Source organism: Oryctolagus cuniculus, chromosome 17, assembly GCF_051225735.1.
Source record: "Oryctolagus cuniculus isolate XC-2025 breed Fujian yellow rabbit chromosome 17, ASM5122573v1, whole genome shotgun sequence".
Lineage (NCBI taxonomy): Eukaryota > Metazoa > Chordata > Mammalia > Lagomorpha > Leporidae > Oryctolagus > Oryctolagus cuniculus.
The window spans coordinates 41,659,133-41,799,122 of record NC_142883.1 but is presented as its reverse complement, the minus strand read 5'-3'; the positions used below and the strand labels follow the sequence as shown (position 1 = coordinate 41,799,122).

Here is a 139,990-nt window from a genome sequence, read left to right as displayed (position 1 = left end):
ATGCTTGGCGGAGCTTTTCTTTTTTTAAGATTTATTTATTTATTTGAAAGTCAGAGTTACACAGAGAGAGGAGAGGCAGAGAAGGAGAGGTCTTCCGTTCGCTGGTTCACTCCCCAGTTGGTCACACGGCCAGAGCTGCACCAATCCAAAGCCAGGAGCCAGGAGCTTCTTCCAGATCTCAACATGTTAGTGCAGGGGCCCAAGGAGCTGGGCCATCTTCCACTGCTTTCCCAGGCCATAGCAGAGAACTGGATTAGAAGTGGAGCAGCCGGGACTTGAGCTGGCACCCGTATGGGATGCCGGTACTGCAGGCGGCGGCCCCAACAAAGCATTTCTTGACATTGCTGCACACTCATGTCCTCTCCAAAGTATACTACTCTTTAGGCATGCTCAGTTAACAGCTTGCTTATGATTTTCATTCAAATTCATCTTTGCTACACATGTATGGGTTTTTTAACCTATTTTGAGAAACATCTTGTTAAAATATTTCATGCCTACTAGTTCAGTCAGAAGAATTGTCATTATTAAAATATTACTAATGGGGCCAGCGTTGTGGCATAGCAGGTAAAGCTACCGCCTGCAGTACCGGCATCCCATATGGGCACCAGTTCCAGTCCTGGCTGCTGCACATCCGATCCAGCTCTCTGCTATGGCCTAGGAAACAGTAGAAGATGGCCCAAGTCCATGGGCCCCTGCACCTGCGTGGGAGACCTGAGAAAAGCTCCAGTCTCCTGGCAAAAATATTACTAACTACAGTGGCACTATTATTGGAAGTAAATATAGAAAATACTTTACCAGATAGAAACATTGAGGAGTAAAAGCAGAGAGATCCAGAAGACTTAAAAAAAAAAAAAAAGTATAATATTTAAAAACAGAAAACTTGACTATAGTGACCTCAGTACAGTTTTCAACTAGAGATATGTAATTGCAAATTTTAAGAAGTTGTGTATGATAACTCTACCCTAGTAACTTTAGGTGAACATGTATTACAGTTGGTTGGCTGTTTTAAAGTATGACCTTAAAAATTCATACCTGAGATGTACATTTGGATAGAGTCATAAAAATAGAAGACCGTTCATATTAGTACATTTGTATACCTCTGATTTATGTGGGGAAAGGACAAAAAGGACTAGATAAGAAGAATGAAAAATAGAAAAGTCTAAGTGGTTTCTGAGATGCTATGTAGGTAATTTGATTAAATTAGCTCTCTGGGTGGAGCTGCTCTGAGTGAAGTCTCTTAGCTTTGTTGCTTTTCAATATGTTCTGTTGAACTTAACCTTTCCTCTGCATAATACCCTGCAGTTTAAGAGAAGGCTAATGGATTATCTAGCTGAATTCATCCTCTTCCTCAAATTCTGATTTTTGTAGATGTAGGTCTCTATAATATAGTTTTAAAAATACATCTGACATTTTATTTATTTGGGAGACTAAGAAGGACAGACAGACAGAGGTGCTATCCACTTAATCATTCCCCAAAGGGCTACAACAGCCAGAACTGGGCCAGTACAAAGCTGGAAGCCAAGACCTTAATCTAGGGCAGGAACCCAACAACTAGAGCTATCAATGCTGCCTCCAAGTGTCTGGTTAGTTGAAAGCTGGAGTCAGGAGCCTGAGCTGGAACTTCAAACCCAGGCCCTCTGATGCAGAATGCAGACATCTCGACCAGCATCTTCACTGTTAGACCAAGCTCCTTCCCTGCAGTGTAGTTCTAATACTCAGGACATGAAGTCTTGTCACAGATTATAAAAAATAATTTCAACCAGAGTGTTAAAAATACCCTATTCTGAAATAGCTAGAATGGATTTAATTCCCTTTGGCCCTTTAGAATTTGATATTTTATGTTTCTAAATATTATGATTGATAGCATTCCCTTAATTTACTATTGATTAAAAACATTGAGCTGATAATTCATGTTTTTATATTCACCATAAATTGCAGAATGAATCAAGAGCAGGTTTTTGTTTTTTTGTTTTTTGTTTTTGTTTTTGTTTTTTGCCTTCTTTAAGGTATTCAGTGCAAGGATATATGGGAATCTTGGTCACCTTTATATGCTGTGTGATTGTTCACACAAACAGTTCTTCATTTCACTCTTTATTGCGTGAATTTTGACATTTTCTTCTCCCTGCATTAAGTAGCTGTTTAACATGAGGGAGTCTTCAAAAAGTTGATGGAAAATGCATGTTATGAATAAACTGTGCATGGATTTCAAAAATGTTTTGTTTTGAACCAAAACAAGCCTATCTTTTAATTCCATCTTTTGAGTACCCTCATAATACCCAAGTGCAGATACATTGGGTGGCCCCACACATGTGTCAGAGAGCGCTTGACAGCAGATATCCATAAGTGCCTTCGGTACTTCTAAGCCAGAAAGCCAGTAACCCAGACTCAGGAGTTTTCACACAAGAACTGGAAAGCTCTGACAAGCTGCAAAGGATTAATTAGGGTTATCTTCCAACACTTAGTCATTATTTCTTATGTTCTAAAAAAAGACACTGCTAAACAAAATGATATTTCACACAGAATAGGAAAATTTGGTGATTCTGATGTATTTGTAAAAAAAAAAAAATTAACCCTGTAATATTCATTTCCAGGAAGCCTACCGTAAGGAATATATACTACATGTAGAGAAAAATCTATTTTTTTATTTGAAAGGCAGTATTATGCAGAAACAAAGAGAGAGGACTGCTGGTTCACTCCCCAATAGCGGCAGCTGAACCGATTTGAAGCCAGGAGCTTCTTCCAGATCTCCCACGTGGGTGCAGGGGCCCAAGGGCTTGGGCCATCTTCTGCTGGTTTCCCAGGCCATAGCAGAGAGCTAGATTGGAAGTGGAGCATCCTCAACTTGAACTGGTGCCCGTATGGGATGCCAGCACTGCAGGCATCGGCTTTACCCGATAGGCCAAGGCGCTAGCCCCTAAGCTGCCTCTTAAGATCCTACATCCCATATCAGAGATCCTGGGATGAAGTCCCACAACTACTTTCAATCTAGCTTCCTGCTAATGTGCTTGGGAGGCAGCATGTGATCCTGACCATGTGGGAGACCTGAATGCAGTTCTTGATTTCTGACATTGAGCTGGCCCAGCTTTACCTACTGTTGAAAGCATTTGGGGGGCCAGTGCCGTGGCTCACTAGGCTAATCCTCCGCCTGCAGCGCTGGCACCCCGGGTTCTAGTCCTGGTCGGGGCACCGGATTCTGTCCTGGTTGCTCCTCTTGCACCCGCATGGGAGACCAGGAGGAGGCACCTGGCTCCTGGCTTCGGATCAGCACAGTGCACGGCCATAGCAGCCATTTGGGGGGTGAACCAATGGAAGGAAGACCTTTCTCTCTCTCTCTCACTGTCTAACTTTGCCTGTCAAAAAAAAAAAAAAAAAAGCATTTGGGGAGTGAACTAGCAGATGGAATAGTTCCCTTGCTCTCTTTCCCTTTCTCCCCTTTTCTGTCATTCTGCCTTTGAAAAAAAAGTGGGGGAGGTGGGGGAAGGGACATAGAGGAAGTCTAAAAGGAAATACCTGAATTTCAATTCATTACCTTCGAAGACAGGATTCAGTGAATTTTTCTTCCTGCTTTGCTTTATTTTCTATATATTTTCTCTTTAAAAAAGATTTATTTATTTGAAAAGCAGAGTTACAGAGAGAGGGAGGAAGAGATGGGGGGGTGGGGAGAGAGATTGATTGATCTTCCACCTGCTGGTTGAATCCTCAGGGGGTTGCAATGGCTGGTGCTGAACCAGGTAGAAACCAGGAGTCTGGAACCTCCAATGTGTGTGGCAAGGCCCCAAACACATGAGCCATTCTTTACTGCTTTCCCAGGCACATTAGTAGGAAACTAGATTAGAAGTGGAGCAACTGGGACTTGAATGAATGTTCATTTGAAATGCCAGTGTTGGAGGGAGCAGCTTAATATGTACCACGATGCCAACCCCAATTTTCTATATATTTTATTTTTTTAAATACTTGTTTTTGTAATTTGAAAAGCAGAGTGACAGAGCCGAGGCAGAGTCAGGGAGGAGAGACAGAGAGATCTTCAATCTACTGGCTCACTCCCCAGATGGCTGCAAAGGTCAGGGCTGGGCCAGACCAAGCCAAAGTCAGGAACCAGGAGCTTCATCCAGTTCTTCCCTATCTGCAGGGACCCAAACACTTTGGCCGTTCTTTGCTGCTTTCCAAGGCTAATTAGGAAGGAGCTGGATCAGAAGTAAAGCAGCTGAGATAGGAAGTGGCACCCGTGTATTTTCTAATGAACATATACGCCTATTGCTTCCTCTTTTCCTTTTCTTTTTTCCTCCCTCCTTCCCTTCCTCCCTCCCACTCTTCCACCCTTCCTTCCTTCTGTAGGACACAGATATATACACAGAGAATGCTCCCAACCACTGAGCTGTTTTCCAGATGCCTGGTACTGGGCTGGGTCAAAGCCAGGAACAGGCAACTCAGTCCAGGTCTGCCATGTAGTTGTAGTTGGCAGGAACTCTTTTTTTTTTTTTTTAAAGAAAGATTTTATTTAATAAATATAAATTTCATAGGTACAGTTTTAGGAATATAGTGGTTCTTCCCCCCATACCCGCCCTCCCACTCCTACTCCATCTGCCATCCCATTCTTCATCAAGATTCATTTTTAATTATCTTTATATATGGAAGACCAACTCTATACTGAGTAAAGATTTCAACAGTTTGCACCCACACAGACACACAAAGTATAAAATACTGTTTGAAGACTAGTTTTACCGTTAATTCTCACAGTACAACACATTAAGGACAGAGGTCCTACATGGGGAGCAAGTGCACAGTGATGGCAGGAACCCTTTTATTTCAATCGGGACTGCTGCCTCCCAGGGCCTGTGTTACTAAGAAGTTGGAGTCAGGAGCCAGAGCTGGGAATCACACCCAGGCATTCAGATGTGAGATGCTGATAGCTTGAGCACTAAGCTTAGTACCTGCCCTGAGTAGTTCCTTTTTTATAGGCAAAAGGAAAACTTTTAAAATAAATAGAAACTATGCTGTGAGCTATTATAATTTATTCTAAGATGATATTTCATATGAGTCATTTAGAAAGATTTATGCTTTTGAATTGTGGAGGAATTATTTCTGCTTGAGTTTAGAAATAAGCTAGGAAGCAGCTTTATGGGTCTATTACTCCGCCTCTGAGGCCTGAAATGACAAACATGAATCAGTTTTTGGTACTTAGAGAACACAAATCAGATCACACTGTTCTCTGTTCAGGTGGTGTCAGTGAGCTAAGCAATGGCAAGGGTGCCATCCATTATAAATACTTTCCTGTCTTATAATAGAGCCTGGTCGTGCAGTTTTTAAATGCACATGGTAAAGACATAAAATAATTTTCTAAGTAGCTTTTCATGTCTGAAAGTGTCTTAAATAACTACTGTAACATTGATATAGCCATTCAAAGATATTTTATGAGTTAGTAGTTGCCTTGAGTTTTAAACTAGCAAAATGTTGAGCATGTATGTATTTTTATTGTTTCTTTTATGTTAATAGGTAGTTGTATTTTATCTGTTGAAGCTATGCTATTGCTTGGGGAAAATAATAATTACTGCCTTGAAATGCCAAAGAAAACTAAGCAATAAAGTCAGAATATATTATTTCATGAACAGTAATTCTTACAATACAACGGAGTGAGCTATGTGGAACTTCCATAGTTAAAGAATACTTATGAGAAATTGTTTTGAGTGATTTTCACGTGATCATGGCTAGCCTTAATCCTAATTCCTTTCTCCCCGTAAGTTAAAGAACAAATGTAAAATTTACAAAACAAAACTGAACCCTTCATCAAGCTGCGTGAAACTCACAGGGAGACTAGAGCTGAGGCAGAAGCTCTGATGCTCTGTCAGCCCAGGCTCTCACTTTGACTTGCAGTTGTACTGTTAACTCTCACCACAGGCCCGTGCAGTTTTGGTTTTCCATAGGTGTATATGTGGAGTTTTTGACAGTCTGAAGTTAATAATTAGCATCTAGAAATTTCATGACCAGTAGTTGTTAATCTCATTTCAAATGAAAATGTATGGCTACCACATGTTGTTAGGAGCTGGCTTGTGGTGTTTGTCTCGCAGGACTTTGAGTGTGCAAGATGTCCCACGACCAGCCTCAAAGGGGTTCATAGAGAACATATGCCATAGTTTTAGGTCTCCTTGTCCAGTGTGTGACTGTTTTAAAAGAGCCCTGTAGTTTTTTTTTTTTTAAGTTTGGCAATTTGCTATAGAATATGTTTATTTTAAATATGGAAAGCATGAGATATATCATATAGGGTGGCAACTGAATTTATATGTGGGATGTTTAATGGATAGATGTTATTTTGTGAGTTCTGCTGTGAACTGCAAACTGTGCATGTGTATAAAAGGTTAAGAGCCCGGGTAGCTGAGTGGGGTGCCATGCTGTTAGCAGACGACGAAAGCAGTATTACTCACCAGGTGCACGCCGTCAGCTCTGTAGAAGATTCCATCTTCATGGAGTCATCTCATGGCCCACTTTTTCTTGAAGCCAGGTAACATTTCCCACAACCAATGAGTTGTCCTTGTTGGAATTTTTCCAACCAGAGAAACTGAAGCATTTTCTTCCCTAACCTTTTTGTTTGTTTGTTTAAATAAAACATTGCCTGTTGGAATAACTAACTTGCAAGGTGGAAAGAACTGATATTATCACTTTGGTTTGTAAAATATACTTATGTGAAGAGTGATTTTTTTTTTTAAATAGAAACTGGTGAGGATGAGAGATTTGAGTGCTGTGTGTAGCTTTGCCGTGGTAATAAGCATGGAGCACTCTGGCTTGTGTTCTGGCTTTTGATTCTGGACATTTACAGGTTGCATTTGGTGATAATATATGATCTGCTGGAACTTGTCCGGAGGCAAAGTAGTTTTGTACAATCTGAGTTCTTGGCTCTTAATTCTTTTGCATATGCCAATGTGTTGGTCTTTTAATGGCATGTGACTTTTCTTCAAATCTGTTTAACCTAGTTGTAAAATAACCTAATAAACTAGACAGTTTCTCTAAGCTCTTAATTCTGTTAAGTTTTCTACATCATGTCAGTTGTGTTTACTTAACTGAGACTTCAGTGGCACTTGAATAAAATGTTGCAACCTTTCCTTCAAGGCTTTATCCTCTTCCTGGTAAGCTGTCATACTTGAGACTCAAGGGCGCTTGGCAGTGTTATTAACTGAGCATGCTCACAGACTCAGTCTGTGGTCCAGGCTGGCCCTGTTCTTGTCATGCATATTCTGATTTCTTTTATGTCTTTACCTTTCATTCCATCATGTTACATTGTGTCCTTTGGTTGGTACTATTTTCACTGCCTGTCTCACTAACACCAAGGGCTTTGGTGTTTTTTTTTTGTTTGTTTGTTTTTTTCTCTTTAATTAGCAGTAACCAAATTAATGCACACTGACAAATCTTCCTATCCCCTTTGGGATTTTTTTGGTAAATTTTGTGGGGGTTCAATGTTTCCAAAGTTGACTTTAATTATTGCTCTTAGAAAAGTATTGTCACTTGTCGCTGAACTGCTTACAAGATAGCTTCTTGTTCCTGGGGACAGGAGATTGCACATTATGTTAAGTTCCACGGATGTGACCCTCACAAATGTGAGATTTCAGCCCCGATTCTCATTTTGAAGGACAGTAGTGGTATTAAAAGTAATGGGTTGATTTGTCTTCTTTATTTCCCATACAAAGAAAATGTATAAAATTTTACATGTCTATTCCCAAGTAATAGCTAATTGCAAAGACATTTGTCTGTATTAATGTCTGCTTTATGTCATTTTCCTAAGGTAATGGTTTAGCAATGTACACATGGCTATACTGATAAATGTTTTTGGTAAGCATTACTGTATGCAATTAGCCTGACAAGTGTGCTAATACTTCCCTAAAAGTAGACTGTTATGACTAGTGAAAAGTTTTCATTCTAATCATGTTTTAAATATTAATTATATTTTCTGACTACAGGCACGTGACACAAGCTGACCTCAAGAGCTCCACGTTTTGGCTTCGAGCAAGTTTTGGTGCTACTGTTTTTGCAGTTTTGGGCTTTGCTATGTACAAAGCATTATTGAAACAGCGATGATTAAAAAATTACTGGCCCTACCAAAAACAAATACTTTTATGTACATTCTGAATGCTTTAAATTCTGCTAGAAATATTGAGATATTTATACATGCAGAGTTACTTTATTAATATTTGTAATTCATGCATAAGAGTATTTTAATGATAGTTATAACTGCAGTATTAGCTAGTATATGGGAAGAAAATAGCTTAGCAGTCAGACTAAAATGGCTGTATTTCAGAGGCCAAAAGGGAATATTTTGTAAATAATGTACATATTCAGGCAAGATATGGTCTCCCAAACTGAGATCTAGAAACGATGTTTCTAGACATTTCTCCAAGGTATTACTAGTGCCCACTTGGCTCACTCTCCTAGGTTTAAGTCAGCCCAGAGATTGATTTACTGATGGATCACTTATTTATTTTACATTTACACAGAGTCAGAATGATTCTTTGGTTCTATAAGTACATTGGGCACAATTTGCCATTTTTCTCTCCATTTTTAAAAACACGCAAGTCAGTGTCAGCTTACCAACACAGCTTTCCTTCATCCACTTGTGGCGGGTCAGCCGTGAAGCCATCGCGCAGTCTAGAGCATTGTATAGCTGAGTACGTGGCTCTCCTTTAAGGAAGAAGTAAGGTAAAAGCAGTTAGCAGAGACGTTAACTATGTGATTATGTTGCTTTGTCTGTCAGTACGTTGAAATTTTATAGCCCTTTCAATCAAATGAGAAAAACAATTTGTATATTATCAATGTTTTTAGTTTAAATAAACAGTTGCCCTTACTACTGTTGAATTTCCTCCCAAAGTGTAAATCATTCTGTGATGGCTGTGTCTATTATAGTATATTACAGTAGCTGCATGTGTCATCAAGTGTTCTATATCTGGCTAGGATAACCAAGAGACAGCACTTTTTTAAATGATAAATCTAATGAATATAAACTCTCACGATAAACCTATTTTTTCCATCATTGACCTTTTCAAGTATTTAAATAAATAACTGCTGTGTACTGTGATCTTGAGTTTTTTGTCTTATAAAGTAAATATTTCAGTGCAGATGTGAATCAAGTCCTGTGAAAATTATTTTTTCAACATATTAATAATACTCATTAGGAAAGAAGTCCAGTGTGATTTAAGTGTATAAAAGAAGAGCTATTTTAAAACTGTAGGGGAATCTATTTTTAGAAAAGGCCAAGTGTTGACTCCTACACGGACCTCAGGAGTGTGGTTTCTCCTGTGTTCATTTGCTTTTTTTTCTCCTTTAACGTGTTGTTTTCCTTTGTGGTTTTGAGGGACATTTTTTTCCCCAAGGTCACACTTTTTGAGCAACTAGTAACAGACTTACTTACTCTAAAATCCTGTAAAACAGTAAGTACCATATTTATTTACATACTTCTCAGTTCCCATCCAGCAACCTCCCCTCCCCCCAATTTTCTCCCTAAATTTGAGGGAAATTAAGCAAAAATCTGGTGACTCCTTATTTTTATTAGTTTTTGAGAATTTCCCATTTATTCAACAAATTTCTATCAGTTACTTGGCTTTGAATAACAGTTGATTGTCTGTCCAAGTTCTCTTTTGTTTTGACTGAAATACTGCTTTAACTAATATGCCTCATAAATTGCTGTGCTTGTGAGAAACAGAGGGTAAAAGGCCGTTTGCTGTGAGGGGAAAGTGGTGTGTCTTGGCCTTTTCATTGGAAATTTAATTGTCTTTAATTCACATGAAGGCAGACTGGGCTGCGCTGTCTTAGACCTACTCTCAAGGAGTCCCCCGGCAGCTGCCTTCCTCTCTGGAAGATCAGTCCCGGGGAGACAGGTGCTCAGAGGCAGGCTTGCTGCTTTCTGCTCCGCAACATGTAAGCTCATGTGGATATTTTTGTTTATTTCACATCCACTTAAGAGACTAGTTAATCTGGGAATATATAGTAATAAGCTTGTTCTGGCTTTAACAATTTGCTCGGAAGATGCAAGCTGTAAGAATACTAAGAAAAAAATTAGGAAAATAGGAACCTGAGAATCAAAAGGAAATCTTCGCTTTATACCAATTGTATTATCTTTTTATATCAATTTTTTTTTTAATTTAAAGGCAGAGAGACAAAGAAGGATAGCTCTCTCTTCCCTAGCTCACTTCCCAAATACCCACGTAGCCTGGAACTGGAGGCCAAAGGCAGGGGTTGGGAGCTCAATCTGGGTCTCCTGTGTCAGTGACAGGGACCCAGTTACTTGGACTGTCACCACTGCCTCTCATATTCTGCATTAATAGGAAGCTGGGGGCTGGTGCTAGGGGTAGCAGGTAAAGCCACCACCTGTGGTGCTGGGATCCCATTTGGGCACCAGTTCAAGTCCTGGCTGCTCCACTTGGGGAGCATGTAATCAACCATTCTGAACGAGCCTATGAAAAAAAATGGGACTGAGGCTATCTAACATCAACCAGTTAGAGAGAGACACCAAAGAAGAAATACACCGATGAGCCGGTTGTGAGAGAAATGAAGACTTTCCGAAGGGAAGGCAGTGAATAATAAATAGCAGAGAAAAAACACAAGAAATGGTTCGGGTTCTTTGGTAGAGCATAAATCTTCCCTCACTGGGCCCTCAGAGTGCAGCTGAGGTTAGCTTTGATGCCCTTTTGTCTGAACTCAGCAGTAAAAAGTCAGTATGGGGGTCAGCATCGTGGCTCAGTGAGTTAAGCCACTGCCTGCAACACCAATATCCCATTTGAGCTCTGGCTTCAGTCCTTGCTGCTCCAGTTCAGTCCAGCTCCTGCTAACGTGCCTGGAGAAGCTGTGGAAGATGGCCAAAATACTTGGGACCCTGCACCTACATGGGAGATCTGGATTAAGCTCCTGGCTTCTGGCCTGGGCCTGGCCCAGCCCTGGTCATTGTGGCCATTTAGGGAGTGAACCAGGGAGTGGGAGAGCTTATCTCTCTCTCTCTCTCTCTCTCTCTCCTCTCTGTAACTCTGCCTTTCAAATAAATAAATCTTTTTAAAAAAAAGTAATTATAAAGGTGCCTTTTTTCAAAATTTGAGATGCAGAGAGAGAACTCCCATTTGCTAGTTCGCTCCCCAGATGTCCACGACAGCTAAAGCTAGACTGGTCCAAAGCCAAGAGCTGGGAATTCGGTTCAGGTCTCCCTCGTGGGTGTTGGGGCCCAAGGACTTGGGTCATCTTATACTACTTTCCCAGGCCATAGCAGAGAGCTGGATTGGAAAAGGAGCAGCTGGGACTAGAACCGGTGCCCATGTGGGATGCCGGCGCTGCGGTCTGGGGCTTTAATCCACTGTGCCACAGCACCGGCCCCCTGGCGTCGTATTTTTAACAGTCTGTGTTTTCAGGAAGGTGATTTGGGAGTAAGTGCTTTTTGAGAAGCACCACACTTCAAGACGCTGAATTTAGTGTTCACAGTACGATCATGTTCCCCACAGGAAGCCCGACCTTTCAAATGCCTTGATCCCCAGATTCCCAGTCCAGTAACCCACTTTTTAAACCCCTAAGGTTGTAAGTACTTCTTGTCTCTCTAACTCTCAGTGAGAGTTAATGTCTGTTTCCTGTTTGGCCTTTAGCTCTGTGATGTCTCTGACCTGTGAGTATCACAGTTTGGTATCTCAGATTTCTGAAGTGTGTCCCAATTTCAAAAACTGTTTCCTCACTCCCATGACACACTCAGACTTGTCTGTCTTAGTTATTTTGGGTTCAGAAAGTCTGGACACCTTACTAGAGGGAGAGCTTTTTTACATCAGTAGGAAACACTTCCTGACTTCACAGTGCCATTCTGGTTCCTAGCTGTGTTTTCCAGTAACAGTATTTTGCTCTGTAGGTTTCATTAAAAAAATTTTTTTTTTATTTGAGAAGCAGAGAGACAAACAGAGCATGCTGTTATCTGCTGGTTCACTTCCCAAATTCCATAACTGCCAAGGCAGGGCTGAGGCCAGACTGACAAACTGGAAACTCAGACTGGCAGCTGGAAACTCCATTTAGGTCTCCCCTGTGGGTGACAAGAGCCCAGTTACTTGAACCATCCCTGCTGTCTCCCCGGGTCTGCATTGGTAGGAAGCTGGAGGCAGAAGTCGGAGCTGGGAAATCAAACCCACACACTCTGACGGGGACACGGGCATCTTCACTACCAGCCTGAACTCCCCTTCCTTCTCTGCCTTTAGCACAGACAGTTGCAGAAGTCCTACAGGGAAACTGGGAAATTGCCATTGCGTAGGGATTTGGAAGCAGAATGTCAGCTTCATATACAAAAGGGGGCTTTGCCAATATGACCTTCATGTGTTGAAGAAATTTCATGTAAGAACATCATTTTTGTCTTTGAGCATTTTTTTTTTTTTAAGATTTATTTATTTGAAAGACAGAGTTACAGAGAGAATGAGAGAGATCTTCCATCTGTTGGTTCACTCTTCAGATGGCCTCAATGGCCAGGGCTGGGCCAAACCAAAGCCAGGAGCTTCATTTGGGTCTCCCACATGGGTTCAGGGGCCCAAGGACTTGGGCCATCCTCTGTTGCTTTCCTAGGCAGGAGCTGGACTGGAAGTAGAACAGTAAGCACTCCAACTAATGCCCATATGGGATGTTAGCATTGTAGGCAGCGGCTTGACCTGCTATACTACAGCGTGAGCCCCCAGCCTTTTTTTTAAAGGTTTATTTAATTGAAAGAGGTACAGAAAGGGAGAGAGATCTTCCATCCACTGGTTCACTCCCTAAATGACCACAACATATAATATACATACATATATATATTACAGAATTATATGGGTATATATGCTGTGGTTGAACTCACAGATTGAAAACTTTAAAGGTCAAGATAGTGAATATTTGAGACTTTCACAACTACTCAACTCTGTCATAATATGAAAGCAGCCATAGATGATATGTAAACATAGAATATGAAAACATTCTAGTAAAGCTTTATTTAGGAACCCTGAAATTTGAATTTCACATCATTATGTACCACAAAATATTTTTATTTTTAAATTTTGTTTATGGCTTATTTACTTGAGTTACAGAGAGGGAGAGGCAGAGAGAGAGAGAGATCTTCCACCCTCTGGTTCACTCCCCAAATGACCACAAAACCAGGGCTGGGCAAGGCCAAAGCCAGGAGCCAGGAGCCTCCCCTGGGTCTCTTATGTGGGTGAAGGGGCCCAAGCAGTTGGGCCATCTGCTGCTCTCCCAGGTGTGTTTTCAGAGAGCTGGATCAGAAGTGGATCAGCCAGGACTCGAACCGGTGCCCAAATGGGATGCCAACCCTACTGATGGTGGCTCAATGCATTAGGCCATAGTGCCAGCTCCTTGATTTTTCTTTTTTAAGATTGATTTATTTATTTGAAAGGCAGAGAGGCAAAGGCAGAGTGTGAGACAGAGGTCTTCCATTTGCTGGTTCATTCCCCATGTGGCCACAATGGAGCTGAGCTGATCCAAATCCAGGAGCCAGGAGCTTCTTCCAATCTCTCATGTTGGTACAGGGACCCAAGGACTTGGACCATCTTCTACTGCTTTCCCAGGCCGTAGCAGAGAGCTGGAGTGGAAGAGGAGCAGCCGGGACCCAAACCCGGGCGCATATGGGATGCTGGTGCTGCAGGTAGCAGCTTTACCTGCTACACCCCAGCGCCGGCCCCTTGGTTTTTCTTACCCATTTAAAATATAGAAGTCCTTCTTGGCTCAGTGGCTGTACAGAAATTGACACAGCAGTGTTTACTAGTCATTAAAAATGTTACCTGATTATTTTGGCATTTGGAAAGCTACAGTTCCAGGAAGAATTTAAAAATCTCGTAGAAATGGTTTGTGCATATGTAAACATTCTGGCCATGCAGCTGGTGTTTGGGTTTTCATGTTTTCTGACCCAGTGGTTCACAGCGGCTCGGTGGTCTGGTAAGCTGGCGCTAAACCTGGAGGGCAGTCTAGTGCTCAGAAGATAAAAGGAGCCTTGGTTCTACTTCTGAGTCTGCCTGGAGCTTGTCTTTGGGTGCTTTATCCATGTTATTTATTATTTTTTAAAGATTTATTTACTTGAAAGAGTTACGCAGATAGAGGAGAGGCAGAGAGAGAGAATCTTCCATCTGCTAGTTCACTCCACAATTGGCCACAATGGCCAGAGCTGTGCCGATCCAAAGCCAGGAGCCACGCTTCTTCTGGTCTCCCATGCAGGTGCAGGGGCCCAAGGACTTGGGCCACTTTCCACTACTTTCCCAGGCCACAGCAGAGCTGGATCAGAAGCGGAGCAGCCGGGACTCAAACCGGCACCCATATGGGATGCTGGTACTTCAGGTTGTGGCTTTACCCGCTACACCACAGTGCCGGCCTCTTTTTTTTTTTTTTTTTTTTTTTTTTTTTTTTTTTTTTGACAGGCAGAGTGGACAGTGAGAGAGAAAGGTCTTCCTTTGCCGTTGGTTCACCCTCCAATGGCCGCCGCAGCTGGCGCGTTGCGGCCGGCGCACCGCACTGATCTGATGGCAGGAGCCAGGTATTTATCCTGGTCTCCCATGGGGTGCAGGGCCCAAGGACTTGGGCCATCCTCCACTGCACTCTCTGGCCACAGCAGAGAGCTGGCCTGGAAGAGGGGCAACCGGGACAGAATCCGGCACCCCGACCGGGACTAGAACCTGGTGTGCCAGTGCCGCAAGGTGGAGGATTAGCCTAGTGAGCCGCGGCGCCGGCCAAGTGCCGGCCTCTTTATCCATGTTTGTTTTCATCTTGTCCAGACTCTCTTTACAACACATGAAAAGCAAAAGAACGCCAGAGAGATGTTTACTTTGAATTCTGGTTAGCAAGGGAATTTACCTCCTTGTGTGCGTGACCATATGATAATGCTTCTCACTTTGTTAGATTTCAGAGTCAGCATTTGAGAGCTTGTGGACCAAAAAGGCTGTCTGTCTAACCCCATGCTGTTAAAGCATACACTGAGCACAATAAGTGGAAGTGACTTCCGGAACCACACTCCACGCCAGTAGCAGAGTTGGGCCTGGGATCCACGGTGTCCTGATTCCCAGGTCAGTGGTCCCGGCCACTGGGGAGCCAGCCTTCTGTGACTGGCTTCACTTTTGCCATTTGGTAGGGTTGCAGTATATTCCTTTCTAAAAGCCAAGTCTCAGGAGGACGAAAAAAAAGTCCCACAAAAGACTTATCATATTTTTGTTTCTAAAAAGGGTTAGAGTCAGTGAAGCAAATTTTCTGGAAGCCACGTGGTCCCCCCATGGGATTTTTGCCTTCGTTTCTGGTAGCCTCACTGGGTGGTTGCTGGTGTCTGGAGTGGAGTGCAGGCATGGGGGTTTGGTTTATTCCAGGTAGAGGTCACTGAGGGAAGTTGGTCGATAATTACTCTTTTTAAAGTGTTCTTTATGATTTTTGCTTAATTGTTAAATTGTTGATTTTGAGAAAAAACATAGTTTTACTTTTTATTCACATCTTATAAAGGAAAAGCACCTTGGAACAGGATATTCAGTAGGGAAGAACTAGAAAAAAGTGTTGTCACTAACTTAACCGCCTTTGCCTGTCTTCTGCTACACCCTGCCTCTGGAGCTTCTCTGCATCGTTACTCTGTCTGGAGCAGGGGTGGCTGAATGTGTCTTCACACATCCACTGCTCTTCCCTGGCCCCCTCTCAGATCCTTTCCTGTCTCCCCAGATTCTCAGAGTGTGGTCACAGCTCCTGGGAACTTGTGAGAAATACAACTCTGAACACTCTCACCACCCCCCACCTGCACCTGCCAACACACACACACCCTGGCCTACTGAATCAGAAACTCGGAGGCTGAGATCCAGCAAAGACTACGTTGGACACCCCCACCACCCGCACCCTACCTCCTGCCTCAGCCCTACCTGCCACCCCGTGATCCACTGCACTAGATCTTGAAGAAGTCAGGGTGATTTGTTCCACAGGTTTTGCCCTCAAAGAGGTTATAGTCTTTCTGTTTGGGCATTTAAGTTGTAAATTTGCTAGCAGTACAGCGCTTCATTTTTTTAAAAGACATTACATTATGCATATGTATAATTTTTATTTAAAAATAGAACAAGTCCTTCAATGTCTTCCCCTTCCCCTTAGGATAAAATTCAGATCCTACAGTGGTTCACAAAGCTCTGTAGGCCTGGCCCCACACCTCTTCAGCCACATCTGCATTCTCTGGCCACATTTCTGGGAATGCACCTTGCTCATTCCCTCTTGCGCTAAATGCCCCCTCTGTCTGAGACCCTGTCGTCCCATCTCTTAATCCTTTGCTGTTCTCCACTTGGAATGCTTGTCTCTCTGATTTTTGCAAAGCAGTGTCATGCATGTCACTCAGCTCAGTTTAAATGTCACCTCCCCAGAGCGGAGCCTTTCCAGATCACCTCTTCTAAGGAAGCTGCGCGGAAACCCAGTCTGCCATCTCGCTGGATTGTCAGCATCTCTGCCTGCCTGCCCTGTCCACCTCTCCTGCCTCCTTCCCGCCCCTCCCTCCTTCCTTTTTCATGTCTGTTTCTCCATTTGTTAGGTGTACTTCCTACATGAAGGATGGGGCTTCTTCTATCTTAAACATCCCTGTATGCTCAGATCCTAGAACGGTACTTGGCACATAGTTGGTGCTCAGTAAATTTTGTTTTAAAATCAATACATGAACTGACAAATAAGTGAACTTCAGGCTATTTGCCTTAAAACTCTGTGGAAGTTAGTGCAGCTTATTGGGTTGAGTGAGGAAATCAAACTAAAGAAAACCAAAATATTTCCTGCAGAGATGTCTAACACCTGGGTGGGGGGCAAAGGCAGGGGAGCTCAGCAAATTGGTGGAGGGTAATCCGATCCACTAGCCACAGCCCTCAGGATCTGAACCTTTCTTCTAGCCACCTGGTTTGCCGGACTCCTTGGCCAGAGCTCTACAGTCTCCTACTCCTACACTTAGTTTTTATCAGGGGAGGATTCCATACTGCTCGGTCCTCCATTTCTTCAAGAAATACATATTTGGAGCCTCCTTCGTATAAGGTGCTGGGTAGCGTGTTGTGAACAGTAAAGAGGAAATAGTTACAGTGGAGGTGCCTTATTCAGAGACCTTCCCGTGACAGGAGGTAGTGTGTAAATAAATATTAACCGCATGTGGAGAAGTGATAAGAACCCTAGGGAAGAAAACCAATAAAAGTGGTGGGAATTCAAGCAAAGAGATTTGTCTCCAACCGGGGAGCTTCTAGAGAGCTTGCTGGAGGAGGAAGTGTTCAGCTGGCACCTTGAGCAGGACAACAGGGTATCAAGTTTGTTTGCATTGAAAGAGTTGAGGTGACCGTGTGCCTCGTGCTTCTGGGGTGGGAGATCAGCAGCCACCTCACTGAAGGAATTGCCTCCCGCCTGCTGTGAATCAGCCGAGCTGCATGCTTCTTTAAACTTTGTCAAAGGAGCAGCTGAATTTGCAGACTGTGCTGTGTCATGATGTGCTTGGAGCAGAATAGGTGTTTTCTCAAGCAGCATGAAAGCCCCGTGGAGCAGTTCCATGTCAACAGGCATCAGATTATAACTGTGTTGCTAGCCAGCTGCAGATGTAGCATCTTGTACCCCAGTCAGGATTCTGCCACATTTTAGGAGTCACGTGGGGAGCCAGAGGTACTCTTTGCCAGAAAGGACCTTCCCAGCCCAAATGACTGTCCAGCAGTCAGTGAGAAAGAATTCAAGAGATGTCTGTCACCTGCCGAGAGAGCCTTCCTGTGTGGCCAGGACCACAGAGCTCCCACAGTTAGGGCCCTGGGAAGTGGGCCAAGGGAGCTTGCTGTGGGTGTCTCCTGGCTGGCTTCTCTGGGCCAGTGGAGCTACCTATCTTTAGAAGTCCCTGCTGCACTCTCTCTCTGCCAAGCTGTATTTATGCTCCGTCAGATTTCTCAGTGTATCCTCTCTGTGGATGGTGCCTTTTAGAACAGGAAACGTGGGGTTCTGGAGGGACGACTTGTCTATGTTGCTTCACTAGGTGCTTGTTGAGAGAAGGAAGACAGGCCGCTGGTTGCTTACTCAACTCAGTACAGCATCTGGTTCTTAAACTGTGTTCCTGTTGTAGGGGTTAACTTTCAACGCTGCCTCCACGGAACAGTCTGTGTGCTGCTTACACTGTATTTTAACTAAAAATCTAAAGAACACAAAAGAAATCCCTGGATCCTGACACTCCACGTGAAAGGTTTAGGGCAGGTGGAGGGGTGGGAAAATGACAGGTAAGGATGTAGGTGAGCAGGCAGTTTTCACCTTAGGTCGATTCACGGTGTGCAGGAATGCTTGGTGGGGGGATAGCCTGTTGTTTTCTTCTTGTGTGATATTAGGGGTGCTTATAAAAAGGGGCTTGCCAATCTGCCTATCTTAATCCCCCCTCGTCGAGATGACTTCTCATTCTTAGCTTGTGGGTTGGAGTCCCATTCATCTTATAGCAGGATACCTCTCTTAAGGTGTCTCCTCTCAAAAAAATAGAAGCAACAAAGCAACAGCTCCTTCTGAGAGAGGGATGGGGGTTATGGCAGACAAGGGTAAAACTCCTGTTGCAGAAGAGGAGTTTTGTTTTTTTTTTTTTTTTTTTTTTTTTTTTTCTCTCATCATGTGTCCTTTGAATTCTCAGAGTCCCAGAGAAAGGAACTCAGTTAGCATTGCCCTGGGGGACCCTCTACAGTGCTCCAAATGATGGGTGGAGGGCAAGGTGCCTTCTTGCTTAAGAAATTATTCTTGAGCCCTTGCAGAGAGCAGGACAGCATACATGGGAACTTCCAAGGTTGCAAAATGAAAATGGTCTACTTTCAGGGTGCAGCGTGAAGCCCCGGGGATGGACAGATTCTCAAGTACTTTGACCCCTTGCCAGGACAAGAAAGTGCTACTTAGAAACATTGGGAAAAAGTATTTGGAAGCATCTGGATTTGTTGGTTCTCTAGTTTTCCTCCCCCCTCCTACCTCCCCTCAAGTTCCAGGAAGAGAGTCCAATTTAGCCCCCTTCCAAGCAGTACAAGGCCAGAATCATCCTGGACCTCCCTCCAGACCGCCCGTCCATCTCCATGCCATGTGGAAGCCCTGGCCCCGGGAGGGAAACTGCTGACCTAGAAACTCCCCCCGTTCTAGCATGCAGCTGAGCTAAGCCTTTCTTTGGGGCCTGTTCTTCCAGCTTTCACTTTCCTTCCTTGTTTCTTTTATTTCTAGAATTCTGAAAGCTATACTGTTCATTGTCTCTACCCATCATTATTAAGGGAGAGAGGCAAACATTCCCATGGTAACAGTTTCATCTCAAAATATCTGAATGTTATTAGCTGCCTTCCCACTCCAGGGAAAAGATGAGATTCTTTTTTTAAAAAAACCTTCATCCTCAGAATAAGGTTGACAGATCCTCTCCACACTGCAGGGAGCCCTGCCCAGATCAGGGGCAGAGACAGGAAAGACTCAGGGAGCCAGCCTTGTTTCTTAGCCAGCTGCACTCCTGAGCAGAACCCAGTGCTTCAGAAACCTAATGCTGCATGGTTCTGACACTGACCAAGGGAACTGCTGGCCCCAGGACCCCTGGAGGGGATGATAGCAACAGTGAGCTCGAGAGAGCTTCCATCCTCTGGTTCACTTCCCAAATGCCCACAAAAACCAGGTTAGGCCAGGCTGAAGCCAGAAACCTGGAGCTCAGTTCAGGTCTCCCACATGGGTGACAGACCCCAGTACTTGAACCATCATCTCTTGCTTCTCAGGCTGCTCATTAGCAGGAAGCTGGAATTGGAAAGGGAGCTGGGACCCCAAACCCAGACATGCCCCATATGAGATGTGGGTATTCTAGGCAGCATCTTAACTACACTGCACCAAACGCCTGCCCAAGCTCCACCCCTTGAAAGCAAGGGTGTCAAAGACTTTGGCCACCAAGATACATATTCAGTGAAAACAGCAAGAAGCAGAGTAGTCGGTAAGTCTGAATACCTTTAGTGGCTTATAAAGGGAAGAAAGATAAATACACAGATAAGTACACCTTTATACACATGAGCATATGGTGTAGGAGTACCTCTCAGAGGGTATTACAGTCAGCTGGTCTTAGGAGAAGGCCTGAGGGCAGGCAGGAGAGAGATCTGCTTTCTGTAGCTTTCAAAATTTATTTGTACAAATGCTCCTTAATTATAAAGTCTACTTTTTAAGGACAGGTAAGAATAACATAAATCACGTTGATGAAAGAATTTGAAATGACCAGTTTGGGGTGGAATCCGTTTGTAAAAGCTATTGAGGTAAATGATGTGGGGAGACTGGTTTGCTTGCTTGCTCGTTGTCTCTGGAGCAGGTTTGCTTTCTCTGAAAGCGTGTGTTGAGACAAGAGGCTTATAAACAAGATGTTCAAGGAAAATAAATTGAGCTCTCTGAAGGAGGGAGGTTGGAAGCAAACTTCCTCAAGCTCATGTCATATACACCCACCTACCTGCATTTGCACTTATCTCTTGTACTTTCTTTTTCCTGCAGAGAAACTGTCCCTAAGCAACCTCTTTACTTAAGCACTAGATTCCACCCTTCTGATCTGTATGCTCCAGCGATTCTCCCTCTTTCCTGCAGCACGGATTTTTTTTTTCCCCTCTCCCTCCTGGATGTTTGTATTAACAACCAAACACACTGTTATTTCTCCCAACTGAAAAAAAATCTTCTTGTCCTCATTTCTCTGTTCCCTTTACAACAACATTGCTTGAAAGAATTTTTTCAGTGTCTCCTCCTTTTTTTTTTTCTCTCTCTCTCTCTTTTAATTAAGTAATTTATTTGAAAAGCAGAGCCACAGAGAGGGAGAGGTCTTCCTTCTGCTGGTTCATTTCCTAGATAGCCACAATGGCCAGGACTGGGCCAGGCTGAAGCCAGGAGCCAGGAGATTCTTCCAGGTCTCCCACTATTCTCTTTTTAAAACTTGAGATATAACTCACATAGCATAAAATTTGTCCTTTTGAAGTGTGGTTTAAGATATAGTAGTTTTTAGTATATTCACAAAATTGTGTAACCACCACCAATTCCAAATACATTTCATCACTCATAAAAGAAATCTGTACCTATTAACAGTCACTTTCTTTATTAAATTTTCATTACTGTAGCGAGAAACCCAAGGCAAGCCAACTTTATAAAGAAAAGAGGTTTGTGTGGGATCATGGTTCAGGAGGTTCACAGTCCAAGATCAGGAGGGCCCCGTTGGTTCAGCATCTGTTCATGATGGCAGAGTCCTGAGGTGGCATCATAGTCATTGCATGGCAGGAGACCAGGAGCATGGGTGTCTGTGTCTGTGTCTGCACAGCGTCTCTCCTTGCAAAGCCACTAAGGTTCAATCATGGACTCTCCCCCACCCTAATGACCTAATTCAATCTAATCACTTCTCCAAACATCAAAATTGGATTAAGTTCACCCTTTAGAACCATGAACATGAGGCTTTGGGGTCTGCATTCCTACATGAGCTAGGGGACAGATATTCAGACCATATCCCTTCTGGTTCCCACCCTACTCCAAATCCCTACAACTGCTAATCTACTTTCTGTCTCTGTGCACCTGCCTCTTCTGGACGTCTCATCCAAATGGAATATCATGGTCTTTTCTGTCTGGCTTCTTCCACACAGCATATGATTTTCAAGGTTCATCCTTGTTATAGCACACACAGATCAGTACTTCCCTCCTTTATAAAGCTGAATAAATATTCTGTTGTATAGATATTCCACTTTTTTTATCCATTCATCACTTTATGTGTATTTGAGTTGTTTCCAGCATTTGGTTATTATCATTAATACTGCTTTGAATATTAGAAGAACAATTTTCAGATTGATTTATTTATTTGAAAGGCAGAATGACAGGGAGAGATGGAGAAACATATCTTTCATCTGCTGTCACCCCCCAAGTGGCTATGGCAGCCAGATTTGGGCCGGGCCAAAGCCAGGAGCCAGGAACTCTATCCAGGTCTTCTTCAAGGACTTGAGCCATCTTGTGCTACCTTCCCAGGCACATTAACAGGAAACTAGATTGGAGGTGTGGCAGCTAAAATGTGAACGAGGACTCTGATTTGGGATAATGCCATCGCAGGCTGTTCTTAACCCACTGAGCTATTATGCCACAATGCTGGCTCCTAAAAAAAAAAAAAAAAATTATTTGAAAGGCAGAGTGACACAGAGAGAGGGCCCTCTTATCTGTTGCCTCACTCCCCAAATGCCTGCAAACAGCTGGGGCTGGATCATGTCAGGAGCTCAGAACTCAATCTGGGTCTCCCACATGGGTGACAGGGACCCAAGTCCTTGAGCCATCACCTGCTGCCTCTCAGGTTGTGCGTTAGCAAGAAGCTGGAATCAGGAGCAGAGCTAGGAATCAAGCCCAGGCGGTCTATGTGGCATGTGGGTGCTCCAGTTGGCATCTTTTTTTTTTATTTTTAAGGTTTATGTATTTATTTGAAAGAGTTACACAGAGAGAAAAGGAGAAGCAGAGAGAGAAAAAGGTCTTCTATCCGCTAATTCACTCCCCAGTTGGCTGCAACAGCCAATCTGAAGCCAGGAGCCAGGAGGTTCTTCTGGGTCTCCCATGCGGGTACAGGGGCTCAAGGACTTGGACCAGTACTGCTTTTCCAGGCCATAGCAGAGAGCTGGATCGGAAGTGGAGCAGCCGGGACTCAAACCAGTATCCATATGGGATGCCGACACTGCAGGCAGCAGCTTTACCTGCCACGCCACAGTGCTGGCCCCTGTATGGCATCTTTTTTTTTTTTTTTATTTTTTATTTTATTTTATTTTTTTTTTTGACAGGCAGAGTGGACAGTGAGAGAGAGAGAGACAGAGAGAAAGGTCTTCCTTTGCCGTTGGTTCACCCTCCAATGGCCGCCGCGGCCGGCGCGCTGCGGCCGGCGCACCGCGCTGATCCGATGGCAGGAGCCAGGAGCCAGGTGCTTTGCCTGGTCTCCCATGGGGTGCAGGGCCCAAGCACCTGGGCCATCCTCCACTGCACTCCCTGGCCACAGCAGAGGGCTGGCCTGGAAGAGGGGCAACCGGGACAGAATCCGGCGCCCCGACAGGGACTAGAACCCGGTGTGCCGGCGCCGCTAGGCGGAGGATTAGCCTAGTGAGCCGCGGCGCCGGCCCCCCTGTATGGCATCTTAACCACTGCTACAGGTGCCTGCCCCTGCTGTGAACAATTGCATCTAAGTTTTTGTGTGGAGATATGTTTATAGTTTCCTTGGGTATATACTAGAAGTGGAATTGCTGGGTCACATAGTAACTCATGTTGAACATTTTGAGTAACTGTCAAACTGTTTTCCAAAGTGACTGCAACCTTTACGTTCTCATCATTTTTTCCCACTGTCAACACTTGTTATTGTCCATCTTTTTGTATTATAGCCATCCCAGCTGGTGTGAAATCGTAAGCCACTGTGGTTTTGATTTGCAGTTTAATAACTGGTGTTCAGCATGTTTTCATGTGCTTCTTGGCCATTTTTGTGTCCTCTTTAGAGAAATATCTATTCAAACCATTTGTCCATTTAAAAAAATATTTTATTCTCATTTTTTATTTGAAAGGCAGAAAGTCAGAGACCAACAGAGAAACAGAGATCTTCTGTCTGCTAATTCATTTCCTTAATTGTTGTTTTATTGTTGAGTTGTAAGAGTTTTTGATAGATTCTGAATACGAGTCCCTTAGCAGATACATGTTTTGTAGATATTCTCTCTCATTTGTGAGTTTTCTTTTCATTTTCTTGGTGGTGACCTTTGGATCATATAATTACTCATTCTGATAAAGTGCATGTTATCTGGGCCTTTTTCTTCTGGCTGTTTTTGCTTTATTTGTTTTTTTGTAACATAGCTAAGAAAGCATTGCCTAATCCAGAGTCACAAAGATTTATACCTGTATTTTCTCCCAGGAGGTTTAGCTCTTATGTTTAGATCTGTGATTCATTTTGACTTAATGTTCTGTATTATGTGAGCTGGGAAGCCAAATATGTTCTTTTGCATGTGAACATCCAGTTGAGTTGTTCCAGCATCATGTGTTGATAAGACCATTATTTTCCTATCGAATGTTCTTGGCACACTTGTAAGAACTTAGTTGGCCATGTTGTAAGGGTTTATTTCCCAATTTCATTCTATTGATCCATATGTCTGACCTTATATTTATTAGCAAGACTTTGTAGGAAGGTTTGAAATATGGAAGTATGGGTTCTTTAACTTCATTCTTTTTTTATTTGTTTGAGAGGTAGGGTTATAGACAGAGAGGGAGAAACAGAAAGAAATGTCTTCCACCCGCTGGTTCACTCCCAAATGGCCACATCTGGAACTGGGTCAATCTGAAGCCAGGAGACAGGAGGTTCCTCTGAGTCTCCCATGCCGGTGCAGGGGCTGAAGCACTCAGGCCATCTTCCACTGCTTTTACAGGCCATTGCAGAGAGCTGGATGGAAAGAGGAGCAGCTGGGAGGCTTACTCCACAACACTGGCCTCCCGTTCTTTTCAAGATTGTTTTAGCTATTCTGACTTTTTTACATTTTTGTGTGAATTTTAGGATCGTATCATTTTCTTAAAAAAAAAACAAACCTGATTTTTGAAGGGATTGATTTGCTTCTACAGATCAATTGGGGAAGTACTGCCATCTTACCAATAATGTCTTCCAGCCTATTAACCTGGGATATTGTGGTGGAATGAGAAGGTGAAAAGGTCATGCCAAGATGGCCACTGAGGTGGGAAGGTCATGCCAAGATGGCCGCTGACAACAGAAACTGCCTGGTAACAAGCCGTGATTGGATGGCTTCAGAAACCACATGACAACAGAGCCTGCCTGGCAACAGGCTGTGATTGGTTAGGGCATAGAACGCCCCTTGACCAGATTGGCTGCCTTGACTATATAAGCAGCTGTAGCAACTGAAATAAAGGAGTCTGCTGGCTGCTTGCCTCAGGACTGCTTTCATCTGACTCCCGGGGTCTGTGTGGTGACTCTGCGCCTCTTGCCCCCACCACGCTCCTCCTCTCAGAACAAATCCTCTCAGAAAGAAATCAACCGCAACAGGATATCATTGCGTTTATTTCTTTAATGATGTTTGTAGTGGGTGGGCAGTCAGGGCAGTGGTTGAGAAGCTGCATGGGATACCTGCATCCCTTATTGGAGGGCTTAGATTTGAGTACTGCCTCCACTTCCAGTTCTAGTTTCTGTAATGCACACCCTGGGATGCAGCACTGTGGCTCACATTGGGCCTTTGCCACCCATGTGGGAGACCTCGATTGAGTCCCTGGCTTCGGATTTTAGCCTGGCCCAGTCCTAGCTCTTGGATGCACCTGGGCTTTGAACGAGCAGATGGAAGTTTTTTGTTAGTTTGTTTTTGGTGATTTTTTTTTTTTTTTTAGATTTATTTGTTTGAAAGGCAGAGTGACAGATGGGGAGGGAGATACACAGAAAGCGATGTCTTTGATCCACCGGTTAACTCCTCAAATGTCCGCAACAAGCATCCAGGCCAAAGCCAGGAGCCCAGAATTCCATCTGGATCTCCCATATGAGTGACAAGGATCCAGGCACCTGGGCCATATTTCACTGCTTTCCCAGGCACATTAGCAGGGAGCTGGAATGGAAGCAGAGCAACCAGAACTAGAATTGGCACTCCAATATGGGATGCTGGTATGGCAAGCTTTGGCTTAACCTGCTGCTCCACCCCAAGATGGAAAACTTCTGTCTCTCCACTTTCCAAATAAATTTTTTAAAAATTTGAATGATGTTTATAGCATTTAGTGTATAACTCTTTTTTCTGCTTAATTAACTTTATTCCAAAATATTTTATTCCTCTCAATGTTATTATAAATGGAATTGTTTTAATCTTATTTTCAGAATATTCATTACTTGGGGCTGGTGCTGTGATGCAATGGGTTAAAGCTCTGGCCTGCAGTGCCAGCATCCCAAATGGGTGCCAGTTTGAGTCCTGGCTGCTCCACTTCTGATCGAACTCCGTGCTAATGCACCTGGGAAAGCAGGAGAGGATGGCTCAAGTCCTTAGGCACCAGCACCCACATGGGAAACATGGAAGAAGCTCTTGGCTTTGCAAATGGAAAACCTCTCTCTTTGTCTCTACCTCTCTCTCTAACTCTGTCTTTCAAATAAATAAATCTTTAAAAAATATTAATTGCTTATATATAGAAATGCCATTGATTTTTTTAAAAGATTTATTTATTTTGAAAGAGCACCGGAGGGAGAAGGAGAAACACACACAGAGAGAGATATCTTCCATCTGCTGGTTTATTCCCCAGATGACCACCATGGCCAACACTGGGCCAGGCCAAAGCCAGGAGCTTCATCTGTGTTTCCCATGTGGGTGGCAGAGGCCCAAGCACTTGGGCCATCTTCTGCTGCTTTTCTCAGGCCATTAGCAGGGAGCTGGATCGGAAGTGGAGCAGCCAGGACATGAACTGGCATCTATATGAAATTCTGGCATTGCAGGTGGTGGCCTTACCCACTATGCAATAATGGTGGCCCTCATTGATTTTTTTTATATATTAATCATGTAGCCTGCAAATATTAGCTCTAATAATTTTCTGTACATAAGATCATGTCATCTGTGAATAGTTGTATTTCTTCAGTTCTAAATTTCCTTTTGTCTGTTTTTCTTGATTCCCCTGCCCAGAACCCCGGTTGTACAACGTTGAGTGTAAGCAACAGGAACAGACATCTTTGTTGAATTCCTGCCCTGAAGGGGAAAGCAATCAATCATTTCAGCATCAAGAATGATGTTAGCTGTGGGTTCTCCATTGGTATTCCTTGTCAGATTAAGTAAATTTTTTTCTATTCTTAGCTTATTAAGTGTTGTTGTCATGAAAAGATGTTGGGGTTTCTCAGGAGCTTTGTCTGTGTCTGTAGAAATGGCCATTTAGTTTCGTCCTTCATGCCATTAGTCCGGTGTGTTACGCTGATTTTTCTGTGTTGAAGCAGCTTTCAGTTTGCTAATACTTGGTTGAGAACGTTCACGTCTACAGCTTAGGGGATGTTGTTCTGTTGTGGTGTCATCATATGGTGCATGGCATCAGAGTAATACAGGCCTCATATAATAAATGGGAAAGTGCGCCTACTATTTTTTGAAAGAGTTTGTGAAGGGTCAGTGTTCCTGCCTTGCTGGCCCCTCTGTCCAGGCCTCCTTTGCTGGCTTCTGCTCCTGCACTGGATCTCGTAGTGATCGAGGCCCTGGAGGCTGAACCCGGGACACCATTTTTATCTCTTTCCAGACCTGTGAGATTTCACTGCTCTCCTGAGCTTAAACACCAGCTATATGCCGAAGTCTCTCCTATTTGAAGTCTGACTGTGATCTCTCTCTTCATCTCTGGATAAATGCCTACTGGACATTCACACGTGGATGTGGACTGTGTGTCTCAGACTTAGCATGTCCAAAATCACACTTTGATCTGTTTCACCGAAACCCGCTGCGCCCACCTGTCTTCCCGATTGTTGTTAATCACTTTACCTTTCCAGCTTCTCAGGCCAAAAACGCCAGAGTCATCCTCGTTCCCTCCTGTCTTCTTGCTCTCCACGTTCCTTTGATTAGTAAATTCCGTTGGGCCCGCCTTCAGAATAACCAGTGCAGGGGCAGGCACTGTGCTGCGGAGGGTGAAGCCGCTGTTTGGGACACACGTCTCACTCAGTGCCTGGTTCAAGTAGCTGCTCCTCCACACTTCTGACCTGACTTCCTGCTAATGCGCCTCAGAGGCGTGGATGGCAGATGAAGTGCTCGGATTTCTGCCACCGTTGTGAGAGGCCCTGATATAATTCCTGGCTCCTGGCTTTGGCCTGGCCCAACCCTGGCTGTTGTGGGCATTTGAGGCGTGAACCAGTGAGTAAATAGAAGGTCTCTCTCTCTCTCTCTCTCTCTCTGCTTTTCAAAGTAATGAATTAATGAAATCTTCAAACAAAAAACCACTCATCGCTTCCTGCGTGGTTTGGTTACCACAACTGGTCTTTCTGTGACTGGGGTTGTAGTGGATGCCCCCCTGCACATCTCTGCTTCCCTGTAGCCCGTCTTCATGTTCTCAAGGCAGTCACCACCCGAGAGAGTTTCCATCATTAGTCGGTGTTGATTTTTGTCAGTTGATTCTCCACATCTATCGAACCAGTCACATAGGTTTCCTTTTTCAGTCTGTTAATATAGTAAATTGCATTGATTTTCAAATGTTAAACCAACTTCGTATTCTTGGAATTCTATTGGTTGTGATGTATTACCCTTTTCATATGTGTTGGAGTTGATTTGCCAAAATTTTAAGAATGCTTGAGTCTTTTTTTATTTATTTATTTTATTTATTTGAAAGACAGAGTTACAGAGAGAGGTGGAGACAGAGAGAGAGGTCTTCCATCAGCCGGCTCACTCCGCAGATGGCCGCAACAGTCAGAGCTGCGCTGATCCAAAGGCAGGAGCCAGGAGCCTCCTCCAGTCTCCCACGTAGGTGTGGGAGCCCAAGGACCTGGGCCATCTTCCATTTTCTTCCCAGGCCACAGCAGAGACTGGATTGGAAGAGGAACAACTGGGACTCAAACCAGCACCCATATGGGATGCCAGTGCTTCAGACCAGGGCTTTAACCCACTGTGCCACAGCCCCACCCTGAATGCTTAAGTCTTTATCCATGAAGGATATTAGGCTATCATGTTCTTTTTTTTTTTTTTTTTTTTTGACAGGTAGAGTCATAGACAGTGAGAGAGAGAGACAGAGAGAAAGGTCTTCCTTCCGTTGGTTCACCCCCCAAATGGCTGCTATGGCCAGAGCTATGCCGATCCGAAGCCAGGAGCCAGGTGCTTCCTCCTGGTCTCCCATGGGGGTGCAGGGGCCCAAGTACCTGGGCCATCCTCCACTGCCTTCCGGGGCCACAGCAGAGAGCTGGACTGGAAGAGGAGCAGCTGAGACTAGAACCTGGCGCTGGCCCCTCTTTTTTTTTTTTTTTTTTAAGTTTTATTTATTTATTTGAAAGAGTTGCACAGAGAGAGCAGGAGAGGTAGAGAGGTAGAGAGAGAGAGAGAGAGAGATCTTCCATCCACTGGTTCACTCGCGAATTGGCTGCAACAGCCGGAGCTGGACCGATCAAAAGCCAGGAGCCAGGAGCCTCTTACAGGTCTCCCACCTGGGTGCAGGGGCCCAAGCACTTGAGCCACCTTCTATTGCTTTCCCAGGCCATTAAGTTTTTTTTTTTTCTTGAAAGGCAGAGCAACAGAGAGAGAGAGAATCAAATCTTCCATCTACTGATCCACTCCCCAGATGCTCACAACAGCCAGGGTCTACTCCTGGTTGACCTCCTGGTCCAGCTCCAGGCTAAAGCCAAGAGCCTAGACTTCGTGTAGGTCTCCAGTGTGGGTGGCAGGGACGCAAGTCCTTGAGCAGCAGGTGGTAGGTGCACATGATCAGGGAGCTGGATTGGAAGCAGAGCTGGAACTCAAACCCAGGTCCTCTGATAAGGGGTGCAGGCACCCACCACATCTACCTCATTTACTTTAATTCACCTTTATGTTCAAAGTAAGTTTCTTGTAGTTGGGTATTGGTAGGCTTTTGGATTTATTTTTGTTTTAAATTTACTTATGTTCTTGAAAGGCAGACTGACACACAGAGACAGATCCCTTCCATCTGATGGTTCACTCCCCAAATGGCTGCAATGTCCAGTGCTGGTCCAGGCTCAAGCCTGAAGCCCAAAACTCCATCTGGGTCCTCTTTGTGGGTGGCAGGGGCCCAAGTACTTGGGCCATCTTCCACTGACTTCCCAGGTGTGTTAGCAAGGAGCTGGATCAGAAACAGAGGTGCTGGAACTCCAGCTAGTGCTCTGATATGGATGGTGGCATCATCACAAGCAACGACGACCCTCTGTGACATGAAGCTGACCCCTGGTTTGGGCTTTTTGATCATAATGTTTTTATTTATTTGAAAGATAGAGAGACAGAGGTAGAGAGAGGAATCTCTTCTGTCCACTCTTCAAATGCCCACGACAGCCGGAGCTGGGTCAGGCTAAAGCCAGGAGCCTGGAGCTTCATTTTCATCTCCCACGTGGGTGGCAGGGACCCAAGTACTTGAGGCTTCACCTGCTGCCTCCTAGGGTGTGCATTAACAAGAAGCTGAAATTAGAAGCGGAGCCGGAACTCAGACCTGGGCATGTGACATCCCAAGCAGCATATTTTTTTTTTTTTTTTTTTGACAGGCAGAGTGGACAGTGAGAGAGAGAGACAGAGAGAAAGGTCTTCCTTTGCCGTTGGTTCACCCTCCAATGGCCGCCACGGCCGGCACCCTGCCGCCGGCGCACCACGCTGATCCAAAGGCAGGAGCCAGGTACTTATCCTGGTCTCCCATGGGGTGCAGGACCCTAGCACTTGGGCCATCCTCCACTGCACTCCCTGGCCACAGCAGAGAGCTGGCCTGGAAGAGGGGCAACCAGGACAGAATCCGGCACCCCGACCAGGACTAGAACCTGGTGTGCCGGCACCGCAAGGCAGAGGATTAGCCAAGTGAGCCGCGGCACCGGCCCCAAGCAGCATCTTAACCACTGCACCATATACTCACCCAGGGTCTTAGGTTTTTCATGCAGTCTAATGATAACTGTGCTTTATTCTAGTGGTTGTTCTAGTATTTATAGTATATATCTTAAGCTTATCATCATCTGCCTTCAAATGTTATCATACCCTTTCACCTATGGTAAATGACCCTTTTACCTGTGTGCCACCCTCTCTCCTGGCCTTTGGGCTACAGTGATACATTTTACTTTTACATCTGTTGTAGACCCCATGCTGCTGCTGATTTCCCCCTTTAAACAGTTAATTGTCTTCCAGAGGCACCCAAATAAAGAGAAAAGGTGGCCAACATCTAAGTGCGCACCTGTTATTCCTGATATTCTTTATTCCTTTCTCTGGAACCTGATGTCTCTTCGGTGTTACTCGCCTTTCCTCTGAGGGACTTGTTTTTGCTTTTCCTGTAGTGCAGCTCTGCTGGTGATGAATATGTTCAGCTTTTATGTGTATGAAAAAGTCTTCCTTCACTTTTATTTTTAAAATATATACTTACTTGTTTAAGAGGCATCTGCTGGCTGACTCCTCAAATGCCCACAGTAGCCAGGGCTGCAGCTGGCCAAAGCCATGAGCCAAAAACTCAGTCTGAATCTCCTACATGAGTGTCAGGAACCCAAGTACTCCAGCCATCACCTCTGCCCAGGGCTTACATTAACGCAAAGGTGGAATCAGGGGCCACATATGCAGGCCACCCAACCAGTGCTTAACCCACCGACTGCACAGCTTCACCCTCATTTCTCAGAGTTATTTTCACTGGATAAGGAATTTGAGAGTCACAGTTCCTTTCAGTGTTGATATCTATCTATTTACCTATCTATCTATCTATCTCTGGATATATGTAAACAAACATGTCACTCCACTGTCTTCTGGCTTGCATTGTTAATGAGGATACATCTGCTGTCTTCTTTGTTTCTCTGGATGCAGTGTCTCTTCTCTTAGGCTGTATTTGTGATTTTCTCTTTTTCACTGGTTTTAATCTATTTGAAGATGAAATACCTAACTTCCTATGCAGGACCTCTGTACTTAATGAGTTGTATTATGAAAGTTAAATGTGATACTTGGTTGCAAATAGCTGTTGCCTGTGTGTGCACAAATTGTTGAAATCTTTACTTAGCTTAGAGTTAGTCTTCTGTGTACAAAGTTAATTGAAAATGAATCTTAATGGAGAAGGGGACTGGGAAGGGGAGAGGGGGGAAGAGAAGAGGGGTAGGAGTGTGGGTGAAAGGGCAGGTATGGTGGGAAGAATAACTATATTCTTAACGTTGTACTTATGAAATTTATAATCATTAAATAAAACATTTCTTTGGAGAAAAAAAGAGGATGGATATTGGGTTAAGCAACTAGCACTCTGAGTGTGCAGATTATGAAAATAGATAAATAAATAACAAAGAGAGCAAAAAAAAAGAAAAAGATGAAATGCATTGTGCTTAGTATTTATTGAGCTTTTTTTTTTTTTTTTTTTTTGGATTTATTTATTTACTTGAGAGGCAGAGTTACAGAGAAAAAGAGAGAGACAGAAAGAGAGGTCTTCCAACCACTGGTTCACTCCCCAAATGGCTGCAACTGCCAGAGCTGGGCTGATCTGAAGCCAGGAGCCAGGAGCTTCTTCCAGGTCTCCCACACAGGTGCAGGGGTCCAAGGACTTGGACCATCTTCTAGCGCTTTCCCAGGACATCAGCAGGGAGCTGGATCAGAAGTAGAGCAGTGAGGACTTGAACCAGCACCCATATGAGAAGCTGACATCGCAGAAAGCTTAATCTACTATGCCACAGCACCAGCCCCTCATTGAACTTTTTTTTTTTTTTTTTTTTTTTTGACAGGCAGAGTGGACAGTGAGAGAGAGAGAGAAAGGTCTTCCTTCCGTTGGTTCATCCCCCAAGCCAGGAGCCAGGTGCTTCTCCTGGTCTCCCATGGGGTGCAGGGCCCAAGCACTTGGGCCATCCTCCACTGCCCTCCCGTGCCACAGCAGAGAGCTGGCCTGGAAGAGGGGCAACCGGGACAGAATCCGGCGCCCCAACCGGGACTAGAACCCGGGGTGCCAGCGCTGCAGGCAGAGGATTAGCCTAGTGAACTGCAGCGCCAGCCATCATTGAACTTCTTATACCCGAGCATTTACAGTTTGTAGCAAATATAGAAAAAATTTTGACCATTATTTCAAACACACACGCGTGCGTGTACACACACACACACACACACACACATGATGTTGTCCCTCTATTAATATTTTGGGTTTTTTCTATTAATTTTAAAGATCTTTTTTTCTCTTTGTACTTCATTTTAGATAGTTCCTATGACTGTGTCTTCAAGTTCACTGATCTTTTCCTCTTAATCCTGTCTGTGTATGTCTCATCTAGACATTATATTTTTCATCTCTAGAAATTCGATTTGGGTAATTTTTTGTCTCCCTAGCCTCTCTACTTCCGCTTTTGCCTATGTTCAGGCTTTTCCCAACACAACAACCAGAGAGACTGCTGAGATGTAGCATGCTGTGGTTTGGCTCAGAACCTCCCAGTGGCTTCTCAAAGCCAGTCTTCAGTGAGTGATAGACGCCACATGGTTTCAGCTGACATCATCTGTACTACTCTGATTTCTTTTTCCCTTTTTTCTAAAGATTTATTTATCTGAAAGGCAGACTGACAGAGAGAAGAGAAAGAGATAGACTTTTTTATCCGCTGGTTTACTCCCCAAATGGCTGCAACGGCTGGTCCAGTATGAATTCGGGAAACTAGAACTCCATTCAGATCTCCGAAGTCGGGTGGCAGGGGCCCAAGCCCTTGGGCCATCTTCTACTGCTTTCCCAGGTGCATTAGCAGGAGCTGGATTGGAAGTGGGGCATTCAGGACTCTGATACGGGATGTGGACGTTGCTAGCAGCAGCGTAACCCGCTGAGGCACACAGCCAGCCCCAACCACTCTGAGTTCTTCTCTTACCTTCAGCCCTCTCCAGTCAGTCAGGTGTCCTCCCACGCAGAGTGCCCAGGAAGTGCCTCCATTCCTTCAGAGTATGCCCGAATGCTCGTCTCCCAGAGAGCCACACGCCACGGTGGCACATCCCATGTCACCCCTCACTTCAGGGGCCTCTTCAAATGTCACTTCTCCAAGGTCTTTCCTGTCCACCCTGCTTAAAACTTTGGCCCTGGGGGCCGGTGCTGTGGTGTAGCAGGTAAAGCCACCACCTATAGTGCCAGAATCCCATATGGGTGCTGGTTCAAGTCCTGGCTGCTCCACCTCCCATCCAGCTCTCTGCCATGGCCTGGGAAAGCAGTACAAAATGTTCCAAGTCCTTGTGTCCCTGCACTCATGTGGGAGACCCGGAAGAAGCTCCTGGCTTCAGATAGGTGCAGCTCCAGCCATTGTGGCCATCTGGGGAGTGAACCAGCAGTTGGAAGACCTCTCTATCTGCCTCTCTGTAACTCTACTTTTCAAATAAAACAAATAAATCTTTAAAAAAAAAAAAAAAAAAACTTTCCCCCTGCACATACAGGGCTTCCTATCCTGAATCCTTACTCTGTGCTCTGTAGCTCCTACCACCGCCTTCCATGCCACAGCCCTCTGTGTATTCAGTTCTGTTAGATGTGTGCCTCCTGGCACTGTAAGCTCTGGGAGGACATCATTTTTGTCTGTTTTGTTCACTGCTTTACTTCCGGCTGCTGGAACAGTACCTGGGTCATAGCAGACAATTACATATTTGTTGAGTGGATATGTAAATGGGAGGCTATTAGTACAGAGGAATGGATGGGGGTGGGGGGTGCACAGTTAATAGAGCTGTTCCCAAAGCCCTTTTCACATACCACGGACTTCATAACCAAGAGGTACAGATACTACCATCATCCCTTTTATGAGTGTAGCAGTTCTGAGGCTAAAGGAATTAGTTGTTTTTGTTTTAAAGATTTATTTATTTATTTTAAAGGCAGAGTTACAGAGAGGCAGAGAGAGAGAAATCTTCCATCCACTGGTTCACTGTCCAGATGACCTAAATGGCCAGAGCTTGACCAAACCAAAGCCAGGAGCCAGGAGTGTCTTCCGGGTCTCCCACGTGGGTGCAGGGACCCAAGCACTTGGGCCATGTTTGGCTGCTCTCTCAGGCCACAGCAGAGAGCTGGATGGAAAGTGGAGCAGCCGGGACTCAAACCTGCGCCCATATGGGATGCCGGCATTACAGGCAGCCACTTTACCCACTATGCCATAGCGCTGGCCCCTGATGCTAAAGGAATTTGAAGAACTAGTCACAGACCCAGCTAAGCAGTGCATCTCAGCCTTGAGCCCGTGCCCTCCGACTGCAGATGCTGTGTTTGAGGTTAGTGCCCAGATAGCAAAGGCCTTTAGGGACCTGGCGAAGGGGCTCCTCTCAGCTTTGTTTCCCGAGGGAAAGGGCAGCTCCATGGACTTGTTACAAGCAAATCCACCTTTCGGAATTACAGCATCCTTAAAAAACCCCAGCGTGGCAGAGCAAGCACACCACCTGCAGATGCCCAGGAGAACCTGGGGCTTATTTTTAGCCAGATAGGAAAAGTGTTGGATCTCTTCTAGGTGAGCTGGCAGCTGGCAGGCTGCTGATACAGCTGTGTTTATGTAAGCTGGTGGCAGAGGGCAGTGCATGGGTGACAGCGAGCCACCTCCACAGCTGCTGGGGCTCTGACACCCAGCTCATTCTGGTGGGAAGTCCTGGATCAGGAGTTCTTGCCGAAGAGAGGGGTGCATGCAGAATATTTGGAGGTTGCAAAGAGCATGAAGGCTGCTGGCTCCCCTGAGTCAGATCCTTTATCAAAGCAGTCCCTTAGAAGGCCTGTGCACTAGTTCCTGTCCTCTCCCCTCCCCACCCCCCCGTTTTCCAGGGGCTGTTTCAGATGGTGCGGTTGTAAAGTGTGGCTGCGCTCCTACTTGTGACCTACCTCTCAGGCGTGCACGTGGAAGCAGTGTGTAACTCCGCATTTGCACAGGCTGTGAGATACTGGGCTCCTCTCTTCTCATAGAAGTCACACAGCAAGGCTTTTTTTTTTTTTAATTTATTTTGTTTATTTACTTGAAAGTCAGAGTTACACAGAGGGAGAAGGAGAGGCAGAGAGAGAGAGGTCTTCCATCCGCTGGTTCACTCCCCGATTGGCTGCAACAGCTGGAGCTGCGCTGATCTGAAGCCTGGAGCCAGGAGCTTCTTCTGGGTCTCCCACATGGGTGCAGGGGCCCAAGGACTTTGGCCATCCTCTATTGCTTTCCCAGGCCATAGCAGGGAGCTGGATCAGAAGTTGGGCAGCTGGGACTCAAATCAGTGCCCATATGGGATGGCGGCACTGCAGGCAGTGGCTTTACCCATTATACCACAGCGCCAGCCCCCAGCAAGTCTTTTAAAGGAGTTACCCATGGGCTCTCTCAAGGAGAACCAAGGTAGAATGTTTCTTCGTGGGGAGTTTGTTTTGTTTTTACCTTGAGTTCTGAAAATGTTCAAAGAGGAACAGAAGTAGAGCGAACAGCATGGCCAGTCTTGTCCCGCCTGTCCCGCCACTCACCCTACGATTATTTTGTAAAGTCACACACAGCACGTTATACCATCTGGAAATATTTCTCTGTGTGCCTCTCATGTACAGGGAGTCTTTTAAAAACAAAACAGTCAAAATACCATCTTCACACTTCAGTGAACTCTTTCTTAAGATCAAATATTGTAGTGTTCAAATTCTCTCAAGATTTTTTTTTTTAAGATTTTTATTTATTTACTTGAGTAGAGATAGAGCTACAGCGAGAGGGAGAGACAGAGAGAGAGAGGTCTTCCATCCACTGCCCAAATGGCCGCAATGGCCAGAGCTGGGCTGATCTGAAGCCAGGAGCCAGGAGCTTCATCTGGGTTTCCCATGTGGGTACAGGGGCCCAAGCACTTGGGCCATCTTCTGCTGCTTTCCCAGGCCATAGCAGGGAGCTGGATCAGAAGAGGGGCAGCTGGGACAGGAACTGGTGTCCATATGGGATGCTGGTGCTGCAGGCGAAGGCTTAGCCTACTACGCCACAGTGCCCTCCCCAAGTTTAGGTCTTTTTTTTTTTTTTTTTAACTCGGTTTGTTTAAATCAGCATCCCAGGATTCCCCATCCCTCCCCCCCCCCCCCCAAATGGTGGCAGGAGGAGAAAGGCAGATTCATCTTTTTCCTTCCTCTTTTGCAATTTATGCTGCAGAAACCAGGTCATTTGCCCGATGGAGGTTTCCACGGTCTGGATGTTCCTGACCGTGTCGTTCAGCTTCCTCTGTAAGTGCAGTTCACTGCCCAGTTAGTTCCTGCAGATTGGTGGTTAGAGCCAGAGATTTGATCAGTTCAGGTTCAATCCTAGAGTGAAAACACGCCATAGGTGGTGCTGTGCACTTCCACTGGACCCAGGGGGAATCTGGTTTCTTGTAGTGAGTAGCCTAGAACTACTGTCTCCACGTACTCATTGACTGCCACCTAATGAATTTTAAAGGACAAATGTGGCTGCTGTGGCTTTCTCTGAGTTGTTCACAGAAAAACACTTTCTGGAAAGTGCAGTATTGTCTATTTAAAATTCTCCAGTCATGGCAACAGCCCTGGAAGTCAGCCCTGCCGGCTGCACCATAAAGGTAACCCAGGTCACCTTGGGGAACCAGCCCTGCCATGGGCACTGTGTCTGGGTCACCTGTGTGCAGTGGCGGATCTTTCCCACTAGAGGACACTGTGGCTCCAGGACTTCACGTGGCTCTTAGCCAATCTTGCTACTCTAACACCTCTCAGAAGACAGTCTGTAGTGTGCATTTATTGGGCACCATGTGTTTCTTGTGTCAAGGAGAACGCCAAGGTTCTCTTGGCGCTGTTTCCTGGGGTGGTTTCTCTGTGTTTCCCTTTATAAAAAGAGGGGCTGCCTCTCTTGGAAAACCATTCTAGCCCCTACAGGAAGACCACCTCCGTTTATCCAGTTGGGGTCTTTAAACTGCAGTATGTGGGTTTTTGGGGGATGTGAATATATCCAAGAAGGATGCCAAAGCGTACTTATCTCTGAAATAATTTATTCATTTATTTTACACCGTGCGTTGAGAATCCAGGAGGGAGAAGGTGGGCACCTGAGTGACAGCTCCCTTACCAGGCACTGTCCCATTCCTAGCATGATGGGCACTGTCAGCCTCATTCGCGCCCGCGGAAGCTGACTTGCTGAAGATGCAGGTGGAGGGCTCTGGCCGTGAATCTGTGCACTTCCACTCACTTCTCGGTGCCGGGCCGACCACGGCATCCTGGCCTCCGGGAGCTCGTGATGTAGCTCAACAGTCACAACAGACAGACATGAGCAGACACCCTCTTGACACACAGCCGTACACGCAGGGCGTCCCCTGCTGCTGTGCCACCAGCCGCTGGAAACAGGGCGTCCCCGGGGCTCCGCTTGTCCTGACGTCCCTGTGTTGATGGCCCTCTCAGCCTCACTCCTTCTCCCCCATGACCAAGGCCTTTTTGGGGGCAGGAGGAGATAATCGCTCGATTCAGGCTACGTATGGCCACCGAGGCGCCAGAAACATACAGCAGAGCCAAGGCCAAGAGGGCTCCTCCTGCCCCACATGTGTGGTTTCACGGAGAAAGGCAAAGGCAGCCGGGACAGAAGCACTGAGTTCTGAAAAATCCTGTGCTAGTACAGCACATGATTCCAGATGCCCTTCCAGAAATTCATACTCTCAAACCCGTGCACCTGCCCCCCGCCTCAGCCCTGCTGCCTGGATTCAGCCCCGGCAGCACCAGTGAGCCCACAGCATCAGAGCCCAAGCTGTGCTCTTTACTGAAGCTGGTGGGCTCCACTGAGGGGAGAGATGACAGCTGGCAGTTGGGTGTGAACTGGCTGGGTCACGTTGGGAAAGAAGATACAGGTGGCAGGTGTTTAAAGAAGCGGAGCCGGGAGTGTTTGGAGAGGCCCAATCCCAAAGCCGCTTCAGCTTCAGGCGATCACAGCAGCGAGGTTCTGTTCCGGGAGGACAGGCGTGGGTGTGCTGCAAGCCACCAGCCTCCTCCAGACGAGCCGGGGATAATGAATGAGCCGTCAGCCAGCGCCTTTGCTCGCCCATGAAAAGACCTCCCTCCAGACGGTCCCTCTGCAAACACATTTGTGCCCCGGGAGCCATCTGGCAAATGTGCCCATTCCCTCAGCGTTTCTGGTATTTCCCTGACTTTCGGCCCCTGTTTCCCTGAATATAAATTGTTGCAGCAAACCAATCCAGCAGAAGGCTTACCAGCACTTCACAAGCTGTCCTTGAGCTGGGGTCACCCCATGGCTTGCAGCCTCTGAGGCTGCACACAGCTAACGATGTCTCGGATGCATGCGTCTCCCCTCTCTGCCATCCCTGTGTATTTCGGAGCAGGCAGAGCCAAGCGTGTAAGCTACAGACCGGAGCTGCAGCAAGTAGATGGAAAAGCCGGGGCACAGGCGCATTCCCGTGGCAGGACGTCCTTCACGGGCAAGGGGCAGGTTAACGCCATCCCACTGCAGAGGCACCACAGCTGGAGGATGGGTCACGTGCTCCGGCTACCCAGCAAGCTCTGGCTGCCCACGCCGGCTGCCGGGCCCTCGCACAGAGGTGCGTTTTTCCTCCGACCTGGCCTGCCAGTGGGCCAGGCTGGAGAGTGCTGGGTCACCTGGGAGCCATTGGAGCCAGCTCCCTAATTCCAGCTTTCTTCCATGACTCCAACTCAGAGAACAGATAAAGCCAGGAGATGGGAGGGGAGACTTATTCTTCAAGTCATTCATCTCCTTGGTGATACGCTTCATGGACAAGAGAGGCCAAACGGCCATTAGCCGCCAACCCCCTGACCCCAGCCCGGGGAGCCCTGGATTGTTCTAATGTGGGTGGGAGAGGAAGCTGTTACTGCAGAGACTCCCTGAAAGGCGCCATCACCTTAACAACCATGGGCAGGCAGCTCCCCTGCAGATCCACAGCTCCCTGCCTTGGTACACGCAGCTCTCCCACAGAGCCATCCTGCCTTATTCGCCTGGATGAGAGCCGCTTGCTCTTCTGCAACTTAGCTTCAGCCTCGCCACCCAGCTCTCTCACAAAAGACAAAACTGGTATCAGGAAACTGTGCTGTCCTCAGGGTCACACGGCTACAACCTGGAAGAGCTTGGACAACCCCAGGTCTGCTGACCGCCGGCCCTGCTCCCAGGTACCACGAAATCACATCCGGAGCTGTACTGCACCTGTCTAGTCTGGGCAGAAGACTGGGTACTGAACAGGGAGAAGAAGGGTTAGAGGGAACCGACTGAATTTCAGCCAGAGGGATGGCTGAAATCATCTAGCCCAAGCTCTGCATTTACAGAGGAGAAAATGGAGGTGCAGTGAGGTGAGGCGGCTGCTCACGGTCATACGGCCAGCTGGTAACGGAACTGAGACTACGGATTTCCCAGTTCCTAGGGCCTTGCTCTTGCCTGACTGCCACGCTCGGGAGAGCTGAGCGTTAACCCCCACCCCGGGGAGGGGAAAGATGGATGGCCAAGGCTTCCAACCAGCTGCTGCCCGAGGGGCAGATCCCTGGGGCCCTCCATGCTTCTGGGCTTTTCTTTCCCTGTCCTGGTGGCAGTACACTTAAGTGGGGCGCATTCTGCATGAGTAACACAGAGCGCATCCCTTCCAGGGGGGGAAGGCCGCGTCTGGGCAGGCAGCGTGACAGATGGTATTTACAATGTGCACTGAGAAGTGTGCCCACAGCCTCACTGGGGCTGTGTGGCTGAGAGATGGAGGAGACAGACCCGAGTGCCCACTGTCTCACTCCTCTGCCCGGCACTCCCAGGCAGCGGCGGCTGCTGCAGCTCTCACTGCCGCCGCCTTTCTGTCGAGGGCTGGCGCCAGTGGACCTGGCTTCCTCCCTCACGTTCACGGTCTCCCCTCGTGGAGGAGTTGCTGGGCTGAACCAGCATTCTTCCCCAGAGGAGGCCGAGGACCCCTGGGCAGACCTCCCGAGGGGTTGCGGGCCTGGAGGTGTGTACACACACACACACACACACACACACACACGGGACAGGCCAGTTCACTGAGCACGTACTTCTGGTGAGCCTGCCGTGGGCCAGGAGCTGTCCTGGGAGTCAAAGATACTGCAGACAAGACCAGGCCTTTCCCTTGTGGACTGCACAGTACACTTATTTATTTTAATCATTTGAGAGGCAGAGAGACAGACAGGGTGAGCGCCCACCCCTAGTTCACTCCCCAGATGCTCACAACAGCTAGGGCTGAGCCAGGCTGAATTCAGGAATTCAGGCCAGGCCTTCCACCCAGCCACGTGAGCCATCATCACCACCTTCCAAGGGTCTGCACTAGCAGGACGCTCAAGTCAGGAGCCGGAGCTGGGACCCAAACCCAGGAACCCTGATGTGGGACGCAGGTGTCCCCCCAGTCTTAACTCGAGGCCAAATGCCTGTTCCAACAGTACATCTTACTGTGAAGCTTTCCCGTGGACTTGGTAGCCAACTGCCCTTGGCCTGCCCAGGCTCTCACTGGGTCTCTCTCTCTCTCCAGAGTGTGCTGGGCACGCTGGTGCCTGGCTCTCTGCAGTGCTGAATGAAAGCAAGCCTGACCCTCTTCCTCAGGGGACAGACTGCACACAGCCCTTAAGAGAAACAAAGCAGAGAAAGAGACCAGCAAAGCCGGGGGCAGCCCCTGAAGCTTCTGACTCCTGCAAGCCCCCAGCTGGATGGCCTCTGCGGGGTGTGTGTGTGTGTGTGTGTGTGTGTGCTCTGACCTGGCCCGGGCTAGAAGCCTTGGAGAGAACAGTCTGTGCAGGTCAAGGCCAAGGGCACTTGCCACCACTGAGGGCTTTTGCATTTCACTCTCAAAATAGGAACTTGGTGAGAACAATGGAGAACAAACCTCTGGACCCAGAGACTTTAATGCCCCGTTTGTAAAATGGAGGCAGTTTTATCTGCTCTGCTTACCTCAAAAAGGCCAGCTTCCCGAGGATATAATGAAATGACAAAACGGGGAAGTATTCTTGAAGTAAAGACAGGAGGGCATACAAGTTTATTATTATTATGCAGAAGAATCTTTTCTCTGTAACACGCAGCATGCCTGTTGTTGGGGGCCGAGAGTAACAGCTGTGTAATTAGACTTCATGTTAGATCGGGAGAGGCACTCTCTGGCTTTCATTACGCAGACACTTGTACGGCTCCTAGGGCCCATGGCGTCGGGTACTCCGATGGATGCAAAATTGAATGAGCCACAGTCCTCCCCTGCAAGGAATGTGCATTCTGTTCTCTGGAGAATGAAACTTAGATAACATACACAAGGTCAAGAGGAAAAAGGGGCTGCGAGGAAGGAGACACACCCAAGACCTGCAGCACTACTCGAGGTCGCGCCAAAGTGCCTGGCCCCACGGAGGATCCAGAAATGGGACCCCCAGAACCAGGCAAGCCCACGGAGATGGCCAGGACCCAGGGGGAGGGAGGCCCTGGCGAGCAGCCGAGGTTTCCCCGGGATGTGTGACTGGCCACATTGGGACCAGGAAAGTTTCCCCTGCACTTCTCTGAGCACAACGTCTGGGTGCCCACGCCACGCTTTGAAAGGGGTTGGTGTCTGTGAACCTACACAGCTTTCCGTAATGATTTAAGTGACTCAGAAGCCCAGGAGCCCTGGAGTGAAAGGATGAGACGAAAGGAGAGGGGAACGGCTTCGGCGGGCGGCAGCCAGGTTCCATTTGATCTTGCAGACAGCGGGCCACAGCGGGTGAAGGCCAGAGCCGGGGATGGCGGGCGGCTGGCTTCCCAGCCGCTGCCTCCTCCCCGATCCCGCAGCCGCTGTTTGGACTTGCAGGCTTCAAACATGACTTGGGGATTCCTGGAAGACAAAAGGATTGAGGGCCGCAGCTCGAATCTCAGGCACAAACAACTCAGGGGCTCATCTCAGGCAGGTGAGGAGCCACCGCTAGGCACCCTTCTGCCACCAGTTTCTCAGATGACTGGGGCTCCCGGTGGGGAGGGGGCCAGGGCCTTGGCGGGGAAGGGCCTGGTGGAGCGAAGCCTCAGAGTGGAAAACCTGCCCAAGAGAACCAAGCAGAAGAGGTGCTGGAGAAAGAGCTACCCGTCTTTCCCCGCCTCTGGGCACTGCCATTTGCTTTGAGCTATAATTACAGCTCTTAGTGTTCCTTCCCCGGCTTCTCATTAGCTCAAGGTGTCCACAAACAAACAGCTCGCTCCCCTCACCCCTGCCCTTCCTCCCCCAGCAGCGCCTCCCCGCCCTTCAGTGGCAGAAGTTCGATCCTTACTAAACCCCCCAGCCCACCCACGCCCCTCCCTGGAGGGCGCACTAGAGGGACTCCCCCCCACCCCACCCCCGCGCTCTGTCTCCCTGATTTTCTCCCAGGAGGCCAGGACCTGGGTCTTAACCTCTTTGTATTCTCAGCACCTCGGCCAGGGTCTGGCAAATCACGAGCACTCACTCCCTGTTCTCCGAACGAACGGTGCTGTTGAGCTGCTGCCAACTTAATCTTCCCAAAACACTGCTCCAGGTAGAAGCCATCCCTGCTTCTCCATCACCCTCAGGCCTCAGGCTGGCCCCCGAGGCCCTCAGGACGTGGTCCCCCTCACCTGCGTGGCCATCCTTCCTTTGTGATCGCCCTCAGGACGTGGTCCCCCTCACCTGCTTGGCCATCCTTCCTTTGTGATCGCCCTCAGGACGTGGTCCCCCTCACCTGCTTGGCCATCCTTCCTTTGTGATCGCCCTCAGGACGTGGTCCCCCTCACCTGCTTGGCCATCCTTCCTTTGTGATCGGCTCCTCAGCAGCTTGCCTGCCTTTGTGCGCTTGCTGCACCCACACATCTCCACCTCTACCCCTTAAAGGGCCCCACCTTTGTGGTTTTTTTTTTTTTTTTTAAGATTTATTATTTAGTTGAAAGGTAGAGTTACAGAGAGGCAGAGGCAGAGAGACAGAGAGAGAGAAATCTTCCATCTGCTGGCTCACTCCCCAAATGGCTGCAATGGCCAGAGCTTCCTCCAGGTCTCCCACGTGGGTGCAGGGGCCCAAGGACTTGGGCCATCTTCTGCTTTCCCAGGCCATAGCAGAGAGCTGGATCAGAAGAAGAGCAGCCGGAACTGGCACCCATATGGGATGCCAGCAGTGCAGGCAGCAGCTTTACCGGCTACACCACAGCACTGGTCCTGGACCCCACCACCGCCCCTGCCGCCTTTCAAGGCTCACCTCCACAGCGAGCTCCTACCCCTTAGAACTCAGTTTGGCCCTTTGGAGTCTGAACCGCCCTGCCCCAAGCCCTTACCCTGTTCTGCTGTGACTTAGCATGACACAGGTGGGGAGGGCTTACAAAATGAAGGGCAGGCTGGGAATGCCACTCAGCCTTGCTGTCACCCCACACTGGACCCCAGGGCTTCTCCCAGGGCAGGAGCAGGGCCCATGTGCAGCACACCCCCAGGCACCTGTGACTGCCTGGCCCACAGCAGCCATTCAGGGACAGTGAGCAGACTCCACACCCCTCGCTCCTCTTCCCCCAACTGGCAACAGAAGGTGCCAGTCCCTAGGCTGTCTTAGATGGAGAGGACCAAAAGCCATTAGCTGTCCCAGCACCCCCCCCCCATTCCTCAGAGGCTCCAGGCTTGGTTCCCAGCCCCAAGTCCCACTGTCTGCTGGCTGTGGGGTGTACCTAATTGCAGATTCCCTGGGGCTGAGGGATGGGGCGGGCTGGCTGGGAGGCTCGACAGTATTGAGGACCCCAGGTGGACAGGGTGGCCTCTGGTCTGCAGAGGACGTCAGATGGCCGTCCTCCCAGCAGCGGCCAGGGAGAGGGAAGCAGTCTCTTGCAGGGGGATTCTGGGAATGCTGCCTGTCGAGGAGGGGCAAACTGCTCTGGGGCAGAGGAGGAACGAGTCGCCCTCCTGGGCACTTCTCAGGTCCTGCTCTCCCCTCATTCCAACTGCTGCTGCAGTCCTGCCCTTTGCCTTGGAAGGCACCCACCTCCCATGTCCCTGTGCTCAGGCCATGATTCTTCCTGTCCAGCCTCTGAACGACAGCCACAGGGACCTTTTCTTTTTTAAGATTTATTTATTTATTTGAAAGACAGAGTTAGAGAGAGAGAGAGACAGAGAGACAGGTCTTCCACCCGCTGGTTCACTCCTCAATTGGCTGCAATGGCCAGAGCTGCGCTGATCCAAAGCCAGGAGACAGCAGCTTCTTCTGGGTCTCTGACATGGGTGCAGGGGCCCAAGGACTTGGGTCATCTTCTACTGCTTTCCCAGGCCATAGCAGAGAGCTGGATCAGAAGTGGAGCGGCCGGGACTAGAACCGGTGTCCACTGCAGGTGGCTGTCTTTACCCACTAAACCACAGCGCTGGCCCCCCAGGGATCTTTTCAAATGCTGCTCTCTGCTCACAGTCCTTCAGTGGCTCCCAAATGCCCTTAGGATAAAGTCCAAGCTCTTCTCCATGCCCCTTCCAGGCGAGGCTCCCTACACTGAGCACCTTGCTCTGGTTTCCAGCCAGGACAGGTTGCTGGCAGTTTGCCTCCCATGTGCAGCCCTGGCCATACCCCATACTGTCCTCTCTGTTTGGAACGTTTCCCCTGTACCTGTCCCCAATGCCTGCTTCTGGGGCATATCCCTTGGGACGCCTTCCTGGACCCGCGAGGACTCCGTCCACCCCCTGGACCTTCTCTTGAATCCAGCACTTATCCTTATGCTGGCCATCTTGCCACCCCCAATTAAGCTGTTTCTGGAGGGCAAGCTCTGGGTCTTATCCATCTCTGCATTCCCAGTGTGGCAGCACTGGCGCATCCCAGGAGCCTGCTGAGGCCCTTCCCCTGCAGGCAGACCTGGGCAGAAGGCGGCAGCAAAGCCAGCGCCTCTTGTGTTTTCAGAATCACACCCCGTGCAGACAGTTTTATTTACAAGGAGATCTTGGCAGGATCTTGACTTGTTAGTAGAGTAGGGATGGGGGTTGGGTGGTGGAAAACAAAAATAGTTGAGCCCGATCACACTTTCTGAATCCGCGATGAAAATCGGTGTCTGCAGCGAGCTCCCCTAATGAGAGTGGAGTGAACGTCCTTTCTTCTTGCTGGGTGGGCCGGCCACAGGTCGGATGCCGCCGCTGGGGTCCTGTTCGTTCTGGAAACAGGAATTGCAACGTTCACTCGGGAAAACAGCCTCAGTTTTCGAGAGGCAAAGGCGAGCGTGTGGGTGTGTGGTGAGAAGACTACGGGCGCTGCCTCGGCGCGGGCTGGGAACCGCAGGGAGACAGCCTCTGGCCCCGGAGGCGGCTCCTCCCAGGGGCTCTGGCCTGTAGGAAATGCAGCTCCCCTAATCTTGCGCGCTGACTTCCCTCCTGCGGGCTTTAGTGCCTTCACCGCCTCTCCCAGCGCGGGCTCTTCCCTGGGCTAACCTCTGTCCACGTGGCAAGGTGCAGCCTGGGCAGTCCTGCGGCTCCGGGTGCGGGGAAGACAAGACGTGGGGTTTGGGACCCGGGATCCCCCAGCTGACGTCTCCCGTCCCTAGCTAGGCCTCCGGGAAGCTCCCGGGACCTGAGACGGCGGCGCACGGGGATCTCGGGGTGGGGGTGAGGGGTCCCGGGCCCGCAGCACCCCCCCCCCCCGTTAACCTCGACCTTGCCAACGCGATGAAAACCTCGCTTCTGCCTCCTTTTCACACTTGCCGCTTCCAAGTGCTCATCAGGCAGATGGGAGACAAACCCAGGCCCGGAGTGGACGCCGCTGGTTCTGGGTGGGGGGTGGGCGACGCAGCGCAGTCCCCGAATCCGCCGCTCCCGGGACCGCGCGGCTCGGACCGCTGCGGCCCCGGCGGGGGCGTGCGGAGTGGCGGTGGGGGCGGGGGCGTGCGGTCCCGGCGAGCAGCCCCGCCCCCGCCCGCGCACCGCCCCGAGGAGTCCGCGGGGAGGAGGAGACTCCGGCGCAGAGCGGGGGCCGCGGGAAGCGGGAAGGGAACGCGGGGACCAGCCGGGCCGGGGCCGGCCCAAGGGCGCTCTCGCCTCGGAGCTGGGCTCGGGGGCTGGGGTGGGGGGCAGGCGGAGGCCGAGGCCGGCGAGAGCGGAGAAGTTTGGCGGCGCTGAGGCCGGGCGTCCCGGGGCTGCAAGCAGGCGGCTGCGGCGGCGCGGGGGCCGGGGCCATGGGGGCAGGCGCCGGTGGCCGGGCTGGCGCGGAGGCGGCACGGCGTGCACCGAGCCCTGCGAGCGGAGCGGTCGCCGAGGCGCAAAGTTAGCCCGGCGCCCCGGGACCCTCCTCGGCCATGGGCGAGCACCCCAGCCCGGGCCCCGCAGTGGCCGCCTGCGCCGAAGCGGAGCGCATCGAGGAGCTGGAGCCGGGGCCGGAGGAGCGGCCGCCTGCCGCGCCAGAGGACGTGAGTGCCCCTCCCCAGCCCGGGCAAACTTTCTAGGGGGCGCCGAGGGTAGGGCCGCCCCCGCGGGGCAACTTGGAGGCGTCAAGGTGACGCGGAAGCGCCCGGGATTGGACGGGTCCCCACGGGCGGGAGGGGCTGCGGGCCCCGGGTCCCCGGAGCGCACGCGTCACCCCGGCTCGGGCGCCCACGGCTTCCCTGCGGGACACAGGCGCGCCGCTGCGCCGGGGACTCGCCGGCCGCGAGAGCCCTCGCCCCGTGGCTGGTGCAGTGCCCGGGACACGGCGTTTTCCCGCAGAGGCAGCCGCGTCACAGCCGTGACTCCCCCCCTCCCCCCGCGACCTGCAGGCGCCGCAGAGTCCCCGGGACCCGGCCCCGCAGATTGCACTGGCGACCCTCTGCTCCGCCCCGCGCCAGCCTTGTCGCGACGTTGGCTGCAATGCAAGCTGGCCTCTGTCGCCGAGCCGGAGCAGGGAGAGGAGTGCGGGCAGCAGGGTTTGCGCCTCGCGAGGGGCCCAGCCCGTGTCAGTGTGGGCGACGGTTCCCGGCGCGGGGGGGGGGTGTCAGGAGGGCTTCCCCGCGGGCTTCCCCGCCATCAGCCGCTTGGGTCCCCGTCGCGCCCGCCGTGGGAGCCGGCCCTGAGCACTGGGGTGTCTCAGCTGCTCCCTCCTGGAGTTACATGCACACCGCAGTGAAAGGCGGGCAGACCCCCCATCCTGCCCATCTCTCCCCCAGCGTCGTGGGGCGAAAGCGAGGCCACATCCCGCAAGCTACGACCTAGCCCAAGTCAGGGCTACACAGTGGGGCCGGCGGTTTATGATTTTCTCTGTTTTCTGCGGGTAAACCTGTCCCTGCCTGCCTGCCCTGGGCCCCTGGTAGAATCACCTGTTCTCAGCACCTCGACTCAGACTCGGAGAACTGCCTGGTGTCAGTAGGGAACCTCCATCCCCCACCTCCCACCCCAAGCCCTGAACAGCCGTGCGGGCTGAACGTCCCGAGGAGGGGTCTCTGCTGCCCACACCTGGGGCGGACCTCAGCTGTCGGTAGCACAAGTTACTCCAGGCACCTGGCCGGAGGTGGGCGCCTGGAACTGGCGGTTTCACCGCGGGTCTGCTCGTCCCTCGGCCTGCGGGTCCGGTCTGCGCCCCCAGCCCGCACCTGCGGTGCGTTCCCTCCTCTCTCGCCTCGGGCACTCATTTGCCCAGCTCTTCCCGGGTTCTCCCTGGGCTCTGCGGGGCAACAGCTGGGGGGCTAGGTCAGAAGCCTCAGGGGGCTGCCGAGACCTTGGTGACCACTGTGTCTCTCTTTCTCTCCTCTTCCTCCTCTCCTGCATGGCTCGCTCTACCAGCACTGGAAAGTCCTGTTTGATCAGGTACGTGAGCGGTTAAATCCCCCCGCCCCCCCCGCCTGCCTTCCGGCCCTGCCTGCCTGCGTGGGCTTCCCCAGCTCTGCGCTCCTGGGGCCGTGTGGCGAGCCGGGGGCGTGGCCTAGTGCGTCTTGGGCGGAGCCACGCCCCTCTCCAGGTGTCTGGCGGAGGCGCCTGGCTACCCTAGAGGGTCTTTCTCTCTGCAGCAGAGCGGGAGGAACGGCACCGTGTGTGTTGAATGCCTGGGAAGCGCGCTGAGTGCCAGGCGATTGCAGAGGCGCGGGGCAGGGCTTGGGTCCGCCATGCGTCTCCTTTCCCCCTCCGTCACGGGTCCCTAGCCGTGCTGGAGTCAAATCCCGCCATCCTTGGGGGTGACTCACAGTATGGGCTCCCTTGAAGGCTGACTCCATTTTTTAAAATTCTCTCATGGGGTAGGGCAGTGCTGAGAGGTTGCACGTGGGAAATGGTTTATGGTTATTTGCAGTGTCTGAGAACCCGAGGGGTGGGGAGTGGGGGCGGGGTTCCAGGTGTGGCCTTTTGAGCCTGGAGATGGTCATTTGACCTTCAGATGCTTCTCTGCTCTGCACTCCTGTGGGGCGCCGTTGGCATTTTCTTCTTCCTGTCTGTCCGCTGGCGCGGAAGGAGAGGAGGCGGGCCAGGTCCCAGTGTGGGGTGGCAAGCACCGCCTCCCCGGTCCAGGGCGCGGTAGATGGTGCCCTGAAGTTAGTGCGGCTGGAAGAGAACTGGCATGAGTCGGGCTGGAGAGGGAAGTAGAGCTGAAGAAGTGGCTCGAGCCAGGCCTTGGCTCGGGGTGGGGGGTGGGGGGTGGGGGGGCTTTGGAAGCACTCTGGGAGACCGGGTTGGAGGAGCGGTGGAGTGCGGGCACTGGAGGCAGTGCAGTGAGCCGAGAACGAAGAAGAGCTCACTGGGGCTGGGTCCTGAAGGGAGAGGGGAGGGAGGGAAGGCTGGCAACAGTGGCAGCTGTGGCTGGAGAGGGCTTCAGTTTGAGGAACCCGGGAAATGCAGGCACTCAGAGGGGCTGAGACACATGCTGGGGGCCTGGCCTGGCTGTGGTTTTGGAGGGGCACCCACTGCTCCTCTCGGGATCGGATGCAGCCTCTCTTCCCTCCTCTCCTGAGTGCCGCCCACTCTGCCTCCTGCTCCCAAGCCCGCAGCAGCTGCTGCCCTGACACGGGAGCTGGAGGGAGCCGTGCCACTGCCGCCGGGCTGCCAGCCCCGCGCACCGCCTGCTGCATTTAGCACCGGGACCCAGAACACAGCGTATCGTTCCCTTCCTTGCTGTGTCTTTCTCATTTGGGCGATTTTCCCTGCCAATTCCTATCTGTGTTTACATTTTAAAACAAACCGAGTGACTAGAGGAGAACTTCTACTCGGAACAGTTTGGAGCTGGAGGAAGCAGAGAGAATGCATAGCCCCTATATCAGCTGGGGCACCAGAAAATCCAACTTCTCCCAGTGGATGGAGGACCTGGGTGTCAGAAGAGCACCCCCGCCCCCGCGTCTGGGGAGACAGACTTAATTCTAGGAAGAACTAGCAAGCCTTACCCTGGACAGTTTTCTCTCGTACTAAGCTTTTCCGATAGCTACCCACCCCCCACCCCCCGTCCCCCTGCCGCTGTGTTTATCTCTTTTCTTTCCTGCCATCAGGCTTTGGGTTTAAGGAGGCTCGCTGCTGAGCAGGGCTGTCGCCATGACAGGTGTCTGGGTCTTCTGCGTCCATCACCGCTGCTTGGTTAAGCCACCCCCCATTTTCCCCCAGGAGACCTAAAGGAAAAGTGGGTCTGAAGCTTCACAGACATCCGACCTCAGAAGGCTGAAACCTTTCGTCCTTTCTGCCTCTCCCTCTAGACCTGACAGTTGGATTTGGTGACGGATAAACGGGCGAACTTGGGGAGGAAAACCTGGCTGGGGTTCCAGGCAGCTTCCCTTGCGTTTGATACAGAATTAGGCAGCCTAGATGAGCCCCGCTGTGGAGAGGGATCCGACACATGTCAGAGTCCCCGCAAGCAACGTGGGGTTCACCTTCTGGAGGTCAATGACCGGGAGGCTGGAATGAGCCAGGGATGTGCCCGTGTCCTTCCTGGGTCAGAAGGATATAGGTGGTCACCCAGTCTCAGCTGGAGCGGAGGGCGGTGAGCCCAGTCCCGTGGAAGTTTTCCCTGAGCCCCTGGCATTCTGGCACCTGCATGGCCAGCTCGGGCAGGGGCATGGCAGGGCCACCATGCCGTCCGTCCTCATCTGCTCCCAGATCGCAGGAAACCATGGGGTCCATGTGTCCGTTGCCCTTTTTTTTTTTTTTTTAAGATTTTTTTCCCCTAAGATTTATTTATTTGAAAGGCAGAGTTACAGAGAGAGGGAGACAGGGAGAGAAAGAGAAATCTTCCATCTGCTGATTCACTCCCCAGATAATTGCAACTGCTGAGGCCGGACCAGGCAGAAGCCAGGAGCTTGGAAGTCCATCCAGGTCTCCCACATGGGTAGCAGGTGTCCAAGGACTTGGGCCATCTGCTGCTGCTTTCCTGGGCGTATTAACAGGGAGCTGAATTAGAAATGGAGCAGCCGGGACTTGAACCAGCACCCACAGGGGATGCTGGTATCTCAGGCAGTGACTTAACCCACTGTACCACAACCCTGGTCCCTCTGTTTTCCTAGAGGAAATTATCTCCTCATATCATGAGAATCTTGATGGTTTTCCTAAATATTGGAAAGTTGACATTACCATAAATACGAATGTTGTTATAATCTCGTGCTGTGGTTTACATGTCTTCTTTTTCTGTTACTGAATCTGTTGTGCTTTTCTTGTATGGTTCTTTTGGTTGCTTTAGACCTGACACAGTTTTCTTCCTCCTTTTTAAGATTTTTATTTACTTATTTATTTATTTGCCAAGGAGAGACAGAAAGGTCTTCCATCCACTGGTTCACTCCCCAGATGTCCACAACAACCTGAGCTGTGCTGATCCGAAGCTGGGAGTGTCTTCCAGATCTCCCATGTGGGTGCAGGGACCCAAGGACTTGGGCCATCTTCCACTGCTTTCCCAGGCCATAGCAGAGAGCTGGATCAGAAGTGGAGCAATTGAGACAAACCAGTGCTCACATGGGATGCTGGTGCCACAGGCGGAGGCGTAGCCTACTGTGCCACAATGCCAGCCCTGCTTTTGTTTTGTTTTGTTTTCCTTAATTTGAAGGGAAGGGGGAAAGAGCATGCACATGTGCACACATCTGTCTGCTGTTCACTCCCCAAGTGGCTACCACAGTTAGGGCTGCGCCAGGCTGAAGCCAGGAGCTTGGAACTTGATCTGGGTCTCCCACGTGAGTTCAGGGGCCCAAGCACTTGGATCATCTGCTGCTTTCCCAGGTGCATTAGCAGGGAGCTGGGTCAGAATCATAGCAGCCGGGACTTGAACTGATGTTCACATGGGATGCTGGCATTGCAGGCAGTGACAACTCACTGTGCCACAAAGCTGGCCCCAGCCTCTTTTCCAGCTCTCGCAAGTGTGCCCTTCTACCTCTTATGACTTTTACTGTGATTAAAAACATCACAGACAGGCCAGTGCCGCGGCTCAATAGGCTAATCCTCCACCTGCGGCGCCGGCACACTGGGTTCTAGTCCTGGTTGGGGCGCCGGATTCTGTCCCAGTTGCCCCTCTTCCAGTCCAACTCTCTGCTGTGGCCCGGGAGTGCAGTGGAGGATGGCCCAAGTCCTTGGGCCCTGCACCCCATGGGAGACCAGGAGAAGCACCTGGCTCCTGGCCGGCCACAGCGCACTGGCCATTGGAGGGTGAACCAACGGTAAAAGGAAGACCTTTCTCTCTGTCTCTCACTGTCCACTCTACCTGTAAAAAAAAAAAAACAAACAAAAAAAAAAAAACCAGACTATATATTTTTGAAATTTTTAAAAAAAGATTTTATTTATTTGAGAGGTAGAGTTACAGACAGAGTGGGAGAGATGAGAGAAAGATCTTCCGTCAACTGGTTCACTCCTCAAATAGCTACAATGGCCAGTGCTGAGCTGATCTGAAGCCAGCACTTTCTTCTAGGTCTCCCACGTGGGTGCAGGGGCCCAAGGACTTGGGCCATCTTCTACTGCTTTCCCAGGCCACAGCAGAGAGCTGGATCAGAAGAGGAGCAGCCAGGACTTGAACTGGGGCCCATATGGGATGCCGACACCACAGGCAGAGGCTTAACCCACTACGCCACAGTGCTAGCCCTGCAGACTCTGTATTACACCTGGATCTTATTCCTGTCTAGTTATGCTGGCCTCCCATCCTAAGAACCCTTCTGCTGCCCATTGACAAATGTTTTTTTGGTGAAATTTTACGGGGCACTGGACTTGTTTCTGATTTCTGACCTGTCCCATTGGTACTTGTAATATTGCTCAGGTCATGGACCCTCGAGTTGTTGCTGGATGTTTGTTCAATAGATTTCTTAAAAGCTTCTCTTTTTCAAGTTAGCTTTGATAGTCTCATTCTCAGGTGCTTCTTGAATCCCGGGGAGGTTTGATCCAAGTCCAAATAGTGGGGCTCTGGCAGATGCGGGATTGGAGTCCAGTTAATCCCCAAAGGGCTTCCTGGGTTAAAAAAACCATCTCCAGGCTCACCCTTAAAAATGTCTCAGCCATCTTCAAATGCTTACTGAGCAGGATTTGGAGCAAAGTTCTGGTTAGTCCATGAAGCATAGGTGCTCTCCAGCTTCAAAGAGCGAGGGAGAAGACAGGCTTTGCAGAGCCGCAGGTTAGGCCACTGTTGGGACATCTGCTGCCGTGTCAGTGCCAGTTAGAGTCTGGCTCCGACACCTGCTAACGCAGCAGGTGCAGCAGGCGATGGCCCGAGCGTTTGAGTTCCTGCTGTGCACGAGGGACACTCTCCTGGAGCTCCTGGCTCCTGGCTTCTTGGCTGTAACAGGCATTTGGGGAGTGAACCAGCAGATGGAAGCTTGGTCTGTCTCTCTCCCTCTCTCTCTCCCCCTCCCCTCTCCCCCTCCCCCCTTCCCTCCTTACCCTCTTCTTCTCCCCCTCCCTCCTCGTCTCCCTCTCCCTCCCTTGGTCTCTCTGTCTTTCTCCCTTTCCTTTTCAAATAAATGAACAAACACATAAATCTTTATAAAAGAGGGGCAAGAAGGAAAAGGAAGAAGTGAAAGTGACATGTGCCTCCCTTCTCCTCTTCCTGCTGAGAGCGAGCGTTTCTCAGATGCTGGGAACGAACACCCCGCTTTGCTAATCTCCCGAAAGGAAAGCAGGGAGGTGTCAACAGCCCCTCCAACCTGACAAACATGTGCTACACAGAACGTGGGGCGGCCTAGGTGAGCTCCTGGGAGCAGGACATTGGACTTGGAGTCATAGACCTGGCTCCAAGTCGTAGTGACTTTGTGATGGGAACAATGACATGAGCTTCCTGAGCCTCAGTTTCCTCCTCTGTGAAATGGGGGTGACAATCCTGACCTCCAGGGTAACTGTGAAAATGAAATGGATACCTCGCCCTGTACCTCGTTCCCAGCCGGCACTGGACAAGCGTCTCTTACCTGGGAATCAGGTGGCACAGGGGCCCTCTGGGGAAGGTGGCTCCCTGAGAAGTCCTGCTTGCCCTCCCCCCGTGGCCTCTCTGCCCACCCCTCTTCTCCAGGCTGGAGGCCTCCCCTGGGCCTGAGCCTGAAGCCTGCCTCATTCGTAGTCCCGCAGGCTGGCTTGGGGCTGCTGGGAGCTGACAAAAGCCTCGGCTGGAACGGCTGCATGGATTAGTGAGGGGCCAGAGGAAACACCTGCCCCGCAGACAGTGGTCGCAGCCCCCAGAACAATTGAGTCAGCGGCACAGCGAGGTTCCCAGCGAGGGACAAAGCCATGGGCTAACCCGGAGCCCTCGCTGGGGCTCTGTGCCCCCAACCCCCTGGGGGCTGGAGATGCCCCTGCCCCAGTGATGCTGGAGTGAACCCTGTGAGCAAAAAGCATCCAATAGCACTTGGGCAGGAGGGCCGGGGGCCCCAGAGCGTGCACCTGCTGACTGGCCGTGGGACACAGCACAGGTACCCATGTACTAGAGTGAGTGGCAGGTCAAACTCCAGCCCTGGGTGCAGTGTCCCGAGTTGAACGCCCTCTCCAGTAGGTCCCGACCTGGACTGCCACACCCACGTTGACCTCTTGGCCGCTGAGTGGCTGCTGCCACCTCGAGAACCGTGGGTTCTCAGAAGACCCATAGCCACATCTTGTCCCACTGGCTCGTTTTGCAGGCAAGGGGACAGGGCAGTGAGCTTCTGAGGTTCCTTGGGGGAACCGTTCCTGAGCTCCTGTGTTCCCCCTGCAGACCCCTACTCGCTCGTGTGCTGCTCTGAGTGATGACCAGGGCGGGGTGGGGGTGGGGGTCCTTCAGCAGGGTCCCATGTGTGTCGATTGCCCGCCCTGCTCCAGCTAGCTGTGGGGTGATGGGCCAGCTGGGCCACCTCTCCAAGCCTCGGTTTTCTCCTCTGCAAACCACTCTAGAAGGGTGGGACCCGGCGCAGCGAGTAGTGAGGTTGCGTGTTGCTGGGATTTACAGAAATAAACACCGCTCTCGGGACAGGCACCGGCATGCAGCGGACCTGGGTCTCGCATCATCGTCCAGTTCACAAGCCAGTCCCTTCCCCGCGTCAAGCTGCCTTCTCTGGGGCAGACACTGGAATGCTGGGACTTTCCAGAGAGAAAGGAGAGGAGTTCTAGTTTTTGCACAAAGGCTGCCTGAGGAGTGCCGGTGCCCAAGTTGCTCCCTCTGCTCACCTGGCCTGTGTGCCTGCCTGTGCAGGTGGACGGTGAGAGCCAGGTGTCTGGGCAGCAGGTGCGTGGGGCTATACGTCTCAGTGGCCACCAGACCTGGAGTGTGGGCAGTCGTGAGCGCAGCCAGGACACTGTCTAGTGTTGCAGAAACGAGTCGGTGTGGTCCTTGAGCTGTGAACAACCAGGGCGACACCCAGCCCCAGCCCCCTGGCTTTGTGAGTTGGGAAATATTTGAGGGAGTGAACTCTGAGTGTTTACTGTGCACATCTGTGTCTGTCATCTCGTTTTGATTTCCCAGCAGCTCTGTGAGTTGACTCATGCTGTCCCCCCTTTATTTATTTTTAAAGGTTTGTTTATGTATTTGAAAGAGGGAGGGAGGGATCTTTCATCCACTGGTTCACTCCCTAAATGGCTGCAACAGCCCAGACTGGACAGGCTGAAGCCAGGCTTGGAACTCCATCCAGCTCTCCCATGTGGGTGCAGGAGTCCAAGGACTTGGGCCATCTTTTGCCACCTTCCCAGGTGCATTGGCAGGGAGCTGGATTGGTGGAGCAGCTGGGACTCGAACCAGTGCCCAAATGGATGCTGTGCTACAACACTGGCCCCGTGCTGTCCCCACTTTAGATAGGAGACTAAAGACCAAGTGGAGGGCCCGCCCAAAGACACAGGGTAAAGAGGGACCCCTGCAGCCGGTACATTGGTCCCCAAGGCTTCTGGTGGCTTCTGAAATGATGAAGTGCAGGGCCCCTTCATCCCGCCTGTCTGTTCCTGGGCTGTGTCCTGTGCCCCTCCCCCACACATCTCAGCTCTGTTTTCTGGGGGAACAGAGGGGCTCTTTGGTGGCTGCCAGGAGAAGCAGCAGGAGGCAGGGGCTTAGGCTGCTGGGGAGAGATGGGGCAGATGTCAGAGCCCCTCCCTGCTCACACAGGCTGGCTGCTCCCTCCAGGCTCCTGGGCCTTATGGCCATGACTCGGCTCAGTCCCCGGGCAGCCTTGTCCAGCTGGGCCAGATGAGTCAGCATGGGCAGCCAGCCTTTGTGCTCCTGGATACCCAAGGGTCCTGCCTCTGAGTCACAGCCGTCGCCTGCCCCCTCAGCGCCTGCGATGTGACAGAGGCAGGGGCACTGCCTGCTGGGAAAGGGGAGCCAGCTGTGTGCTGCCAGGTCTTGGGGTGGCCCTGGAGGGGGAGAAGCAGGGCCTACCTGCCGGGGTGTGCTCTCAGAAGCGTGAGGGCCGGGGCCTGGTGGGAAGAGGCCGTCTCCCACCCCTCATTGCCCACCTGACCGCAGCTTCCTCCATGCTGGGGAAGGCCGGGGTCTCTCCTTCCCCTGCTCTCTGGGGTGGAGAGCTGGGTGGTTTTCTGGAAGCATGCCCATTGTGCAGCATCTCTGCCTGGGCTCGGGCCAGGAGGCCCGCTTGTCTGCTGGGGGAGGAATGCGCTAGCTCCCTAATCAGCCTGTTGGCCCCAGAGCCTGGGCTCAGCTCTCTGCCTTGGCGAGAGGAGAGAGGCCCAGGAGCGCAGCTGCAGGAGTGGTGCGCCCCCGTCCTGGGGTCCCCAGGGCTCCCCCAGCTGCCAGCACACGTCCTGGCCACATCCAGGGCAGCAGGGAGCATCAGGAGCCCTGGAGCCTCCGTTGGGGGGGAACTGCCCCTCCCCTTCCTACTAAGGCTTGCAATCTTTGAACGTGCACTCCTAGGCCCACCTTAGGGCGGGCCAGACAGGCCTGGTTCTCCTCACTCAGTGTCTCAGGTGGTCACCCAGCTCTGAGCACCTCAGTTTCCATGTCCGTCAAGTGGGACTGCTCACACTCGCCCTAGGGGTGATGTGAGAATAACAACAATGGCCGTGTGACGCTCAGTCTTGTAAAGAGAGAGAATGGGGTGGTCTCCTCGGTGGGACAGTTGGCGGCGTCATGTGCAGGAAAGGACAGCTGGAAGAGAGAGTGCTGCTCCCATAACCGGCCGCCTGACCCTGGCAGCTGCGCCCGCACCTAATTTATGGGGCTGTAAATAACTGTGAATGGGCCAGAGTTCCCTGGTGGGCTCTGCCTAGAGGGGTGGGGGCGGCCAGGCGGAGCCATAAACCCTTGGGCAGCTCAGAGGCCGGGTAATGATGCAGGGAGCCCCGCGGATGAGCCTTGGTAAGCCCCCCCGCAGTGGGGAGGGGCGGCTGTGCGCACGCCCAGAGGTTTCCCAGGGCACAGAGGACACAGCGGGGATGGGAGCCTCTCCTAGATCCCGGCTCCTACCTTCTAGACCTGAGGGGTTTTTAGCAGGATGGTAACTGGTTTGTGGGTCCCAGGTGCTGCTTTTGGGGTCCTTGCAAGTGCCCATGGACCCATCAGATCCAGCAGGAGGAGAGGGGCAGCCGGGACCAGACACTCATTTGCCGTGGACCGACAGCTTGTGTGGGTCACACATGCATAATAGATGTAAAGTAAGCATGTCCCCCTCTTCCACTTAGGCTCCCTTGCTGCCGGCTAAGTTCCCGAGCCCTGGCCCTGCGGCTGGCCTGCAGCCTGGTGGGGAGAAGCCGAGCTGCTGTCCCGGGTGCTGAGCAGGCAAATCCCTGGTCCCGTGGGGTTTGTTCCCTGTGAGCTCAGCTCGGCAGCCCCATTAGGCTGGTCGCTGATGCTTCTGCCTCTTCTGGGGCCGGGTGTCCCCGGTCAACCCTTTGGCTGGGCCTGGACTCTGGCAAAGTGGCCCTGTGCCACTGCCAACCTGGGGGTGAAAGGCCGGTCGCAAGCCACCAACAGAGAGGCTGCGCTTCAGCAAAGGGCAGTAGGAGTCTGCCCTGCACGTGGGCGCTTTCCCCACAGCACGCTCTGTGGAGGTTGCCCGTGGAACGGTGCCACGGTCACACGTCCTGCGAGCCGGGAGCCTGCTGGGCTGGGCGAAGCCAGACGGCGTCTCCTGGCTGCGGCTCTGTGCATAGTGCCCCTGCAGAGGGGGCTTCCCAAACCCAGGGGTTCCACAGAGCCCACGCAGGGAAGTGCTGTGCTCCTACAACAACTGAACACCACAGAGGAAAACCGGGGGAGGTGGAGAGGGGGTGCAAGCCTAGGGCCAGCGCACCCAGTGGAGGCAGCCTGAACTATTTCCGTCTGCGCTGTTGTCTCGCGCTCTGACCTTGAACTACTTTCTTTTGTTCTCTCCACCTGTTTCGCCATCCGCACTATGAGCGTGATGCCTGTGCCCCAGCTGATCCTCAGTGACTGTTGTTAGATGAATGGGTGAGAGGGAAGGCTGGACTGTGACAAGCTCTGCTTGGCCACCACAACCTAAGGATGGGAGACAGCAGAGACTCCCAGCCCTTCTGCCCGAGCCTCCGACCCTCTGCACTGGTTACAGGCTGTTCAAACTTGGGCCGCTTGGCTCTTGGTGCCTCAGTTTCCCCCTGTGAACTGGGCTAAGAATAGTTGTGTGAGCTTCACGTGGAGGGGAGGGGACTGTATACTGTGTCAGCCAAGCTGGGCCACTTTGAGAGAGAGAGGGAGGCACTGTTAAGAATCACGCTGGGACGAGAGGCCTAAGCTGGCATGGTCCCAGGCCAAGCCGGGCAGGTGACGAGCTGAGGCTCCAGGGCGTAGCACGCACTCCACGTACGTCAGCTCTCCTGGTGAGGGGGTTCAGCCTGACAGCAAGCGCAGGTCAGTGTATATGAACAGGCTCAGCGTGGAGCTGCTGTCCTGCGGAGGGGTAGGGGCTGCTCAGAAATCCCCTCCTCACTGCCTCTGGCCCTTGGCGGCCCCTCCAGCTCCCAGGACTCTGCAGTGTGGCTTCCGGCTCTCCTGGACCGTGATTTATGATTCCCTGATCTGCTGCCCATCTCAGCTAGTGTCAGCAGATCCCCCTGACAGCACAGACCTGAGTGGTCCCAGCCCAGTGTCAACCCTGCCCCCCATGCAGAGCCACCTCATTCTGACCCCAGATTTCCTCTCTGTATCCTAACTGTGCCAGGATTGGGAACAGATCAGCTGCCTGCCTGGGCTGGGTGGGTTGTGGGTTGCTCTTTCCATCCCCCGTTCCCACATGGTTATTGATATGCATGGGCTAAGAACCCCCTTACACCTGCCTAGGCAGGGACAGCTCCTACCGATCAATGGGAAAACTGAGGCAGCAGCTGGGGGTGGCCCCAAAGGGAAGCCTGGGGATCCTTTCCCCAGCCTGGGTGGTCTAAGTGTCCAGGGCCAGCAAAGGGAGATGGTTCGTGTTTGTGAGGCCTCAGGCTGGGCAGGGTCAATGACCCAGAGGATTAGGGGCCAAAGAGCTGGGTCCAGGGCTGGGGCAGCGGGAGGGTGGGGGATTAACGGGCTGGCTCCTCCCTCTGCACCAGTGTCCTCCGCGCAGGCTGAATGTGGACTTGGCTGCCCCCTCCTCAGCCCAGTGCTGGGCCCTATTCAGGAAGCAGCTGAGAGGGTGCTCCCTGGCTCCCCTCAGATCAGTCCCAGGCAGGCAGCCTCAGGAATGCCCAGCCCAGACCTTGTCCCAAGGGCGCCCCACGGCCAGAGTGGGCAAGTCCAGGGCATGTACCCCTGCGGTTGGGGGAGGACCTCCAGCACTTTGCTCACGAGGAAACCCTATGCATAGGTCTTGTTTCAGCAGACTCCTCCCCCTGCCCAGGCTGCGAAGGAGGTCTGAGAGCAGGGTGCACTCCCCGAGAGGGCGCCCCCGGCTGTGCAGGAGCCTCACCCCTCACCCCCGATCTGAGTGAGGCAAGTGGAGCTGGCCCGTGCGAGCCCCTGTGCCCTAGTGAGCAGCTGCCCCGTATCTGCTTCGTTCCAGGGAAGGGTCACAGCTCGAGCTGCTGGCCACAGTGACACAGTGCTGGTGTGTGGCGGGGCGTGGGGTTTTGCCTGTTCCTTGCTGCCCCTGCCTGTGCCCCACAGTCTCTTTCAGGGGTTCCTGGATCAATGGCACCTGTCTGCCTCTGGCTCTCTGGGGGTCTCTTTCTCCCTTTGTCTCCCTCTGTTTTCCCCCCTTACCTTCGGTGCCCCATGCCCATTGTCATTTTCTTCCCGGGTATCTGGTGGTGGTCACAGTGGGGTCCCGTGTGCATTTATGGAGCCAGGGCAGTCTCTCCTTCCCCCCAGTCATCCAAGGGAGTCCCTGAGGCCTCGTCATTAGGGTAGCCGTGACCCCCCCATTGTTGGGCCTGTCTGGCCCTGGCATGAAAGGTAGAGCTTTGGCAGAGAACAGAGACTCGGCTGGATTCCAGCTTGTTCTCCGCAGTCTGGAGGCCGTAATGTGCTTGGGGCTGGGTGGGCAGGCTGTGGAGGGGGCGGGGGCTGGAGGAGCCACAGGGCAGCCCTGTCACTAGGACAACAGCAGGGATCCTGGATGGGGACGGGGCCAGGGAGGAGAGCAGGTGGCTCTTTGTCTGGAGCTGATCCCACCCCCACCCCCACCCCACCGCCCTGCCAGGCGAGGAGGCCCGTGGGAGGGGATTGGTGTGTGTGCTCCCAGCGCAGGCAAAGCCATGGGGCTTCCTCCCCCATACAGGGCACCAGACCTGTCCCCTACAGGCTTCCCAGGATGAGCCCCCCGACACACACACACACACATGCTGGCCGCATGTGAGGGCCATGTGGGACCAGGCAGGGCCAGGCTGGTGCGTCCCTGGGGTGGAGCGGGCAGGAGGGGCCCCTCACTGGCTGCCTTTGCCTGCTTCCCTCTGCAGGCTGGGTTTCCTAGTCTGAGCGCTGACAGCTCAGAGCTGTCGCTGCGGGGGGCTCGTCCCTCCTCAGGCCGCCTGTGTGCAGCAGGGCTGCGAGCTTCCTGGTCGGCACTCACCTCTGGTCCAGGAGGCGGTGGTGGGTGATGTCACGGCAGCGCCAAGCTGCCTGCAGGTGGAATCCTGGCTCCGCCACGGGCCAGACCGGTCACCTCGGCTCTCTGTGCCAACTTCTCCGTGCCTCTGTTTCCTCAGAGTCTGCTAGGGACTCTTGTTGTGGGGCTCGAAGCAGCAGTGTATAGAAAGTACTTAAGCAGTGTTTGACCCCATGAGAACACTAAGCAAAATTAGGTGCTAGTATTCTTCTTTAAAGAAGATTTATTTATTTATTTATTTATTTGAAATGCAGAGTAACAGAAAGAGATGGAGAGGGGGAGAGAGAGATCTTCAAATCACTGGTTCATTCCCCAAATGCTTGCAACAGCTAAGTCTGGTCCAAGCTGAAGGCAGGAGACTGGAGCTTCATCCCGGTCTCCCACATGGGTGGCAGGAGCCCTCATTGTGCTAAGAGCTGCCGTCCCTGGCACATGAGCAGGAAGCTGAATTGGAAGTGGAGTAGCCGGAACTTGAGCTGGCACTAGTATGGCATGTGTCACAGGCGACGGCTTAACCCGCTGTGCCACAACGCCCACCCCTGGGTGCTTGTTCCCACGTATCTTTCCAGGGGCCAACATTGTGGCCTAGTGAGTTAAGCTGCAGCTTGTGGTGCCAAAATCCCATGTGAGCACTGGTTCAAGTCCTGGCTGCCCCACTTCTGATCCAGCTGCCTGCTAATGCGCCTGGGAAAAGCAGTGAAAGATGGCCCAAGTGCTTGGGCCCCTGCACTCACTTGGGAGACCCGGAAGAAGCTCCTAGCTTTGGCCTGGCCCAGCCCTGGCTGCGTGGCCATTTGGAACCAGCAGATGAAGATCTCTCTCTGTCCATCTGTCTCCCTGGTTTGTCTCAGAAAGCTGCGCGTACAGTCCACTTCCTCAAACAGCCCCTCTGACCTCTGCAAAGGGGCACTGTGGCCTGGCTTTCCAGCCTCTCTGTCCCACACTCGTATCTTCCCGTGCCTGCCTCTGAGAGCTCCCGTGTGAGCCACGCAGGCTGTTTCCTGGCAGGGGTGGGGTGGGCGTTGAGTGGACTCTGTGGGAAGATGGCAGAGAGGTTAGAGAGTTAGACCCTGCCCTCCCTAACTGACCCGATGGGGCTCCTCACGTTGATGCGTGGCATCGGTGTGTCCACGTCTGTTCCCCTCTGAGCTGTCAGGTGTGTGGTGACGTAAGTGCCAGCCACGTCTGGAGGAGCCTTCCTGAGCAGGGCATCTGGGCAGTGGGGCAGGGTGAGCAGCTGTCTCCCCACCCACACGAGCAGAGCTGCAGAGAGTAGAAGGGGTGACACGCACTTGCACACGCATGCTCATGGGCACACACGTGTGCATGAACCTATGCACGGCGCCAGAGCAACAGAGCAGGCCCTGGCAGGCCTGAGCACATGGATGCTTGTGTGAGTGCAGGCCTGGCTGGGGGCAGGCCGGGTGCAGAGGACTTGCCAGGTTGGGCTTCCTGCGTAGGGGGCGGGGCCTCCGAGGGTCCACCCCTCCCTCCCTCCTGCCTTGCCTGTCACCCTGGAAGGTTTCCTCCTCCAGTGTCCTGCGGCCAGGCCCCAGCAGCTCCTCTGGGTCAGTCCTCCTCGTGGTACCTTCCACTCCTGCTTTCCTCCCTGCAGTCGGAGCTGGGGCTGAGGCCACGGCTTTCCTCTCTCCCTGCCCCCAGGGCGGTTGGGTTGGGCCTCCCTGCAGGGCCCCTGGGATTGTACATGGCTGCCCGTGCCCTGTGAGGCTTCCCGGGGGCCTCGGCAGGGTCCGTGACCCCCGCTGGGCCTCTGTTGGCAGAGGGGTGGGGGCCGGGCCCCACTGACCCTGCTGCTGTCGGCTTCTCCCCCAGTTTGACCCTGGCAACACGGGCTTCATCAGCACTGGCAGGTTCCGGAGCCTCCTGGAGAACCACAGCTCCACGCTGGACCCCCACAAGAGAGAGGTGCTCCTGGCCCTCGCCGACAGCCACGCCGACGGGCAGATCTGCTACCAGGATTTTGCCAACCTGGTGAGCGCTCGGGGGGGGGGGGGGGCCCTCGCCACTGGGAGGGGCCTGTGCCGGGCTGTGGCTTAGATGCGTTAAAGGGATATGGGTGATGAAAGGTCTGCTGGCCCAGAGCTTTGAGAAAGGTGGGGCTTCAGCAGGTGTCGAGGTGCCACAGGGGCCACTTTCTCTGTCTCTCAGTCCTGCCACCCACCGAGTCAGCCCCTCCTCAAAGCCCCTGGTCCTTCCGCGCCCTCCCATTGTGGCAGCAGAGAGGCAACAGTGGTTCCAGCCCTCGCACCCTTGGCCTACACCATGCTCACAGAGATCTACTAGGTCAGTGGGAGGTGCTGATTGACTCAAACCAATCTGTACCTGGTCCCTGCAGCGGGGAATGGGGGTCCCACCAAAGTGAGGTTATTGTGAGTGGGAGAGGGGCTGGAGCGTGCCTGCCGGCAGCGGCCTTGGCTGTCGGGCTCAGACGGGAGGCCCCTGAGTCCCGCCCAGGGGTCTGGTATCTGGGAACAGAGACCTCTCCTCCCTGAGGGTTAATGCTGTGTAGTTTCAGGGGCTGCTGTTGGGGAGGGTGTCAGAATGAGGTTCACTGGGCTGAAGCAGGCGGCGTTTCACCCACTCTGGGATGGACAGGGCATCCACTGGTGAATACGAGCAGGGTGAGCGCAGGGCCGCAGTCTTCTCATGGCTTCCTGTTGGTGAAGTGGAGACGCCACTTCCCTTCATGTCCCCCAGGAAGGCGTGGGAGGGAGACGAGCTGTGTGAGGTTCCCCAGGCGCCTAGAATTCAAAGGCACCGGTGATGGGGCAGCCGGCACCACCTGCACCTCTCGATAGGCCGTAGGAGCTCTCTGGTGCCAGGGATGCAGAGGCTGCAGAGTTGGCTTAGCGGCCTTAGGGCTGGCCGTGGCTCCGGGGTCGGCAGGCCCGCAGGGAGTGTAGGGTCAGCAGGCCTGTAGGGGTGGAGGACTCAGGGAGCAGACCTCGTGGAGGGCAGGGGACAGCTGAGCTGAGGAGAGGCGGTGGGGACAGTCGGGATCCATGGGACAGGCAGCGGAGGTGAGCTCCGTGACACAGTCCGAGCCCCCAGCCAGCACGCCAGCCCGTCTGTTGCAGCAAGTCACCGTTCCCAGTCTCGGGTCAGAGAGAGGCACACGGGCCAGGGCATCTCCCCTCCAGCCGAGGGCCTGGTTGCTGCCGGGATTGCTCTGTTCACGTTCGGAGCAGGGTTCCTGTGGAAGGCGCTGCCCTGGAGAGCAGGCTAAGAGGGGCTGGCGAGGGAGGCAGCTGCAGGTCGGGCAGGGCCCTGAGCTGAGACTGCTGCCTGCTTTCCTTTTCTTTTTTTTTTTTCTTTTTCTTTTTTTTTTTTTTTTTGACAGAGTGGACAGTGAGAGAGAGAGACAGAGAGAAAGGCCTTCCTTTGCCATTGGTTCACCCTCCAATGGCTGCCGCGCTGATCTGATGGTAGGAGCCAGGCACTTCTCCTGGTCTCCCATGGGGTGCAGGGCCCAAGCACTTGGGCCATCCTCCACTGCACTCCCTGGCCACAGCAGAGAGCTGGCCTGGAAGAGGGGCAACTGGGACAGAATCCGGCACCCCCACCGGGACTAGAACCTGGTGTGCTGGTGCCGCAAGGCGGTGGATTAGCCTAGTGAGCCATGGCGCCGGCCTCTGCCTGCTTTTCTATCTTAAGCGCCTCTGTCTGGCATGTGGCCTGGTAAGGAGGCTGGCGTGTTGTTGGCTGTTCAGTAAGTCATGATGGACAGGTGGTGGAGGAGCACACGGAAGGGAGTGCTAGGCTTCCGGGAGCTCTCCGTGCCTCGGTTTCCTCACCCCATAGAACGCGGGTGCTCCTGGTCCTTGTGTAACAGGCCGACCATGGCAAGCCTCAGATGAGCCCCTGAGAGGTGACGGGGACGCACTGTGGCAGAAGAAAGGAACTACGCCCCGGCCCTGACCTCTCCCCGCCCGGTTTCCCTCGCAGATGAGCAACAAGCGTTCCAACAGCTTCCGCCAGGCCATCCTGCAGGGCAACCGCAGGCTCAGCAGCAAGGCCCTGCTGGAGGAGAAGGGGCTGAGCCTCTCACAGCGGCTCATCCGCCACGTGGCCTACGAGACCCTGCCCCGCGAGATCGACCGCAAGTGGTACTATGACAGCTACACCTGCTGCCCTCCACCCTGGTTCATGATCACAGTCACACTGCTGGAGGCAAGGACGGGTGGGGGGGCGGGGAGGGCATGGAAGGAGAGGCCCTCAGAGGCCGTTGGTGATGGGGGGAGAGCCGGGTGGGGGAGGGGCAGAGGGTGGGGGGGCAGCTGGCGGTGCCCATCAGTCCGCTTAGGGAACCCAGCGTCGTAAGCCTGGACTGCAAGCAAATTCCAGGGTTGTCGCTTGGAGCAGTGTTCACTGCAGTGAGGTCCCCTACAGCCACCAACGCCAAGCCAGTCCCTTGCGCTGCTGGTTCCCCCTTCTCCCACCTGCAAAGTGGGCATGAGTTGCCAGCCCGCCGTCTCCCCGCTGCCTCCGTTTTCGGTGAGGATGGCTGCTTGTGCTTCCGCAGCTCACAGGTGCCACACGGGTGCACCTGGGAGGGAGCGTTCGTGGCCGAGTGAAGGTGCGCTCGGCATGTTTTTCAGGAACGTTCTCCCCGTGGGGAGCCTCCTGTACCCTTCCCCTGGCGGGAGGGCCCCAGAGGGGCCATTGGCTGCAGCTCTCGGTCACGTGTGCTGTCTACCCCAACTCCAGCTCCTGGTGACACGAGCCCGGTGACCACCTCCGCACGTGTTCTCCTCAACAGGCTCGGGGAGCTTTGTGACACCTTCTTCTCCATCTCCCTTTTGTCCCTAAATCTGAAGAGCTAGTGTGCGGTGGGAGCCCCTGCACCTGTGGCCGTGGCCTTGTCCAAGTGCCTACTGCCGCAGCTGTTTGAGATGTTCTTGGCCTCCGCCCTCAAACGCGTGCTGTGATGGTCTATTTATTAGCTGCTCTTTGAGGACCAAGAATCCCAAGGTGCTGTGGAGGCTGCACTTGCTGCCAGGCCACCGCACGGTGTCAGGTGGACAGAATGGCTCCTCCGGGAGCCCAGGAGCGTACAGCTGCCTGGGCCTGAGCCGGGCCCTGGCTTAACCCAGAAGGCTTTAACTGGACACTAATTATAGCTTTCTCTGAGTGCGTGCCAGGCATAGGGCTGGCTGTTTGTGTACCTCATCACTTTAGTTTTTTTTTTTTTTTAAGATTTATTTATTTATTTGAAAGGCAGAGTGACAGAGAGAGGGAGTTAGATCTTCCACCCACTGGCTCATTCCCCGAATGACCACAACAGCTGGTGCTGGGCCAGACTGAAGCCAGGAGCTCAGACCTCTATCTGGGCCTCCCACGTGGGTGCAGGAACCCAAGCACTTGAGCCATCTTCTGCTGCCTTCCCAGGCACATTAGCTGGAAGCTGGATTGGAAGTGGAGTGGCCGAGACTCAAACCAGGTACTCTGATGTGAGTAGCTTAACTTGCTGAGCCACAAAGAGTTTTAAATATTTTATTATTTAAAAATGTTTAAATTTATCTATTTGAGAGACATGCAGACAGAACTCCCATCCTCTGGTTCCCTCCCCTGAACGATCACAGTGGCAAGTGCTGGGCCCAGCCGAAGCTGGAAAGCAGGAAGTGGATCCAGATCTCCCAAGGACATGAGCCACCCCTGCCGCCTCCCAGGGTGTGCAGTAGCAGGAAGCTGGGATTTGGAGCAGAGCGAGGACCTGAACTCAGGCATCCAAAGTAGCAGCGTGACCATTATGCCAGATGCCTCCCTTTATCACTCTTTTTTTTTTTTTTTTTTTTTTAAGATTTATTCCTAGGCCGGCGCCGCGGCTCACTAGGCTAATCCTCCGCCTTGCGGCACTGGCACACCGGGTTCTAGTCCCGGTCGGGGCGCCGGATTCTGTCCCGGTTGCCCCTCTTCCAGGCCAGCTCTCTGCTGTGGCCAGGGAGTGCAGTGGAGGATGGCCCAAGTGCTTGGGCCCTGCACCCCATGGGAGACCAGGAGAAGTACCTGGCTCCTGCCTTCGGATCAGCACGGTGCGCCGGCCACAGCGTGCTGGCCGTGGCAGCCATTGGAGGGTGAACCAACGGCAAAGGAAGACCTTTCTCTCTGTCTCTCTCTCTCACTGTCCACTCTGCCTGTCAAAAAATAAAAAAATATATATATATATTTATTCCTTTATTTGAAAGGCTGAATTAGAACGGGGGTGGGGGAGAAATTGGTCAATCTGTCAGTGGATCTTCCATCTGCTGAGTCACTCCCGAAATGGCTGCAACAGCTACGGTTGGGCCAGGCCGAAGCCAGGAGCCTGGAACTCCATCCGGCTCTTCCACGTGGGTGGCAGGGACCCCAGTGCTTGGGCCATCTTCTGTTGCTTTTCCAGGTACATTAGCAGGGAGCTGCATTGGAAGTGGAGCAACTGGGACACAAACTGGCGCCCATATGGTATTGCCATCATTGCAGGCAGCAGTTTAACCCCCTGTGCCACAGAGCTGCCCCCCACCCCTCCCCCACATCGCTTTTAAACTTCATGGCTGAAGCCTAAGCACTGGTGCCCAGCTCCACGTAAGGAAACTGAATACCAAGGAATTCAAATCACTTGTCCAAGTCAGTCCAGAAAGGCTAGCCTTTGGGTCCGGATTCGTTCAGAGTTCCAGAAGCCTCAGCTGTGTAAGCTTGAATCTAGAAGTAACTGGAAACTTCTCCAATAACGGAAGTCAGTGTCTCAAAACCCTGCGCTAAAGCCCAAGCAAGGCCTTGTTTTATGTACAGTTCTGTAACGTGATTCTCAGATTTCACAAGATACGACAGCTGGCAATCTGGCAGTGAGGGCAGTGGCAAAGAAAATCTAAGAGCTGATCTGAGTTGTGGAGAAACACAGGATTCGGGCCATTTAGGGAAATGAAAGCCTCATCTTTTAGCTCGTACAGCCCAGGTCCGTACTGAGACCTCCTTAAGCAACCACGCATCTGACTTGATCTGATTAAGAACACAGGGAGAGGGGCAGGCGCTCTGGCTTATGACAGCGGAAGCTGCCCGTTAGCACACCCACCTCCCACATCTGCTCTCAAATCTCGCCTACTCTGCTTCTGGTCCAACTTCCTGCTAATCCATCCTGAGCAGTAACAGATGATGGCTCAAGTACTTGGGCCCCTGTCACCCACGTGGAAGAGCCGGATGGAGTTCTAGGCTCCTGGCTTCGGCCTGGCCCAGCCCTGGCTGTTGCCGGCATTTGGGATGTGAACCAACAGATGAAAGCTGGATCTCTCCCCCCTCCTTCTTCTTTCTCTCTCTCTCTCTTCCTCTCCTCTCTCTCTCTCTCTTCCTCTCTCCCTCCCTTTGTCCCTCCCTCTCTCCCTCTCCCTCCTTCCCTTCCCATACCCTCTCTCCCCATCACACCTCGCCTACCTACCTTTCAAGTAGTTGAAAATAAATAACACTTTTTTAAAGAAAGAATACACAGACACAAGTGATACATTTTAGAAATATTTACAGAAAAAAAAAAACTAAGCTAAAATAAATGCCCGTTTAGGATTTAAACATGAACGCCTGAGTCATCTGCAAAACCCATGCCTGGGGAGTGTTGTTGAGGATGTGAGGAATTGGAAGGCTGTGCGCTGTCGGTGGGGCTGTAACAGTGCAGCCGCGATGGAAAACAGTCTGCCCCCCTCACAGAATTAAACAGATTCACCATGTAACCCAGCAGCTCCACTTCCCAGTGTACTCCAGAAGACTTCAAAGCAGGAAATCTTTGTGTGCCCGCGTTCGTAGCAGCCTGATTCACGATTCTCAAAAGGTGGAAACTGCCCAAGTGCCCATCAGCAAGTGGATGGAGAAGCCAGATACGGTCAGTGCTTGCAAAGGAATATTATCCAGCCTTAAAAAGGAAAGAAAGTGGGACTCATGCTGCAGCGTAGAGTACACGGAGAAAACGGGCCAGTCACGACCAGACACATGTTGTGTGATTCCCACGCGCGCGATCAGGCCCTGACGGGAGGTGATTCACAGAGGCAGAAAGCAGAACAGGGGCATGGGCTGGGGGGAGGGGGTTGTGGGTTCTACAGTGGATGCAGAGCTTCAGTTTAGTCGGGCTGGCATTGTGGCATAGCAGATAAAGCTGCCACCTGCAGTGCCGGCATCCCATCCAGGCGCCCGTTCAAGTCCCGCTCTCTGCTATGGCCTGGGGAAGCAGTAGAAGATGGCCCAAGGCCTTGGGCCCCTGCACCCAGTGGGAGACCTGGAGGAGACTCCTGGCTTCGGATCGGCGCAGCTACAGCTGTTGTGGCTATTTGGGGAGTGAACCAGCAGATGGAAGACCTCTCTCTCTGTCTGTGCCTCTGCCTCTCTGCCCTTCAAATAAATAAATGTCTTATAAAAAAAAAAAAGACACTAAAGGAGGTGAGTGGGTGGAATTTGGTGACACCAGCACAACAGCGTGAATGCACCGAATGCCACCGAGTGTCCACTGGAGATGGTGAAGCTGGCCCGTTTGTGTGCATCTCACCAGTTATTTTTAAGAATCCACCTGTGTAGGGCACCGTGGTGCAGTAGGTTAATCCTCTGCCTAGGGCGCTGGCATCCCATATGGGCACTGGTTCTAGTCCCGGCTGCACCTCTTCCAATCCAACTCTCTGCTGTGGCCTGGGAAAGCAGTAGAAGATGGCCCAAGTCCTTGGGCCCCTGCACCCATATTGGAGACTGGGAAGAAGCACCTGGCTCCTGGCGCAGCTCCAGCCGTTGCAGCCATTTGGGGAGTGAACCAACGGAAGGAAGATCTCTGTCTCTACCTCTCATGTCTGTAACTCTATCTCTCAAATAAATAAATAAAATCTAAAAAAAAAAAAAAAAAAAAAAGAACTACCTGTGTAGAATGTCATCCCACAAGCAGGTGAGTGAGCTGTTAATGGAATTAAAAGTTGAAAATCCTCTAAGCCCCGCCTGCTGGGGAAGAGTGGCTGAAGAGACCAGGTGCCCACCTATGACCACTGGAGTTTCTGCCGCAGATACTGCAGCGGAAGTGGGGTGAGGGGTGCCTGCAGGCCACGTGGGGTGCCGGCTTCCCCCCACTGTCTGAGAAGAGAAGACTTGCGGGGGAATTCCCAGGCTGGCACACGAGGGTGCCTCCTGGGCAGTTCCGCACCTGGTGACAGGCCTTGCCCGCTCTGTGCTCCCCTCCAGGTGGCCTTTTTCCTCTACAACGGGGTGTCCCTGGACCAGTTTGTGCTGCAGGTCACCCACCCTCGCTACCTGAAGAACTCACTGGTTTACCACCCACAGCTCCGAGCACAGGCGTGGCGCTACCTGACCTACATCTTCATGCATGCCGGGTGAGTGCCGGGCTTCCTCACCCCACCCAGCATCCCTGCGGAAAACTGAGTGTTCTGCGTGACCTGGATCGAAACGTGGTTTTTTAGTCTGTTTTCATCTACCTGGGTGCAAGATGGGAGATGGCTGTTGGAAACTCATCTAATAGCAAAATGCACAAATAGTTGTTGAGAGTGTAGGGGAAAGGGGAAATATAGGGAGGAAAATGCAGAAAACCAGTGGTAAGGTCAGGACACATACACACACAACATGGGATTCTATGTACTTCACAGAAGTAGGTAGAAAAGTTGTTAAGAGCTTCCTGGTAGCCAAAGCAAAGAGGGACCTGGAATGCAGCCACCAGCTTTGTTGTCCGAGTGATGCTCCCCCAAACCAAGTAAGAGGTGAGCTCACTGGAACCCCATCCTCTCTGGGGGCCCCAGTGCATGGTGAAGGTGTCCTTGAGGTGCTCTGCAGTAGCTGCGTTACTCTGACAGAGCCCTGGAGCAGAGCCCCTTCTCACTGGTGCCTCAGGATGAGAACCTGCCAGCTGGTCAGGTGACCCTGGGCCTTGCTGGCCCTGGGGTTGGAAGTGGGAATGGGAGCCCTGTGGCCACAATGGCCCCTTCATTCCTGTTCCCCAGCAGAAAGACCCGCGTGAGCCTCCCTTCCTCCTGAGCTCACAAGCAGGTGCCAGCGGCTGGGGCGAGTGGGCGCTTTAGCGGGAGGAGACGACTCCGGGTTGCTGATGAGTCTGCTCTGGGCGCAAGGGGCCCCTCGGGCGGGGCTGCTGACCCTGCCAGTTCATGCCGGGCTTTGAACTCATGGGACTAAGGAGAGAAGGAGGGCTGTGGCCTGCTCTGGCCTTCTCAGGAGCCAAGGCCTGAAGGCAACAGAAGCAGGGAGCATCCCTGGCCAGGCTGCCCAGTCCCAGGGCTGCCTTACAATCGGGACTACCGCCCTCTGACCTCCCCCCGGCCCCTCCCAGTGAGGGATGGGGGTGGCCGCAGCCTGCTGGAGCTGGAGGCAGCGTGCCGGCCACGGAGGCCCGCAGGTTGGCAGTGGGTCTTTATCCAACAGTAGTTTCCGATGGGGTGGAGGCTGCTGGGGAGGGTTCTAGGAAGGTTCTCCTAGGTCTGGCTGTTGAGCATGGGGCTCGTGGCTGGTGTGATGAAGACAGGCTCACAGTGGACAGGAGAGAGAGACAGCTGGCCAGCTCACAGGGAGCTCCCAGCACAGTGTCTGGCTGCTCAGAGGCTTGGGAACCTGGAGTCACCGGCCGAGGGAAGGGAGGGCACAGGCTGGGTCCTCCCTGGCCTCTTCTAGTCTCAGGCTCTGAGGCCAGAAAACTAGGGCATAAAGCCAGAAACCCTCTAAGTTCCCTCTGACAATGCACCTGTCTCCCAGCTACCTTCCAGTGAATTTTTCTGACAGTCCTATTTGAAAGTGTGCTTATTTATTTGAGAGTTAGAGAGAGAGTGAGCTCCCATCTGGTTTGTTCCCCAAATGCCTACAACAGCTGAGACTGGTCTAGGCTAAAGCCAGGAGCCAGGAACTCAGTCCAGGTCTCCCACGTGGGAGGCAACAACCCAACTCCCTGAGCTGTCTCTGCTGCCTTCCAGGGTGTACCTTAGCAGGCAGCTGGGACTTGAACACGGGATCCTGGCGACCTGAGTGGCATTTTAGCCACTAGGTCAAATGCTCTCCTCTCACACTGCTAATACCTTACAGAATCTTTCAGCAAGTACAGTTAGTGGAAGGCGGAAGATTCCAGCATGAGCTGAATTCAGGACCCGGCCCAGTCCGTCAGGGTGACCTTGCAGGTGCCCACGTGGCCTCCAGGCAGGTCCTGAGCCTGCATGCCAGGAGCAGAGCTATGACCCCACTCCTCCCACCCCCCCAGCCAGGGCCCAGTCCCTCTGGTCCATGCTGTTACCCTGTGACTTAAACCGTCCCCAGGGAGCTGTCCAACACCGTAGGTTCAGTTTAAGTAAGATAATGGACGTTAAAGTGCTCTGTAGACATGAAAGCATCACATTGATTTAGTCATAACCCTGTTCCAGTCCTTCCTGGTAATACACGCACTTGGCTAGACACTGCACGCTTTTATGGCAAGGTCTGGCCAGAGGGCTCAGTGGCGAACAAAAGAACGCTCACAGGATGGGAGAGCCTGGAGCCCTGTCTCCCACCCTGGGAGTTTGGGAGCCGAGTGGCTCCAGGAGGGAGGAGACTTTTGGGGCGATCTGAATTACTCACATCTGGGAGGCCCCTTCAGTGCTTGTGCTTGTCTTTTTTTGTTTGTTTGTTTGTTTTTGACAGGCAGAGTGGACAGAGAGAGACAGAGAGAAAGGTCTTCCTTTGCCGTTGGTTCACCCTCCAATGGCTGCCGCGGCCTGCGCACCACGCTGATCCGATGGCAGGAGCCAGGTGCTTCTCCTGGTCTCCCATGGGGTGCAGGGCCCAAGCACTTGGGCCATCCTCCACTGTACTCCCTGGCCACAGCAGAGAGCTGGCCTGGAAGAGGGGCAACCGGGACAGAATCCGGCGCCCCGACCGGGACTAGAACCCGGTGTGCCGGCGCCACAAGGTGGAGGGTTAGCCTAGTGAGCCACGGCGCCGGCTGTGTGCTTGTCTTAAGAGTCTCTTCCTTTCACATGTGCTGCAGAGAGCCAGAGCCACCACATGGTGTGCCAGGCAGATGAGAGACCGGGGCCGTGGTCCCAGCTCAGCCACCAGTCAGGGCTCCTCGCTGAGCCTCAGCTTCTCACGTGTTTAAAAAAAAAAAAAGAAAGAAAGAAGGTACCCAGTGGGTCTTGACTGTGGTTTGTTCTGCTCACTGTGGCAAAGGCAGGCACTGCCGGTGCCCACCCTGGCCCTGCGTGCTGTTCCTGTCCCCGTCTCCCAGGTGATCCGCCTGCATCGTCCCTAGATGGTGCCGTTCGCCGTGGCGTCCTGGGGTAGGGTGAGTTCCCAGTGGAGGGATGAATGAGTGTGGTTTCTGTGTCACAGGATCGAACACCTGGGGCTCAACGTGGTGCTACAGCTGCTGGTGGGAGTGCCCCTGGAGATGGTGCACGGAGCCGCCCGCATCGGGCTTGTCTACGTGGCCGGTGTGCTGGCAGGTACGCAGGTGGGCTCTCATCTGTGGGGTCGACCCACAGGGTGGACCCCAGGCTTCCAGGGCATACAGAGGACCCCCGACATCACCAGAGCTCCTGCCTACTGGGGTTGTGCCCCGTGGCAAACCTCCCCGCCTCCCCAGGGGCTGGAAGGGGGCTGCCGCCCACAGAGGAAGGGGTGTGATGGAACGGGCAGGGATGGAGGCTCCATCCTCCCGCCGCCCCGCTGTTACTGGCTGAGCCTGGGGTCAGTTCCTGGGTCTTTTCTTGCCCCCGAGAGGGGACTGCTGAGATCTGCCTGCAGAACTGTTAGGAGGCAGAGCAAGACGGGCGGGTGTAATTCCAGCACTCTGCAGACCGTGCCAGGGGCCAGCAAGACCTCGTGGGGGCTCCTGAGGTGTGCGTGCAGCCCGGTGTGCTTCCCAGGCACTGGCAGCTCCTGTGTCCCAGGGGAGCTCCTGCCTCCCCCCGGACCAGCCACCATCCCCTTGACTGCTGACAGGAGAGTCTGCCCCATCTGGGTCCAGGGCCTCTGGCTGGCTGGGCACGCTGGGGCCGTGGCAGGTGCTCAGCGCCTGCCTCTTCCGCCCCTCCCCCACGCCGGGCTTCCGTGCAGAGGGAGCTGCCTCGTGACGCTCCCAGCTTCACCGCTGGCTTTTTTAAAACAAGGTTTGCCGCCGCAGCTCTTCAGCTTGACAGCTGGGCCCAAGGGAGCTTTGTGTGTATGTTTAAGTAAGATCTTAATCCTTTCTGAGTGGCATTAAAGTTGTCGTCGTGAGAGCCGGCCAGCGCCGGCCTTGTAAACAACAGTCAGGCAGGGACCCTGGGAGGGACTGAAGGGGTTTCAGAAATCGGAAGGGAAGGGGCCCTCTGCCCCGACGTCAGGCCGGTCCGTGAACCCTGGGCTGGGAGATCCACCCAGCACTCTCGCCTCCGCCATGTGCCGACGTTCAGAACTGTGGCCACCTTGGACAGCACCCCGCAGCCTCTCCCCGGATCTCCATCTCCACATCCTGCAGCCAAGGCCTCCTGAGTGTCCCTGTGTGCCAGACTCGCTCAGCCACCCACACCCCTCCCCGCGTCTGGTGGCTGGGGATTGTTGGCTGCGTGTTCCGTACCTCGATACCCGGAGTCCCAGATGTTAAATGGCGAGGAACAGGGAAGCCACTCGTAACACTTCCATCACCCAGGAGTGCCGGTAGCCTAGAGCAAGGTGTGGGATGACTCAGATCTCACCGGAGCCAGATGACACGCAGTGGGGAGACTGTGCAGGCGTCACGGCCCGTGGTGCTGATGCAGAGTGGGGAGGTGCGCTCACAGAAGCGGGGGCGAGGCTGTCTCAGACGGCCAGTGGCGTGTACCTTTCTGAGTCATCGATTCAGACCAGAGGACACTCTGGTCACTGCATATCACGTCATTGATCACCAACAGAGGTGATTGATCCGCTGGCTTGCCTCCTCAGAGAGGGATGCCTGTTTGCAGGTGGCCGGAACCTGGCACGACAGCCGGGAGTTCCCAGTGCCCTCCGTGTGCAGGCTGAGTGTCATCATCACGTTCCTCTAGGCAGGCAGGACGCCTGTCCACCTTGTGCAGATGCAGGACCCAGGGCTTAGAGGCCAAGGGCCTCGCCCGCCAAGACACCGCCCGCCAGCACTGCAGATGGGTCTGGGGTCTAAACGGCTTCCCGTATGTGATCACCTGTGTTCAACAGAGCAGTCCTGTGCAGTGCGTACCAACACCCTGCCTCACGGGCGGCTCAGAGCGGTGCAGTGGCCTGCCCGAATTGCTCAGCCAAGAATTCACGGGGTTGAGGGGGAACTGTGTGATTCGAACCAACGCTTGCAGCCAGCGTGTGACTGGCGTAAGCTAACGATTCTATAGCTAACACCTCAGTGCCGTAACATCCAGGGTCTTAGATGCATCACCAAGTTTCATTATAGATTATGTAGATTTTAGGCCACGGGTGTGTCCCCCAGGGCCCAGCACATGCTAGGTGATAAGTATTTGTAGAACAAATGAAAGGATGCATGGTAAAGTTACATGGCTTGAAAGTAGGAGTTCTGTTGATTTTCATTTGGGTTTTTGTTTTGTTTTGTTTTGTTTTGTTTTACCTCCCAGGGAGGTGTTAGAGAACACCTGGTTGAAAACTGGGCTAAAATTATCACAACCCTGCATGGCCTCACAGCAGTCATGAGTTTATCCGTGGCCTGGCAAGGACCCAGGGCTTGCTTGGGGAAAGTCACAGCCCTGAGTAAGACCAGGCCCTTGGTCTGTGCGGTGCAGAGGTGTGGGGCGACAACACACCTCGCTATTCTCTCCTAGTCCTGTGCGCCCACGGCCACTGTGGATGTTACACTGGCCTTGTGGCACTGTTGCCCATCAGGTCTCCCGGACCTCTATAAGGGGTCCTGCCTGCCCCGGCGCCCACCCAGGAAGGGCCTTTTTGCCATACTTATATCTGCCCATGCACGTGTCTGTCTGTGGTCTCCCCGAGTCCTTCTTGTCCAGGGCTCCTCTGCAGGAATTGGAGGAAGCCTTCATGCCACAAAGCAGGGCCAGTGAGTGCAGGACGCAAGCCCCAGCCCTGGATCTTCTGTGAAGACCCAGACCATGGCGTTCCTGATCTGGAAGGGATGCTGGGGGTCCCCTCCGTGGGGAGCCAGCTTTGCCCCCCAGGCTGCACCTTCCTTCAGCCAGAGCTGTTCAGGTGCCAGGGGTCTCCGGAGGCTTTCTTTAGCAAAGAGAGTTCTGGAGGGGGCATTTGGCACAGTGGTTGAGAAGCCACTTGGGATGCTCACGCCCTGTATCAGCCTTCGGGGTGAAGTCTGGGCTCTGCTCTCAGTTCCAGCTTCCTGCCGACACAGGCCCCAGGAAGCAGCAGGCGATGGCTTGAGTGCCACCTACCTGGGAAACCCACCTAGAGACCCCACAGAGGTCCTGGCTCCCGGCTGTAGTCTGACCCAGCCCCGGTTGTTGCAGGCATTTGGGCAGTGAACCAGTGGGTGGGAAATTTCTCTCTGTTTTATCTGTCTCTCTGCCTTTCAAATAAATAATACGTTTAAAAAAAATAAAAAGGAAGAGAGGGTTCTGCTGCTGCTCCAAACTTGGAGAACCTTAGAGCTCCTCATTTCACAGAGGTCAAAAGCGAAGCCCGAAGAATGGAGGGGTTGCGCCCAAGGTCACACAAGTAGGCAGCCACGCCCCTTTTCCATATTTCTGCCACAGTCCCAAGCTGAGCCCTGGGCCTCAGGTCCACACTGCAAACTGAGGCTGGGTGAGCGAAGGGTCAGTGTCTGCATGGGCTTGACCCTAGCGGGGCCCCTCCCTGCCTGGGGGCTGACCTGATGCCTCCTTTCTGTGGGCCACGCTGGGCTGGAATGGGGGAGCCTTGCTCTGTGCAAAGGCAGTGAATGAGCCCGGGCGATGCAGCTGCCTGAAGCCTGCCTCGGTGAGCTGAGCGTGGGAACTCTTTGTCATGCAGATCCCGCTGCCGACTTGTTTGCCTCCCTGGAATTTTTTTCTCCCTTGTTTGCCTCCCTGGAATTTTTTTCCCCCTGTTATATATGACTGACCCCATGGCCAGGCCATTAAAAAAGAAAGAAAGTTATCTGACAATAGATCAATACCTAATTAAAGCCAGAGGGAAGCCTGAAAGGGAGAAGACAGATTTGTGGTTGCCCTGGCAGGGCAGGAGGACTTGGAGCCCTGTTGGGGACAGTTTGGGTTTTTCTCAGCGAGATCCTGTCCCTGTGGAGACCAGGATTGCTCGTGGGGCTCGCTCCCCTGAAGAATCTCAGTGGTCAGAGAGACCTTGAGTCAGGTGGGGACTGGCTCTGTTACGGGGTGGGGGCCTCACATCCATGTCCTTGAGGGGGGCCTGGTTCCTGGGCCAGCCCCCACCCCCATGCACCCCCGTCCCTACAGACGCTGCACAAGTCGGCTTCCTAGTGTCCCTGCTCTCTCTAATTGGCCAGCGTGCGCCTGCGGGCATCTCTCGTGGCGGTCGGGGCCAGCCGCCTCCCGGCCTCCAAGCCCTGGGCTCTACCTCCTGGTTATTTTTAGTCTCCTGTGTCCTTCCCTGGAAGCCAAAGCATTGATCACACTTAAATGAGACCAGAACAATAAATTTCCCATCTCTTCTCTGCCCAGCCTCCCTCCCAGGACAAGAGTTTGTCATCCCCACGTCAACAGTCCTCCACGTCCTTTCCCCCAGAGGGCATGACATCACTGCTCGCTCTTCCCAGAGACTTTTCAAGGACGTTCTCCCTCCACTGACGCCCACTCGAGAGGGCCTCTCGGCCTCCTGAGACTTAGGCTGGCCAGAGGAAGCGGGGGGTGGCAGAGGCAGTCATAGAGGACAGTGGGGTTAACCTCTGTGCCCATTTGGGGAAGGCTGCTGGAGAGGCCAAGGGTACGGGCTTTGTCAAGGACATGGTGTGGGCGCAGGCATCTGGCCGAGCAGTGAAGAGCCTGCTTGGGGTTCCAGTCCCCACCCCGCTCCTGATTCCGGCTTCCTCCTCACACAGACCCTGGAAGGCAGCAGGTGATGGCTCACGTACTTGGGTCCTTGCCACTCAAGTGGGAGACCCAAATTGAATTACAGGCTCCTGGCTTTAGCTGTTGTGGGCACCTGGGGAGTGACCCATTGGGTGAGAGAGCGCTCCCTGTCTGTCTGTCTGCCTTTGCAGTGAGCTCAGCTCTTCCGACCCAGGGCTCTGGGCTGTTTCCTGTCTCCATGGTGAGGCTGCTCACCCCTTGCAGGGCTGCCTCAGGGCTGAGGGCAGAGGGCAGAGGCAGCTGGCTCTGCAGTAACCGGCCGCTGCTGTTCTCCTTAGCACTGCAGAACCCACCTGAGGCCAGCACAGTGGCGGGTGGGCGGCCCGGATGGCAGTCTGAGTTCTCCTTTGGGCTGCTCGCTTTCCTTCCCTTAGCCTCTGTTCCCCGTCAGTGAAATAAGGTTGAGTCACATGGTTCAGCCATGAATGAATCCTCTAGGAAATCCATGGGAATCAAAGCAGGAAGAGAAGGAGCCTTTCGCTTCAGTCTTTCCCACGGCACCTGCAGAATCCCAGCCTGGGGCTGGGGCTGGGGCCGAGGACCTGAGTCCTGGAGCCTCTACAGGTCTCCCTGTCTTTCTGCCGCAGGGTCCCTGGCTGTGTCTGTGGCTGACATGACGGCGCCCGTCGTGGGCTCTTCTGGAGGGGTGTATGCGCTCGTGTCTGCCCATCTGGCCAACATCGTCATGGTGAGCACCTCCCGTTCCCAGCACGTCTGTCTCGCGCGCCCCTCGGCGGTCCCTGGGCCTGGGTGTCCATCTGCTGGCACGGCCCCTCGTGGGCCGTCAGGCAGCAGGCTGACCTGCGGGCGGCACGGCTCACGCACGCTTCTCCTGGGGTGGGTCCCTTCCATGTGCAGTTCATTTTCTGCAGTCCTGGCCATGGCCATGAGGCTGTGAATGTGTCCTCCTTCCTCTTCTTTCCCATCCAGCGACTTTAAAACGTTTAAAATTTGACCACTAGACCTTGAAGATCATTTCTTCAAATAGGAGAGGAAGGGCTGAGAGGTTAAGTGATGTGTCCAATGTCAAAAGTTTGTGGCAGAATCAGGACTTGAACCCACATCTCTCGACAGGCATTCACGTGTTGTAGCCCTGCACCTGTCACAGGGGCAGCACCATTTGATTCCTCACACTCCCTGTACCTTTTCCTGAAAGGCAGTGCAGTGTGATGGTCAAGGGCGTAGCCATGGAGCCTCCTCAGGATCCCATCCTCACTTCCTGAAGCGTGACCTTGGACAAGGCATGGAACTGCTGTGTGCCTCTGTTTCTCATCTGTGAAATGGGGTGAAATGCAGTGAGTGCCGTGGTGTGAAAACAACCACGTCATGTTAACTCCATGCCCCTCACAGAAGAGGCCAGGCTGGGCTCAGACCAGACAAAGGCTTCGGGGCGAGCGGTTGGGTTGACTCTGAAAGGTTGTCGGGGGCCGCAGGTGTCTTCCGCCATCCCTGCCTTGGCCCGGTGGATGCTGGGTGAGTAGGGGCTCAGGCACCAGCTTTGGAGTTCTCTGTCCTTCCACGTCATTGGTCCCTGTCCTACCCACCCAGCTCCCGACAATGTGCTGTGACCATTGTCAAAGAGAACAGGGAGAAGAGGAGGGGTGGGGCTGCAGTGCCAGAGTGCCCACACCCACAGCTGGCCTGAATTTTGACAAGTTCCCATGAGCGAGCGCTCGGGGTGGTAGAGAGCGCGGGAGAACGCGCGGGTCTGAGGGCAGCGTGTGTGCCTGCGTTCATGCACACGCAGTCAGCCTGCTGAGCCCCAAGAGCGCAGGGCTGCCTCGCCCGGCCCTGGTAAATGGGTCATTCCTATCAGAGCCACCTCTTTTCCCCAGACACGGCTTTCCCTCCGAATTCTGCTGCCTCCACTCCCCCTCCTCCTGCCCCAGTTCCTTTCAGCCAGGCAGGAGAGGCTAACCTCTTCCCTCCCGGCCCCCCAAGATGTGTGTGGCAGGGGGAGGAACTACACAGTGAAGGGGTGGCACAAACAGGAGTCCACGCAGGTGCTCTGTCCCTACCTGTTGCCACCTCCTGGGACACAGCCCTGGTGCACCGTGAGCTCCCTGGTGAGGGCAGACTCGGTGCAGGGCACGCGGTGCAGGTGGCTGTGGAAGCAGAGTTGTTTGGAGTTCAAGTCCCCTGGCCTGTGTGCACACAAACGGTCCCATCTGAAAGCCAGAGACTTCCCAGAGGCAAGCAGCGCTCCTCTGCCAGCAGGGGACCCTGCAGCCCCCAGAGCAGGACATGTGGGTTGCCCTCCTCCAGAACTGCATGCTGGTTAGAGAAGGTATTTATGAAAAAGTACAGAAACCCTCATTTTCTCACTGCAAAGGCCAGTTTCTCTTTATGCGGAGGCCACCTTTATGAAAAGCAGCCCAGTCTGAGCCACTCAGACATGCGCTGGCTTGAACTGTAGGATGGGGCCATTCCTGTAGGCCAGGGCCACTGAAACACAGGTGACTTCGTCCGGTTCTGCCTAAAGAGATTCAAGTCCAGAATGAAGATGTGGGGCAGGCACACACAGAGAAGAAGGCAGAAGCAGCCTGGACAATCAGGAGATCTGGAGTGGAGTCGCCATCGCCTCTTCGTAGCTGTGACTCTGTCATCCCTAACTCCTTGGGGGCCTCAGCTCCCTCCTCCGTGGTCAGGAAGGCACAGAAGCGGGCCTTCCACTGGGAGGTCACCACCCTGCTCACCCACGTGTGTGTGTACACATTTGTACATACGCTTCGCTTGTATGTAGAGTTGTTTGTAAATTCTGCCAGAGAGATACAGAGTCAGAAAAACGGATTCTTCTTTTTGCGTCAGATACACCCGAGTGTTCAACACTTGTGTTCTTGAGACTTTTAAGCGAGAGATTCTTTCTTGAGTGAAAATAGATCTTATTCTCTCACAAAAATGCATGGAGTTTCCAAAAAGCTTGAAGGCATTGAATTCAGAAGATCTTCTAATGAAAGATCTGGGATGCAGAAAGACCTACAGCCAAGACCTCTTTTAAATGCTGGAGATACAAAGACCCATATATAATTGAATGATTTAGTAACTGCCCTCTGCTGGGGCCAGAGTTCCCGTTTTGAAACACACAAGATGTTACTTTACAGTTTGCCCCATATGGTGGATGCTGCTGTAGAATGTTTGAGATCTGAATTTTGGCAATGGAACCACATTGTCCAAGCCCAGGAAAGGACAGTGGCCTCTTAGGTCTAAGCCACCTTCCACGTTTCCTCTGCTGGGTTCTCCTGCAATTGTTCGAGATGAGAAACACTTTCAACCAGGGATGTTTGAAGTTGTGTTGGAATGGAAGCTCCCTGCCCGGGCTCTAGGCTCTCAGCTCTTATCTGGTTGGGTGAGCAAGAGGCCGAGGGGGCTGGTTTCCGGTGGTTGGCTGTCTCAGCCTGTGAGATTCTGGGAGAGAATGAAATTAAAGAGGCTGCAAAAGGTTTGTGTTCCCCGTAGGCCTTTCCACCTTTCTAGAAGCAGCAGTGCGGGCTGAGGTTCTGTTCTCTCCTGTTGTTTCATTGGCAGGAATAATGTGTCAGGCGGCTGGTGGGAAGGGGTGACTCGAGTTTAACCCTTTGGCTGCTGGGACACTGTCACTTGCTGACCCTCGCTCGGCTTTGGGGGCAGCTCGGTCAGCCAGCGTAGGCGGATGGGCTGTGACCTTGTCTTGAAGCGTGGTGGACAGCGCTGGACGGGGAACCTCTCCGCCTGCCACCTAGGGTTCGTCCCCCTGGCTCCTCAGTGCCTCCCTCCCTACACAGCAGGGCAGACGGCTGGGCAGGTACTGGTGAAGCTGGCCTGCGAGCTGCTGTGGAAAAGCCGGAACCTGTGGCTCTGTCCAAGGTCGTTCAGATGCAGAACTTATCAAACAACTCTGGGCCGGCACTGGGACATGGCGAGTAAAGCCACCGCCTGTAGTGCCGGCATCCCATATGGCGCTGGTTCCTGTCCTGGCTGCTCTGCCTCCCATCCAGCTCTCTGCTAGTGCACCTGGGAAGGCAGTGGATGATGGCCCAAGTGCCTGGGGCCTTGACACCCATGTGGAGACCCAGTTAGAGTTCCTGGCTTTGGTCTGAGCCAGCCTGGGCTGTTGCAGTTATTTGGGGAGTGAACCAGCAGATGGAAGATAGCTCTCTCTCCCCTCCACATATACACACATTTCAAATACGTAAAAAAAATCTTAAAAAAAAAAAAATCCTAGATAGAGCCTTGAGTGAGCATGGACCATGGACATGGGGCAACAGCTAAAGGAGACAGCGGTCAGTACAGTCCAACTTTCTGTGCCTGATAACATTACAGAGAGCACGGTGAGAGACACCGTCTTCAGATAAGATGTTCACAGGTTTTTAGAAGGAAAAGGGATATTAGAATTGTGCTGTATCATTTTTGTTAGTAATTGTAGTAAATGCACATAGCATGAAATTTACTGTATTAATTCTCAGCGTGCAGTTCAGTGGCCTTGAGCATATTTGCATTTTTTTAAAAAAGATTTACTTAGGCCGGCACCATGGCTCACTAGGCTAATCCTCTGCCTGCGGCGCCGGCACCCCAGGTTCTAGTCCCAGTTGGGGCACCGGATTCTGTCCCGGTTGCTCCTCTTCCAGTCCAGCTCTCTGCTGTGGCCCGGGAGGGCAGTGGAGGATGGCCCAAGTGCTTGGGCCCTGCACCCCATGGGAGACCAGGAGAAGCACCTGGCTCCTGGCTTCAGATTGGCACAGTGCGCTGGCCGTAGCGGCCATTTGGGGGGTGAACCAACGGAAGGAAGACCTTTCTCTCTCTCACTAACTAACTCTGTCAAAAAAAAAAAAAGATTTATTTATTTATTTTGAAAAAGTTACAGAGACAGAGGGAGAGGCAGAGCTTCCATTTGCTGGTTCCCTCCCCAGATGGCCACAATGGCCAGTGCCGGGCCAGGCTGAAGCCAGGACCTTCATCATCTGGGTCTCCCGTGTGGGTTGCAGGGGCCCGAGCACTTGGGCCATCTTCTGTTGCTTTTCTCAGGCCATTAGCAGAGAGTTGGATCAGAAGTGGAACAGCCAGGACATGAACCGGCGCCCATATGGGATGCCGACACTGCAGGTAGTAGCTTTCCCTGCTGTACTACACTGCTGGCCCTAACATTCACATTGTTGTACGACCATTGCCACCATCCATCCCCAGGACTCTTCATTGTGCAAAAGTGAAACTGCACCCATTTGGCATTAGCTCTCCACCCCTCCCCCTTCCTGGTCTGCGTAAACACCGTTCTACTTCCCACCTGCTTCAGCTCCACTACTCTCCATAGCTCACGTGGGCACAGAGTATCTGTCCTTTTGTGACTCGCTAATTTTACTTAGAATGGTGTCAGGGTTCATCCATGGCGTGGCCTGTGTCAGAATTCCCTTCCTTTCTTTTTTTAAAATTTTTAAATTTTATTATTTTTTAAAGATTTATGCGGCGCCGGCACACCGGGTTCTAGTCCCGGTTGGGGCGCCGGATTCTGTCCCGGTTGCCCCTCTTCCAGGCCAGCTCTCTGCTATGGCCAGGGAGTGCAGTGGAGGATGGCCCAGGTGCTTGGGCCCTGCACCCCATGGGAGACCAGGAAAAGCACCTGGCTCCTGGCTCCTGCCAGGATCAGCGCGGTGCGCCGGCTGCAGCGGCGGCCATTGGAGGGTGAACCAGCGGCAAAAAGGAAGACCTTTCTCTCTGTCTCTCTCTCTCACTGTCCACTCTGCCTGTCAAAAAAAAAAAAAAAAAAAAAAAAAAAAGATTTATTTGAAAGAGTTACAGAGAGAGATCTTCCATCTGATGGTTCACTCCCCAGTTGGCCGCAACGGCCGAAGCTGTGCCGATCCATAGCAGAGAGCTGGATGGGAAGTGGAGCAGCTGGGACTCGAACTGGTGCCCAGATGGGTTGCTGGCACTTTAGGCAAGGGCGTTAACCTGCTGCGCCACAGCGCTGGCCCCTCCCTTCCTTTCTAGGAAGGAATCCCATTCCATTGTGTGTCTACACTGTGTCTCCTTTATCTGTCTATCCAGCCACCCATCTGTTGATGGGTGCTCAAGTTGCCCTTGGGAATGACAAGCATGGATGTCCCTTAGGGAGAATTAGGATGGACAGGCAGACGTTGAGGGAGCACAGTCCAAGGAGCGTTCTCAGAGAGAACCCTTCCTTAATAGCCCTCCGGGGAGACGGCCGGCGAGCTGCACAGCCGGGGCAGGAGGGCCAGCTCCTTGGCGCCCTCAAGGAGAAGATGGCCCAGCGGGTGGTTCCCGAGGTTCCTGTAGCCTAGGCTTTCAGTCTGGGCAGAGGCCGAGGACTGCCCACTGCCAGCAAACTGAGTGGGCTTGGGCCGGCTTGCTGGGTCCAGTGCAGGGGCCGACTCCTGTTTTCTCCCCGCCGCCAGGCGAGGCTCCTCTCTGGGCAGGTGGCAGTAGGTGGCGGTGGCATCCAGCCATCTGCCCCTCAGCAGAGAGCAAAGGCAAAGCATTCCACCTACAGAGGCTGCCTGTCACCCCCTCTCCTGGACACGATGGACTGGTGGGGCTGGTCAGCAGAGGGTGATGGGGAGGAGGGACGAGGCGGGCAGGAAGCCAGTGCCACGAGGGTTTCTCCTGTGTGGTGGCTTCCCTGTGTCCGGCTCACTCGGCCGAAGCCTTTGCCTGTTGTACGCACATTCAGCGTCTGTTTCTGAAGCCTCCAAGGCGTGCGAGACACGTCCTGGAGCTGTGCCCAGGCCAGGCGCAAGGCGGACAGGGAGGCGGGAGGGAACAGAAGCCGCCGGCTGTGCCCGGCGCCTCCGTCCGCGTGGCCGACGTGTTCCCGGAGGATTGCAGGCTGCTTCCGTGTCTGTGTCACTGGGAGCATGTTCTGAACGGCCTGCAAGAGTGCCCCTCCAAGGAAGCCCGTGGGGAAGTCTTTTGTAAGGGTGGCGTTTGTACTCTGTTTATGTGTTGTGGAGGTTGGGTTTCTGAGCTGCTTGGGAAGAGAGGGATTGGTTTGAAAGCTATCCACCCTGCCCAGACACCCTGTTCCGCCCTTCCTGATTCCAGCCCCGCCCAGTGCTGTGATGATCCCATAGGGAGCCCTCTGTGATGGGACACTTCTGACAGACCCATCTTCAGACATCCGCTTGTTAGAAATGGAAACTTACCCAGAGCTAAAGCAAACCTCTCTCTCTTCCTCTCTGAAGTCCATCCGTTGAGTCTTCTGCTCGCGGTCTACACGGATGAATGTGCCTTTCCTCGTGTTGACTCACTCACTGGCTGCTTGTCCACAATGACCTTGACCTCTGAGTCTCGCCTCTGGGGGCTTCCTTTCAGAACCCTGGGGCCCAGCAGCTCACACACCCAGTGCCCAGGGGCTGCCTGTCCCTAGGGAGGAGGCAGCGACTCTCCCTCCCCAGCCTGAGGGCTTTGAATAACAGCCTCAGCTGCCCGGAATCGCCAAGCCACGCGGGTGTGTTCTCTTACTGAGGACTCCTGGGAAATGGCGTCTTTCAGAGTTTGGACTTGCTGAGTGGAGCCCTCGGCCCCTCACAGACCTCTCTCCTTCTCTTCTAGAACTGGTCGGGCATGAAGTGCCAGTTCAAGCTGCTGCGGATGGCTGTGGCCTTGATCTGTAGTAAGTACCGAGGGGCGAGGGGCGGGCTGGAGAGCAGGGAGTCTGGCCCCAGGCCCTGGATGGAGATACAGAGGTGCCACACACCCTGCCCGCTAGGGACTTGTGGTCAAAATACAATGGGGTTGGGGGGAGTTGCCAGTGATGGGTGAGATAACAGGGTCTGCAGGGTGCTGTAGGTCAACTACTTGTTGATCCAGGATTTGCAAACAGAAGAGCACTCAGTGACCTGCGCCCAGATCAGGAAAAATACTTTCTTAACCTTTTGGGTCATAGAGTTGGCCTTTTGAAATCCCCTGTTTAAAAGATTTTTCCCCCTCCCTTTTTACTTATTTGAGAGTGGGACAAACAGAGTACACCAGTCCTCCAGCTTGTTCCCCTAGTGCCTGCGAGGTCCCCCAGCTGGTGCCAAAGCCAGGTCTCCCAGGTCAGTGGTAGGGACCCAAGTACCTCCTTTCAGGCTGCATATTAGCAGGAAGCAGAAACTTGGACCAGAGCCAGGGCTCGCACCCAGACACCCAGCATATGATGCGGGTGTCCCAACTGGCATCTGAACCATTGCACCAAATGCCTGTGTATCATAGGCACGCATGTGCGTGCGCACACACATACACACACACACAAATCTGCAGTTTGAACAGCTTCTCCAACTGTAACTAACCCCTGAGCCCCCCATGGACAGGTTGTGGTGAGTTGAAGGCCTACTTGGGAGAGGTCAGTTCTCCCCAGGGGACATTTCAGTGTTAGTGTCCAACAGGTGTCCCCCAGGCTGACAGGGTACAAGAGGGCAAGGTGCGGCACGAAACAAAGACATAGATGGGTGCAGGGGCATCAGCAAAACTGATGAGTGAGGCTTGGGACCATGCTTGGCGGTGAGGAGAGGAAAAGGCAGGGAGACCGCAGGAGCCAGATCCAGGCTGGCTGTAGATGCAGAGGGAAACAACACACTTCATCCTGGATGGAGAGTTCCCTGGGGGGAAGTTTGTGACAGCCCGGAGGTGTGGGAGACCTGTCAGGCTGCACTAGGGGTGTGCGTGTGCAGGGGGTGAGATCAGAGGCCAGCGGGCTTGTTTTGTGATGGGAGGGGCTGGCTCTGAGCAGAAGCAGAGGGTGGGAGGAGAGACGTGGGAACACACTCAGGAAGAGGGTAGCCCTAGGGGTAACTTAGAGATAGAGTGAAGTTCCGTGGTTGAGGGCGCTCAGCCAAGGGGTGACAAAGCCAGAACTCAGAGCCAGCCCGTGCCATTCCTAATGCCCACACTATGGCTGCACTGGCCAGTACCGCCTTGGTTTCCCCGCCTGGGTCAGCAGCCCACTGCGTGGGTAGCAGAAAGACAGAGCCGGAACAGACTTGGGGCTGCACTGTAATTCACTTCCGCCCGCCTTGCCTCCTACCCCGTGACTTTCAGCAAGTCAGGCCTGCCCTTCCCTCGCCGTGGGTACCTCTGGATCTGTGTCCTGGAGTTGGTGGAGGACCCTCCAACCTTAACACCTGTGGGTTCTCAACCAGGACACGGGGCTCCACGGGGTTGGGGCAAGGATGAGTGTGGCTTTCTTGTCTGCTCAGCTCAGAGTTTGTTGGGTTTTAAAGAAAGAAAAAGAAGCATGTGTCTGTTTGCTTAGAAGCAGTCGGAGTCTAAGATCACAAAAATGAAAAGGCTGGGCTGGAGCTGGGACTTCCTGTATTAAACCCGGCCCCCGCCAAGCAGAGGCAGGAAGGATGCTGGGGCAGGGGTGGGCCAAGTGTCCGTCCCCAGCCGCTCCTTTCCTGCCATCTGTCGGTCATCCTTGGGGTTGCAGGATGCAGACGATCCTTGAGGGCAGTGGTGATTCTGTATCCCTGGGATGCTCAGAATCAAGAGAGGCCCACTGGTTGGTTAGTTGGTAACTGAGCTGGTACAAAAGTCCACTCAAAGGCCTTTCTCTCAATCTGTCACATTTGCCTCGGTCTCCTCATCTGAAAAATGGGTACAGGAGTCCCTACCCTCTGTGTTCTCTCAGTGGTGAGTAACAAGATGACACCATTTGCTGGCACCTGTCCTTGCGTGAGATGACCCCTTTGATCGGCCAAGCCAGGAAGCTCATGAAAGGAGGATGGGTTGGGCTGAGGACGTGTCAGGACGTGCTCGGCCATGGCGGGGCCGGGGCTGTCCCGTCTTTGCCCTCTCTCCAGCCCTCCTTTCTGCCCACGTGGGCCTGGCTCCGAGTGTGAGCTATTACACTGGGAATGCGTCAGAGACTGTAGCGTGCTGGGCACACACTAGGTGGTAGTTTGCATTCTCCTGGTGCAGCCCAGCGTGGTGAGGCTGAGTCTTGCTACAGATGCACGCCTGGGGCAACTGAGCCCCGAGGACTCGCCACGTGAGCACGGAGTGAGAGGCTCCATGGGCTTCTGCCCGAGCTCTCCTTCGGGCCTAGGGCACTCTTCAGGGTCTTAGTCTTCCGATCACTAAGGAATCCCCTTCCGTGTGCCTGGCATTGCTTTCTGTCACCTGTGCCCCTGCTGGGTGCAGCTGTCTGTGAAGCTGCCTTCGGTCTGTGCTGTTGGCTGCTTCAGGGTCAGCCCTTGGGAGCGCTGGGGGAGCAGAGACTTGTCGTCTCGACTTCCGCAGCCCAGGGAGCGTGTGAGCAGGTGGGGGGCAAGGCCTCCCTTGCCCTGCCAGGGGCCCCTCTGTGACTTCTCTCCACTTCCTCCCTTGCAGTGAGCATGGAGTTTGGGCGGGCGGTGTGGCTCCGCTTCCACCCGTCGGCGTATCCGCCTTGCCCTCACCCGAGCTTCGTGGCCCACCTGGGAGGCGTGGCCGTGGGCATCACCCTGGGCGTGGTGGTCCTGAGGAACTACGAGCAGAGGCTGCAGGACCAGTCGCTGTGGTGGATTTTCGTGGCCATGTACACCGTCTTCGTGCTGTTCGCCGTCTTCTGGAACATCTTTGCCTACACCCTGCTGGACCTGAAGCTGCCGCCGCCCCCCTAAGGGGCTGGAGGACAGGCAGGGGAGGGGAGGGGGAGGCAGCCTCCGGAGGGAGCCCCTGCATCCTCGTCGCATCGGCAGCTCAGCGAGGCTGGGAGAACACTGGAGGGGAGTCTGGGCGGCTGCCAGGTCTGCGCTGAGACTGGGACACCCGAGGCCCCACTCTGAAAGGCACTGGTGGAGAAGCTGGCTGAGCCACTGTCGCTTTTCTAGGCTGTTCCGATGACATGGTGACATCAGGCCAGGGTGGGGCCAGAGGGCTCATTGCAGGTTCCCTCCTCGAGCTCTCCCCTCCCCGTTGTCCCCAGAGACCCTAGGAGGCATAAGGCAGGCCAGAGGGGGACGGGGCGGGCAGGCTGCCCCAGAGAAGCGCAGCCCAGCCTAGTGTTCTCCGCTGAGAAGAGGGCCTGGAGGCAGGTGCTGGGTGTGGCCTCCAGTGACTGGGCTGGGTGGAGGGCGACATGCGGGGGCTGTGCTGTAGGCCCCACTCATGCCTTTGGGGGACTCAGCAGCACCCCAGCAGGGGGAATAAACCTCATCGCAGGTTCCACCCCAGGGAAGACCCGCCTTCCAGAACTTCCGCTCTCCCCCCTTTCTTCCTGAACACTGATGTCTCACCCCAGCCTCTGTGCCCTGCCTTGGTTCTGAGGTCTTTTCCTTCTTCTCTGCCCTGATGCACCTGTGTGCCCCCACTTTGGCTGTAGAGACAGAGTTTGGGGGTGTGCGTGTGTGTGCTGGACAGGGCAGCCTGAGGAAGGCAGGGCCTGCAGAGGAAGTGCACTGGGGGAGTCTGCGAGGGAGGGGAGCAGCCTGGGGGCAGGAGCAGCGCGATGTCTGTACCAGACATCCCCCTGAGCAGTGCACAGCAGCGGGAAAACTGACTGTGCCCTCCAGGGACCCTTGCCACGTCCGGCTCCCCGGCTCCTGTTCCCTCTGGGATGGCCCTCCTGTCTGGAAGGGTTCCATTCTGCCTCCCTTAGAGGACACGGTTTGGCGGTGCAAGAGAGGCTGGGGGGATGTCAAGGCCACGAGTCCGTTAACATTGGGGGAGAAGGTGAAGGGAATTCCATTCTGGGTGGAAAACCTGGCTTCTAGGGACTTGGGAGGAAGCTGGAGATGAGAGCAGCCCATAGACTCGGAGTGTGGGGATGGGAGGGGACGATCAGTCCACCCACCCCTGTTGCGCGGGTTGGGAAAGTAGGCTGAGGGAGTGACCTCCGAGCGGGTGCTAGCCGCAGGCACCGAGCGGAGGGTGTGAGGAGGAGGACCCTGGACAAAATCTCTCTTACGCTTTTTCCTGCCCTGAAGACTTGTAACTAGATGGGCGTGATGAGTTGTCCCTCACACCCCCCACTCCTTCTCCTGGCCTGGGAGACAGAGGCTGGGCTCCTACAGGAACAAGGGCTGGAGTGTAGGGACTGGTGCTCACTAGATCCCTGCGTGCAGCAAGGCCCACGGTCAGCCAGGCCAGGAGTTTGGAGTCCTGGGACACTGGGACTTCTGTCCCTGTGACTCCACGGGAACGGGCAGTGTCACTGCAGGCCATGCTTTACCCAGCACTGAGCAGGTGACCGGATCCCCACGCGGGGCTCCTTCCCTGTCAGCCTGCGACCACGGGGGCCCAGGGTAGGCAGAGCGGCTGTCTGTGCTCTGCTTGCCTTTCTCTGCCTTAGTGAGAGAGACTGAATAGTGAATGGGGGAGGGGGGGCAGGCGGAGATGGAGAGAGGCAGACGAGAGAGCCAGCTTCTTAGGAGGACACTTAGGCCTTGAAGCTAGGAGCTGAGACTTGGGTAAGGATGGAGGAGGGGCTGCGACTTTGCTGCCTCAGCCAAGGGCTGCTGCGGCCAAGGTACCGCCCCTTCCTGGAGGGGCGGAGACACCAGGTGCCCTCTGGGAGGTGGGGCTGCCCCTTGGTCTGAGGCCTGGGGAGAAGTTCGAGCAGCCCGCCCCCCCCCCCCAGGGCTTCTGAAGGATGCCTGGTACTGGGAAACCCTGCCTGGCAGCTTCCGCCCTTGTGAAGTCTGTGCTTAGAGACCAGGGACACAGGAGGGGCCTGGGCTCCAGCAGCCGCCAGCCCCAGCTGCTCCCCGTGCCCGCACGTCCCAGCAGGGCTGCAGAGTGGGGACAGCTGCCTGGCTTCAGAAGACCCAGAGCCAGGAGTCCTTGCCCTGGCTGGCCGCAGAGGCTGTGTCTTCAGCAGATCCCTGGGCTTGGCCCTCCCCAGCCCTAGCCTCTCTCACCTCCTTGGTCCCTGGCTGCACTGGCGAGCACAGCAGGTGTGAATCTTGAAGCTGGTGGGGTGGCATGTGGGGGCCTCTCAGCCTCGGCTCGCGGAAGCAGAAAGCAGCCCTGGGCTGGCTCCCTGTTGCACAGGCCAGGGACCGCAGAAACTGGGGAATGGAAAAGGAGCCTGCAGACACACACGTAGCGACGCCATCCTGTCCTTAGGAAAAGCTCTCCACCAGGCTCTCTAGCCAGCTAGTAGGATGCCGTTTCCATAAGAACCGTCCTCACCAGGGGTCGGGGGAGTCAGCGCTCACCCAGCCTGGCTCTTGCCCCGATCCCTGGGTGCGGCGGAGGCCTCTCCCCATCCCAAGCTGGCCGCAAAGCCCCCGCCTCCTCTGCCTTAGAACCTCCTGCCCAGGGCCCGTGCAAGGGCAACAAATGAGTCGAAACATGTGGGTTTCTAAATATTTTTGTATGGTGTACATTCTGTATATTTTTGTTGTAACATTATTTGAGCACAGATTCCATTAAAGATTTTTTTTAAGCCACTGGTTAATCAAGAAGTGACCTGAAGGAGCCTGATGCACCTGGGGCTGGGTCAGGGTGGGTGGGAAATGCGGACGGTGATGGTGGTGGATCCGCGATTGATAGAACACACGGTGGGTCTTCCCAGCTCAGCGGTTCTTAACCTTTCTGGAATCACTATTTTTTTAATTTTTATTTATTTATTTTTAGATTTGTTTGTTTGAAAGAATGAGAGGGAGAGACAGATCTTGCCTCTGCTGGTTCACTCCCCAAATGGCCAGAACAGCCAAGGATGGAGCCAGGAACTCGATCTGGGTTGCCCACATGGGTGTCAGGGGCCCAGGCAGTTGGGCCGTCTTCCACTGCTTTTCCAGGTGCGTGAGCAGGGAGCTGGATGAGAAGCAGGGCAGCCAGGACTTGAACCCGCGCTCTGCTAAGGGTTGCTGGTATCACAGGTGAAGGCTTAACCCACTGTGCTGCAACGCCAGACCCTCACCGAACTCTTGAGGTGGTGTTGGAAACTGATTTCTCTTCCCCAAAATATTTGCATATACATAAGATAGGTCTTTCTAGGGGCTGTCACCATCCTGACTGTGGAGTAGGTCAGAAGTGATGGCTGGTGCTTGGGGAGTGAAACCCTCCAGCTGGCTCCGAGTGCACGCGGCCTGGGAAAGTGAACTGTTTCTGCTCGTTTTTCTAACCCAGTAGCAGACTCAGTTTTGCCATTCACAACTGTTAAATTTCCTTTTGAGGATTCAACTCCCCTGTTAAATTCAGCAAGGGCATTGGTTCCGGAATGTTCTTTCACTTTAATTTCCTGCATATCATTTAAAAATAGTTCTAAGTGCTGCAGAAGCCATCCCAGAACAAACTCGGAGTGCAGTGCAGGCAAAAGGTCAAAGAACCCACTTGTATTTAGAGCGTGGAGAGCTGAATACCCCCCAAAGGAAGAGCCCCTGGAGCACTGGTGGGCGGGGTGGGTTGCAAGCCCCTGTAACCTGAGGCATTTGAAGACAGCCCTGGGAGAGCCACAGGCTATTCAGTTAGCCTTGACCGCCTCCCACTTCCCTTTTTTCTGCTCCAGTTCCTTCCTATTGCCGGTGCCATGGCTCAATAGGCTAATCCTCCACCTAGCGGCGCCGGCACACCGGGTTCTAGTCCCAGTCGGGGCGCTGGATTCTTTCCCTGTTGCCCCTCTTCCAGGCCAGCTCTCTGCTGTGGCCCGGGAAGGCAGTGGAGGATGGCTTAAGTGCTTGGGCCCTGCACCCCATGGGAGACCAGGATGAGTACCTGGCTCCTGCCTTTGGATCAGTGCGGTGCGCCAGCCGCAGCGCACCAGCTGTGGCGGCCATTGGAGGGTGAACCAACGGCAAAGGAAGACCTTTCTCTCTCTCTCTCTCTCTCTCTCACTATCCACTCTGCCTGTCCAAAAAAAAAAAAGACTTATTCTTCCAGTAACTCAATAAGGTGTTCACTAATAATGTAATTAAAAAGACAATCTACTGCATACCTACTACCTGCTGTGCACTGGGGTAGGCATTTTTGGAGTTTTTATTAAAATCACTTTTGAAAGGCAGAGAGAGAATCTTCTATCTGCTGGTTCACTTCCTAAATGCCCACAAGAGCTAAGGCTGGGCCAGGCCAAAGCCAGGAGTCAAGAACTCAGTCAGGGTCTCCCACGTAAGTGGGAGAGACCAGGTACTCAAGTCTTCACCTGCTGCACACACTGGCAGAAGGCTGGAATTGCAAGGGGAGTCGGACTCAAACCCCAGAACTCCAGATGGGATGCAGGTCTCCCAAGCAGTATCTTAAGCTCCATATTGAATGCCGGCCCCTTCACAGCTACTATCTGTGAAGTGGGTATAACTATCCTCATCTTAACACCCGAAGGCAAGGTTTAGAGAGAGTCACTTGCTGACATAGCTAGATTCACACCCGGCTGCTGGTTCCTGCCTTCAAGCTCTTGGTTCTTGGGCATCTGAGATTTCAGGGACACTAAACAACAAATAGACAGGATCTGGTCTCATTGCACCAGGGCCAGGGCCACGCAGCAACAGTGGTGAACCGTGGCACACTCTCTTGGAGTTCACTTAGGAGCTCCACCTTGCCATGGTGAACCATGGCACACTCTCTTGAACTCCACCTTGCCAGCCCCTCCTAGAAGTGGTGGACAACAAAACCGTGGCTGCGGATCCAGCCCTGCTCTCCAGGCTAGCGTTTCTGCGTGTGTGATGTGGCCTGCGAGGCACAGTTGGCAGTGACAGGGCCCAGCTGCAGAGGCTTCATGGGAGCCAGCAGGGGCTCTGGCAGCAGAGCAGCCCCCAGTCCGGGAAAGTGAGGCTTGTGTCAGCGGAGCCTGCAGGCTCTCCTGGCATCTGGTTTAAGTGATGCTCCGGTGAGGGACAGCCATTCTGTCATTGTTAATAATGAATGAGGGAAAGGAAGCGGCTTGGGTTATTGAGTTCTATGGTTTTCACTTCCCTGGACAATGAATAAAACATTGTGATGGAAATTGCTCTGAGACCCTGTCTGGTGCCTCCTGCAAGATGCTGGAAGGTGTATCCTAGCAGGGGGTTGGATTTTCTTAGTATGATGAGTATAATTTCCCATACAAAATTGTTAGGGATTAATAAAAATGTCAGACTTGAGAATTGAGCTCATTAAGTAAAAATGATGCCTTCATGAGAAGTTAAATTTTATTATTACAAATATAATTACAGGTAAAACAAACCATTCTTGATACATGACAAACATACATCTGTATACAGCACGTAAGTAATACATAAATTTATTCCATATCTAGACATCATTTTTAAACTTTTTAAAGTTTAAAGGTTAATATGTTAGGATATTAAAATCAGAATAGAGTATGCTGGAATCATAAGTTCTGTTCCTTATGACAAGATATTCAATGCCAAGACACTTTTTTCTTGTTTATAGTAGTGATATGCAGTATGTTACATTCTTATGATTTATAGTAGGTAATACATTTATTTTTATTTTTACATTTACTTTTAAATGCTATTTACAACATGGACTCTTGAATGACATACAAATGTGAAAATGAAAAGGATGTTTTCCAGACTCAAAATGTTGATGTCCTTATGTTGCTTACTTAAAAACTGATCTTCAAGTGGGCAACCAAGTGCATTAGACAGATTCAAGGATAGTGTCACAACATTGCTGATTTCCCAGTCATCCTGAATTTAATGCCATTTAAAACATGCTACTTAGATTTTTTTCTACACTCCCTATAATCCCAGTTATTGAAGTTTGAAACCACATAAAAGCATTTGCGAAGATCCTGAATTGTACTTCTCGTTAAAGGAAAAGAAATGGTTCAGTGAGTCATGTCCCTAGATTTACGAGAGAAGGCAGAGGGCATCGTCACTTTGAAAGTAAAAACTCAGCACTTCATGTGAATTTGGATCCCGCTGAGAGAGGATTCCTCAGTTCTACAGGCTTGTGTTCCTCTGAGCATCCCGAGGGCAGTAAGAACACAAGCCTTCTCATCTTCTAAACAAAAATCATTATCAAAAAAATTCACTATGCAGCTAGGTAGAACAAGCGTGTGGGGCTGTAGTCAGCTTCCTTGGGAACCCCCAGAGGCCGGCAGAGGGCGTTTTCTCTTGACTCAGTAAAACAATCTGAAGTTTGTCACAAATGCACAGAAAAACAAAGTCAATGACTGACAGGAAGAACTGCTGTTTGCACCGCTCATGTTATAGTTTGCTTGTAATTTATATGTTTTTTTTTTTTTCAAGATTATTTGGAAAGACAGAGATGAGAAGTGATCGGCTGGTTCACTTCCCAGGTGGCTGCAACAGCCAGGACTGGCCAAAAGTCAGGCCAAAGCCAGGAACCAGGAGCTTCATCTGGGGCTCTCATGGCTGCAGGGGCCCAGGCACTTGGGGCATCTTCCACTGCCTTTCCCAGGTGCATTAGCAGGGAGCTGGATAGAGAGTGGAGCAGCCAGGACTCAAACCAGTGCCCTTATAGGATGCTGGCATCATAGGTAGCAGCTTAATTTGCTACGCCACAACACTGGCCCCAGATTTATATACTGTTTCTTAACACTCTTTAAAAACTCCAGAATTTTCATCTAGAAGGAAAAACAATCTACAGGCTCTCGGCAAATACCTATGAACAAAGACAAGTGCTGATGGGGGCCAATCCACCAGACACAACGTTGTACCTTGAAGGTAGTACATCTATTTTTAAAGCTCACGTAATTTCTCATACACTCATGATTTATTTGCATATTGACATAAAAGCTGGCATCATCATCCATCTATTGTCAATCAGATGAAAATACGTATCAAGCACCCACAGGATGCACAAGTCCATCTCCAAAATGGTGTAGTGGTGCTAGCCTGTCCTAAAACTAGTATTCCATTTTTTTTTTTTTTTAAAGAAGCTACAATCCATTGAAAGAATTATATAATTTTTTCTGGGAAGAGAAGTTGCTTGATACTGTAACAAACTCCTGAGAAGCCACAAAACCACCTCTGAAGTTTTTTAAGCAACACTTTCCTAAAGTCTAGAGCTCAAGGGGCTGGTGAAACACTGAAATGCTGCAACTAGAACACAGCAGGGCCTCGGTGAAGACATTCCTCAGATTTTCCTATTAAGTTCAAATGTCAAAGTACAAAAGGAGAAAGAATCTGGAATGTTTCAGATGATCTTCGATAGTAATCCTACGAGCGATGATAACAACTGCAATTTCAAACGCTGGAGCGTGACTGAACGACTTCATGACACAGCTAAAACACGATCAAAAACTCTGGGCAGGAGCTTCTTTCATGAATTCTTCAAGGACAGCTACCACATTTTTGGCTTCGGGCATTTCTTCATGTTCCACTTTGACAATCTTCAGAAGGATGTCTCCACTACCGCAGTTCTTTAGGAACATGTAACATTTAAACAAAGCATAATGATTCATTTCTGCCTGCCGAATAAACCTCTTCAAATTGTTTGTGTCTTGTATGGCCTAGAAGAAGATTATGCAGTTAAATATGTGTTTAGTGAGATAATGAGGAAGCCTGAAAAACCTCCTATCCAGCTGAGAACTTAACATATGCTGCTGAGATGTTTGCTTTTATTTAAAATGTTCCCATTGTTTTTATTGCTAACATGCTTTGTCCTTGGTACAATACAATCCATTATGTAAAGTAAACATACTTTTAAAATCACCTAAACAAAGTGACAACACTCCCTCTGCCCTATCAGAATTCTGAACTCTTAGGCAATGAACCCTTTTTTTGTGCTTTGCCACTAAGATAAGTCATAAGTTGTAAGATGAGCAGGCAGTCAACCCAATTTATTGGAAATGAAATTGCACGTATGCAGAAGCTACTGAAATATGAAAGGGAATGCCTGCTGCTGCCCCCAGTGCTGAGGACGTCCTATTTAACAGGCATTACAGCTGTCAGCAGACTGTTTCTCTGCCGCTGGCACCAACTAAGATTCAGACAAACCCTGCATGGGACACTTGGCCCACAGCCGATCATTTACCTTTAGTTTAAAGTTCTCCAGCACTTGTCGGAAGAGAAAAGGATTACCCCCTTCAGCGCCGTTTAAAAAAGCCTGCATCCACTCTTCACAAAACCGATTGCTTCCTACAAAATATTTTAGAGAAGTTAAACAAGAAATCCTACAAAGCTCAAGATGGTACTTCTTTATGGAGACCCTCACAATGAATTATTTAGGGTTTCTGCAAAGGCCTAAAAAGTAGTGTGCTCACACATGGCGAAGACCCAGCAGAGTAGCTGAAGCCCCTGTGCGCCCCTTCCTCATCACGTGTTCCTCCTTTCCTATCAGAAAGAATCTTCATTCTCACATATTTCTTTTTTTTTTTTTTTGACAGGCAGAGTGGACAGTGAGAGAGAGAGACAGAGAGAAAGGTCTTCCTTTGCCGTTGGTTCACCCTCCAATGGCCGCCGCGGTCGGTGCGCTGCGGCCAGCGCACCGCGCTGATCCGATGGCAGGAGCCAGGAGCCAGGTGCTTTTCCTGGTCTCCCATGGGGTGCAGGGCCCAAGCACATGGGCCATCCTCCACTGCACTCCCTGGCCATAGCAGAGAGCTGGCCTGGAAGAGGGGCAACCGGGACAGAATCCGGCGCCCCGACCGGGACTAGAACCCGGTGTGCCGGCGCCATTCTCACATATTTCTTTAAACTTGTGCCACATCCCATTGTATCTCTCAGTCCCATATATGTTATTTTGCTTTTCTTTAACGGCTGTCTCCCTAAGTTGTATGTCTGAAAGCCAACACAATACATGTAGCTTTAGTTCACTCCCACCACCTGAAGATGGCAGTTTATCAATCTCCTATTGATAAACATTTGTTTTCAGCTCTTTCCTGTTTCAAATAATACCTTCATGAACATCCTCATGTCTGTCTCCTTGTGCACATGCTTAAGAGGTTCTATATATACCTTGGAGTGGGACTGCTAGGCCTGAGGAGAGTTCTGAGTTTGCAGACTCGCTGTTGTTTTCAGCAAGTTTGGGATGGCCGTGTAGAACTGCACAAGGCAGGAAGGCTATGTTTCTAGCGTTTGTCCTCCGTGCAAAGGTGGTCCTGGGATTCGCGAGGGCTCGTGAGGCTGCGTCAGAGCCTGTGGCTCACCTGCATTACGGAATCGTGGCTGGGAGCCGCTGCAATCGATGACCACACACCTGTGCTGCTCCTCCGTCATGGCCATGCACAGAGATGTCATGGTGCCTTCGTGAATAAGTCCCTGAAGACTGGCCACACTCAGAAACCTGCCACACACACAATACTGCAGGATGGGAAGGAGACACAAATGCACTCTGCACGAGGAACTGACGACCGGAAAGCTCAGTAGGAGATGGCAGAGGTTCCCCTCTGCACACACATTACCTGTTAATGTCTCTCTTCGTTTTCTCATCTGAGTCCTTGACTTCCACAGGCGTGTAACTCAAAGCCTGGGAGAGAGAGAGAAGAGCCTGCCTGACACATGTTCTCATTTTCCTTATGGAGCAGCCACTCCTGACGAAATGTTACCTTCCCAAATTACTATCACACTACACAGTGATTGACAGGCCTCGCCTCATGCTCTCCACAGCTGCCTTCAGAGGCTGCTCACTAACTTTTTTTTTTAAATTAAAGTTACTTAGGAATTGTTTTTCTTTCAAAATGTCTTGGAAATAACAACTCTCCAGATCACTTCACAAAGTAATTATTTAAAAGTGTGTTATGCTGGAGCGGGCATTTGGCATAGCAGTTAAGTTTCCACTTGGGATGCCCGCATCCTATACCGGATTCCCTGAGGTTGAGTCCTGGCTCTGTTTGCAATCCAGCTTCCTGCTAATGTGCAACATGGCAGGCAGTAGGGTGATAGCTCAAGTAGTTGGGTCTCTGCCACCCAAGAAGGAGTCCTGGATTGAGTTCTGGGCTCCTGGCATGAGCCTGGCTCAGCCCTAGCTGCTGTGGGTATTTGGGAACTGAACCAGCAGATGGAAGATATATGTCTGCCTGCCTCTCAAATAATAAAAAATAATTTTTAAAAATCCTGTTAGGAAGACTCAGCCAGTATTTGTAATTCAAGTCTCACTTGGTAATATAACTTTCAGGTTCTGAGTAAATAAAATATCTATTTTTTTTTAAAGATTTATTTATTTAATTGAAAGGCAGAGTTACAGAAAGAGAATGAGAGACAGAAAAGTCTTCCATCCACTGGTTCACTCCCCAAATGGCTGAAATGGTCAGGACAGGGCCAGGCTGAAGCAAGGAGTCATGGGCTGCTTCTGGGTCTCCCACGTGGGTGCAGTGGCCCAAATACTTGGGCTGTCTTCCACTGCTTTCCCAGGTGCATTAGCAGGGAGCTGGATTGGAAGTAGAGCAGCCGGGACTCGAACCAGTACACATATGGGATGCTGGCACTGCAGGTCGTGGCTTTAACCCACTGAGCCACATGCTGGCCCCAGAAGTAGTCTATTTTGATAGCATAGCTAGAATGAATATTCACGGGTGGGAAGAGGGGTGTGCAAGGTTCAGAGAAAATGAATATACCTCTGAACTCTAAGTAATACAAACTTGGGGCCAGCATTGTATAGTAGCGGGTAAAACCACTGCCTGAGATACCATGATCCTGTGTGGGCACTGGTTCATGTCCTGCCTACTCCACTTCTGATCCAGTTCCCTGCTAATCGCCTGGGAAAATCAGTGGAAGACGGTCCAAGTGCCTGGGCCCCTGCCACTCATGTGGGAGACCTGGATGAAGTTCCTAGCTCCTGGTTTTGGCCTGGTTCAGCCCTGGCCGTTGTGGCCACTTAGTAAACCAGTAGATGGATGATCCATCTCGCTCTGCTGACTCCCAGCTCCCTAATAAAGTGCCTGGGAAGGCAACAGAAGATGGTCCAAATACCTAGGCCTCTGCCACCCATGTAGGAAACATGGATGGAGTTCTAGGCACCTGGCTTCTGCCTGGCCCAGCCACACTGCTGGGGCCATTTGGGGAGTGAAACAGCAGATGGAAGACCTCTTTCTCTCTCTGTCACTCCGCTTTCCAAATAAATAATAGAAACGCTACCAAAGCAACTCTGGCTTCAGGAAGTGCTCTTGTTTGGACAACACTCACCGCATGCAGCAGAAAGGTAAGCTGCTCCTGGAAGAGAAGAACGACCCTTTGGATGGGGCACACCACATCCTCAAACCAGCTGCTCAGATAGGACTTGATGCTCTTCTCCAGGCCCATTTCCTAGGTGAGGAGATGACATCTGCCTGAATAGAAGCTGGTGAACATAGCAATTTACTCACCATACAATTGGCTGTGAAAGAACTGGGATAGACATCTCCTTTTTATTTATTTTTATTTTTTTAAAAAGATTTATTGATTTGAAAGTCAGAGTTGCACAGAGAAGGAGAGGCAGAGAGAGGGAGAGAGGGCTTCCATCCACTGATTCACTCCACAGTTGGCTGCAACGGCTGGAGCTGCACTGATCTGGAGCCAGGAGCTTCCTCTGGGTCTCCAGCATGGGTGCAGGGGCCAAGGACTTAGGCCATCTTCTGCTGCTTTCCCAGGCCATAGCAGAGAGCTGGGTCATAAATGGGCAGCTGGGACTCGAACCGGTGCCCATATGGGATGCCGGCACTGCAGGCACCGGCTTTACCCTCTACACCACAGCAGTGGCCCCAACATCTCCTTTTTATAACCTAACGCTACCAGTGAGGGCTAGCATTATGGTGTAGCAGGTAAAGCCACTGCCTACACCGCCGGCATCCCATATGGGTGCCGGTTCATGTCCTAGCTGCTTCACTTCCTATCTAGCTCCCTGCTAATGCACCTGGGAAAATCCGTGGAGGATGGCCCAAGTGTTTGGGGCCCTGCCACTCACGTGGGAGAGCCAGATGAGGCTCCTGGCTTTGGCCTGGCCATTGTGGCCATCTGGGGAGTGAGCAAGCAGATGAAAGATGTCTCTAACTCTGACTTTCGAATAAATAAATTTTTCAAAAAAAAAAAAGGAATTATATTTATTGGGCAGGATAGGGATTAACCCTGCACTAAATTTCTTTAAATCCACAGAGAATTCATTACATAAAATGAAAAAGACTGAACTAATAGAGTTCTGTGCTCTTTCTTGCTTGGGAAGAGTTGGGCATTTACACGTCTATCTTCCCCACTCATTGTGCACTCATTGGAGATACTCTCCAATAATCCTTATTTCCCGAACACCTGTGTCTGAAACATTAGTGTGAGCTGCTTAAGTGCCCAGTGAATGACTAAAGTAGAGCATTCATTCATATTCAAAATATGAACAGGAAAGGATACAAATAGCAAAGTGCAGGTGTCAGAATGCTACCCTCGGCACCTCTGGCTTCTCTCTGGGGCCTAGTGTCACACAGGAAGAGCTCCCCCAGACTCACGCGCCTGGCTCCTTCCTTCACTAACCTCGCCTCCTACGGTGTCGAGTAAGTACATGACAAGTAAAAAGAACTGTCACTGCGTGTGACAGGAAGTCAATCTAGGAGTTATGACTTCAACAACTGCTGCATGCTGAACGCATAGTTTTTAAAAGGTTGGGGTAAAGTAGTCAACATAGATATATCTAATTCATAAAGAATCGATTAACGGAACGTTTCTAAAAATCTTTGACATGGAGTCCAAAGACAGCTAGACCCACTGGATAGCATATCTCTGGGTGCCAGAGGCCACACGGACTGTTTGTAAAAGGACTAGAATGTAAATCTTACAGGCCTAGAAATAAGAAAGCACATCCTCTTGCTAACCAGCCATTCCATGAAACAGAGTGAATTTTTTACAGATAGAAAATCTCAGGAGCAGTCCAGGGAAATTTTTGGCACTTAAAGGACCATGTTCCCTGCTTCCCTTAAAAATCACCTGTCTGCTATCCCACAAGGTGGCAAGTTTTCAGAATTTAGGTATTTTTGTGTCTACCTATGTGATTTGCCAGATAGAGCAGTCACAGTATGTTAATCATTTCTTTAAAAACTATTAATCAGTCACCTTACCTCACAGGTCATGTCATTTTTAAGTCCTTGAATGTACTTGTCCAATTCAAGCCTGAAAGTATGTTCTTAAGGAAGCAATAAAGGATGAATAATCAAGATAATGTTTAATCTCTACCAGAAATGTAAAGTCTCTGAAATAATGCAAACTATACATTAAAACAAGCCAAGGATGGGGTAGGCATTTGGCCTCATGGTTAAGAAGCCACTTAAAATGCCTACCTCACATGGGGCCGGCACTGTGGCTCACTTGGCTAATCCTCTGCCTGTGGTGCTGGCATCCCATATGGGTGCCAGGTTCTAATCCCGGTTGCTCCTCTTCCAGTCCAGCTCTCTGCTGTGGCCCGGGAGGGCAGTGGAGGATGGCCCAAGTCCTTGGGCCCTGCACCCCATGGGAGACCAGGAGGAAGCACCTGGCTCCTGGCTTCAGATCGGCCCAGTGCGCTGGCCGTAGCAGCCATTTGGGGAGTGAACCAACGGAAGGAAGACCTTTCTCTCTGTCTCTCTCACTAACTCTACCTGTCAAATAAGTTAAAAAAAAAAAAAAAAAAAATTCTACCTCCCAAACTGCAGTGCCTGGCCTCAAGCCCCAGCACCCCCAATTCCAGTTCCCTGTTATGCATATCCTGAGAGGCAGCAGGTGTTTGAGTCCCTGCCACCCACATGGGAGACCTGGATTGAGGTCCCAGCTCCCAGCTTTGGCTTGGCCCTGTCCCGGCTATTGTAGGCATTTGGAAAGTTAACTAGCAGATGGGAGCATAGCCATATTCTTCCCCTCTCCTCTCCCTTCTCCCCTCTCCCCTCTCTCCTCTCCTCGCTCTTCCTCCCTCCCTCCCTCTCCCTTCCTTCCTTCCTTTCCTTCTTTCCTTCTCTCTCTCCCCATCTCTACCTCTCTCCCTCCCTCCTTCCCTTCCTTTTCCTCTCTCAAATACAATTTTTTTTTTTTTTTAATTTTTTGACAGGCAGAGTGGACAGTGAGAGAGAGAGAGAGACAGAGAGAAAGGTCTTCCTTTTGCCGTTGGTTCACCCTCCAACGGCCGCCGCGGCCGGTGCACTGCGGCCAGCGCACCACGCTGATCCGATGGCAGGAGCCAGGTGCTTCTCCTGGTCTCCCATGGGGTGCAGGGCCCAAGCACTTGGGCCATCCTCCACTGCACTCCCTGGCCACAGCAGAGAGCTGGCCTGGAAGAGGGGCAACCGGGACAGAATCTGGCGCCCCGACCAGGATTAGAACCCGCTGTGCCGGCACCTCAAGGCGGAGGATTAGCCTAGTGAGCCGCGGCGCCGGCCTCAAATACAATTTTAAAAAATAATAATAAAACCCAGCCTAAGTGAAATAACCATATTAAGGTATGACATTCAAGTAAATATACAGGGGTAGAAAATCTTTGTGGAGGTTGGAAGTAATATCCCTCCACTTGCCTTCCCACATTTTTCTATCCTCAAAAACCAAGGAGGGGCTGGCGCTGTGGCGCAGTGGGTTAACACCTTGGCCTGAAGCACCGGCATCACATATGGGTGCCATTTCGAGTCCTGGCTGCTCCACTTCCAATCCAGCTGTCTGCTATGGCCTGGGAAAGCAGTGGAAGATGGCCCAAGTCCTTGGGCCCTTGCACCTGCATGGGAGACCTGGAAGAAGCTCCTGGCTTCGGATCTGCGCAGCTCTGGCCGTTGTGGCCAACTGGGGAGTGAACCATCGGATGGAAGACCTCTCTCTCCCTCTCTCCCTCCCTCTCTCTCTCTCTCCCTCCCTGCCTGCCTGCCTCTTTTCTCTCTATGTAACTATGACTTGCAAATAAATAAATAAATCTTAAAAAAAAAAAAAAAACCTAAGGAAAGGATATAGCTCAAGTCCTTTTTCAGACCCTCCTAAAAAGCAGACCACATACTCTGAAGGACTGTGTTCAGAGTCCAGTGTTGCTGTTTCAGGAAGCAGGTTTTCTTGTTGGAAAAGGCAATAATAGCAACCAACTTGGTACCCTGGGGTTCTAGAAAAAGAAAGCAAAAGGTAAAATGTATATTTTGGTAACTCATGCCTCTAAATTTGAGGACTGCTCTGACCCCTGGTTGTCTTGATCTGGCAACACTGTTGGACTGCCTGCTAATTCAGAGCTTCCCAGAATTCTCAATGATTTACTTGGACAGCACTGGAAAATGAATTTATATCCTGAAGGGCTTTGGTTGAAGCGCCTCCTACCAGGCGTGAAATTTCTTTAAATTCTCCTGTCTTTTGTGAAACTTCAAATCTCACTCTTGTTCATAGTACACTCATGTTTACATTCAAATAAGCATGCTCCCTCCCTCCCCCAAACCTTCACAGACCACTGCCGCCTCAGGCAGATGGGCCGTGTTTATCCTGTGACCTCCTCTTGAGCCCTGCTTCCCACCCCTGAGGGGATCTGTATGCCGACTTCATCTCTGAACCAAAATGCAGCAATTGAAGAACTCCATTGATATAACTGGCCTTGTGACCCGGGGTGCCACTCAACCTTGCTGAGTTTATTTCCCCATCTGAACATGGAAGTAAGAGTGTCTGCTGCACTCCAGCTTGGTTGGGAAAATTGCATCGAAGTTTGGGAAAACACTTCACAAACTTTAAAGTGTCCAGGTTGAGTTCTGTGAAATCACTCTTCTCTTCCAAGTACAAAACGAAAGTTCACTTGGGTGCCAGAGCCTCTGCCACTCCACTGGGTCTGTTCCCCATTTGTGTGGGAGGCCCAGTGCTTGGGCTGCAAGAGAAGCAAGACTGCCAGTGCAGCAAGAGCCGATCTTCTGGAGTTGCTTGTCACTTCTCACACTGAACTCAGAAATACACACTCAGGACACAGCACATTTTCACACGTACCTCAGCTCCACAGATGCAACATTACCCAGCCCTTCAAAGACCGCTCCCTTCGAAAGACGCTTAGCAATGAAACTGCGCAGCTCCGGCTCCACTTCTGATGGCAGATTAGTGTCCACCAAGGAGAGGCTGGACGGAGGAGAGACACACGTTCCTTACCAGCGGACTGGCGCATTCACACCCGTGAGTGAAACAGGACGAACCAAAGCCAGGGGCTCTTTTAAGACCTTGGGAAAGCTGTCTGCCTCCCTGCTGGGAGGGCTCCTAGGATAGTGTATCACCAAGTATGATCCCTCTCATCAGGCAATGTAAAAGAATCGCATCTTTCTCGCTCACTCTCTCCAGCAGTGATTCCCTCGGAACCCCCAATCCACTGCTCCTACCTTTTCCCCAGCCCCTCAAGTTTCTTATCGTCTCACTTCCCTTCTCCTCACTCAGCTTAAATTCTATGGTCAGTCATTATAATGGCACACCTGCACACATCATTTTCTTTCAAGTTACCTGAAGTATAATTTCCAACTAAAAAAATTGTGTGCCGTACACATTCTCCTCCAACTGCTCTGCTGCTTTCATTTCACTACACCTGCTTAGCAAACTTCAGCCTTGTTAGTCCTGCGCTCCACCTGCTTGCACCTGTGTCCAGTGTGGCTGGCTACACCCTGCAAACACGGTACCTGATCTCATTTCCAGCCACTGGTCACCAGCCCCAAGTGCGCACTAACAGCTGCCCAGTATCACTACATTTCCTGGTTCACTCTCTCTTCTACACTCCTACATCACCTCCTCTTTCTCCTCTTTCCTCAAACTTCCGCCTACCTACGACCCATGAAAAAACACACCAGATTAGTATTTCAGGTTTAGATTAGATTATAAACAGAATGAAGAAAGAAAAAGGTCTTCTATCACCAAACTTCACAACAAAAATAGGAACCCATTATTTCTCAAGGTCTTTTGTTTTATATTATGGAAAATTTCAAACACATAAAAAGTAGAGAGAATGGTGTGATGAACCCACATGTACCCACCATCTAGTTTCAAGTTATCAGTTCACAGCCAATCCTGTTTCATCTGTGCACCCATGATGTTCCCCACCCACCTCAGATTATTTTGAAGCCAAGTCTCAGGCATCATTGCATTTCTCACTATGTATCTCTAAAAGATGAGGACTTTAAAAATATACACACGGGGGCAGGTGTTGTGGGTCAAGCCACTGCATGGGATGTCCACGTCCCATGTCAGAATGGCACTTTGCATCCCAGCTACCCCTCGCATCAGAGCCAGCTTCCTGCTAATGCCCCTGGGAAGGCAGCAATGACCCAAGCATTTGGATCCCTGCCACTCAGACGGGAGACTCAGATGGAGTTCCTTGCTCCTGGCCCGCCCCTGGCTGTTGCAGGCATTTGGGGAGTGAACCAGTGGATGGAAAAATCTCTTCCTCTGTGTCTTTCCCTCTCTCTCCATCACTCTGCCTTTCAAGTAAATAAATACTAAGAAAAACGGGAATATACACATATATAACCACAATACTATTATGCTACCTGAAAAATTCCCTAAAATCATCCTTTACCCATTCAGTGAACACAGTATTTTTTGTATTACATCCTGTTTTACATCAAATGTCAGGATGCACTGATGCATCCATTGAATAAGTATGGATTCAATGTCTACGCTGTGCCAGGCACCAAAGCACAAGGCATGGAAACATCAAGGAACAAAAGAGCCAACCCTTGCTGGAGTTTACATTCTAGCGTATGGTACAGGAGCCGCTAAATAGTCAAAGGGCGGCAACATGATATTGAATATTTCACTGGAGTTCCAATTAAGAAATTCAGACTAATTCTCTCTAGCAGATCACCAGGGGCACTGTCAGGGAATGAATGAGTCAGGATGAGGCTCCTCAGGGGAGGACGAATGGGTGGTTTGACTCAGTGAAGCACCGTGGAAATACCATAGCCGCTGACATCGGCTGGCAAAAGCACAAGCACCGGTTATGGTTACGCGATTTTTACCTGAAATCATCACCAGAGGGAGTGTCTGCGTTTGTGCCACCTGGGCTTCCATCATCACTGTCCCCTCGTTGCTGTGCCAATCTGTAAGCCACAGAAGCAATAATAATGCTGTCAATTTCGGGTTCCAAATTAAGGGGCGTATGAGGGCCTCATCCGGGGGAGGGGGCGAGGAGTCAACTAAAAATACTGCAAGGTGGCAGTGCCCTCCTCTGACAGTGCTGTCAAGAGCCCCTCTCTCAGGACATCTAAGGGATGCAGAAAGGTTTAACACCCAGCACTTTGACAAAACTCCTCTTAAAAGAAAAACCAGACTTCACAACGCCAACAGCCCCAGGAACAGTCAGCCAGGAGGAAGGAAAAGCCACAGAAAGGACAGGGGCTGTGTGGCAGAAACGGGGCTTGTGGGGAGATCATGACAGGAAGGCCAGAGGCTGAGCGTGCAGGGCTGGGCACTAAACCAAGAGTAGGGGCGAAAGGCAGGGGCTGAGATGACACGTGGACAGATAGCGGCCACAGGGCTTGAGGCCGGGGGGCCCTTCAGGCCAGAGCCCTAGGCTGGGAGAGGAGAAGGTGCAGCGTGGGCGCTGCCAGGCCGCCGGGCCAGGGGTGGGGTGCCGGGCTGGGGGGCAGGACCCGGGCGGGGCCGCAGGGGCGGCCAGGGAGGCCGGGCCGGGCGCCCGCACCTGCTTCCGCGGTAGCTGTAGAGACAGTAGTGGCTGCTGGGCGGCGGCTCGAGTCTCCGCTCCTCTGCAGGGCCGCCCTCCTCGCTGCTCTCCAGCTCCTTTTCGTCCCCATCCAGCGATTCCTGCAACGAAGGGAGCATCTCGCCGGCCTCAGAGCGGCCCTGTGTCCCCGTCAAACCGTTCCCCAGCTGCCGTACAGTCCTCGGTGGCTGGGCTCGGCCCGCCCCCGGCACTCGCACACCTGCGTTCCGCTGCCTTCCGGGGTCCTCGGCCAAGAAGCTGGCGCGGAAAGCAAGCTTTTCTCCTTGCAGGGGCCGGTGGGCGCTCTTGAGTTCGCCCTTACGGAAAAGCTTTTACCATTTGTTTTTAACTCATTTTTCTCTAACGGCTATCGTTTGAGACTTCTGGAAGACTTCCTTTATGATAAAGGAGCTAGCCCCTGGGAAAGAGTGAGGCCGGCTCTCTTGTCTGCTCTGGGGCGCGCGCGAACACGCACAGTTCGATCAAAGGTTTGAGAATTAAACCAACAACAAGTGAAAGACTAGGAGAGCCATAGAAACTCTTGAGGAAGGTCTTTCTAAACTAAACACTAAGGAGCCATACGAGAAAACATTTAATAACTATGACCACATAAAAACTAAACATAAATAATTATGACCATAAATAACTAAACAACACAGATGACAGAGAAAATATACTCGAGATGGAGAGCATTCAGTCATCAATAGGCAGCAACAGCAACAAAAATGTAGTATACAGAAAAAGAAAAGTGAGGAATACATAGTGCTTACTAAAAATTTAAAAATGATGAAACACTGTTAATGTTTCCTTTTACCCGGCAAATAAGCAAAGACTTAAAAGTTTGATCCCGGCAAATAAGCAAAGACTTAAAAGTTTGATAATACCCTGTGTTGGGGCATGTGGGGAAGCAAGCACTCTCATAAATGGTTGATAGAAACAAAATTAATACACGTTTTGGAAAGAAAATCAAGAATATTAGTATTTCAAATGAACACACATTTTGACTTTTGTTAGAACACCTGGAACATCATCAGATAGGTGCATTCACATAAACTTGAAAATACATGAGTCCAAAGATATTCCTCCCAGCATCATTTGTAATTCAAGACTAAATACAATCTGAATGTTGGTTAATAAGAGATTTATTAAGTAAATCATGGCATTTACAAAAAATCCACATCCTAACTGTAAAATCCAAGAATATGTTACTTGGCATGCAATGGGGGACTTTACAGGTGCGTTACATCAAAAGTGGTGAGTCTGGAACACCATCCTGGATTATCCAAGTGGACCCAATGTATCCATTCACAGGGGTTCTTGTGAGAGTGAGGAAGGAGACCAGAGAGGAGAAGATATCATAATGAAGGCCAAGGTGACCAGAGCTGGCTCTGTGGCAAAATGCATTAAGGCAGTGCTGGCATCCTATATGGTCTTGGGTTTGAGTCTTGACTGCTTCACTTCTAGTCCAGCTGTCCGCTAAGCAGCAGAAGATGGCCCAAAGTGCTTGAGCCCCTGCACTGATGTGAGAGACCCAGCTGAAGCCTGACCCCTGCGGCCATTTGGGGAGTGAACCAGCAAGCAGATATCTTTCTGCCTCTCCTGTCTGCCTTTCAAATAAACAAGTAAACCTTAAAAAAGGAGCAAGCAAGCCGAGATGAGATGAGAGGTTTGGAGTAATGTGGGACCATGAACCAAGGAAAGCGGGCAGTCTTTGGAAGCTAGAGAAGGTGATAAACGGATTCTTCCCTGGAATCTTCAGGAGCATCTTAGACTTCTGGCCTCCAGAACAGTAAGCTAACTTTTACAATCAATTGTGTTGTTTCAAACCATACAATAGAATGTTACTCAGTAATGATAACAATAAAAGAACTAACATGCAACAAGAATGAATCTGTAAATAATTATGCTGAGTAAAATAAGTCAGTTCAAAAAAGAGTGTGTGTACTGTGATTCCATCTATAGGGCACATGGAACCCTAGAAAATGAAACATAATCTACAGTGACAGAATGAAGAGAGGTTGCTGGGGGAAGGAGCACGGAGGAGCAAGAGGGAGCAGTTATGAAGGGGTACTGGGAAACTATTGCACCAGATGGGTACAACCACTACCTTGATGGTGATCATGGTTTCATGAGTATACACAAATGTCAGCACATCACATTGTGTACTCTGAATATGTGCAGCTCACTGTATGTCAGTTATACCTCAATAAAACTGTAAAAAAAAAAAAAGGTACTAAAAGGTATATACTCAAGTAATACACTGTTCCTTGCTTCCTCATTTCTGAGTACAGCTTCTCAGAAGCAATTAATTCTTTTGTCTGTTTATGCCTACATTTACCTCCATTATTTCTACAGAATATGCTTATACTGCTATTTTTTAAAAAGATTTATTTGAAAGTCAGAGTTGAGAGAAGGAGACAGAGAAAGATATTTTCCATCTTCTGATTCACTCCCTATGTGGCTGCAATGGCCGGGGCTCCCAGGCTGCCACTTGTGTTATTGGCCTCCCATATCAAAGTGCTGGTTGGAGTCCTGACTGCTCTGCTTCAGATCCAGCTCCCTGCTGATGCACCTGGGAAAGCAGCAGCAGATGGGCTCCTTATATCCTCATGGGAGATGTGGATGGAGTCAGACCTGGCTGTTGCAGCCATATGGGGAGTGAACCAGCGGATGGAAGATCTCTGTTTCTCTGTCAGTCTGATTAATTCATGAGGGCAGGGCCTTCTGAAGGGGAATAGTGATTTCATAAAAGGGCAACAGGGAACTAACTGCCCTCCTGTGCTTTCACCTTCTACCACACAAAGACACAGGAGGAAGGCCCTCACTAGACACCAAATGCCAGCACCTTGAACTTGGACATACAAACCTGCAAAACTCTTTAAGATTTATTATTTGAATACCAGAGTTACAGAGAGAATGGGAGAGAGGGATCTTCCATCCACTGGTTCACTCCCCTGATGGCTGCAATGGCCGGGGCAGGGCTAGGCTGAAGCCAGAATCCAGGCGCTTCTTCCTGGTCTCCCATGTAGATAGCAGGAAACACGTGGACCATCCTCCACTGCCTTCCCAGGTGCATTAGCAGAAAGGTGGATCAGAAGCACGGCAGTGGAGATGGGAACCAGCACCTGGTGTCGTAGGTGGTGGTTTTACCTGTTATGCCACAATGTGGGTTCCCCAACCAGAACTCTGCGAAACACTGTTTCTTTGGTAAGGATTTACTTATTTATTTGAAAGTCAGAGTTATAGAGAGGGAAAGAGAAAACAGGAGAAGTAGGTATGTCTTCCATCCACTTGTTCACTCTGCAAATGACCACAGTAGACAGGTCTGGGCCAGGCTGAATCAGGAATTCCTTTTGGGTCTTCCACGTGACTGCAAAGGCCCAAGCACTTGGGCCATGTTTGCTGTTTCCCAGGTGCATCAGCCGGGATCAGAAGTAGAGCAGCTGGGACTCAAACTGGTGCCCATATGTGATATCGGGGTTGCAGGTGGCAGCTTAACCCACTGTGTTACAACTCTGGCCCTATATATTTATCTTGTATCATGAATCCTGTTGAATTCCATTAGCTATAATATTTTTTTACTACAGCTCCCTTAGTACTTTGCACATTTCATATATCTCATATATTAGTATGTGTTTGCTACAGTTGCCCTAACAAAGTATCAGACTGAGGGGCTTAAGCAACAGGAATTTATTATCTCTCACTTCTAGATGCTAGAAGTACAACTGATGTCAGTGGGGTTGGTTCCTCCAGAGGGTTCAGAGGGTTGTGGGGGAAGGATCTGTTCCAGGCCTTTCTCCTTGGCTTACAGAAAGCTGTCTTCCTGTGTGCCTCTATGCACTAATTCTCTCTCTCTCTCTCTTTTTTAAACATTTATTTATTTGAAAGGCAGAGTTAGAGACAGAGAGAGAAAGAGATCTCAATGCTGGCCCCACAAATTCCCTCTTTTATAAGGACACCAGTTTGGTTAGGGCTCATGGTCATTTTAGCTGTTTATCGCTGAAAAGAACTTCTCTGCAAAGAAGCTCACTTTTTTTTTTTTTTATGATTTATTCAATAGACAGACAGAGAGAGAGAGATCTTCCATTTGCTCTAGTTCATCCCGCAAATGGCCAAAACAGCCAGGTCTAGGCCAGGCTGAAGCCAGGAACCTAGAATTCCATCTGGGTATCCCACGGAGCTACAGGAGCCCAGGCACTTGGGCCATCCTTTGCTTCTTTCCCAGGCACACTAATTAGCAGGTAGCCAGCACTCAGGGTGCTGGCCTCACAGGTGGTGGCTTAACCCTCTGTCTACAGTGCTGGACCCCCTTTATTTCCTTTTCAATCTGGATTCTTTTTTCTTGCCCCATTGTTCTGAACAAATCTTCAGCACAAGCACTGAGTAGAAGTGAATGAAGATCTTTTTCTCCACTGGCTCACTTTTTTGGTTTTTGGCTTTGGCAGGATGCTTGGTACTATGTAGAATTCCCTTGTATAGTTGTTCATGTTTGGAAGAATTTATAACTTCCTGTACCACTACCCTACTTCAGAATATCTTTTTCTGTGGAGACCAGGGTTATACTGTCACATTCTCACTAACTGCCTTTCTCTAAGCCCCTGCCAATGTACAGTCCACACTGCAGCCAAAGAGGTATTTCTAAAATACAAATCTCATTCAGCTTTCACCCTTGTCAACTATGTGATATTTGGGTGAATTATTCTAGCTCTCTCAGCCTGTTTGATCTGATCTATACCAGCACGCTGACAATAATGGCGCCACATCACAGACTGGAGGAAAACCTACCACAACTCCTGGCCAACACTAAGTGCTCCAAGGATGTCTGCTCTAATTTTTGCCCCTTAACAGCGACACATAACATTACTAGCTCATGCTATATGCCAAACCGCATTAAGTGCAGCCGGATGAAGTTTAAGTGCTTTGCCCAAAGTCAGGCCGCTCAGCAGGGGCACTGGTTGGAATCAGAACGCAAGCACTGGACTCTTAGCCACCTCTTATTTGCATTGTTCTCCACTTGCTATCTTAAAACTCCACCGTGGCTTCGCAGAGACCTCAGCACAAAACTCAAGTTGCCAGAATGTTCTAGGAATGCGCAGGGCTTCCCCTTTGCCAGCCTCCCCAAGCTTCCGTATGAGCGCCAATCCCACTGGGGGCCCAGGCTCAGGGACCTGCACCTTCTGCTCTCTGAGTGAGCTCTCCATTCAGCCCCTCGCGGCTTCCTCCACTGACCTTCAGAAAAGCTTTCTCCGCACCCCGTGACTGCCAAGGCGTGCCAGGCTTGCGCCGCTCTGAGGTCCTACCTCACTGGCCACACTGCCTTGTGCTCTGCCACCACTGAGCTACAAGGCAGACTGTCACTCTCTTCCGGTAGCACGTAGTAGGCACATTACCAACACTTACTGAAGAAAAGATTCACCGGGGCAACTAATAAAAAGTTGGGCGCTATTTCAATAGACCCTTACTTGCAACGTGCTTTTAATTACACTGGTAATTCTCTTTCGCTCTCTATTTCTCCTTCAATTCTAACGCGTCTCGTTGTACCTAGGTCGCCGGATCCGCTTTCAAAAGAAACCCGCCGGGAGCAGGCGGACCGGAACCAGCAGGCACTGCCCGCCAAGGCGGGCGGGACCGCCTAAGTCGACAAGATGGCGCACGCGAGGCCCCACCCACTCCAGGAGGCGGTCTGCGTGCTGCGACCCTCCCTGGCCTGGCCCCGCCTCCCGCCGCAGTGCCCGACGGGAGGCGGAGCCGCGAACGAGGGTGTCGGCCATTTTGTGTCTGTTTCCTGTGGGACGCGGTGGGAGCCGTTGGGTCGCGGAATTGAGCGCTCTTTTTCGCTTCGTTTCTCCTGCTTCTTCCTTTTTCCTTTCTGCTTTGTCGGTAGAGCGCCGTCATGGGTCGCAAGAAGAAGAAGCAGCTGAAGCCGTGGTGCTGATATCCTTTGTGGTTCGGAAATCGAGGCCGGGCCGGGGCGCGGGGTGAGGCGGACCGGGAGGCCTGGATGTGGCCTGTGGCGGGGAGCGTCCGGGGTTTAGGCCTCGCGGTGGGTGGCGTGGTGACTGGAGTAGGGTCGGAGAAGGCGTCTCGGGAAACGAAGGCCGTGGGCGAGAGGCTGGGGCGGTTGTGGGTCGTGGGGCTCCATGACTCAGGCGGTTCGAGCCTGGTGCGGCTGGCGGTGTGGGAGGCGGCCTGGACCCCTCCATGAAGGGCAGTGTCCCCTCAGGACTGTTCGGCCGCGCTCCCAGTCTGGTGGTGATTTCTACGAGGGACTTTCCTCGAGTGTAATGCGGTGATTGGGTCCGTGGAGGATTCGGGAAGGGCTTCCGGACTTATCCGCTTGTAATTTTTTTTCTTTTCCCCTTGCGGAATCGGTGCTTTAGGAAAGGCAAGGTAATCAGACCTAGTTTTGAGCCACCATCACCGCGCCCTTCTTTCTTTTTTTTTTTTCCGGCCTGACGGAGAGCTATCTTATCCAGCCTCACCCCAAGGTGCCTTAATCTATTGGAAGCGTTTTATTTGGCAGAGTTTTGTAGGACTTGGGGGGGGGGGGCTGTTTTAATAGGAAATGGCATCCTTTCAATGAGTTTCCCGGAAGCGTTAATGGACTTTTCGTAAAGATTTCCTTACACCTAAAAATGGGTTTGTTACGGAACTGTTTATAATAGTTAAAAACCAGCTTAAAATCGATCACGAATTTTGTAGTGTTCTTTAACGATTATTTAAGTAAGAATGAACAGCTTGACTGAACTCATTTGTGAGTTCAGATACGTTCCTTGGCAGCGTAAATTAAAATGAAATTGCACACAACTTTGTGGATTGTCCATTTGAAATTATGTGTCGTTCACAGCAAAGTTAATTTTAGTTCTAAATATTGGTAAATTTTGTAGGTTTTTTTTTTTTTTAATCTAGTGAGTTCTGTCTTGAAATCAGTTTTGTTGTGACATAAATTTGGGGATTTCTTATCATTGAAACTTTCTATCCCTAATGCATTTGTAAGTATTTAACACAAAAAAACCTAACATCTCTGTTTAACACAGGAAGTTAATAAAAGTATATTGCTGATCACTGAAATGTGTTTAGGATGATGAAGAGGTGCTTCTAGGAAATTTAAGATACTGAAATTATATGGCAAGTGTGATCTTTGTGTAATGAATATCAAAACCAGATTTTTGTAAAATACTGTTTTGGTTTTAGTTGACTACATGTTATTTCTGTTCCCATCATGACACACTACGGACATTGTCATAGTCCTTGTTAAGTTAGTTTTGTACCTTAACGATATTGATCAGGTATTGTAACAGAGATTTTGATGATGAGAAGATCCTAATACAGCACCAAAAAGCAAAGCATTTCAAATGCCACATATGTCATAAGAAATTGTATACAGGACCTGGCTTAGCTATTCATTGCATGCAGGTAAGTGATTTTTATCTGTTTAATTTTTGTTCCCTTGTAATTTCAAAACATGAAAGAAGAATCTTAAATTTTTCCTTCACAACTGTAGTTTTTGATTTCTTACAAAAGATAACCAGCTAGCTTTAAAAATGTTTTTATAGTATTAAAATTAAGAATGTAAATTGGCTTTTTTTTTTTTTTTTTTTTTTTTTAAGATTTATTTATTTGGAAGGCAGAGTTGGAGAGTCAGAGAGCTATGTTAGTTCACTCCTCAAATGTGGCCTCAATGACCAGGGGTGGGCCAGGCCAAAACTAAGAGCAAGGAACTCCTTCCAAGTCTCCTACCTGGGTGGCAGGAGCCCAAGCACTTGCGCCATTATCCGCTGCCTTCCCAGACACAGGAGCAGGAAGCCGGATTGCCAGTGAAGCAGCTGACACTGCTGTAAGGGGTGTTGTCAAAAGCAGTGTCTTTTTTTTTTTTTTTTTTTTTTTTTGACAGGCTGAGTGGATAGTGAGAGACAGAGAGAAAGGTCTTCCTTTGCTGTTGGTTCACCCTCCAATGGCCGCTGCGGCCGGCGCGCTGCATCCGATGGCAGGAGCCAGGTACTTCTGGTCTCCCACGCGGGTGCAGGGCCCAAGCACTTGGGCCATCCTCCACTGCACTCCCTGGCCACAGCAGAGAGCTGGCCTGGAAGAGGGGCAACCGGGACAGAATCCGGTGCCCGGACCGGGACTAGAACCTGGTGTGCCAGCGCTGCAAGGCGGAGGATTAGCCTACTGAGCCACGGCACCGGCCCAAAAGCAGTGTCTTAATCTGCTTCAATTAACCACTACAAAAATGCTGGCCACTATACATTTATTTTTAAGCATTGTGTTCTTGCTTTCTACCAGTGTATGCTGACATTTGGGAGTGAAAAAGGGCAGACAAGATACGTTTCTCTGCCTGTCAAATTAAAAAAAAAAAAACTTACATAGATCACTTTTACTCCAGTGACACTTAGATTTTTAAATTAAAGATTAAAAAATTCCATTTCCTCAGTCACATCACAACCCTGTTTGCAGTGCTTGGTAGTCATCTGTGAGTAGTGGATGACTGTTATATTGGGATAATGTAGACATAAAGGCAATTTTCATTAATCACAAAAAGTTCTTTACAGGACAGCACTGTGCTAGGTACAGTTTAAGGTGCTGGGTATACAAGAGAGAATAAAAGTCTTTGCCATTGTGAAGTTTAGATTGATATTGTGGAAGAAAGCAACTTATAAATACTTAATTTTATGTTATTACATGATACAGAAAACTAAAACAGGTAGGGGAGCATAGGGAGGGTCATGAAGTAATTAGGAAAGACCTGAATAAGAAGTTGACATCTGAGCAGATATCTGAAAGGAAATGAGGTAGACTGTCTGGGAAGCATCAAATGGAAGGCCTGCACGTCAGGAATATTCTAGAATGAAGACAAGAGGTAGCATCTGCTACTTTATGTAAGAGGGATTGCTGTATATTATAAGCATAAAATATATTATAAGCAGTTGTTTATGCAGGTCTGGAGTTCAGTGAAGTTGGAGTTGAAAAGAGAAATTTGGGAGGATACAGTGAAAGAATGGCTAGTTTAAGCCTTGATACTAGGTGTTCTTTAGGCGGTATGGTGGGAAGGGAAAGAGGTCTCTGCCCTGGGTCACTACCAGCATTTAGGAGCCAGAAGATGAGAAGAGCTCATCCAAGGAAATTCAAAGAAAATAAAAAAGCAGTGTTCTGGGAAGCCATGAAGTATTTCAAGGAGTGAATAATTGAACTGATTTCAGTGCTGGTGGTTTATTTTGACAGTCAAATGCAAGTGAGAGGGCTGAGATTGGATTTAATCAAGTTGAAGTCATTTGTCACTTTGGCAAGAGTGATTTCTAGAATAATGAAGACTAGGGAAATTTCATTAAAGTGCTTTGAAAAGAGCAGGAGAGAAAGTAGAGGCCCTCTTTAAGGAGTTGTGTTCTAGAGAAGAGCAGAGAAACGGATTGGAAGCTGGAACATTACATGAGAAACTGTTATTTTCATTTTTTTTTTTTTATTTTTTTTTTTGACAGGCAGAGTGGACAGAGAGAGAGGGACAGAGAGAAAGGTCTTCCTTTGCCGTTGGTTCACCCTCCAATGGCCGCCACGCCCGGCGCGCTGCTTCTGGCGCACCGCGCTGATCCGATGGCAGGAGCCAGGAGCTAGGTGCTTCTCCTGGTCTCCCATGGGGTGCAGGGCCCAAGCACCTGGGCCATCCTCCACTGCACTCCCTGGCCACAGCAGAGATCTGGCCTGGAAGAGGGGCAACCGGGACAGAATCCGGCGCCCCGACCGGGACTAGAACCCGGTGTGCCGGCGCCGCAAGGTGGAGGATTAGCCTAGTGAGCCACGGCGCCGTCCTGTTATTTTCATTTTTAATTGACTAAGTGCTTTCATTTATGCAGTCTTATTTTCACAGCAACAGCATGGCAGTTATATCTTACATACTCTAGTTTTATATATGATTATCTCCACAGAACATTAGTAAGTTAGCTCACCGCAGATTCTCAGCAGTTCCTGCTCCTATTCTTTCAGTCACTGATGACTATGTGACTTCTCGTTAGGGATCTGTGAAATACAGTTTTGCCTGTACCATAATGGGAAGATTTTAAGCAAATCATTTTCCTGTACTTCCTGGTATCTTTATTGTTGCCTTATCTCTCAGATGTGAAGATTAATGAAGTATATGTCTTTAAAGAGTATTTAGAGTTTCATCTGTAGTTATCAAGAGTGGCAACATTCTAAAAAATTTGGAAAGCAAAAGAATTAAGACACTGGTTGAGCAGTTATTAAGTAAGTGTTTTTCTAGCTTGAGTCTAGCTAGGCAAAATTTGTCCAGGTTTGTGGGTTGCACATGTTTGATCAGGCAAAAACTGTACAGTGAAAAAATGGTCCTAAATCAGTGAATGTTTTCAGAGCCTCTTTGTGGCTCACTAAATAAATTCAAAGCTATAAAGTAACAGGATTGTTATTATGAAAATGTTAAATGCCGCCAGGAACTGACTAAGCTAGGAACTAATTAGTTGTGGGTGACACTAATTGTAGCTTACAGTTTGTAACTACAGTCTTGCCTCAGGATCTGTTCTTGGAGAATTAACTTTACTAAGTAAATTAAGATGATGTTTCATGGTTTTAGTATCTGTGAATTTGGGTACAACTAGTGATCTGTTGTAATCATTTGGACAGTCATAAACTTGAAAGATTATTGAGTCTTTAGTATATGTTAGCCAGGTCTTTTTTTAGGCTCTGCTTCTATCCTGCTAATATGAACCTGTGGAGGCAGTTCAGTGTTTTGGTCATTGCCACCAGTATGGGAGACCTGGATTATGCTTTCATCTGGTTTTGTCCAGTCTGACTGTTGCAGGCATTTGGGGAGTGAACCAGTGGATGAAGGATCTCTTTGCTGTCTTTATCTTTCTCTCTGCCTTTCAAGTAAGTAAAAGTTTGTAAAAATTTAAAACTTGGGCACTCTTATTTACCTAATGGAAGATTTTTTTTTTTTTTTTTTGGGGGGGGGGTTTCTTTTAATGTTAGGTGCATAAAGAGACAATAGATGCTGTACCAAATGCAATACCTGGGAGAACAGACATTGAGTTGGAAATATATGGCATGGAAGGTATTCCAGAAAAAGACATGGATGAAAGAAGACGACTTCTTGAACAGAAAACGCAAGGTAAAGATTAAGATTTATTTGTTGCACATTTTTACTTCTCAGGTACAAATGTAATATTAGATGATAGATTTATTCAGAATTCTAAACTTTTGAGTTCTTTTTTTTCTTTATATCTTATGGTTATTGCTGTTGTTTAACTTGGAATTTGAAGCTGTGCACTATCCGGCTTGGTAGAAGCAGTTACTTTAAAAAAATTATTTAAAAAATTTTTTTTATTTGTTTGAAAGACACAGAGCCATCCTGGATCACCCCCTATATGCCCAGGACAAACAGGGTTGGTCTGTACCAGGCTCAAGCCAGGATTCAGGAGCTCCACCTGGGGTTTCCACATGGTTCCAGGAACTCAAGTACTTAAGCCATCCTCTGCTGCCTTTCCAGGCACATTATTATCAGGAAGCTTAATCAAAAGATCGTGGCTGGGACTCAGCCAGGCCCTCCAATATAGGATGACGTAATGCATTGCACACTGCATGCACCCCGTGGAAGCTGTCAACCATACATGAATTGTTTCAAAAAATTTTACAGAGAAGCCAGACCTTCATTGTTAGCCTTATTGTGGTGGAATAGAAAACTGCTTTTAAATAACAGGATAATGATTTTTCCTTCCATAGGGTAGGGAAAGGATGTTAACCTCAATTAAGAAGAGTAGTTTCAGCCGGCGCCGTGGCTCAGTAGGCTAATCCTCCACCTAGTGGCGCTGGCACACCAGGTTCTAGTCCCAGTCAGGGCGCTGGATTCTGTCCCGGTTGCCCCTCTTCCAGGCCAGCTCTCTGCTGTGGCCAGGGAGTGCAGTGGAGGATGGCCCAAGTGCTTGGGCCCTGCACTGGCATAGGAGACCTGGAGAGGCACGTGGCTCCTGGCTTGGTATCCGAACGGTGCACCAGCCGCAGCACGCCAGCTGTGGCAGCCATTGGAGGGTGAACCAACGGCAAAGGAAGACCTTTCTCTCTGTCTCTCTCTCTTCACTGTCCACTCTGCCTGTCCAAAAAAAAAAAAAAAAAAAAAAAAATCTCATGAGCTAATTGCACTGAAATATACTTGAATGTAGACTGTCCTAAACTTTATTAGATTTTAGCTCTATGGGAAGAGTTAATTAGAACTTTTTTAGCAGAGAGTCAAAAAAAGAAGCAACAAGATGATTCTGATGAATATGATGATGACGACTCTGCAGCTTCAACTTCGTTTCAGCCACAGCCTGTTCAACCTCAGCAAGGTTATATTCCCCCAATGGCACAGCCTGGATTGCCACCAGTTCCAGGAGCACCAGGAATGCCTCCAGGTAGAACATAAGGTTTCTTAAAAGTTAACATTCTTAGAACTTTATTGATATGATGTAGAAGTAATACTTTCTGTCTCAAACTCCTTAATGCTAATTTGTAATTTTTTTGTTGACATTCTTAATTGTAGGCATACCTCCATTAATGCCAGGAGTTCCCCCTCTGATGCCAGGAATGCCACCTGTTATGCCAGGCATGCCCCCTGGGTAAGAAAACTCTTAATTGCCTCCCGGACTTGTGCCTAGTAATGATCTTTTTCAACTTGAGTGTTATGTGAATGAAATACTACTTTCTGTTTTTTTGTTTCTAGAAGGTATGGGCTCTGTAAGTTTTAAACTTGTCTAATAAAGGGGTCACAGTTAAGGAATACATATTTGCCTTTGAAGACAGTAGATTTTGGGTCTCAGGGTGTATATAGGCAACCATCTGCTTCAGTTGCTTTGGCAGTAATTAAAGTGGTTGTAGGTTTGAGTTTGAGGTTTCAGAACTCTGACACTTTGTGGTTGTGACAAGAAGCAAACTCTTGTAATGATTTATTTGTTGAAGCATCAAAAACATTTTATATATGAGGTGCTCTTGCCCATCACTTTAGCTTAAATATTGTTGGATTTGAGAGGTGTACAATACACTTTCCCACTGTATTTTGAAAATCACAGTTAGATTTTGATTTTGTCATACATTTTCACAGATTGCATCATCAGAGAAAATACACCCAGTCATTTTGCGGTGAAAACATGTAAGCATCTCATTCATAATGTAATTCAGGAAGTATAATCATGATGTCATTTTTTGTGTGTGTTTAATGATATCTATTCAGTTGACTTCAGAAATTTTCTGAACCTTCCTAAAATTTGTAGAATTTGCAAGCTGATTGACACAGGTCTCTTAAAGGAAAGAATAGAACATATGTGAGGGAATAGTAACATCCATTAAAAGCATTTCTAAATGGTCTTAAAAGTAATGGGACCTGGCAATACCGGTTAGTATTTAAGGGAATATTTTTAGTTTGGCCAAATGACATGCTTATTTTTTAATTTGATATCTTTCATTTTCTGAAAAAGCACAAAATTAAACATGGACAAACTTGTAATTTTTTAAGTGAATTGGATGCTGATATTTGAAGGTGAGCACATGTAAGGGAAAGAAATGTGAATTAAAAGTCATACTGTAGTGTTAGGTAGCTATTCTTCGGAAAAAATGATCAGTTTAATTTTAACTGCTTAATTTTGATAGTAGTATGTTCTTGCCTGCTCCAGAACAAAAACATCTTACTCAATAGTGTACGTTTATTTATTATTTTCCTTTTGAAAAGTCTGTCACCTCTAAAATAGATTGCTTCCTTTTTTTTATAATCTGTGTGGATATTTTCCAAGTGGAACCAAAGGTGATTTTTGCTTTTCAGTTACACATGTTTTAGATGAGGCCTCCTGTACACATTAAGGGAAATACGGTACTTCTCAGTGACTTTACATTTTTTTTGTCAACAGACTGATTTTTTTTTTTACTGGTAAACCTAAGAGTTTGCTGGTTTGTAGAGGATTTACTTTTTCTTGCCATAATTGTACATAGTTATTAGGTTACAAGCGTGATCATTTGATAATTGTGTGTAATGACCAAATCAGGGTGATTAGCATTTACCTCTCAAGCATACAACAAAGGATTTATTTTGATAGGATTGCTGTAGTGTGTGGTTGTTCTTTCAGCTCCATTGATTTCAACATTAGAGGTCAAACTGATGTCTTTTATCTAGTATTGTTTCAGGCTTTAGCCAAACTATTTTCCAACGATTTCTATTAGCAATTAACTTCAGTTGTCTCTTGATATTTGCTTTCTAATAGAATGATGCCGATGGGTGGAATGATGCCACCTGGACCAGGAATACCACCTCTGATGCCTGGTATGCCACCAGGTAAGACATACTAGGCAGTTTCCTTTTAATATGATAAGCTTTATTCTGTTTCTTTTGTTGTTGTTGTTGTTGTTTTGACAGGCAGAGTTCACCCTCCAATGGCCGCCACGGCTGGCATGCTGCGGCTGGCAAAGTGATGAGGAAGGGGAGATTTTCCCATGTGCTGGTTCACTCCCCAAATGGCCACATCTGGGTCTGGGCCAGGTTGAAGCCAGGAGCTAGGAGCTCTATACTGGTCTACATCGGTGGCAGGGGCCCAAGCAGTTGAGTTGTCAGTCACTGCCTTCACAGGCACATTATCAGAGAGCTGAATCGGAAGCTGATTAGCTGGGACTTGAACTGGCACTTAGGTATGGGGATACACTTATGGTGCAAGTAGCAGTTTATTCCATTCACTCCCAACACCAGCCCCAAAGATTACCCGTGTCTCTTTTTTTAACTTTAAACTTCGCTGACCTTAACTTTTTTCCCTCAGAGATGTCATTCAGTGATTCTGGGATGGCTCAGACAAGAAAGAATGTCAACAGCAATGTGCTTTGAAAGCAAAATAACTTCCCTAGAAAATCAACATATCACTGGTCAGGAACAGATGTAGTGAAACCCTTAATTGTGAGGGAACCTGAGAAATCAGGTATTTTGACATTACAACCTATAAAGTAGGAGGCACAATGTGGGGAGAGGGATTTGGTTCCCTAAGTTAAGTGTGTCACATGGGACCTACCTATTGCTTTTTATTGAAATTGTAAATTTTTATATATTTACTTGAAGGGCACTGAGCTCCCATCTGCTGGTTCATTCCCAAATGCAATAGATGAGACTAGGCCAGGCAAAGCTAGGGATTCATGTGGATTTCCCACATGACAGGGATCCAGGAATTAGAGCCACATCCTATGGTGTGCATTAGCAGGAAATTGGACTTGCCCAGGGAGTCAGGACCCCAGCCTTGGCTTAACCGCTAGGGCAAAGCCCACCCCCCTGCCACTCAGCTATTTTATGCTAATACATTTAGTTTACATTACATAGCATATTTGGAAGTATCCAAAGGAAGTTGAGACCAAACAACAGCTGAAAAACAGAAGCAGTGCTAAGGTCAAGTCATTGCCAGTGCAGCCTTTAATTTATAAGAAACAGCTCCCCACGGGATTCTGTCCCGGTTGCCCCTCTTCCAGGCCAGCTCTCTGCTGTGGCCCGGGAAGGCAGTGGAGGATGGCCCATGTGCTTGGGTCCTGCACCCCATGGGAGACCAGGATAAGTACCTGGCTCCTGGCTTGGTATCCGAACGGTGCGCCAGCCGCAGCACGCCGGCCACCGCGGCTACTGGAGGGTGAACCAACGGCAAAGGAAGACCTTTCTCTCTGTCTCTCTCTCTCTCACTGTCCACTCTGCCTGTCAAAAAAAAAAAAAAGAAAAAGAAAGAAACAGCTCCACATGCATTATGCTTTGGGATATGTTTTGGAAATTTAAAGAAATATTCTATAATGATTTGATGTTCATTTGATAGTATGAAGCAGAAGGTTTTTATTTTTATTTTTTTAAGATTTATTTATTTGAAAGGCAGAATTATAGAGGAGGCAGAGAGGTCTGCATCTGCTGGTTCACGCCCTCAGATGGCCGCAATGGCCTGAGCTGTGTCAATCTGAAGCCAGGAGTTTCTTCTGGGTCCTCCATGTGGGTACAGGAGGACTTGGGCCTCTTCTACTGCTTTCCTAGGCCATAGCAGACAGCTGGATCGGAAGTGGAGCATCTGGGCACCAAAGCCTTACCAGCTGTGCCACAGCACCAGCTTCATAGTACAAGTTCTTAAGTTGTGTAAAGGAAATTTGAAGAATGCATGAATAATACGTTTATAAAAATTTATTTAAAATGATTAAAAGAATCACTTGGAAAAAAATTCCTAAATTTATTTGAGGGGCCCGTGTCGTGGCCTAGCTGGTAAAGCCGCCACCTTCAATGCTGGTATCCCATATGGTCGCTGGTTCTAGTCCAAGCTGCTTCACTTCTGTTCTAGCTCCCTGGTAATATGCCTGGGAAAGCAGTGGAAGAGGGTCCCAAGTTCTTGGGCCCTTGTGCCCACATGAGAGACTCAGATGAAGCTCCTAGCTTACGTCTGGCCCAGCCCTAGCCATCGTGGCCATTTAGGGAATGAACCAGCATACAAGATCGATCTTTCTGTAACTGTGCTTTTGAGATAAATAAAAGAGCTCTTTAAAAATTATGTGAGAGGCAGATAAACAGTGCACTCATCTACCAGCTCACTTAATCTAAAAGATTATTGAAATAATAATTCTGTATTTAAATGTTTGCTAAATCAGTAGCATCACAGTTTCTAATGATGTCTTCCACTTACTATGAAGTGATAAAAGTGAAAGTTTGATTCATGATTGTTGGAAGGGGAAAATGACCAAGTGTTTTGGACTTTATTGGATTTGTTCAGTGCATTAACTTTGTAGTATAGAAGTATTTTTTTCTGAACTAAATGTTTCAACAACTTAATTTCTCCTGCAGGTATGCCTCCCCCAGTTCCACGTCCTGGAATTCCTCCAATGACACAAGCACAGGCTGTTTCAGCACCAGGTATTCTTAATAGACCACCTGCACCAACAGCAACAGTCCCTGCGCCACAGCCTCCGGTTACAAAGCCTCTTTTCCCCAGTGCTGGACAGGTAAGGTGAAATTCTTGAAAAGGAGTGCACTTGCATTTAAATTTAAATGTAAAGTGCAATAGTTTATAGAACTCTTTGAGATTGTCGTAGGTCAATTTTTTGTTTACATAGCTTTAGTACAATTTACTAAAAAGTAATCCTTCCTCTTCATTATTTAGATACATTGATTTCCTCTACTCATAAAAGGTTGAATGGAGCAGCTGAGTATTATTTTTGCATAGCTGTGAACTTTTTTAGCTTTAGTTAGAAATTAAAGTTTAATTTCTTGGGGCTTATTTATTAAAGATTTATTTGAAAAGGAGTGTCAGAGAAAGAGAGATGTTCCAACTGCTGGTTCACTCTTCAGATGACAACAATGGCTGGGGCTAGGCCAAGCCAGGCCTAAGCTAGGAGCCCAGAACTCCATTTGGGTCTCCCACGTGGGTGACAGGTGCTCATGGACTCAGGCTGTTTTCCTATGCTTTCCCAGGTGCATTAGGGAGCTGGACCAGAAGTGGAGCAGCTGTGACATGAATTGGCACCCATACAGGATGCCATCGTCACAAGCAGTGGCTTAACCCATAACCCCACTCTGCCACAACCCTGGCCCCAATATCTTGGTATTTAAACACATGATAATGTTTGGGAGTCCTACATTAATCTGCTGAATTTAGTGGAATGAGACCAGAGTCAGAGATGACATTCTAAATCATTTCTTGGGCTCTTCCTCTAGTTAAGAACAGTGATAGACCATATTGTAATCTCACTGGAAGAGCATTTTGTAATGACTTTTGGCCTAGTCACACTTGTATTTCCTAGTGGTCTTGTATTTAAAACTTATATAAAACTCCAAAACAAAGCGAAAGATGTTTGTTATATAGTATGAGCATTATGGTTGAAACCTTTGCTTTTTTATGTTTTATTTAGCATTAAGATTAGAATGTGTCTTTTATATTATCCTTTAGATATTTCCCTTTTTCAGTTGTTTTTATTTCCTATTTATGCATGCTAAATTAAAAACATTATATTTAAATACCTTCTAATATTAAGTTAAGCTTTTGTGGAGGGTGAAAATTCTGTTTATTGAGATGTTCAATTTTTTTGACAAAAAATCATACAGAATTGAATTGAAATGTCAGTATTAATGCATTCTTACTGTCAGCTTAAGGTGCTGTTCTTGAAATATCAGAATGTAAAACACATTAGTTTTTTTTTTTTTTTAAGAAATTATGGTTAACTACATTTATTGGTATAGAAATTTAGAAAAAAATTTAGGCTGTTGCTTTCACTTTGTTGTAAATGCATTAATTGCCAGCCTCTAAGTCACAATTGATTGCATTGAATTTTGCATTTACAAAGATGCAATCTATACTAAAAAGTCTACCACATGGCTTATTTTCAACCATTTGTTTGGAGACTTTTCATTGTTTCCTTTCTTTTATGCTACAGATGGGGACACCTGTAACAAGCTCAAGTACAGCTTCATCCAATTCAGAAAGTCTGTCTGCATCTTCTAAAGCTCTGTTTCCTAGCACAGCACAAGTACGCAGGAAGTTGCAGTTTAAAATTGTTAAAATGGCTTTATAACTTAACCCTTTGGACCCTACTTTAAAACTAAATCATTCCCAAAAATGTTTAGTTTTTTAAATGTAAAATTAATGATGCTAATGAAAATTTCAAGTGGTATTTAAAAATTTGAATTCATACTAACAACAGAATGTACCCTAAACGCTTATGGTTCTAAAGGGTTAAAAGCATGTAAGCATTAAATACCTTATAGTGGCCAATGATTAGCCTGATGCATGATTAAGCTATTTTGATTTATACTGTGTAATGCATCAATTCGATATAAGGAAATTTAGTGCTCTGCACTTGGTTCTAAAGTTGACCTAGCCTACATATTTAATGTTTGGTGTTATGAAAAGTAACACATTACTGGTAATTTTTTACTTAAAATATCCTTCTAAATTAACCCTTTTGTCTGTTAAACATCTGGCCATTGCTAATCCAGAGGGAATTGTGTTACTATGTATAGAATACTTCTAAAGGACATACCCGTGTGTCACTGTTGATACTAACTATTCATGCTATATTTAGTAATGATTTTGTTCAAACTTGTACTCTGTAGTTTTTAACTTTATTTTTTGAACTGTTTATTATATTAATTACTTTATAAGCAACTGATTTAGAACACTAAAAATACAACACATGCTATTCTGGTATGTGATATTTATTTCAGCAGTCTGGAATAAATAAGTACAAAATATTATGAATTATTGATGAGGTAGACATCTGAGAACTTAACATTTGCTATGTCACTTGATTCCACTGCTGTGATGAGACTTTAATTCAGCATCTTTTGATATTCTTAATGGGTTACCTTGAATTTTGTGGAACATTATCATATATTAATATAACTTTTTGTTTTAATTTTATGTAGTTTTGTTCTTTAATGTGGGTATCTTGCTTGTAATTTAATCTGCTTCTAGATATTTGTTTTAGGGTTTTGAAGTTTTGTTAATCAAGGATTGTATTTTACAGGCTCAGGCAGCTGTCCAAGGACCTGTTGGTACAGATTTCAAGCCCTTAAATAGTACCCCTGCAACAACTACAGAACCCCCAAAGCCTACATTCCCTGCTTACACACAGTCTACAGCTTCAACTACTAGTACGACAAATAGTACTGCAGCTAAACCAGCGGCTTCAATAACAAGTAAGCCAGCTACGCTTACAACAACCAGTGCAACCAGTAAGTTGATCCATCCAGATGAGGATATATCACTGGTAAGCTTTTTTTTTTTTTTTTTTAATCTTACTAGCAGCGTCTGGTTGAAAACTGTTGTAGCATCTTGTCCCTTTGAAAAGTGTTAATTTTACTCAGGTGGTCTTACCTGATTTAATAATTGCTAGTGACTTTTACTGTCCTCATTTATGCTTTGGTCTTTGATGCTGGTCTTAGATGCTATCCCCCCATCCATATAAAGACAGTGAATTGGGTTCTTACTCCTTTTTTTTTTTTTAAAGATTTATTTATTTATTTGAAAGAGTTACACAGAGAGAGGAGAGGCAGAGAGAGAATGAGTTCTTCCATCCGATGGTCCACTCCCCAGATGGCTGCAACGGCCAGAGCTGAGCAGATCTGAAGCCAGAAGCCAGGAGCTTCTTCTGGGTCTCCCAAGTGGGTGCAGGGGCCCAAGGACTTGGGCCATCTGCTGCTGCTTTCCCGGGCCATAGCAGAGAGCTGGACAGGAAGCGGAGCAGCTGGGTATTGAGCCTGTGCCCATATGGGATGCCGGTGCTTCAGGCCAGGGCATTAACCTACTGTGCCACAGTGCCGGCCCCAGGGTTCTTATTCCTTTAAACATCATTTTTAGCTAGAAATAAATTTGTGTATATAAATTGAAAAAGGTACATGTAAGGTGGAATTTCCAAATCCCTGGAAGCCCATATAAAGGAATTCATTTGCTATAAGGAATGTTTAGCAGTCTGATAACAATATTTGTTAAGTAGACAGTTTACTGCTAAAAGAATTTATAATTCTATGAAGATGTTAGTTATGCTTCAAGTATATAAACAGGTGAGGGTTTTTTTTTTTTTTATTTTAAGGCATCAGGGTTTTAGAAAGTTGAACTTGTTTGTGTGGTCAAGTAATTTAAATAAAAGTTTTAGATGCTAGCCTTTATGCTTAATGAAGCTCTGCATTCAGATTCTTAATGTTGTGCTTATTTTTATTCTCAGGAAGAGAGAAGGGCACAGTTGCCTAAGTATCAACGTAATCTTCCTCGACCAGGGCAGGCTCCCATCGGTAATCCACCAGTTGGTCCAATTGGAGGTATGATGCCGCCACAGCCAGGCATCCCACAACAACAAGGAATGAGACCCCCGATGCCACCTCATGGTATTGCTCTTTTTATTTTTATTTTACTTACTGAATTCTTTTGAGTATACACGTAAAATATGAACTTTATCTACAAAATACATTGTATTTTGAAGTACAGTATATACCCAACTCAATCAATTTTTTTGTGTTTTAACTGTGTTTTTTAGGTCAGTATGGTGGTCATCATCAAGGCATGCCAGGTTACCTTCCTGGTGCTATGCCGCCATATGGGCAAGGACCGCCAATGGTACCCCCTTACCAAGGTGGGCCTCCTCGACCTCCGATGGGAATGAGACCTCCTGTAATGTCGCAAGGTGGCCGTTACTGATCTTACTTCATCCAGTCTAATAGGTTTGGAGATTAAACCTTTTCTCAACTTGTGCTGTTTATATAGCCAAGCTTCCGTCAATAAGGCTTCATTGTGACTTTAACAAACATAATCTTCCCAGATACCAGGAACTATTGGACATTTATTTTACATGGGAAAAAATTATTTGGAATAATAAAGCAGGAACTTTTCCTGAAGTTGCAATTTATACTGTATGGCTTCTTTTTCATGTTTCATCTAGGTTTTTAGAAGTGAACTATAGTAAATTTGGTTCGTTAAATTGTGAAGGCGCTGGAATTACATGAACATACCACCTTATTAAAGGCAAGTTCTGTAAGCTTACATTGCTATTTGTAAAGTTATGCCTTCACAGCATTTCTAATGCTGTTGGACTTCAGGTCCCCAACCTAGCTTGGTGAGGGCTGTAACTGTTTCCAAGTACCTGTACATTGGAAGTCTGAATGTGTAACAATATTTAATGTATTTAGAGTTCCTCATGTTGCAGGGTTTAAGAAAGCTGACCTACGGAGGTCATGTGACTTTTCTGTACTGTTAAACTTCATTGTAATAAAATGAGAGAAAAATTCATGCCTTTTTATTCATAACCCAGCTGTGGACCACTGCCTGAAAGGTTTGTACAGATGCATGCCAAAGTAGATGTCCACATAATAAAATTCATAGTTTCCAATGCAGTTTTTCTATATCACTGGATTCTGTCTTTGAATTACAGGTTTTTCCTTAGCTGCATGTCCTAAACTGAGTAGTATATATAGAAATGTATGTTAATGGTTTAGTTAACAGAAAATCTTTGATACATATGAGTCATTATATAATGGGTATGAAATCTTTATATTATGTCGTCTTTCCACCCTTTATGGTGTCAGTTGATTTCAGAAGTCATAGGCATTTAAAATGTAAACCTTAATACTTTGGCCTGCTGAGATATTTAGAGCCTAGTGCCAGACTTGTTCATTTTCTTCTGATTGTTTCGGAGCCTTGAGTACTGCATGGACCTCAGAAGCTTTTTAGGTGCAAACTTCTAGAAGCTTAGGTGCATGCAGTAATAGTTGCTTGTGATGATAGTGGGTTTGTATGTGTCCTTAGTGTAGTAATGGGAATCTAAACTTGCCTCTTTTAAGATGTTTAAAAGATGGATTGGCAGTTTACAAATTTATATGTCCCTGAAGGATTTATGTTACTCATTTGATTGGGTGGGTACTTTGTGTTACTAAGACGAGATAGCTTTACAGTTAAACATTTCATCCATGGTAATTTTAAATGTTAATTGTGTTCCTATATGGAACTTTTCTGTAGAGATGATTGCTCTTCAGCATTTTGAGTTGTGAGCTTTTGTAGAGTTGTTTTTTTTTTTTTTTTTACAACTGTTTTTCTGGTCTTTTGCAATATAGTTTATGATTATTTATGAATAATTAATATGAGCTGAAGTTGAGTTCCTAATTCAGAGTTAAGAGTTAGAAGAAAATGCTAACATTTCTTTTATGTGAAAGTAGATAGCATATGAAATTAAAGTTTTAAGGAAAACCTTCAATTTTAGGAAGATAACTACATTGAAAAATGTTTTAACCATTACATAAGTGTATTTAAATGACAGGTACAGTTGAAATATTAAAGAAACCATTATAAGTATTATAAAAGGTGAATGTTCTTTTAAATTTGATATTTTGCTGTACTGATTTTATAGCTCCTGTGGTACCAGTGAGGTGCAAAATTTTGCATCTGTACATGACCATTTATTTCTTCCTTTTGCCTGCAGCCAAGTTCCACACCCCTTTGTTTACTGAATGCTTGCCCATCTATAGAGTTTTGGAATTAACATAATGGTTGAGTTGTTTAAAAGGCAGAGAGACAACAGATAATCCCATCTGCTGGTGGTCTCCCCATGAACCTGCGACAGCAGGACTGGTCTAGGCTAAAGCCAGGAGCTGAGAACTCAGCCTGGTTCTCTGCAATGTCAGGGACCCACTTAGTTGAGCTATCACTGCCAAGGTACAGACCAGCAGGAAGCTGGAATCAGGAGCAGACAGGACATGAACCCAGGCACTGCAACATGAGATGCCACTGACCCCAGTGGTGGTGTCTTGGCTGGGAGGCGAAACACCTGCTCCAGCATACAGTTAAATTTGTCTGATGTACACTTAGATTTGTCAGCACATTTTTCATACTTCCCAGGAAAAACTTGTGTAAAATGTGTTTTTTTTTTTTTCTTTTAAATTGTGTTATTTACTTGAGAGAGAGAGAATGTGCCCATCCTGTGGTTCACTCCCCCAAATGCTGCAGCTGCCCTGAAGCTGGGAGCTGGGAACTCATGTGGGTAGTAGGAATCCAGTTACATGGACCATCACTGCTGATTCCCTGAGTCTGCAATAGCAGGGAGCTGGAGTCAGGAACACAGGCAGGTATTGAGCCCAGGCACTCTAATATGGGATATGGGCATCCCAACAGGTATATAAATGGCTAGGCCAGACAATTTACCCTGTGTTAAATCTTAAGGTACAAATGACACAGATAAATTTAGAATGGTTGAACAGGAAATGGTGTATCAGAGTGGAACAGTGTCTTCTGGTAAGGTTTTTTGCTCTTTAAGGTCTTCAGGGAAGAATGCAGCTTTAAATTTAAATGACACTAATTGAAAGTGCTAATACACTTGAAAAATTAGCACATAGTTTATGTTCTGTGGCCGTATAGCTCACAAGTGGTGCCCATTTAGTATATTTAAAGTGATTTTTGCATGCATTCAAGCATAATTAAGCTTCTAGAAAATAACTTACCTAATTGCTTCTGGGGTCCATAGTGTAGTTGAATAACGAGTAGAGCAAATTACATAGGAACAGTTAATTCTTACTTTGACTTACGATTTCTTAAGTAACAGATGAAGTTGAGTCAAAGTGAACTTAAGCTGTCCCCACTGAAGACAACTCTTGGGACCTGATGTATTCAGGCACACATTGTGGTTGCTATAATTAATGAAGTTGTAAGATTAATAGGGCTGGCAGCTATGGCTTTACCTTCTTCTGTCTGCTGTTCTGGTACCACTCTTTAGAAAAACAAAAACAACCTAAACATTTTGTCTGGCACTAGTTTCTATGGTGTAAGTTTTACTATTGTATGATGGAAATAAGACCAGCAGATGAAGACCAGTGTTTAGAATGGCTGCTGGAATTACCATTTGGTTTTGAATACTTAGTATTGTGGTAATCTCACACATTCGCCATTAGCCCTGGGGGAAGTACTCATAGTGGACTCATTCCTCTGATGAAGTTATGTGTTGAATTCAAACTCAGATTTATTTGGGGGAGGAATTCCCAACAGAATTAAGTATGGGCTCAGAATGGAATTGCAGTGGACAGTAGTTTTGTTTTTTGTTCTTTTTAAAGAGCTGCTAATTTTTTCCTTTGCTTGCTTGATCATTGGGATTTTTTAAAAAAATTAATGCATGTCTTTTAAATTAATTGGGTAATGTTTTTCTAAAATTAAAATTTTCTTCTTCCTATAGCCCTGCCATAGGACAGGCTGAGGCTGAGTCTCAGTGTTGCCCTGTTCAGTCTGAGGCAAGTGGGATTTATTTTATTCCTTATAGGGGCTTTCACAGCTTTATAGCTGTTGGATATTTATGTCCCCAAACTTGCAGCAAGTTTGGTGAAGGCCCCTAAGTTTAATTAAACTTAGGATTTTTATACTCTTTTGGCAGAGAAGGCTCTATATTAATATTCACGTTTGATTGTGGTGTTAAAGAACCTAAATAGAAGCTGTTTGATATATAATCTCATGTAATTTACTTTGTGTTACCTGATAATTAACAGCCTCAGTAAAGTTTGTATTACTATAATTGAAGAACTTTAGTAAATTGACAAAATTTGATGTTCTTGATTTGGAGGCATGAAATGTTTCATTCAAATTTTCCATTTTCATTTTTAGGAAAATCTTACTGGTTATTTTCTCCTCAGACTATTAAATTTAACCTCAAGGATTTTAAGTTTAATCATTGGAAATGCCCCCTGGATACTGAAATCTGCATTCTTAATCCCAAGCTTATGTATTGAACATTAAGGTTGAGAGGTCATCTGGAAATGCTTGTGATTTTAATATTTTCAAATCTCACCACATTAGAGCAAATGTTAATGTAGAGCCCTGTGAAGAGTGGGAAGGTGGTTGTGTGTGTGTGTGTGTGTGTTGTGTTTGCGCGCACGTGCGCACACTTGGGTGGTATGTACTGGGTAGACAACACATTTGATAGAATAAAAGGATAATAAAAGAGTTTGGACCTGTCACCATGGGTATATTACTAATGTTCATGTGACCAAAAAATTGGATCATGTGATAAAGTTACTAGCATATTAAGCTATGGTTTTATAACATTTTGAGGTTCATGTTCAGCCTTACTGAGCATTGTTTGGGGTGTGTGTGTGTGCGTGCGTGTGTGAGTGAGTGAGTGAGTGAGATAGAGAAAGGTATCTACATTTGTTTCCAACTAAAATTTACTTTGATTTGGTGAGAAAGGCTGTAGGTATGTATGTTTGTAGGGGGTAAAGAGATACCAAAACATAAACCTGGATTATATTTGATCCTTTTGGTGTTTGAGCCCCATCCTATGTAGTAGCATTTTTCTGTGAACGATAACAATTAACATACAGTACAACATTTAGCAAATACAGTATTGTTTCTATGTGATTTTCATTTTTGAAAGCATTTAAAAAAACTTGCATTAAATATATTCCAAATTTTGACCTGTTTAATAGATTGTATTATGCTTTCCAATGTAACAGATATGGAGAATGATTTATATTTTTTAAAGGGATTTCTTTTCTATGATAAAATACATCACTGAATATTTTATAACCTCAATAATTACACATTTTAAAGACTCCTTAATTGGAGATCTGTTTGCTGTTGTAGCCATCGTTCTCCAATATATTGACATCTCTTCAAGCTTGTCGTAATTAAAATGTAATTAAAATAAGCTCTTAACCTGCTTGAATACTGGGAGAGGGAGGGATTTACTCATGGTGGCATATTGTGTAGAGGCTGATAGGGATACCTTATTTCAGATATAGCTTGGCATTTTTGTAGTTCTGTGGCTCAAATACAATTTTGAGAATTATTGTAATAGATGTTAATGTCCACTTGTGAGACTTGATAAGTGAAAGAAAATGAAGTGACGTCTTTACTGAGGTAAAATTTGGTTTGGTAAGCTGATGAAAGATACATAAAACACTTAATGTTGGTTGAAGGGTAAATAAAAATTTAACATGAACTCTAAAATTTCATATAAATGAGGTATATTTTTTAAAGGCGGTATATTATTTACCTGTGTAATATTGAATAGTCTTTGATCATCCTTCCAAAATGAAAGATAGCAGCTTTTAATGGAAAAGTCTTTTGAAAGGAGAGGTCCAGTGTAAGCAAACATCCTCTTAGTTCACTTATGCTAGCTATCTCATAACCCTTCTTTCTCAGTGTTTTGTTTTCTGTTACCAGAAATATTTAAATGATAACCTTTTGTTTTTATAGCAAAAGAAATCATCTGACTTTTCTATGTGATATCTTCTCAAAATAAGCACTTACTTCAACAGTGTTTTATGGTCATGCACATAGTAGAACCTGAAACTTTTGTAATTAATGCTAAATTACGATACAATTGTAATGTAAAACTCCAAACTTAAGTTCTTAGGCATCCCAGTTAACAGATCTAATTCAAATGAACCCAAAGGAAATGGAAAGTGGATTTTTCATTGAATTTTGATTTCTTTAATATGGTACTATTTTTAGACATGATAAATGTACATATTCATAAGATGGTTTTCCAATGTTTTAAGCCGTAAAACATCCATCATTTTTAGTGTTCTTGGCATTTTTGTTGGAAAACAGATTAAAGTAGCATTGAGAAAAAAACCTTTTTTTTTTTTCCCAGTAAGGCTCAGGAGAGAATTTTTTTTTAATAAAACACTGATTTTTCCTACTCTGGGCTCTATACATTGTTTAATATTTTGATCTTGAACACTGATTTTGGGGGAAAAAGTGTCAAACTATTTTGAAAATTTTGAAGTCTTTAAAATCTGTTCACTCAATCTCATGTGTTCTCAGATAAATTAGCTTGCTAAGTAGTGTGTAGAAGTAATATTAAAGCATAAATTTGCAGCCCAAAAGAGGCCTTCACAGAAGCTAATTTGAACTTTTAAATACTTATTTATTTGAAAGGCAGGGAGGTCTTCCATCCACTGGCTCACTCCCCAAATGGCCGGAATGGCTGGAGCTGGGCCAGTAACGGAGGTTGGAGCTTCTGCTGAGTCTCCCACACAGGTGCAAGGGCCCAGGCACTTGGACCACCTTCCACTGCTTTCACCGGCAGTAACAGCTGGGTCGGAAATAGAGGTGCCAGGTCTGGGACTAGCACCCAGTTGGGATGCTGGCACTTCAGGGGGTGGCTTTACCAGCTACACCACAGCACTGGCCCCTAATTTTAACTTTTTATTTGAAGCAAATTGAAATATAGAATAGAACAAGATTGTTTCATTAGATAAACATTCATAGCTAGGTTCTGTGGGAGGCATACATTATGAGATTACGTGCATTAAGTTTGATTGAATTAAGATTGAATTAAGTTTGATTTAGCAAACTGTCTTAATGATTCACTGCATGGACTCCACCCATTGATTTTAAATGCTATCCTGGTGTAAAAGGTAATACAGCACAGCTTCAGTAATGGGCTGTGGGTTTTTTCGGGTTTGTATAATGCTATATTTATAAAAACTTGAAGATCTTTTGTTTTTAACAAGGTTAGAGAATCTATGTCTTTGCTTTTGGTTTCTTTTGAGGGACTGGCCTTGAAATTAATTTATGCCCAACTTGGATAAAAATGAAGGAAGTTTCCCCAGTTCATTACACATACACCATTAGTGATTATTTGGGAAAGAGACCACTAAATAATGGGCTTAGACTTGACTTAACTTTAAGTGTAATAAAAATAATAGCATTCCTACGCATGGTTTGCATGTAAATATTTCATTATATCATATAAGGTAGAGGATTCTAAACATTTTATTCATACACAGTTTAGCAGGTTTTTTTTTTTTTTTTTTTTTTTTTTAAAGATCTGTTTAAAAGAGTTAGGGAGCAATGGATATCTTCCATCTGCTGGTTCATTCCCCAAATGGCCATGACAGTGTGCTGGGTGCTGGGCTGAGACTGGGAACTCTATTCTGGTTTCCTTCATGGTGGCAGGGGTCCAAGCACTTGGCCATCTCCCACAGTTTAGCAGTGTGCTAAGCAGAGATGAAAATGAATAAGATTTGCAGTATCATTCCCTAGGCTGCTTAACTACCAGATAGACCAATAGAAAAGATAATCAACAACAGTTCAAAGTATCTAGTGTATTAATGTGCTTCAAGAAGTAATAGAATTTGCTTGTCAGTTCATGTTTAAAATTGAGAATCTAATAAAATCCAGTTTTGTGAAAACTTAAGAATTTCTTCTGTAGGTGGGTCTACATAATTTTAGAAATTACCATGTTTAAAAGTACATGTCCACCTCTTTAGGGTACTTACAATTTTTATCACAGTTCACATATGGGAGTACAACTGAGATGTGTTCAAGAGATTCATTGTTAAAGCTCATTATGACAAGGTCACTCTAAATTTAACAGCCAATGTAAGATAATTTTTGTTGATCTTAGGGAAAGATTTTAAATGTATTGATAACAGACTCTGAGGAAATTTAATGCACATTGAATTTTTAAAGTATGGATTGAACTCCTCAGTTTAATACAATTTGTGTTTTTGTTAACTAGCAGCAGAATTTCAGCATTTGCTACTTACTGGTAGAGAAGAAAAATCCCACAGCCCTGCCAGTACAGGTTAGTTTAATCTGTAAGTACCCGATGTTCCTATTTTTTTCAAACATATCCATATAACCCACACAAGGAAGAAAGCTGTGCAGTTAACATGAATGTGAGTATAATAGATTCATTGGAAAGTTTGAAACACAGTACCTGGGCCAAAGTAACTCTAGGTTTGCTAACCTCAGTTGTAATAAAGGTGTAATACTGTTCCTTTATTATCTGGTTGTGGCTGAATCTAGATAAATTTGTTGTGCATTAAAGGCAGAGACAGTGAAAGTTTTGATTGGCTGTTACCTTATTGGTATATAATATGGAATTCAAGCCTTTGGATCCAGGGTCTTAAGCCACTCATGGTCGTTCTAAAATTCACCTTTTAGCTTTTCACAGTATGAATCAACGTAAAAGTGTAAAAAGCATTTCCTCACCTCTGAATAGCGAATAGATAGTATAAGCTAGAAAATGTTTACACTACATTTTTGTTTTTACATGTTTTTAATAACATTTGTAAAAAAAATCCTTTTTTTTTTTTGTTCAGTTTTGTAACTATGGCCTGTTGTACCACTGTGGGTTCATTTTACTTTAAGAACAACAGATTTTACTGTACTCATGACAGCCGACTCTGCCGATCAAGAAATCTAGCTGGATTCTTCATGTAATCCTTTTGAGGGACAGTGACAGTGTAACAGGTTGGAAAAGATACTAACGTTTTATTACTGTTTTTTGTTTGTTTTCCCCAACATTATTGTTTGAACATCCATGAGAGATTTCCTTTAACCTTTAAATTTTTATGTTGGCATAAACTCGGAGCACAGAGGAACAAGGAGTAAAGCATACAATTTAATATCTACCACCCTGAGCTATCCTATTCTGTAGCATTAATGCTAGTATGTGTGGCCTCCTCTTCACCTTAAGTGTAATCTTGTCCAGTTTGACATGATAGAGCTGTGACCCTAGCTCATTTTACACTGTTAATATGGATGGTGGTTAGCCCTAGTGAGAGTAGCTCATCTTTATTTTATATGAAGTCTTTGTGTCCATTAAATTTAACCTGGATTTATCAACTGATAATAAAATATTTTACAAGATCCATTTGTGTTTTCTTAAAAAATTGCCCAAGGGCTTAAGTTTTATTGCCTTTCACAGTTGATTCTGTGTAAGAAATGACATAGGTACACAGTGGAAATGGTTTTCCTTAAAACTATCTCTTAAAAAGCTGCCTTCTGGTGAGTATTGTTTTATATTTTTATATCAATATTTTAAAATGAACTAAAACAGGACATGTTGATGAAAAAAATGAGCAGTCTGAATTTCTGCATCTCCTTGGGTATTACTTGAGTCAGGAATATTAAATAAAGATGGTGATTTTATTGCCTGACATTTTCTTGCTAATCCTGGGTCACTTTCTCTCCTTCACTGAACTGATGGCAAGAAATGTTTCTTTTAGGTGAGATGGAAATATTTTTTATTCCAACTAGCATTTAAGAAAATGTTTTAAATGCTTAAGGTTTTCTTTTTAGTTGACAGCCAAAAAATTTTTTCTCAATGCTTCTTATTCACACATTACATAGGTATGAAATTAAAATATCAGAACATCTTTCTGTTCTTGTTACAGACTTTGTTGCAGTGTTTCATGAGCTGTTAAGCTGGGGTTGGGATGGAAAGAGGGTTTACTAAAGCTGATCATGCAAACCAGGTGCCTACAGGGTTCTCTTTGAAACATCATAGTTCCAGGTGTATTGTTTCTTTAATCAATTAAGCCCTCCACAAACAGCTGGGTTAGAAATACCTGATTTCTCAAACTGGGTATACCAGTGAGAATTAGTCTCTGATGTATTTCTTAGTACTTCATTACCTTCTTTTCACTTTAACGTGGATTGTTCCCTCTGTAGTTTTTAGCTAGCCACTTCTTAGATAATGTCAATACTTACATACCCTAAAGGTATTGTATTTCCTGAACTAGTAATGAACAATCAATTCTGATACTTGTAGTAGCACCAATAGTTTCTAAAATATGAAGTTAATCTTGAGTATGTGATACAGTAATGTATTCTTCTAGATAAGCGTTGAACAAATTATGGACCCTCAGTTAATATGAAGTAAATTTCTAAGAAACTGTCCTTTCCTAGCAGGATAACCAGACAATGAAAAACTGGTAAGTATTTAACTTCAAATGCATGTAATAGTGGTGAAACTAAGTAGCCAACTTTCCATAGTTTGAGATAATATTTAAAAGTGAGCAAGAAATCTTGACATCTCCTTTGGAACTTAATGTATATACGTCTAACATTTTTACAAATTTACACAGTGATTAAATGGAAATGTACCTTACTCATTTTTAATTTTGTTTGAAACTTTAATTACTAATTTTATATTTCAAGCTTTTTTTAAGCTTAGAATTGAGTGGCTGATAAAATCTTCAAAAATTATTTAAATGTTCTTTTAAAATCCAGTGTTAACTTCCAGTTTAAGTCTTCTGTTTTTCAGCTCCAGTTAAAACTGACAATAGGCAGCTGATCAAAATGGGGGAAAAATCTTTATGCTATTTCTGGAATATTGTAGAAGGCAGTGCAAAACAGTAAAAAGGTGTTAAACCAAGACTTGATTTGAATTAAAGCAGTCCTTTTTAAATTAATTGAGGAAAAGGTGATGAAATTTGGGAGTTTCTTCCCTCCCTGGGGTGTTGTATTAATGAGAAAATAACAAATGAAAGCTAAAAAATGAAAACTTTCCTTGCTCTAACAAGACAGATGATTTATTTCTGAGAAATAGATCTATTTCTTGCCATATTGTAGCATTTCAATTCAGTTTCCAGGTTGCACTTGTGCTGTTAAGGAGTGAAGAGCAAGCAAGGGATATGATTGTATGTGATGGTAAGGACCTGAACAGAGCACACAAATGGCCAGACTATGCTAAGCAAAAGTCTAGTAATGTTTCTTGTAAGTAAATGACTTCACTAAAAAATAGCAATAAAATGCGAGCTTTTGTTTACCAATGAAAAAACCTAGTGTTTATTTCAAAATAAAAATTTTCTTACATGAGTGATAACTAATGCATCCAACACTTTGATGGGTTTACTTGGTTAAGTATCTGGAAGCTTGTGCAAAGGACAATGAAGTAGTTAAGCGCATTTATATACTTCATGTTTAATTTTCGTCTGCTCTTGGGATTTGAGAAGAGATACTTTCTGATCAGAAGTGTCTTTGTTTTCAGTTATACAATGGAACACTTTTTCTTCAAAGATTATTAAAACTCAGCCAGTTCTGGTGTGTGTGGGGGTGCCGCTCCTTCATTTGTTGGCAAATCTTGAATGCCTGTTGTTTACAAAGATGAATAAATATTTTCTTTATGATACTTGTCTGGGCCCATTTTATTTGTATTGAGAATAGTTTGAGAACTAATTAAGACATCACCTGTCCTAAGCGGTTTTTGTGATGCCCTGGGAACTAAGTTACTTTTGACCAATACAGTGTTTATATAGGGGGAATGTATTTTAGACAGTCTGGGCATATTAGGTAATGTTACTTGAAACATAGACTGAGCAAGCTGTATCCTGGCAGTTTGGAGCAAGCATGACCTTGAGCAGGTTACTTCTCAAATGATAGCTAAATCTTGCCTATGTAAGAAACAAGTTACCATCTTTAGAATTTCGTGTATGGCCTGGTGTTTTTTTTTTTTTTAAGTGCTTGTCAGCTATCATGTATGTTTACCTGAAAGAGTTAACAGTACAGGTTTTTCAAAATTTAATAGAAAATGTGTGTTGTGTAAAAACTGAATTTCAAAATATTTTGTTTTAAGATTTCATCCCATTTTTTTTCTGTAGGCTTCCCAATTATCTGCGTATCTGTTTCTTTTTTAGATTATAATATGAGAGAGGGTAGGGGGACGGTGTTGG

At 49.1% G+C, this 139,990-nt stretch overlaps 4 protein-coding genes and 1 long non-coding RNA gene across 32 annotated transcripts in view; 3 read left to right on the top strand and 2 right to left on the bottom strand.

Moving 5' to 3' along the window:
* Window positions 1–9,058, top strand: part of RHOT1 (ras homolog family member T1) — a 91,129-nt gene extending 82,071 nt beyond the window's left edge. For 4 of the 10 annotated variants that reach the window (XM_051824631.3, XM_051824630.3, XM_089317427.1 and 1 more), the window contains 2 exons: window positions 6,353–6,496; window positions 7,947–9,058. In XM_051824631.3, coding sequence (XP_051680591.1) covers window positions 6,353–6,496; window positions 7,947–8,064 — 262 coding nt within the window. In that variant the 3' untranslated portion in view covers window positions 8,065–9,058. The remainder of the gene's footprint in view (window positions 1–6,352; window positions 6,497–7,946) is intronic. The other 6 variants (XM_051824636.3, XM_051824632.3, XM_051824634.3 and 3 more) reach the window with 2 other exon arrangements.
* Window positions 9,059–45,350: 36,292 nt separating this feature from the next.
* Window positions 45,351–45,942, bottom strand: LOC149121195 (uncharacterized). The gene is made up of 2 exons (XR_016223852.1): window positions 45,804–45,942; window positions 45,351–45,529 (listed from the first exon to the last, which is right to left on the bottom strand). It is a non-coding gene; the product is annotated as an uncharacterized LOC149121195 (long non-coding RNA).
* A 405-nt stretch (window positions 45,943–46,347) lies between these two features.
* Window positions 46,348–89,825, top strand: RHBDL3 (rhomboid like 3). Of its 3 annotated transcripts, none has more exons than XM_051824656.3 (9): window positions 46,348–46,774; window positions 48,120–48,143; window positions 62,558–62,716; window positions 64,691–64,915; window positions 69,920–70,068; window positions 73,055–73,167; window positions 78,309–78,409; window positions 85,264–85,324; window positions 88,024–89,825. In XM_051824656.3, exons 1-9 carry the CDS (start codon window positions 46,664–46,666, stop codon window positions 88,293–88,295), a joined length of 1,215 nt encoding a protein of 404 aa, XP_051680616.1. In that variant the 5' UTR covers window positions 46,348–46,663; the 3' UTR covers window positions 88,296–89,825. The 3 variants fall into 3 exon arrangements, with proteins under 3 accessions (XP_051680616.1, XP_051680617.1, XP_089173551.1); XM_089317425.1 differs by lacking the exon at window positions 46,348–46,774 and adding an exon at window positions 47,822–47,934 and having other exon boundaries at window positions 88,024–88,433; XM_051824657.3 differs by lacking the exon at window positions 48,120–48,143 and having other exon boundaries at window positions 46,522–46,774; window positions 88,024–88,433.
* A 3,897-nt stretch (window positions 89,826–93,722) lies between these two features.
* Window positions 93,723–107,337, bottom strand: C17H17orf75 (chromosome 17 C17orf75 homolog). 2 transcript variants are annotated; one of them, XM_051824658.3, is made up of 10 exons: window positions 107,071–107,337; window positions 106,388–106,468; window positions 104,382–104,507; window positions 103,381–103,524; window positions 101,540–101,597; window positions 99,648–99,767; window positions 97,928–97,992; window positions 97,673–97,809; window positions 96,559–96,662; window positions 93,723–96,034 (listed from the first exon to the last, which is right to left on the bottom strand). In XM_051824658.3, exons 1-10 carry the CDS (start codon window positions 107,208–107,210, stop codon window positions 95,819–95,821), a joined length of 1,191 nt encoding a protein of 396 aa, XP_051680618.3. In that variant the 5' UTR covers window positions 107,211–107,337; the 3' UTR covers window positions 93,723–95,818. The 2 variants fall into 2 exon arrangements, with proteins under 2 accessions (XP_051680618.3, XP_051680619.3); XM_051824659.3 differs by lacking the exon at window positions 99,648–99,767 and having other exon boundaries at window positions 107,071–107,307.
* Window positions 107,338–112,791: 5,454 nt separating this feature from the next.
* Window positions 112,792–139,449, top strand: ZNF207 (zinc finger protein 207). Of its 16 annotated transcripts, none has more exons than XR_016223845.1 (15): window positions 112,792–113,025; window positions 114,381–114,507; window positions 118,069–118,207; window positions 119,316–119,486; window positions 119,615–119,690; window positions 120,173–120,220; window positions 121,323–121,393; window positions 123,899–124,056; window positions 125,485–125,577; window positions 126,577–126,819; window positions 127,774–127,933; window positions 128,083–128,567; window positions 131,758–131,812; window positions 136,051–136,113; window positions 136,634–139,449. XR_016223845.1 is itself a non-coding variant. In XM_070061079.2 (12 exons), exons 1-12 carry the CDS (start codon window positions 112,985–112,987, stop codon window positions 128,241–128,243), a joined length of 1,488 nt encoding a protein of 495 aa, XP_069917180.1. In that variant the 5' UTR covers window positions 112,792–112,984; the 3' UTR covers window positions 128,244–128,827. The 16 variants fall into 16 exon arrangements, 8 of the variants coding, with proteins under 8 accessions (XP_069917180.1, XP_069917185.1, XP_069917182.1 ...); XR_016223844.1 differs by having other exon boundaries at window positions 136,048–136,113; XR_016223842.1 differs by having other exon boundaries at window positions 136,051–139,449.
* The last annotated feature ends 541 nt before the right edge of the window (window positions 139,450–139,990 follow it).

What these genes read in the sequence shown, in the direction of transcription:
- RHBDL3 (XM_051824656.3), top strand. Translation starts at nt 46,664, where the DNA reads ATGGGCGAGCACCCCAGCCCGGGCCCCGCAGTGGCCGCCTGCGCCGAA. An exon ending in GGAAAGTCCTGTTTGATCAG is followed by an intron (nt 48,144 to 62,557) that starts GTACGTGAGCGG and finishes CTTCTCCCCCAG; the next exon opens with TTTGACCCTGGCAACACGGG. An exon ending in ATCTGGCCAACATCGTCATG is followed by an intron (nt 78,410 to 85,263) that starts GTGAGCACCTCC and finishes CTTCTCTTCTAG; the next exon opens with AACTGGTCGGGCATGAAGTG.
- C17H17orf75 (XM_051824658.3), bottom strand. Translation starts at nt 107,210, where the DNA reads ATGCTCCCTTCGTTGCAGGAATCGCTGGATGGGGACGAAAAGGAGCTG. An exon ending in TACAGCTACCGCGGAAGCAG is followed by an intron (nt 106,469 to 107,070) that starts GTGCGGGCGCCC and finishes TGTGGCTTACAG; the next exon opens with ATTGGCACAGCAACGAGGGG. An exon ending in TGGAGAACTTTAAACTAAAG is followed by an intron (nt 96,035 to 96,558) that starts GTAAATGATCGG and finishes ATCTTCTTCTAG; the next exon opens with GCCATACAAGACACAAACAA.
- ZNF207 (XM_070061079.2), top strand. Translation starts at nt 112,985, where the DNA reads ATGGGTCGCAAGAAGAAGAAGCAGCTGAAGCCGTGGTGCTG. An exon ending in CAGCTGAAGCCGTGGTGCTG is followed by an intron (nt 113,026 to 114,380) that starts ATATCCTTTGTG and finishes GATATTGATCAG; the next exon opens with GTATTGTAACAGAGATTTTG. An exon ending in AGCACCAGGAATGCCTCCAG is followed by an intron (nt 119,487 to 119,614) that starts GTAGAACATAAG and finishes TCTTAATTGTAG; the next exon opens with GCATACCTCCATTAATGCCA.